Here is a 144,179-nt window from a genome sequence, read left to right on the forward strand (position 1 = left end):
TCCGTTATCTGCTTTGGCATTTAGCCAATCATATCGTTCACACTTCAGGGCATACTACACTAGTTTTACTTAATTATGCTGAAATCAAAAGGTTGTTGAAGTTAAACTCTAAACTTTGTATTTAGACTTCTTGGCATAAAAACAATGTCAACTGCAGAATAGAGTTTGCTTACAAACAGAGAAAATGGGTGAACAAGTTTAGTTGCCTACCATATCCAACCCAACTGAGTCTGTAATGTTGTTTTTATTACAGTTGAACCCACCATACCAACAACAAGAACATCAGTAAAAGTTAAAAGCTTCAATCCATCTTGATAAAGCATTAATATCATTAATTAAGGCAATATAATATATCATAAAAATAGATTACAAATACAAACCTAGGTAATAAACTAAGCTGAAGGCATCGCATAAACTCAAAATGGACCTTCGTAAGGTGTATGGACAGGATGCACATCTTCTGTTATATATATACGTGTATCATCACTCAATCAAATAGGACACAATCAGTAAAATAATGGGTCAATAAATATTTTCAAATATACAAAAAAATCAATGTCAAAATGTATGTGTAACTGGTAGAGCCTTTAGTTAAGAGAAGTTCTGGTTAGTCAAGATGTGGGTCTAAACAATTGTCAGTTTTCTTATCTCAAGCATAAATTATGTTTAAATAAAGTAAAGCCATAAATCAAGTTTCATATTTCAAAAGCGGACTAAATTTTGATATAGATATATTGTTTAAGTATCGGTGATAAAAATGAATCGATTGATGCATTTCTCTTATATGTTTGCAAATTATCAATACTAGTAGTATTATTCTTTAATTATTATTTTCGTGGTTTGATGTTGTACTTAACTTAAAGAACAGTATTATTGTAAATTCACGGTTTTCTTTTATTATCGAAATCAAAGAAAATTGTAAAAAAATCCGAAAAATAATAAATCCCCAGTATTTATGACGAATCATAACAAAAAAGGATGTGTGTTTTGCATGTTAATTTTTTTTTTGTTTATCTTGAACGGAGTGCAGGCCTATATTTCTATTCTTGTCCTAAGCAGACAAAAATCATTGGAATCTCATAATATTTGTTATCCCTGAATATTTAGTCGTGGTAGTTGTTATCATACAAAAAAATGAACTTTGACTTTAGACTAACACTCAACACGACCTTCGAACGTTTATAATCTGCCACCTAATACCTTTTCATATGTTTACGTTCAGTGAGCAATACCGTATGATATACATGATATGGGGATACATTCATTTATAATAATAACTGATATCATCGTTTATACTACAAAAAAACATGAAGGGGAATCAAATTTTCAAATTTTTCCTTTCCATTTTGACATTTCTATCTTCCAAGTTTACATTTCTCAATTCAAACTTAACATCTCTCAGTTCCAACTTTATATGTATCAGTTCCAATTCACATTTTTTACTTCAAAATTGACATTTCTTTCTTCAAAAGTTGATATTTATCAATTTGAACTAGATATTTCTCTGTACCAAGTTCAAGTGACATATTCATCGAATTACTGTGTGGTTGAAAGATGTTGCTTTTCTCCGGTTTTATATTTTTTTCCCGATTTTCTTCATCTAAATATATTATGTATTCCTGATATTGTAAACTTGTGGTAATGAATAAACTCAAATTTCCGTATCAATTGAAACAAATGCGTGTCAGTACACTTACTAGATTTATTCTTATATTATCATAATTGGAAGTCAGTGTTCGATAATTTATATTAGGTTAAATAACATGTTTTATGATATATTTTTTCCTCTTTATAGTAGCTGCGAATTTACTTAGATCAGTACTTTATGACGTTTGTCTTTAATTATTTAACTTATTTGTTGTATTTTTTCTTTAATCATTTTCGCCGTAACTGATCTGCTATTACCAGCTCTTTTTCGAAGAATAATAAGAACAGAAAATGTTATAAAGTGTACATTCTGTTTTGTATATCATTAAAGTTATATTTACTTAATTGTTACCTTGCCTAGAAAGTGAATATTATATTGGATAAGTGCTTTCAACGACAACAACAGTTAGTGTTATCGTCAATATCAAATTTACCATCTACTACACTTTTTAGTGTCATTATTAAATTGACTAGTATGCTTGTTTATTGCTTTTAAGTAGTTGAATTTTATGTCTGCGATGCATCGGTCGGTTGCAGGATTTTCTCGCCATGTTGAAGACCCACTGGTGGGCTTCGGCTGTTTTCTGCTTTGGTCGGTTTGTTGTTTCTTTGACACATTCCCCATATCCGTTCTCAAGTTTGCACAGTTTTTACTGCTGGATTTCAAATACTGCAATAGTAATTATTATGTATGTTTGGGTTGCTCATCCTATCTCTTTAATATACCAAAATAATCATGACAGTCGGGGTATTTTGAAAAAATGCCTGTACCTAGTTTAGAATACGGCATTTGTTAGTGTCACTTGTTCCGTTGATTGATAGCGTTCAATTTGGCATTTTTTTTATGGACTTCCCCTTGTTGAAATTGCCTTTTAGGTCAGTATTTTTGTTATACATTTTTCAAACTATAATTTACAGTTATTGTAGTTGCGTCACTGACTGGGGATATGACGAGAACTTGTCAAATCTTAAAAAAAGGAGTATATTGATCGTGAATAAATCATAAAATCAAAATATTTGGATTAAAGTATAATTTCCTTATAATGTATATGGGATTCAATATCGACATTTCCTCATAAAGCACATCTCATATATGTGTACTTCGTCACGTCTTTTTACCTTTGAATATATAAGTATATCACATATGTATTAATTGATAATTCATAAAACTCTATAGTATAAGGTAAGAATATTTAATATTTTTTTAAACAGGACAGTCGCGTTTTAATTAATTATACAAACTTCGCGTGATATCAAAGAGGGTCTAGATTATAGAATGCATGTTTGGCACAATATACAAACTGAATGGCTACAAAATACCAAAAATGGACAAAAGTAGACAAAAATAGTAAGATTAGAGAAGTAGGTGTTGCTGAAATATGAAAAATGATAAATGTTAGAAATAGAGAGAATATTGAAGAATGTATACAGAAAGAGAAGTCTCACCAAGCAGACCTTCATTTAAACACGGCGTTAAAAAATAGCATTGAAAGTTCATTATCTGATAACAGGTTTACACAATTAGGAAGTGTTTTTCTGTAGTAACCTATGACTGTTTGATTATAATAATTATTTTGTTAATGTTTTTTTTTTTCAATTCTTTACAATTATTAAATAATTGATAATGAAAAGTCACAAAGATGACATTTTTGAAATATAATATAATTATAAATATTTAACTTTTTCATTATCTATATGTGCCTGTCCTTAGTCAGGTTCCTACAACTCTATATTTTTTAGTTAGTTGCTTCGTTATAAATCAGACATTTTTGGTTTTTCTTTTGAATTGTATCCTACTGTGTATTGTCTGGGCTTTTCGTGGCTGACTAAGTGATATTATTTGTTCTCCTTGTTTAAGGCTGCATGGTAACCAATGATTGCTCAAATAAGCTTCATTTTGACTCTGTGTCAGTGGAAATCTAAATAAAACTCGTCATTTTATATGTAATAAGTTGCATAAAGACCAAACTGTGCTGTCGGAAATCCGACCTGTCCCTGATAAACAATAACTCCGTGTTTATACTCAGAATATCGATTTGTATAATTGCGTTTCAAATACACATCCTATATAGATATAATGTATATATATGATCATGACTAAGTTCAAATATATCTTTGGGCTTTTTTATGATACAATGTCAGGTATTTAATATATATTCACATATATAAAGTTGATAGTAACAATAAATGAATATTCAATATCACTTTTTTATAATTTATTTCCTCCAAGCTCATTGTACAAATCAATCGTTAAGATTTTGTATAACTCATGAAGAGCAGTATAAACTTAATGGATATTCAGCTTAATTATTAAAACATAACCTAAAATATATTCCTATACAAGTATGACAACTTAGAGTCCACGCAATTAGAAATATGGGAAGTAGGAACTACACTCAAATATAGACAAGCAAATGTTGTGGTTTTCGAAATAGAAAAAAAAGTATTGATTGCATTGTACTTTAAACTCCAAAATGTAAAGACTCCGGAAGATCTGCATTTTCGACTTTTGTATTGTATTTCTACTCCAATCTGAATTTTTTCGTCAGAAAAATGTTTTCAGGAAATTGAAATTATAATATTTGCTTTGCGTCTGGTTGAAGGCCGCGAGTCGTTGATTAAATCCATGTCTGTTCGTCTCTAGTCTCTTGTCGATTCTTGTTTTGGGTTGGTTTTGATGATTTCGTTAGGTTCAGCGCAAAGAAAAACAGCTATAGCTAAACGGTTCAGAATTGTGTAGCTTGATCAAGCGTAGTACAAGGCAGCAGCCAATTAAAAATTCGATTCGTTTCATTGAGTGCATAACTTGCACATCTAATGTCAAATGACGTTAAGCAGTCCTTAATGAAATACTGGATGATATGGACATTTTTTTTAATTCTAAAGACACCATATTAAAAAAAATAAGGGAAATTAACACTAAAATATATTTATAAATGCAAGCAGTGTTTGCGATATCATGATAAAGAAAGGCTTCACCATCAACAATCAAGTTGAATAACACCTTACATCAACTTAGCCAATAGACAGATTGAACATCCAAATGGTGTGACAGGTCGAAAGAAATCCATGGACAATGTGAATTTCTTGGAAAGGAACATGTATATTTGAAAGATTAATATGTCATTTAAAGCACTAAACTTTTAGTTTTCCCCATTAAAACTTGATTACTAGAATAGCAATTGTATCACACATGTTATTTGAGTAAAACCATAAAAATAAAGTACAATGTTGACTGCTATTCCAAAATTTTAATACTCTTACATATCATATAAATATGATAAGATGTGGTATGACCACCAATGAGACAACTCTCCATCAAATTATTTTGTCTATTTATTTTGCTCACATATTGTTCTCACTGTTATGGAATCATATGCAACTGTCATACTAGTAGCTAGCTATACACCCGGTTTAATCGAACATTTTCTACATACAAAAATGCATGTACAATGTCTGATATATGACAGTTATTTGCCATCGTTTGATATGCTTCGTGTTTTCAATTTATCATTTTATGAAGGACTTTACGTTTTGAATTTCTCTTGGAGTTCGGTATTAATGTTATTTTACATTTTTACCGGTATAATTGAAAGTAAACTTTATCAGATGACGTAAACTGAAAAACACCTAAAGGATAAGGAACAATATACTGGACTCGTTCTATTTGAGCAGTCAAAATGCGTTGACCGTATATTTCTATGTCATATACAGTCACTGACCTGATATCACTTTTCCTCATGAATATTTAAATAGAAATTGTCGAAATTATGTTTAATTATTCATACGACCTCTTCAACCTGTTCTTGTTTTCAATGTAAACAACGATGCGTTTAACGACTCAAACTTGTTTCTTTTGCAATTTTCGGGAAAACATATTTCACTTTTTAATAATTTTTTTGTTTGTAACCTATAAATCATTATGTTTTATGTTTATTGTTGATATTTTAGTCTGCAACGAATTCGTTCACCATTGATTGCGGTAATGATGTGCATTTCATCGTGTTTTATATTTCCCCGTCTGCGTGATATGAGGCCTTTTTAAAGGGGGATTTTTCCCAATATTTAAATCACAAAAATAACATTAACACAATAAACAACAATTGAAAATGTTTTTTTTTTAGATTGCAGTATAAAGACAATAATAGTGCATTGACTTGACATATCAACGATATAAGGATTCGGCCCAAAACGGGGAAAATGCTCGGCACAGCCTCGTATTTCCCCGTTTCTAAGCCTCATCCTTATATCGTTGATATGTCAAGTCAATGCACTATTATTGTCTATATAATACTTTCCTGCTGTTTAAGACGCAGTTAGTTTTATTTTGTTGTTATAATTTTATGTCAATGATATGAAAATAAGCAACTAAGTGGTAAAATTGCAAATAAAAAAAATCCAACAGAAACTAAAAAAAGGAAGACATAAATAACTATCGGTCGACGTATGATCTTTAACCATGTGCAAAACTGATACTGATTAGCAAGCCATAAAAGTCCAGATAAGAAATATATAAAGCAAACCAAATATTCAGTAAAAACGGTCTGATTTCTGTTCAACTCAAATATAGGAGATTAGAAATTATCGACGACCACTGACTAACAGAATTACATTAACTTATGACAGGCTCATAAAGAGTATTGCGGGATTGAACCTGTTTCGCTTTAAAACCTTGAACAGTGGTATAACTTTACAACATAAGAACAAATTAAAGAAATCCATTGAAAGTTCTTAGATTATCAGATCACCAGAAATTGCATAAACATGAACGACACAATGTACAGATCTGAAAAAAACTAAAGTTGTTAAAAGATAGTTGAAAGCAAGTAAAAACTTACTTCAAATAATGTATCATAGACAATATGATGAAGTCTTTCATTAAAATTAAAGTATATCAGAACGAGTGAAACTCTATCTTAACTATCTGATTATAGATTCAGCTTTAAACAAAGTTCCTATTAATGGGATTTGAATTACATCATATCTACACCTACAGTAATATTTCATCATGTGCCACCAAATTAAAATGTGTATGTCATATCTTGTGTCTGTTATTTTCCACATATCGTTGTCAATATAATTGATTTTATCTGAATGTCATACATATGAGAGGTTTAATTGGCTATAAACCAGGTTTAATACACCATCTTCCATGACAGTAAATGCCTGTTCCAAGTCAAGTATATGACAGTTTCTAATCATTCGTTTGATGTGTTTAATCTTTGGATTTTGCCACTTAATACGGACTTTCCGTTTTGAATTTTCCTGAGTAATTTTGTTATTTTACTCTTTGTGCATGCAGTCTTGACCTCGTAAAAAGGAAATATAAACAAAAACTGTCTCAAATTTCAACTTGATATCATTATATCAAATAACAAATAACAGAAAATTACTTACAGATAACTTATAAGTAAATTAACTGTAACAAATTTAGTGCAAATAAAAAATGTAAAAGATTTAGACTCAAGTTAAACGCAAAATTAAAGCCTAGATGCTTCTATTCAAAAAAGTCTGTCCGGAGTTTATTGTATTTATAACAAATATGAAATTCAACTACAAAATACCTCTGGCAATTCGAAGTACTAAATGACATTGAAATTTAACAATTTTGATTACATACTCATTAATATGAAAAATATATCCAAAACAGGCCAACAGGTGGTTTTATCAGTGATTTGTGAACATGATAACCAGAAACACAAACGATTCACTTTTATGACTAACAATCTAATATATAGCAATGTAAAATGTGTTTGTGAAAGATAAAAATATTATATTACATTAATCGAAAGTTAATGCAGTAATTCTGGTATAAGAACGGTACGTTCTGGAACGGATTTCTTTTCGAAATTGAAATGAAACAAAACAAAGCATCATCGTCATCGGAACACGTGAATTATACGACAGCTGACAGCACTCAAAAGATCATTTTCAATAAAGATACGACCAAGACTGTATATAACTCAACCTAACGCTGATTTGTTACCTATACAACAACTTTGATCGAGACACGGCGATAATTTGCTATTATTTTTTATTCGAGTGTCACTGATGAGTCTTTAGTAGACGGAACGCGCGTCCCACGTAAGTTCAAAATGTTATTCCTGGTATCTACGAAGAGTTTATTGACATAATCAATGATTTTGCGGGCTTGCAACAAATTGGTAGAGAATTTTCATGCACGGAACATCATCTGATTTAATAACATATTGCAGCAACATTTTGGCTTCATCTGAGCATATACCCTTTTCAAACAACTTCTTCCTTGAGAGTATATTTGAGCAGTGTACTGGTGTGTTTTATGTAATGTGAAGTCTGGTATTCATTTTTTCATGTTCTCGTGTTCTTTATATTACCCTCTTTGTATAACTTTGTATGAAGCCTGTTAGGTGAGTGTCACACAAACTATGGACAGTAAAAAAAAACTTTGTTCACGTTGAATTTTTGTGCAAAACGTACAGGTAGTGATGGTTTCATGACGTCAGAACTGATATCATCTATCAAACGACTAGAAATAATTCGTTTGTTCACTTTGGTAGTGTAAGTAATGTATGTGTATATTTTTCTAACTTATGTTTAAATGGTACAATATCGTGCAAAGTATTGCTGTCAAGTGGATTAAATATAACGCTTTATAATAGTCTGGCATATCAAATTGCTGTGTGTCACTGAAAAGAGGGACGAAAGATACCAAAGGGACAGTCAAACTCATAAATCTAAAACAAACTGACAACGCCATGGCTAAAAATGAAAAAGACAAACAGAAAAACAATAGTACACATGACACAACATAGAAAACTAAAGAATAAACAACACGAACCCCACCAAAAACTAGGGGTGATATCAGGTGCTCCGGAAGGGTAAGCAGATCCTGCTCCACATGTGGCACCCGTCGTGTTGCTTATGTGATTACAAATCCGGTAAATAGTCTAATTCGGTAGGTCACATTCATGAACGGGAAGGAGATGTGGTTACGACGTAAGGAACATATCCGATATCATTTGTGAAACGGTTATTCCATAACGGTCAACCAACTCGTGATGGCGTCCGTACAATTTACGAAGGGATGATTTCAACTTCACCATTTGGAACTCTTGGTTTAATAGCTTCCTTGTGAGCAGTAACCCTGTATCAAGAAAATCATTATAGGAAATGCAAGCACGGGAATATCGTATCAATTGGGAGATATATACCCCGTATGCAGGTGCTGCTGGAATGTTGCTACTTAGAAATGGAAAGTTCACAATTGGAAAGCTGAAATCATCTCTTTTGTCGTAAAGTTTTGTTTTCAACCGACCCTCATTGTCAATTTCTCGATGTAAGTCAAGATATGAAGCTGACTTAACTGTATCTGTAGTATCCTTTATCTCCAATTCGATGGGATAGATGCGTTCCACATAGTCACCAAATTTTGAATTGTTTAGTGAAAGAACGTCATCTATATAGCGGAAAGTAGAGTTAAAGGATATTGCTAACTTCTTATCTTTCTTCCTAAGAAGTTCCTGCATGAAGTCAGCCTCATAATAATAAAGAAACAAGTCGGCAAGTAGAGGGGCACAGTTTGTTCCCATTGGGATGCCGACAGTCTGTTGAAAAATACGTCCTCCGAACGTTACAAATATGTTGTCAATCAAGAAATCAAGCATCTTGATAATATCGGTTTCAGAGAATTTTTTGTTTGAATCAGAGTGATTCTTTACAAAGTATGATTTATCCCTCCCTAAGACAAGATACTTGTATCTACGTTGGCCATTCTTTTTTATGAAGCAAAGTAATACCAACTCTTTCAATTTGTTGAGTTAGGTCAATCGTTTAGCTGATAACATGGCTTTGCATGCATTCGGTAGAGTCTGGGGAAGTGCTTTCTTAAAGTAACTGTACTTTAAATAATACTACCCAGAAAGGTAATTTGCAATGTTCGGGATTGTGGTGGTTATTGTACGAGTGCATATATCATGCTTACAGTTAACAGGTGTCGTAGGGATCCAGATCATCGTACTTTCGGCAGTTTCCAGATTTTAACACATACTTAAACAAACAAAGGCAAAAACCGAAGAAATGAAAGAAACGAGTAGAACGTTAAGCGAAATATTTTATAGTGTTATAGTTTCATTGAAACATGTTTAGGATTGGGAATGTCTTCGGGTTCACATGGTATTACATGATCACCAGAATATTTCCTTTTGGACACGTTCCCACATGATATCAAATGATGAAATATCTAATGATGAGATAAAAGCTAGCGGAAGATATCAAAGCTCATGCTAGTCTATGAGAGAACGAAAAAGCATAGAAAAAAACGCATAAAACAACGATAAGACAAAACAATACATGGATAAAATGCTTTTGTAAATTTTAGGCAATTGTCTCTTTTCAGCATTCGAATTGACCATTTTTCTCTATTCCGTATATGTTCGCACCAATATTCTCTATAATTAAGTTAAGCGATATTTCACCGCTTTTAACATTTGTAAATGGATGGACAAATTAGTTTAAATGAATACAGCACTTCGCAAAATTTCGTGCATCTAAAGAACTTTCATGGATTTACCATCACCAGGAACTCTCAAACTCAAACATTTAAATATAACGTCAGCAGCAATATGACCAAATGCAACCTATACTATCAATATCAAAATCAAATCCAAATTGACCATCAATACAAAACATCTATTTTACCTGAATATGTCCTTTCAATACTAGTTAAAGTAAAATTTATATACGTTTTGCTTCTTGATGATTTAAATTTGGATTAGAATTTTCACCGTTTAAAAGATAATTATGACTAAATACAAACATAGCGATAAAGCTAAATTTAGGATTTGAAATTCTAGATTCTAAAAATAACTTTGTCATGTTTACCTCATATGATACTAGATAATCGTGACTATAAAGGACATGTTCAGGTAAGATAGACGTTTTATTTAAATGGTCAACTTTGACATGGTTTATTTAGACTGGAATTACTTCTTGTTCATTTCATAGTTTTATTACTATATTGATGCTGGTCAGAATTTATTCTGAAGTCACTATCAATATTTTGACAAAATTCAATAAAGTTATACAAACAGAAAGGGTAATATGTCCTCGAAACATGAAGTTAAAAATAAACATAAATCATTAAATAATCCTGTAAAAGTCAATAACATCTGTTTTTTGTTTTTCTATACAGTGTCATATCATCAACATGATAAAATAAAATACAAAAATACAATTATTGAAGCCACAAATATTGAAGTCTGTTTCAATCTTTTATCCAGGTGATGTTCAGGGTCATCTATACAGGGGTGACTTAATTATTGGCTAGTTCTTTTCACTTTCTAAAACTTCAACTATACTGTTATATTATCTACCAAGATTGTTTTCCTGCGACCTCCATTGTTTGTGTTGTTCTGTATACAATACATGACATCTGATTCGCATCATATGACGATTTAACTGATTTTTACTAATACGCGATCTCAATTAGATTATCTCACTAAATAAACTAAGCATAGATATCAGGATTATAAATATGTACGCCAGATGCACATTTCATCTTTAAACTCAGACTCATCAGTAACGCTTGAAATAATAAGTTTAAAGGGTTAAAAAAGAGTAAGATGAGCATCGAATACCCAACATTCCGAAAGGTTAGGATGTTATATGTGATTTCAAAAAAAAGTAAGATCACCAAAAATACTGAACTTAGAGGAAAATCAATTCGGAAAAACCATTATCACATTGCAAAATAAAATAACAAAACGAATCAAAAACGAATGGACAAGAACTGTCATATTCCTGACTTGGTACAGGTATTTTCAAATGTAGAAAATGGTGGATTAAGGCAGCAACCATTTGATTTTCTGGAGGGGGGGGGGGGCTATGGTTTTTTTTTTTTTTGTACAAACTTTTTTTTTCGCCTACAGCGAAAAACAATCTATTTTTTTCGCGACAAGTCGAAAACAATTTTTTTTCTTTCAATTTTAGCATTAAATATAGTGGCAGCTGAGGGTGAAACAAACAAATTTTTTTTCTCAGAATCAAAAACAAATTATTTTTTTCTCCAAAAACTGGAAACAAACTTTTTTTTCCAAAAAAAACCACTAAGCTGACGACATCGCATAAACTCTAAATGGACCTTTTAAGGTGTATCGACAATATACACATCTTCTGTTATATATATACGTGTATCATCACTCAATCAAATACTAGTAGGTCACAATTAGTAAAATAATGGGTCAATAAATATTTTCAAATATACAAAAAAACAAGGTCAAGCTGTATGTGTAACTGTAAAGTCTTAAGAGAAGGCCTGGTTAGTTAAAATGTGGGTCTAAACAATTGTCAGTTTTCTTATCTCAAGCATAAACTATGTTTAAATAACATATAGCAATAAATTAAGTTTCATGTTTCAAAAGCGGACCAACTTTTGATATAGATATGTTGTTAAAGTATCGGTGATCAAAATGAATCGATCGATGCATTTCTCTCATATATTTGCAAATTATCAATACTAGTAGTAGTATTTTTTTTTATTATTATTTTCGTGGTATTTAGTTTCAATTCTTAAGAAAAAAACGGTGCGTCGTATGTATTTCAGTTTGATGTTGTGCTTAACTTAAAGAACAGTATTACTGTAAATTCACGGTTTTCTTTTATTCACGAAATCAACGAAAATTTAAAAAAAAACTAAAAATAATAAATCCCCAGTATTTATGACGAATCATAACAAAAAGTGATGTGTGCTTTGCATTTTTATTATATTTTTTGTTTATCTCGAACGGCCTGCAGGCGTATTTTTCTATTTTGTGTACTAGGCAGACAAAAATCATTGAAATCTTGTAATATTTGCTATCACTATATATTTAGTCCTGGTAGTTTGTTATCGTACAAAAAAATGAACTTTGACTTTAGATTTAACATTCCACGCGACCTTCGAACGTTTATAATCAGCAACTTCATACCTTTTTACATTTGCACGTTCAGTGAGCAATACCGTATGATATAGTGATACATTCATTTACAATAATAACTGATATAATCATTACTTTTCTATCTTCCAAGTTTACATTTCTCAATTTAAACTTAACATCTCTCAGTTCTATCTTTATATGTATGATTATGAATCAGTTCCAATTAATTGTTTCGCATTTTTTGCTTCAAAGTTGATATGTCTAAGTTTGAACTTCATTTCTTAGTACCAAGTTCAAGTGACATCTTTATCGAATTAGTGTGTGGTTGAAAGATGTTGGTTTTCCCCGTTTGTTTTTGTTTTTTTTTTTTCGATTTTCTTCATCTAAATATATTATGTATTCCGGGTATTGTAAACTTGTGGTTTTGATTGAACTCAATTTTTTCTATAATTGGGGGGAAATGCGTGTCTGTAGGTCTGTAGCACTTACATAATTGGAAGTCAGTGTTCGATAATATATATATATGGTTAAATAATGGTTTTATTTTTTTTTTTTTTTTTTTTTTTTTTTATTATTATTTATAGTAGCTGCTAATTTACTTAGATCAGTACTTTGTGAAGTTTTTCTTTTATAATTTTACTTATTTGTTGTATTTTTTCTTTATTCATTTCCGTCTTTAACAGATCTGCTGTTCATGCCAAGCTCCTTTTCGAAGAATTATTAGAACACAAAATGTTTTAAAGTGTCGTATCTATTTTATAAATCCTTAGAATTAAAGCAACAAATTTACTATCTACTACTCTTCTTTAGTGTTATAGTTAGATTAATTAGTATGTTTGTTTATTGCTTTTAAGAAGTTGAATTTTATGTCTCCGTTGCATCGGCCAGATACTGGATTATCACGTTGTGTAGAATTCCCATTGGTGTGCTTCGGCTGTTTTCTCCTTTGGTTGGGTTGTTGTTTCTTTGACACATTCCCCATATCCATTCTCAACTTTGCACAGTTTTTACTGTTGGTTTTCAAATACTGCCACGTCAATTATTATGTATGTTTGGATTGCTCACCCAATCTCTTTAATATACCGAAACATTCATAACAGTTGAGGTATAGCTAGCTATAAAACCAGATTTGACCCAACATGCTCTTCGAAAAATGCCTGTACCTAGTTTGGAATACGGCACTTCTTTTGTCACTTGTTACGTTGATTATAGATTAAAATTTTGCATTTTTATAGACTTCTCTTTTTTAAATTTGTCTTTGAGGTCGACATTTCAGTTTATATATTTTTAAAACTAATGTTAACATTGTATTTTTGTTTGTTGTGCCACTGTCGGGGTTAGGGCGAAGACTTGTCAAACATGGTCCCATTCTGTGAGTGGCAATTCCAAAAGAGAAGTTTATTGATTGTTAATAGGAATACAAATCAAAATTAAAAAAAATATTTGTACTAAACTATTATTTCCTTTAAATGTCTATGGGATTCAATATCGACATTTCCTCATAATGTACATCTCATATATATATGTGTAAATGTGTATTTTGTCACGTCTTTCTACCTTTGCATACATGTGTATACCACATATATATATATATATATATATATATATATATATATATATATATATATATATATATATATATATATATATATATATTGATAAGTAATAAAATTCTTTAATATAAGGTATGAATTTCGATATATTTTTTTTAAACAGGACAGTCGCGTTTCAATTGATTTTACATACTTTGCGTGATATCCAAGAGGGTCCACATGAGAGAATGTTTGGCACAATAAGCAAACTGGATGTCTAAAAAATAACAAAAAAAGTGAACAGAAGTAAGTGTATGTAAAATTTCGGTGCTGAAATATAAAAATATAGAACAATAATGAAAATAGACAGAAAATTGAGTTTACAATTAAAGAATGCAGAATGATGGTCCAACCAAGTAGACCCTCATTTTAAACACGGTGTTAAAACATTAGCATTGACAGTTCATTATCTGATTACTGGTTTATACAACTAGGAAGCTTTTTTTTTCTGTAGTAACTTAGGCCTGTTTATTTATTATAACTTTCTGTGAATGTTCTTCATTCTTTACAATTATTAGATAATTGATAATGAAAAATCACAAAGATGACATTTTTTAATTATAATATATATGTAACATATTTAACTTCGCCACAATCTATATGCGCCCGAGTATGCGCCTGTCCTAAGTCATGTACCTATAACTCCATATTTGTTTGTTAGTTGTGTTGTTATAAATCAGACCATTTTGGTGTTTCTTTTAAAGTGTTCCTACTTTGCCTTTTAATAGCAGACTATGCAAAATGGTTTGTTCTCATTTTTGAAGACTGTATGGTAACCTAACATTGCTCAAATCAGCTTTATTTGGAATCTGTGTCATTGTAAATCCTGCTAAAAATCGTCATTTTATAGGTTATAATAATTTGTTTGAAGACCAAACTGAAATGTCGGAAATCCGTCCTTTCTTCAATAAATAATAACTGCGTTTTTATACTCAGAATTTTGTATATAAAATTGCGTTTCAAATACACATCCTATATAGATATAATGTATATATATGATCATGACTAAGTTCAAGTACATTTTGTACTTTTTTATTGTATAAAGTCAGGTATTTAATATATATTCATATACAGTTGATAGAAAACAAGAATGACAAATCGAAATAAATTTAAAAAAGGGTGAGTAATTATGTTATAATTATATATGTATCATGCTTATATATAGTTGTTCCTTCTTTATATACAAATTAGTATTATGCAATTTTCCATTGGAACTCCTTTTGCGGCTATAACTGTGACATTTGTACTATAAAGATTCGAAAAAAAATATTATTTTCTAGATGGAAAGCTCATATGCACTGCTTTTTTTCAATGGTCAAAATATAGGGCTGTGAGGCATATTAAGGGGGTAGACCTTAGTTCAGGGAGATTACTCTTTAATTCAGCGATGCGTTTGTAAAAGTCAAGTTTCATCAATGTATTTTAAGCATTTACCTGAAACTGATTGGAAATAATCTATGTAACCTAGAAGCTTAGAATATTTTGATGAAAATTGTTGACATAAACATACTGATGATTTTAAGAGTTATTTCCCTTAACCTAGGTCTACCACCTTAATATCATTTATATGTCCCGCAAGTCTAAGAGTTTAAACTTATATTTAAATTCTGTACAAAGCCTACTCTCACTCTGGATCTTCTCAGAATTTAAAGCGTCCGTTATTTATGTTTATTTATACTAGTGATTATGTTTCTATGGCTACATTACCAAAATGTCCAACTTTTGTTGACTAATAATATATTGTAAAATTTGGTTGATGATTTTCACTTTGACACTAGAATTATTTCCTTATAGTTGTTGCTTATTATACCATATACGCCTATTGTTATTTTCAGATTTTCTATACCAGTCAATATGTTCAGTAAAGATAAGACAGATTTGTTAAACTTTTCTCCAACAAGTCAATACGCATGCACCAAATGTATCAAGTACCGACGAATTAAAAATATTGATGAAGTACAAGTTGGTGACCATATCTGTTTTGAACGGGACATGAAATTCTATCATGCTATCCTTTCTAACATTACAACCGTTCCAGATAGTAATCGTGTGCAGATGCACATCGTTCATGCATCACGTTCAAACGAGATTTCACTTGTGAAAAGTTTATTTGGAAAAGACTTTAAGCAGCAGGATGTTGTGGCGCAAGATGTTCTACCCGAATTCGATATCGCTACAGTAGGTCTACACATAGTGCAATACGGCCGACAGACGTATGCCAATGAAAAGATATTAAAAAGAGCTTTGGCTCTTGTGGAGAAAACCCTAGGTGGACAGGTAGTACCGGTTGGGTCCCTATCGTCTCAGAAAATTCGTCCAGAGGCACATTTCCGCCAACATGCCCCGGATGTCACATCAGCCCACTTTGCAACATGGTGTGCGACTGGGGAAAGCTTTTCCTTTGACGCAAAAGAGAAACGAAAAATGATCAAATATACTAAAAAAGAGAATGGAATCTCTATGTTTTTGGAACTATTCAGTGACGAAGATCCGGTACAACAGATTACAGAAACACATCAACAGCAGTTATTATGCGACTCTTGTTTTCTAACGGAACTAATCAGGCTTACCAATGATCAAAAGAGTCCCGAAAAGACATATCGACTTATCTCGGCCAATGGAATTGCATGGACTAATGAAAGAAAAATTCCGAGTGGATTGTATCGAGTTAAATATAAACCAATGAGTAATGAAGTTGTTATCAAGATTAAGCGTTACAACTCTAAATTCAAGAGGCTGGCATTAGTAGTTAAAATTGAAACGTTCGTATTTAACCTCACCCCCGGACAAAAATGTTCTACAGACTGCGAAGTAAAGTATAAATTCCCGTATCCTTTTTGGAAGATTCCAGAAAGGAACGATGCTAGATTTTGAATTCAAGACAATCATTAATGATTGGACGAGAAGCGGTAGGGCTGGCGATTTTATGTTGTAAAATTTCTATAACAACATGTGTTAGAACAAACAATATGTTTGCATTGTAAGATGATGAAACTAGAATTCATTATGTACAAACTTAATTTATTTTTCAAATCAAGAATTTCATATTTTGTAAACACCACCTTGACCACCTAAACTCATATCTGTCTGTCAAAGATTTAATGTTGATCTTTTGTATAAAACACTGAATACCTCAAATATTTTACTCATAATTTGCACAAATGATTTATGGATCATGTTCGAATATCATCTATATGTATGGTAAAGGTTGCATTTGAAAGGTTCGTGTAAAAAGACGGGAAAATACACATGATACAGACAAGACTATAATATAAAAGTAATTAACACAAAGACACACAACAGTCTATAAATTGATATAAAGAAAACTTAAAACTTAGCAACACGAACAAAACAAATAAAACATATGTAATCTCAGACATCATGGAAGTGTAAAACGTAAGGCATACGTCGTCTTATGCATAGCGGGTATAAACTCGGTAAGGAGTTGCCTTCGTTGATTTCAAGCTCGAAGACAGGTAAAAGGGATATATCCGTGGCTTATTCAACATGTTTCAAACATAATAAATACACACCAAGCGTATGATCCAAAGTTAATACCGACACAGCAGACCAAAGCCAATTAACTAATAAAACCTCAATGCGTTGACCTTAATACACCTTTGATAAGAGAATTACAGGCGTGAACGATTAGAGATGTACAAATTAATGTAAATTAACCTTGACCGCAGATAATTGATAGCTTTTAATGACCGTCTATAAAAACGATCACAGACAATATACCATAATAACGAAAGTAGTTATGTTGATATAAAACCTGTAAACGTCCAGCAGGAAGTATTTCAAGATACCCAGTCTGATTTGTTTGAGTACTGAAAAAAATATAAAACATAATAAAATAAGTATTTTTATTATACAAATATTTGGGCTTAAGGGCAACACGTTATGTTACAGAAAACTTCCTTGGCGTCAGTGAATAAAAAGCGATGAATGTAAACTAACTGACGCCAACATTATACTTAACTATCCGAGCAGTGTGCGCGGCACACTGTGTGAATGCTTGAGGATATTTTTTCTCTAGTATCATGTAATTCACTCAGTTCCGTCATATTGTAAATCAAGAACAAAACAAATTACATGCTACCTGCAGTTGACACAAAACACACAGTATGTACATAAAATGATAGTGTGTTCTCAGATAATTAAGGATAATTTGCCGCTAAAATACTGTGCCTGAGCTAGCCACATATCTTTGACAGAAATGCGTCACCATAGGGGTATTTGCATACACGTGTGTGTACGACTACCAGTCTACTTGTCTCAGAGTAATTTAGCAAGCCGTTCCCGAGCGGTATAGCCTTACTTGATTTTCCACGTGGTACCGCATAAGAGTAAATCTTTGTGGGCATAGACCGACGTGAAATAGAGCTGTTGAGCAATCAAGATGAGACTATTCCTCGTTAAGGCACGTAGGCACCCTAACTTCTCAGAAATGTTTTGGGGAAACGATGTTATATTTGGCCAAAATAAAATATCATAGCCCAAAACGAAATATGTAACGGTATGTTGCTTGCCCAAGTTGCATATTGAGTAACCCCAAAAAATTGAAGATGAAGCCTTGTGTCTTGTTAAAATTAAAGTTGATCTAGAGAAAAATTAATGTCAATATAAAATTCCTTAACCACAATATTGAGATCAACGTGAGAAGAAAAGACACAAGGCTAGGATGGAGGACAAGTTACAAAGTTATAACCTATTGTAAAAAACGTTTTCTGCATTGTATCTTTTTATTTATTCTTTTCCAGCGCGGATTTAATATCCAATTTAGAAGTTCTAACGTAACGTTTAAAATAATCTGATTTCCAACGTCCCAGTGTTTGTATCATGCTGTCCTCAATACCTTGAGAACTAGCACTTGTGGCCGCACCTGATCGAAAAGAATTTCCGCTATAATCCTTGTCACTATATCCTAATGCTATGAGTATTGTTTTCAGCTTGCTTATAAAATAGTTCCGGGAAAGTGGTTTTCCGGTTTCTTCAACGAAAAGCGAATCATTCTGCTTTGCGTTTAGGTTTAATCTTTCACTCATCAGCTGGGATAGCAATTTATACGGACAAACGACGCCCCCTATCTTGAACAAGGAAATTATAATACCTTGTCGGAATATATCTGTCTTTGTAGCTTTTAAATTAACAGTTACTTCGCATTCTGAAACGAAATTTATGTCAGAAACGCATAAATTTGAATCTGGATCAAACACAGTTCTACATGTAAACTCATTGCATCTCAGGAAACCATAAAATGTCAGAACACACGCTGTTTGAAATGTTAAATCCATATAATCATGATTGAAAAAAATCCACATTGCAAACAAGATACTATTTCCTGTAAAATTTTAAACGTTATTGGTAACTTTTGTCGTAATGGCTTATTCTCAGATTTTTTAACTCCATTTAACACATTTTGCAAGCGTTGGTATGTATGACCAAATTTATCACAAAGTGGGTTCACATTATCAAAATTAACTCCATGAAAACGAACTCCAGCGAGATATAATTTGATTGTTGAATATTTCAGTTTTAACACTGATTGGCAATGGGCCACGAAATAGATCAATATATCTTCCGAAACTTTAGACATATTGAAACTCCTTGAGTTGAATCCAGTGATATGATTGCCACAAAATTGAATAAAACATTTATATCCTGTTGAATAAACATTCCGGGTATTCACATTGATACTTTTATTCCATAAGCTGTCGACTGCTTGATCTAACTCCACAGAATTTTGGAATGAGGAGGGCAGGTGCATGGATTTGGCGAAGCGTCCGGAGCCAATTGTCGAAACCGCTTCATCTGGTAACGAGAAAGAGCATCTGCTATGTTATTTTCTTTCCCTGGTACATGTACAGCATGTACAACAAAATTAAATTTAGCCGCACACCAAGTTAAACGGCGAACAAGATTCATAATTACGTTACACTTTGAACGACCCTTATTAATAATGTACAAACTAGACATATTATCACAATGAAAAAGAATGCGTTTAGTAGACCATTCATGCCCCATAAAATAGCAGATATAACAATCGGATACAATTCTAAGTAAGCCATTGAGAAAGACTCCTGATCGGGCCGAATAAAATCGCCGGGCCAAATGCCTTGAAACCACCTTTTCCTAAAATAACCTCCGTATCCGATTGTTGATGAAGCATCCGTAAATAAATGAAAATCGGACGCATTAATAACGTTATCGCTGATAAAAAATGATATACCATTCCACTGACTTAGGAATTTAAACCACATTGCCATGTCATCTCTACATCCCTTTGTAATTGTAACGTGATGATAAAGTTCTCTAACGGAGTGTGCTAATGTCAATAAATACGACACAAACGATCTCCCTGGTATAATTACTTTACATGCAAAATTGAGATGACCCAATAAACTTAACATTTCACGCTTAGTACATGAACGTCTATTAAGATAGCTATATAAAATATCCGAACAAGCTTCTCATCAGGTAATTTAGCAATCATATGCATTGAATCGAGAATTATGCCGAGATATTCTAATGAAGTAGATGGACCAACTGTTTTATGAGCGCTGAGAGGAATCTTTAAACTATTAAATACATATAACATTGTGTTCATATTCCTTGTAGCATCTACGTAAGGATTGTTAATCAGGAGAAAATCGTCTAACAAATGTAACACGTGCCGCAAACCGTAATTATTTTGTAAGATCCAACATATTGCCACTGATAATGTATCGATTATCTTGGAACTTGAACGGCAACCAAATGCTAAACGAGTATAAAAATAGTACATGCCATTCCATTTTAATCCATAAAATCGCCATAAAGAATTATGTACAGGTATTTATTTGAATGCATCGGTTACGTCACACTTACATAATTGACTTTTAATTCCTAATGACTTAATAATTTTTATAGCGTCGTCAATTCTTACATAGGTTAATGAATAGTCTTCCTTATTTATCAAATCATTGATGCTGTGATACTCATCATTGTTGTGAGGAGCCGAAAGGTCTAGAATTAATCGTTTCTTTTTTGAATATTTTCCTTCAACAATACCTATCGGACTAATTCTATAAGTATCAAACGGAGGTTTTGTAAACGGTCCAATAAGGTATCCTTTACGAAGTTCGTCATCTACCAGTTTCGTAACATCATCGGGAAATTTCTTGGTAGACAATAAATTCTTACATTCCAAAGATTTACTTGGTAGTACGTTTATGCCTGTGTCAAAACCGTATCGAAGTTCATTAATTAAATTAAAAACAAAATTTGTATCTGGATAATGTGTAAGTTCAAATTCAAGTTGATCGATATCAATAGGCGTAGACACTAGTCAATTTTTTGCCTGCGCTTGTTCTTGTGATGGCCTACTGTTCGTAGTAGCACCAGTAGATGATCTAGTATTGACATGGGCGAATGAACATTTTGTCCCCTTGAAACATTTTCCTGATAAGAAATTGTTACACACTTCCCGACCACGAAAGAAAAGAACAGGGCGTCCTCGTATATCTGTATTGGAATCAACACGATCGTTAATCCCAACTTGTGATTTCTGAAAATGAGTTTGATTATAAGTTGGTTTGGATCGATTATTCGATTGACCAAAGCTTGGTAACGTTTGACAAACAGCTGTGAGATGCCCAAGACTACCGCATGTTTCACATTCCTTGATTATTTGTCCACTTGTGATGGATGAATAGAGTTTTTCGTCTCTGATGGACCAATCTACAACTTTACCGTGGGTCAGTTTGATAGCAGCTACCTTATTTGCGAAAGCCTTGTGATACTCGTAGAAAACGGGACCTTAATATCTTAATTGCAGAGATATCAATGACATCTTGAATATACATATCGAATTCGATTCGTCGATCTTGCTTTTCACAGATAATATTTTTGTAAATATTAAAAGCTTCTAGAAATTCTTGTATAGACAAGTTTCTTTGAAGGCGGGGATCGCGATGTTTGATTAACAGAACGGACCCGTCAGATTTATCAACGGTTTTGTAATCTTGTACGTTTTCTTGATTGTTAAGAAGGGTAGCCAGATTAATGTACTTCCCTTCTAAAATTTGCTTCCGAACGTTCGGCGCCACTGCTTAAACATGCGGAAACATGCCTGAGGAAACCTTGGTAGTGTGATAAGATCCTGTACCATGATGTACTCCATTATTTATATCACTAACGACTGCAGGTTGACTAATGATATTTGATTCTCGAACTAAAAGCGACTGAATTAAAGTTCCATGATTTTGAACAGTTTGCTCCATGTTGTTTAAACTGGTGGTAAGTTGAGTTAATGCTGGAATTTCGGGCATAACTGTATTATCCTGTCCTGAATTCTCATTTAATAGTTCCATTAACTGCTCTTTTGTGAAAGTTGATGAAGCCCTGATGCCTTGCTTCCTTAGTTTTTCTTTAACTTCGTCAAATGTCAATTCTGTATTGGAATTCTGTACAACTGGTGTGTCACTTTTCTTACTTTTCTTACTGGAAACACGCTTTTTACGAACTGGCGGCATTTTCAGGAAGTTGTGAAAAGTTGTGAAATAACCAAATAATATTGATTTGAATTTTGCACTTCTATACTGCTACTAACTTATCAATGCAACTGACTGAATAAACCTGACAAAGATTGAAAAATTAACACGTGCACCAAGTCATGAGACGGTTAAGAAAACATTGCCGTCTCTACCACAGACATCATAAATCTAGTTATAAAATGTGTATCGTCCACCTAAATAAATAATGATTTTAACAGAAGCCGAGTCGGACAGAACATGAAACTTTAATATAAACATCAATTAAAAATTTCTAATTAATTGGACACTGCTATTCCACAACGGTCAACAAAATAATCTTAGCATCCATTCAAGTTTCGACGGTATGACTTCAAATTACAATTAGTGAATAGCGATCCTTGATTTAAAACAAAATGTGTGATATGTGTAAAATACATTATGTTTTGTGAAATTCTATCTTTTATCAAACATTTTTCATACATTTTATATTTGTTATTTTGCTTATTTTGCTTAGCAAACATTAACATAGTTCAGTGAAACAGATTTTGAGTAAAATTTTTAAAAATGTGTTTCTTCTAGAAGATTAAGAATTTTAATTTCTAATAGATTAAGAATTTCAGTTTCTAGTAGTACATGTAGAATTCCAATATCTAAAAGTAGATTTATAATTCTAATTTCTAGTAGTAGATTAGGATTTCTCGTTTTAGATTAAAAATTCCAATTTATACTAATAGATAAGAATGCCAATTCCTACCTGAAGATTAATTGAAAATTGAGGATTCCAAAATAAGAATTCAAATTTATACCAGTAGTTTTAGATTTCAAATTAAGAATTCAAATTTATATCAGTAGAATAAGGATTCCAAATTTAAGAATTCAAATCTATATCAGTAGATTAAGACTTCCAAATTAAGAATTTAAATTTATATCAGTAGAATAAGGACTCCAAATTAAGAATTCAAATTTATATCAGTAGATGAAAAGTAGATTAGGAATTCGGATTTCTACGGGTAGATTTAAAAATTTCAATTTCATTAGAAATTTAAGAATTCGAAATTCTACTAGTAGATTACGTGTTCCAATGTTACTAGTAGATTGAAAATGCTAATTTCTACTATTTGATTAAGAATTTCAGTTTCTACTAGTAGATAAGAATTTCAATACTAATACGATTCCATTGCTGATGGACGTTTCGTCCCCGAGGGCATCACCAGTCCTGTAGTCAGCACTTCGGTGTTGACATGAATATCAATTATATGGTCATTTATATAAATTAACTGTTTGTAAAAACATGAATTATTTTTCGAAATACTAAGGATTTTCTGATCCCAGCTATAGATTACATTAACTGTATTTGGCACAATTTATTGGAATTTTCGGTCCTCAATGCTTTTCAACTTCGTATTTGTTTGGCTTTCTCACTTTTTTCATCAGAGCGTCACTGATGAGTCATATGAAGACGAGACGCGAGTCTGGCGTATTAAATCAAAAGTATTGTACCTATTTATTTGTTGGTTGTAAAAGGCTTTCTAACATCATATTATTTTAGCTCTTTATATGCAGCGACACTTAAACACCATTTACTTACTTCCCTAACACAAGCACGTGTTTAGACCTACTTGGTCTACATGTATGATGTATTTTATTATCATCTACCTACTGATTGAATGTTTGTTTTCTAAAGATTAAATGTTATATATCTAAAGTAAACTATGAACGACATTTTGGTGATTGTGCATGACAGAAGTGTCCTTTCAGGAAGTAGGTTGACGGTGTACCTTAAGTCAGATCTTTATCAGATTCCCCTAGGTATATAGCTAAAAGAAATGTTCTCATAAAAAAGGAAGTGATTTTTAACTACGGAAGCATATTCAAGACATAGTAAAAATCAAGATGACATTGAACTTTTTATCAAATCTTAAAATTTCGATTGCCTTATGTCCATGGACTTTAACTTAAAATTTCTACTTTCGAGGTTTTGCCTCTAAAAGTCAAAATTTCTACTTTCCAAAATCGTTATTTATAACATATCGACTTTAAAGATCTCGAAATTTAGATTTTGAGTTCAAAATTTTGATTTTTCTGAAACCCCCTATTCCAATTTACTTAATTCACCTCTTTGGGAAATTATATGATTCGATAAACGAAGGTACTCACCTATCATTGAATACCGTGTGGGAACTTTCGTTTTGAATCTACTGAGCAAGCAAGTCAATCACTGAATACAAATGGGGAACTTGTCAATCATTGGATAAAGTCTATGAATTTACCGACCTGCAATGTAAATTCAACTACTAGCATTATTGAATACACTGTGGAAGTTATCATACTAGTAATTGAAACTAACGAGCAAACGAATAAACTTTGTGAACTTGAAAATGATTGAATACCGTCTGAAAGGGAAAAGAATTAACAAATGACCAACCTCCAAAGTAAATTCAACCATCATTGAATACCGTCTGCAAGGGAAAAGAATTAACAAAATGACCAACCTCCAAAGTAAATTCAACCATCATTGAATATTTATAATGTGGGAAAGTGTCAATCATTGAATACTATGTAGTAACTTCTTTCTCATTTAGTATGGTGCAGCTAATTGTCCATTGTTGAATAGTGTGTAGGGACTTGTTTTGTTGTTGAATACCAATTGGTAATTATTCAATCAATGGATATTGTATACTAGGAATTTGTCCATTATTTAATAACCTTCAGTTTCTTGTCTACCTTTGAAAAATATGCAGTAACGTTTCCATCATTGAATAATATGCAGTAAATTGTTCATTATTGAATAATTTGCAGACATTTGTCCCTCGTCGAATAATTTTCAGTAACTTGTCCATCATTTGTTTTTATACAGTAACTTGTCCGTTATCGTAACCGAATAGGAGCTTGCCTATCATTTCATACAGACAAGAAATCCGTCATCAGTTTTAACTTACACATTATTTTATACCGAGAGGGAATCCCTGATTATATTTCAACTTGACCATCATTTTATACCGACAGGGAATTCGCCATTGAGTTTAACTTGCCCATCATTGCATACCAACAGGGAATCCGTCATTGAGTTTTAACTTGCCCATCATTTCATACCAACAGAGAATCCGTCATTGAGTTTTAATTTGTCCGGCATTTCAAACCGACAGGGAATCAGTCATTGAGTTTTAACTTGTCCGGCATTTTTTACCGACAGGAAATCCGTCATTGAGTTTTAACTTGTCCGGCATTTTTTACCGACAGGGTATCCGTCATTGGGTTTCAACTTGCCAATCATTTCATACCAACATTGAATCCGTCATTGAGTTTTAAATTGCCCATCATTTTATACTGATAGAAGTGTGTATCTTTCGAATGATGTGTTTAATATGCCTTTGTGAATTATATATAATGAGAAATTTTTGGGAAAACCTTTATATCAATCCAAATAAAACCTGAAAAATCAGGTGAACAACACCATGTTCTGTAGAAGAATCTGTGCTTAATAAATTTAAAACAACTTATAAATCTCAAGCGTTTCCAGCTTTTTTCTGGAAAACCTTCATCACTAACGCCTAAAGATGAATATTTAAAAGCAATGATGTAAAAGTACCAAATCAGTTGAAGACCTACATGATAAAAAGGACCTAAATAAACAGCTGCGCCATGAGCGCATGATACGCCCGACGTCTTGTGTGGAAGTTTTATGCAATAATCATAAATAGTTTCTGAGGAAGTTTTAAGCAATAACCATATATTGTTTTTGAGACACGTCGGGACATGTGAACACCCCCCCCCCCCCCCCCACACCCTGTTTTTTTTTTTAAATATCACTAAAATAAAATTTTGAATCAAACTAAAAAGTAAACAGATCTTTAAATTAGTATAACAAAGAAGTGTGTACAGTTTCAAGCAATAATCATAAATTGTTTTTGAGATACGGCGTGACATGTAAAAAAACCCTCCCCTTTTTTACAAAATACTCAATAACTCAAAAATAAAATTTTGAGTCATCACCAAAAAGTATACAGATCTTTAGATTAATATAACAAAGAAGTGTGTAAAGTTTTAAGCAATAATAATAAATCGTTTTTGAGATACGGCACGACATGTAAAAAAAACCTCCCCCTTTTTTACAAAATACTCAATAACTCAAAAATGAAATTTTGAATCATCACCAAAAAGTATACAGATCTTTAGATTAATATAACAAAGAAGTGTGTAAAGTTTTAAGCAATAATCATAAATCGTTTTTGAGATACGGCGCGACATGTAGAAAAAACCTCCCCCTTTTTTACAAAATACTCAAAAACTCAAAAATGAAATTTTGAATCATCACCAAAAAGTATACAGATATTAAGATTAATATAACTAAGAGGTGTGTAAAGTTTTAAGCAATAATCAAGAAACGTTTTTGAGATACGGCGCGACATGTGAAAAAAAACACACCCCTGTTTTAGTTACAAAGTGCCGTAACTCAAAAAGTTCAAATCTTATTTTCACCAAAAAGTATACAGATCATTTGACCATCATAAGAAACAACTATATTAAGTTTCATGAAATTTGGATAAGTCGTTCTCAAGTTACGGTGCGACATGTTTACGCCGGACAGACGGACAGACAGACGGACGGACGGACGGACGGACGGACGGACAGACGGACGGACGGACACCGGACATTTGTATACCATAATACGTCCCGTCAAAATTTTGACGGGCGTATAAAAATGACAGCCATAAATGTCAACTTCGCAGGAGGCAGTTGACACCTTAGTTTCTTTATAATTTATAAATTGACAATCTAAGAAGCTTTTTTACAAATCATGTCAGTACTGATATATTGCTTACTAAGCTGATGATACCCTCAGTGACTGATAGTCCCCCACCAGGAACAAGTGTGACGTTATTTGTATGCAGCTGTTTTCAAGGAGTTACAGAATTAACAAAGGATATGATGAAGTTTTTTTCTTAATTTGAATGGGAAATGTAATAAATAACTCCTGTCAAAAGTCAAAACAGAACGTGCACAACTTAGTGAACTGTAGAAACAATAGTGTACAATTTAGCTACCTATAAAACCAGTTTCAATCCACTATTTTCTACATAAGAAAATGCCTGTACAAAGTCAGGAATATGACAGTTTTTATCCATTGGTTTGATGTGTTTGAGCTTTTGATTTTGACATTTGATTAGACTTTCTGTTTTGAATTTGTTTTGAATTTTCCAGGAAGTTCAATAGTTTTATAATTTTACTTTTTGACGCATTTTAAATGAATTGCCAATTTATAAAAATGCTGTCCGAAGTGATCCCAATATTTTAATACAGACATACCCTACAGAATTAGTTTTTGATAGGCTTGTACGGAAACTTTAGAATGACAACATGTTCAAATTTCAACTATAATATAATACATCGTAGATATCCCTGTTTTTAAAATGAAAAATTTCCAACCAAACAACCGAACTCCAAAGTAAATTCAAAAGGGGGGAAGTCAGTAAATTCTGACTAAATCAAACGTTAGACTATATCAACCAATGGACGAATGTAAAACGACTTAAGTTATGCAATTAGTGTCACACTGAAGTTAACCTTTCTTCTTCTTCACTCATAAAATAATAAAATAAAAAGTAAATATATATATTTATTCAATATCTTATCTTCAGAATATGTACACAATAGTTATATATACATAAACCAATAAATTGCAAAATTAAATGTATACATATTCTCAAAAGATATCTCATATAAACAAATAATAATAAGATGCATGTCATACATCAACACCTTCCCTACAAACAATAATGGTATGTGCCACATTAAAGAAAGGTTATACCATATCAGTAAAACAAGGTAACATAAGGTTACTAGACTGACCATAACAAATTCACTAATATATTTAATATATTTCAGTATATAGGAAAAACACTCATTATTCATGGGGTTATTATATATTATCATGGATTCAATTACATTATCACATTTTAATTCAGATCTGAATGCTATTTCAAATTTGGTTACTTCTCACCGGCAAAGAAAACAGAAAATGAATATAATTACTAAAGGGGTCAGTAGTTGTGATTCCAAGATTACGGTTATTTTTAAGCATAAATGGTTCGTGCCTGGCTTGTAAGATTTTAACTTCTGTAATACATTATAAGTCAGTGTTTTGGTTTGTAGAAAATTAAATATTTGGTAAAATTAAGAGATATAAAAATCTAATTTCAATTATGCTAAATGCTGATTAAACATGATCTATAAGTAATGAGTCTGATTAATTTCATTTTAAGTGATATAACCTTTAACACTTAAAATTTCCAGTTGTTATTTTTTATGCTTAATTGATTCAATAATTCGTCTAATTGTTTTATAAAATAAAAAATGTTAAAAAAAATAGTATAGAAAGTTTAGATATCTCACATGGAAAGCATTATATTTTATCATATATCCAATTTCTTATTCAAACAAAAAAAAATACCCTCTATTTTCCAAGAAGAAAGACAACTCTAAATGTTTCTTACGTTTATTGTAAATCAAATTATTTTTCCAGCTACTTTTTTTCACCTGAAGCCTTTTATTTAAAATTTCAGCTATTTTTTTCAAATTTACAAATGTCATGAATGTTGGAAAGGTTATTTTTTTCAATTTGACAAATGAGTATATTACATACATGTATAATTTGCATTGCCAGTAAATTAATGGGTTTTAGCAGATGGGTTAGCACCTTCAAAATATGGTTAGATTAGCTGATTCATTATTTTGTCTAAAGTGTTCAAGTGCTCACATGAAAAAATACCAATTGGTCATTACAAAACCTATTGCATTCTGGGTAATGTTTCAAAAAGCATGCACCAAAATCAAAATGATGTAATTGGTTAAAAAAAAGTACTAAATAATAGAAATTCAAAAGATGATGTGACTTTGTTTTAATTTTATGGAGTGAACAAATAAAACTACCAATAGTATTTCCAATTACGAAATAATACATATAATATAACATGAAAGAAAACATCCTCATGTAACCTTTTTAAATTAAGTTTCATTTCATAAGCTGTTGTACAAACAAAAATTACCCATTACATTTAGAAATACTGCATGCAAGACTTTTTTTTACGTTTCTACATTTTCATTGAAAAATCTACATCAAACTATTTAAGGCAAGACAATATATTAAAATATAAAAACATGTAATAAAATACATAAGTATCACAGTCGAACAATGCATAATGGATGAAAAAATTGCCGTCATACAAATTAGAGTTGCTTCCCTTACACCACAGTTTGTTTAAAAGGGGAAGTAACTAGTATGTCCTTGCTACACTTCCCTTTAGTGTCAATCTATAGTTTGAAAAGTTGAAGGATGTTATTGGTTAGCTACATGGTTAAAACATTACTGGACTGCAAGTTCTGAATAACAATCAGAAAAATTAGAGATAAATTTTCTGAGAGTTTTGAAATGCTATCAGCATCAACAAGTATGACCAAAATCGTCAAGTTTGAATGCTCCAAGTTAATATGTATGGATAATTTTTAGTATAACCAATGTTAGCATCCTTCTACTAAATCGAAAATACTAAAGGGATATAGCTGCAAGGAATATCTGGTATATGAATGTTCAGGTACTTGTTCGTGCATTTAAGTGTTTAAGGTATAAAAATGCAGACAAAATTACAAATCAGAGTATGGTTTTATATACTGTTAAATCAGCCTTTGTTTGTCAGATCTTAAATTTGTGGTTTGATCATTTGCACATTATCAAAAAATGAGAACAAAAATTCTTCACATTCCTACTTAATCAAATTCTGAGGAGTTCTAATATTTATGTCTAAAATCAAATGTATGCATTTCTGAAATATTTGAAAATAGCCAATGTTTAGTAAAGCCAATCTTTCAGAGCCCAGGGATATTTGTCCAGAGCCCAGGGATATTTGTCCATCCTGTTAAGTCTATACAGAGCATATAAGGAATACCTTATACAAGAAATATTGTTGACATCAGCATTTAAAGAATGAAAAATCAATTTCAACTAGTACATTATTAATAATCCCCAATACACAATCTCATATTTCTTTTTCGTTATTAATACATCATGTACGAAATAAATCATTTATTGGTTGTTTACTAATTAAATTGTGAACATTATTATTTTGAAATAAAAAAGCTGAGGTCTTGATTTGTAAATGATACAACTATCCATTTCATATTATGTCTGAGGTCTAAGAGAGTGACTATATAACATGTTACCATACCTGGACAGTATTAGTATCCAGGTATGTGTCGGTGAAGCTGATGCGTGACAATAAATCAACATTTAAAGAGATCAGAGATTTAATCAGCAACAGAAAGCTTTAATGAACAGAAATTACTGTACTATAGTACTTTGCTTTTAATCTACTCTTATCAAATATTGTATTTCAATATGTTTCTTGCTTTATAGCTAGCAGTAAGGTTTTTTTTTCATTTAATATCCATGAATAATTCAAAATGCTTCAAGGCTATATTCTATTTAAAAGATGTGGGAGGATAGGCAAAGAATTCTTATTTTTGTTCATGGTTCATGTGTCATGGGTCATTGCAATTGGTCATTTATGGTTTTATATTTGTTTGGTGTATGCAAAATTACTCAAATAAATATATTGGTTGTTTGGAGCTTTGTATTCCCTTTTTTATCTTCTACATTTGTTTAAACGGAACAGCTCTTAGAATTTTAGTTCTCAGTTGACTGTCTTTCTGTTTAATTTGGTTATCAGTTTGTCTGTATTGGAAATATTAAATCAGTATTTCAGTAACATAAAATAAATAAAACTGTTCACAAGATGTAGTGTTGACCTCTTGATTGATTTGGGGGTTTCTTTTCTTTCCTTTTTTGGTTTCATCTGATGACTTTTTTTTCATATTTGCACTAATTTGACCTAGATTAAGGGACATAACTCTTGAGAATCACTAATCAGTTTGTGTCAACCATTTTTATCAATAAATTCTTAGCTTCTAACAGATTACTTTAATTTCATTTCATATGTGTGCTCAAAAAAGCATAAATAAAACAGGCTTATACAAACACATTTACAATTTGAAGAGTTATGTCCCTTATCCAAAGTCTATCTCTTTTGTAAATTCTTTTCCTATGGCATAATTAATGCAATATTGGTGATAAACCACATTAACCATTTGAAGATCTAGAGTTATGTCCCTTATCCAAAGTCTATATCCTTTGTTAATTCTTTTTCTATGACATAATTAATGCACTATTGGTGATAAAGCACATATAAACAAAATATCACAACAGAGAAAACATTACAATTCATATTTAAAAGGGAGACAACTTATATACTTTTAGATCAATCTGTTCAAACCAGTTTTCATGAATTTCAATATTAAATGTGTTTATTTTATTGAATTGTGCCCCAATTGTGTCCAGTATTTCAATTTAATCTTTTTTATGCTAATTTTAACTTCTGTACTAGGAAGGGATGCAGGGGATCAAATTTTGATGAGTCCCACTACTCCTTTGCTAATAGAATCATATTCAAAACAGTGTAGCTGTGGCCATTGATTGACAACCTTAAATTATCCCATTGACGGGGGCAGATTAGGTGAACGTGTGTCTGTAACGACAACTGCTCACTACTTACTTATTGTAGAATTTAAACTGTGGGGTCACCAAAGGTTCTCAACGCCTTTAATATTAAAATAGTTCGAAAAACAAGAATGTGTCCACAGTACACGGATGCCCCACTACACTATCATTTTCTATGTTTAAAGGACTGTGAAATTGGAATAAATTCTCTAATTTGGCATTAAAATTAGAATGATCTTATCAAAGGGAACATGTATACTAAGTTTCAAGTTGATTGGACTTCTACTTCATCAAAAACTACCTTGACCAAAAACTTTAACCTGAAGCCAAAAACTTTAACCTGAAATTTGCACTATCATTTTCTATGTTCAGTGAACCGTAAAATTGGGGTCAAAACTCTAATTTGGCATTTAAATTAGAAAGATCATATCATAGGGCACATGTATACTAAGTTTCAAGTTGATTGGACTTCAACTTCATCAAAAACTACCTCGACCAAAAACTTTAACCTGAAGCGGGACAGACGGACGAACGGACGAACGAACGGACGAACGAACAGACGGACGAACGGACGCACAGACCAGAAAACATAATGCCCATAAATGGGGCATAATTAATCAGGAATAACTTTATGTTTTGATTTATATTATTGATATAAATCAAAACATCGTGTTATTCCTGATTAGTTTTTCTAATTTCTTTATTTAGGTGTTGAGAACCTTTTGTGACCCCACAGTTTAAGTGCCTTTAACAAGTGCATAGTGAGCAGCGGTTGTTACAGACAAACGTTCACATAATCTGCCCCAGTCAATGGGATAATTTAAGGTTGTCAATCAATGGCCACAGCTACACTGTTTTGAATATGATTCTATGGAAAATTTGTGTCTTTTAATAATTTTTTTCTGATTTTTTACTGCCTATTAATCTTCTTTTCTCTCTTGTTTTTGAAATTCCAAGATGTCAATCTAATCAGTAAAATTTTAGCTGAAAAGTTATTTTACAATAGATATCATAATAGCACTGTTAAAATAACTGTATATGAAAAATTACTGTAAAACAAAAATACCAAAACATAACATTAACCATCATACAATATAACAGGAAAATTTACAATAAAAATCTGAATATCTAATTCTCATACATATATAAGGATTTCAAAACAATTCATCTTTTTTTTTCCAAAATCTCGATTATATAACTATGAATTTGTCTCAATTGGATGTATACTTCTGAATGCATTAGATGTTACACTAAAATTCAATTATCTCCCTTTAAATCAACAAATAGGGGAGATAATCCCTTTCTAGATGTTTTTCCCCCTTTTTATGTATAAGGTTAATATGTTATTCCCCAGAAGAATAAAAAAAGATATCCTATATACAGTTATATAGCACTTTTAAATGGAAAATCAATTGTATTATCTATCTGCATATAAATGACCTTGACCCTAAAATCTTTTTAACATTTCAAGCTGAATAGAAGATTTTAACATAAAACAGGTAAAATGACATCTATGGCAATCAATATTCTGACAAAATTAAACTTTATGGTTGATTGTAATAAATAAATCGGCCTAAGGTCTTTAGTTCATTTTATCTTCATTTAGTACAAAATAGTCAAGGGCAGAAAATCTAGGTCAAATTTCTATAGAAACAGTTGAAGCAACACAAAAGGTTACCAAAGATATAGAAGGAAATTGAAAATTAACCTTGAAGGAAAAGTTATTTTGACACAGACATAATTGAGGTGTTTTAAGCAAATCAGCATATTTTTCTGAATAAATTCCCAAGGTACATATATGTAGCTATTCCGTACAATATTTGTAAAATAAAACGTATATTTAATCTGTAATGATGACACGTGAGAACATGTGACACGAAAAAAAAGTCACAGACTTATTGTAATTTGCATTAAAAAAAAGAAAAATTGTATTGTTACACAACAATATTTATATAATCATTCCTGTTATTTTAAGCAATTCAAAAAGTTTGAAGGATAGAGGCAAAAATTCCATAAAAATAGGTTTTGTTCATAAGAAGTAATATATGTGTATAGAAATTCAGTTGATACCGGTTGCATTGTTGAAGTATAAATAAAAAGGTTGTATTGTTAGAATATAAATTAAAAATGTTATTATAACAAGGTTTACTGCATTCTTATAATGTTAAATAGTACAATTATTTTGACAGAAGAGCACTAAATGATTCTTTTGATCTTGATTGGCTGATATTCTGAACATCTCGGCATTCTGGTTTCTATGACGATTATAATGCGTAGAGACTAACACAGATCATTATTCCTCACTAGAATTTGATTCTAGAATATGAGATACATTTTCTCTCGATATATATTATGGTCATGATAAAGTTTGAGATTTCTTAAAACTCCTAAGTGACCCTGATGCTATAAGTCTGACGTTTGGTGTCTTTTCATATGTAATGCTAAATGATCAGAACGTGAAAAGCATCTATCACAAACTTTACAACGGAATGGTTTTGCACCCGTGTGTTTTCTATAATGTCTCGTCAGTTCATCTGATCGTGCAAATCTCCACTCACATCCTTCCCACGTACATTTGTATGGTTTTTCCCCTGCAAAAAATAAAACAGATTTACTATACATACATATAATGAGCTATTCTTGTGTCAATTTTTTCTGCAAGTTTATGCTTCAGACAGTGCAATAGTATTTTGCTAAGTTCATTCATCACTGATCAGCTAGAGTCAAGCTATGAAATGCACTGAATATTTGAGGTCATATTTTTTGGTTTCAAAATCTACGAAAAAACATAGTGAACATTTTAAGTACATGGTGCAAAATGTGTATATTTGATTAAAATCATAATTGCTCAATGTTGAAGACCTCATTTTAACTTTCAGATAAACAAGAACAAAAGATCACTGTTTCTTTGCTTCGATTTTTTACTGTGTGCGATGTGGTTTTGTGTCATGAATTGATACTCAATGCTAACAGGGGGTATCATAACTTTTCTCTTCTATTACCTTTCACTATATTCTGTTGTCTTTTTTCACTGTTTTTTTCGTTACTTCTAATAAGTTACACTTCAGATCAGTTGTTTAAAATGCAAATATAAACAAGCTGCAAATTGTTATGTCAATTCAGTTTTTGTTTACTGAAATAATTCATGATTTTGACACCAATATTTTTTTTATTATTATTGTTTCAAGTGCCAACGACAACGTTTATTGTGTTGCACCTCACTGGTTGTTGATTCTGTTACCTTGGCACTACTTTTACTAACATACTTGATTGTGTACAAGGAGATGCTTAGAGTGAGAAATGTTTGTGCACTTTTTTTAACCCAATAAAACCTTATAATTCTACTTTTTGTTTTTAATGCATGTAATGTGGTTTTGTGTCATGAATTGATACTCCGGGGTATCCAGTGATATTGTTTGCCTTAAATTACAGGAGAATAAAGGCTTTTTCCCCTGGAGAAGAATCCCAATTTGAAAAAAAATGGCCTAAAATTATTCCCAAATAGACAATTTTTTTCCCAAACAGTGCAGTCTCAGTATAGTAATTGTGCATGAATACCAACTGAAAACACTCATTTAAAACATTTTTCATGCCTAAAATGGATATATGTTCAGATTTGAAGGTCTATTTATTTATCATCACTGATAATAAGAGGTCTTGTTTCAAATGAAGGTTTACCTCTTGAAAGGAGGTCTGCAAATTGAAGTTCCAGTCAAATTCATGGTTTATTATAAATTTCCCAATTTGATAAAATGAAACATTTTTTCCCAATTATAAAAAAAAAGGGTAGAGGTAGTTTTGAAAAAAGCCAACAATTCACTGGGTATCATAACCTTCCTTTTCTATCACCTTTCACAATATTCTGTTGATAAAATACAAAGATGCCATAGAATGTTAAGTCAGTTCAGTTCTTGCTTACGTAACAATAATTTATGATTTTGACAACAATGAACGTTTTAATATTTCAAGTGTCAAAGACAAAATTTATGGTGCCGAACCTCACTCAGGTTGCTTATTCTGTTACCTTAGCACTACTTTAACTAACCTACCTGATTGTGTACAAGGAGATGCTTTAAAGTGAGACATTTTTGTTCACATATTTTTTTAACCCAATGAAAACCTTATAATTCTACTTTTTGTTATATAACATGAGCCAGTAAAACAACTACATAATTGTTAATTTACACACCATAACACTGTTATCAATAACCTACCTGTGTGTGTCCGAAGATGTGCTTTTAAATGAGAACTTTTAGTGTAAACTTTTTTACACCCATTATATGGGCACTTGTGATTTCGTCTACGCATGTCGGGACTAACATCTGTACGAATTTTGCCATTTAAAGCTACTGGGGGTCTTTGCTGAAGTGGTTGAGCTGTGTAAGGACGTGGTCGTCCATTAGCCCCACCGGGACTTGTGATATAATATCGCTGATGTCGCATCATTTCAGCTTGAGGTATTCGCACTGCCACTGTCGTTGTGCGGCCTGGTTGAGCAACAAGTCTTAGAGCAAATGGGTCATTAGATTTAGGAATAATAGGAGATAATGGAGGATCACTATGGTTACTGTCCCACGACACACCACTTGATGCAGAACTAAAACTATGTAAACTAATTCTATCGGAACACGGATCATTTAGATTTAAATGTGCTAACTGTTGAAGTCTTTCTTCCGTTTCCGTTTCATTTCCATCTTCATCATCATCATCGTCCTCATCATCTGATCCTTCGTAATCGTCTAAATCGGCTAGATGATGATATTCCCCATTTTCGTCCTTCATTTCTAATCGGATACCATCAGGTTCCGTATACTTTGATTCACAATTTACACAATCGTCCCATGGATTTGTGTCCGATATTTTTTTGTAAGAAGTTAATTTTGGTTCACTTTTTAAGTATCTTTCCATTTCCAAACAATTCTGAAAGAAAATAATAGAAAATGAGGTAATTTTGTTCGAGTACAAAAACATAGTATCAAACCTAAGACTGATTTCTCTTTTTACATATAGTATATGCTTTACTCTTTGTTGAAGACATAAAGTGACCTATAGTTGTAACTTTCTGTGTCATTTGGTCACTTGTGAAGAGCTTATTATTTTCTCATTGGCAATCAAACCACATCTTCTTTTTTATAAGTAAGTAAGTAGTTAAATATCAGTGTCAAAAGCTGACATACACAACATTGGCAGATCTAGGGTAACCACCGGAACCCCCCCTTTTTTTGGCCGATCAATGCATTTGAATGGGGACATATAGTTTGAACCCCCCCTTTGTCCTGTGTTGGGACCCCCCCCCCTTTTAAAATGGCTGGATACAAGATAAATTAAATTTGATTAATTTGAAACTGCATTCTTTACATAAAAACACAACCATCAAAATAACAATTATCTTCATTGTCAACTAATACAAAGATAATTAGTTTGTGACAAAAAACAAAAAAACAAACATTATATAGCAAATAAATAACAATTCTAATATACTACCAATGACAATGCAACTATATTGTACTTTGGTGATTAATATATGAAGCATGTCATCATTCACACAAAAATGCTACAATTGATTCACTGAGATAAGTCATTTACATTTAGGTTAAAAGTACAAATACTTTCTATGTTAGCATGAAATAAATCAATGGTTAGTTGGAATTCCATTGAGAATTTTTTTATGAATAAAATATTCCCAGCAAATTATGTACGATGAAGATTTTTCAGTTTAGTTTTGTGTAAATTAGGCACTTCACTAAATGTGTAGATGGCTTATAAATCCATTTGTTTGAAATGTTTCCAGTCAACATTCACATTATTTAGTGAAATATTGATCACTTAATAATTGTAAGAAAAGTTCAAGCCATTGCAGATAAATATTTATTGATAAGTTAAGGTGGGTTTAAAGCCACTTCCAGCTCATTTAGCTACATCATGGTGGCAAATTTGAATTGTGGATGGAGCAGGATTCACAGGAGAGAACCAACCACTTATAAAATTTGTCTGGAGCTCCACCCTCCCAATCTCCCTAACATAAAATCCTGGATTTAAAACTGATATAAAATACTCTAAACAGCAAGTACAAAAAAAATCTTCTTAGATTATGTAGAACTGTGTGATTTTCATTTTCATTTAAATATCTTTTAATACAACATGTTCAAATAACATATTATATAGTTGTTCTATGTTCTATTATATAGTTGTAAATATGATATGATCTGCACTGTAATAAATAAATCTAGTTTGTAACATGAATATGGACCAAAATGATATCATAAAATATCCACAAAACTTATATTAAAACATTAATTATACTCCCATACAAAAGTGTAGCATTTCAAAACTGAATAATAGATTTTTTCAACAGGTAGTATATTATACAAGTAACTTTGAAACAGGTAGATTAACGAGCAGTCATTAAGAAAATTACAAAATGTCCTCTTCTTACAAACATATACTTTTCTATATTCACCAGATTAATGAATCTGAGCTTCTTTATATCTTTGATATATTTCATTAAGGAAAAGCAATTAAAAATTCAAATCAGGAATTCACAGGATTTAAAATTTTCAAATTTCCTTTTTTCATCCTACTTGCATTTAGAGACCACAATCAATAAATTAATAAGTGAGCAACATCAACATGCATCAACTATATAAAGTATTAAATTTAATGATAGATGTATGTTTCAAATATATACCTTGCATTGAACATCCCACCCAACATCTCCTTTTATCTATAATGAATGATTTTTTTTTCAATCTGGAATAATTTTGATTTGTGGAAAATTGATAAGAGATTTATGATGAAAACTAACCCAAAGAAGGATGATAAGTAATGCATGTATGCATGCATGGCTGATCATTTAGTTATCTATATATGTATAAGATAGGCTGTTGTGTCATTACATGCAAGTTTTAAGTCTTATTTCCTGTTAATAACCTTCTTATGTACAGATTGATGAAATGAGATGTGCAGCTCGGAACAAGGGCTATTTTAACACATTGATATACAGTATCACTATTTTACGAAATTTTCCTTTGATCTTGCTGACTGATAATTTCCTTTCTGGAGATATGATAAATTATCGTTAGAAACTAAGGGGGCATATAGCCTTGTCAATGAAATTGTCATCATAGGTAAAATAGCGATAAACAGATTATCATTGGTCATCTCAACTCCATTGCTTGTCTCACTTTCCCTGTCCTTGCTCAAGCGAAAAAAATCAATCTTGTTGATACAATCAACAATAATCTATAAGTATCGATGTTCAATTGGTTCCTAACCAATTTCAGTAAGAGTCAATACATACATGTATAGGCTGAAAACTGTTAAGTTTTGATAGCTATATAGATAAATAAGAAGTTAGTAATATTCATCATTACACTGAATCATGCTCCATTTGTAATTCAATGGGAAACAGAAGTATAGGCATGATAGGTGTTATTTAATCACTCAAACATTACAACTCATCAATGTCAAGCTTCAGACCAAATATGAAGTCATTTTGTGTTATCACTAGTGGTACTACAGCTTTGTAACTGACAAAAACTATTTAAGTTCATCAAACATGTATGAGCAAACAGGAAAAAGGTGTCTGACAGGTCTAAAAAATGCTCACACATACAACTCATCACTGTCAGTCTGCTGACCAGATGTCATGACGAAGCTATGACGATAATATTTATCAGGATCAGAGTTGAGTTTGTTCAATATATTGAAAAATTCAAAGTATCAGAAAAAGAGAAAGCAGATTTCATACAGATTTGAAAAGTCTTTACATTACAATTCAACACAGTCAAGCTGTTGATCAAATTATAGGTCTTTCAATTCCTTAGTATATATAATTTAAACTTTCTTTTTTTTTTACAATAGACAGACATACAAATGGAAAGACTGAAAGACAAACAGACAAGATAAATCCAATAAATCCTCCCTACTTAAAAAAGATGAAGGGAGCATGCATTCTAAACCCAAAAAGCTCAACAGGATAATCAGTTTAATAAGAGTCAAATTTATCAGAAGAATTACTAGTTACTATCCTTGTAATAGTTTCAGAAAAATTACATTTCAATTTATTAGCTGAAAATTTACATAATCCAAAAATAATTAACTTAAAACATTTCAAATATTCAGCCACTTATTTACAGATATATCACATATATGCGTTAAGTTTCATACATGTGGCATGCCTTTAACATGCCGTTACATCATAATATTATTATAAATTCAAAAAAATCTTCAAAGTTTAATATGTTCATGTTGGCCTATAATACAATGACAGTTATTTAAATATTCTTCAGGAAGAATAAATTACAATTATTACATAACAAGGAATTTCCATTTGATGTGGGCTGGCATTTTTATATATATATAAATATATGTAATGCATTTAAATTCGTGAGACTTCTCAATGACATGCAAAAATTGGTATATAAGAAAAAGATTTTTTTACTTTTAGTCTCATGCCAGTCATAGTAGGTTCTTGGTAAAGCACCTAAAAGAGGAACACACACGAACACAGCTCACCCAATGCTGGAGGGCTATGTTATGGCCTTACTATATATTCCCTGGACAAAATATTATGAACAAATGTTGGTGTAGGAAGACACCAAAGACTCTACATATGTTGGAAAAGAATTTTCTTAAAAATTTAAAGTTGAGGAAAAACTCAATATGGAGGTGCTCCAAATAAAGGAGGTTGTACTATGAAGAAGAACTATTGATATCACATATACTAAAAGTTCAATATTCAATAATCAATGACAGTATGTTGCTATAAAATCCATTGATGACTATTTTCTTAGAAAAATGTTACTCATTCATATCAAATTTTAAACTAACATGTTTCCCCTTTTCAGGCCTCGATATAGCCACCTAATTGTCATGTTACATTCACAAAAGTTGTTATTATTGATCCCCTCCAGGTTACTTTTTTATTGATCAGGACATGACCTATAACCCATGACATAATTGGGCAATTAGTCAGTAATGTAAACATTGTATTACATCATGTTGTAAGTGTCTTAATCAACAGGTAGGTATTTGGTTTGACAAATAAATTACAAGGCATGAGTTTTGTCCCTTTGATATGTTGTACATGGTTTTAGAAATGAAAATTGATGGGAAAATCTTCACCTTGAGAACTGTAAAAAAAGATGTACATATTTGTTAGTTTTTATAACAGATGATGTGTTTTTATTGTAAATTTGAGTTTCTTAACATCCTGGCTAGGTAATGAAATTTGAAATGTTGTCAATCAAATTTGTCATGTTACAGCTGGGACTATAATGGTCTATAATATATGTTGAAATAAACACTTTCCAAATTTTGGACAGCCTTTGCTCTTTTCAGAATTTTTAACTTCATCAGGATTGCTCAAACCTAAATATTTGAAAGCCAGGCTCATGGCTCGCTGGATTTCCATTATTTCTAAAATTCACAATCTACTTCTTTCAAGAGTAAATTTTGCACTGAAGCCAATTATACTTGCTAATCTCAATTATCATTTGAAAAATTCCGTTAAAAGTACCAATACATCTGTTAACGACATAGCACTCTTGGAGTCAATAGTCCATGATGGTATCTGTTTATGACAGTGGAGAAAATCAATGACTAATTATATTCCCCCAATTAATATTCATATTTTGATATATTAATATCATAATCAATGATCTAACTGTCTGTACAATGAAGCAGAATTGACTTATCTCTGCTTTGACCTTGCTTTACTGGTGTACATAACAATGGCAGACTGTTTTTAATGTAAAAATGGAAATGTCAAATCCATATTCTTTTCCTATTCCCATACCTTGGTTTCCAATATATTTTTTTTCTACTTTGATTGCATGGCCACAATGTTTGACAAAATTGTTTACAGAGAATATTAATTATCAAAATCGCTTTCTTGCAGCTATAGATAAATTTTTATTTTGGGAACACAGATTTGTATAAGATGTACATATAAATATTTAGTGGCGGGTAAATGTGAATTCTCACAATACCCTGGATGTATCGATAAATTGTGAAACTCTAATCCTTCTTACAACACAAATCCTCATTGCAATATAGCACAGTACAAAAAAGCAAACATGCATTACTTTAACATCAAAATGGTTCCAACCCCCTGGGGCAAAGTTGATCTTCAATTCATTTCTTTTTCTTTTTAAGTCTCTTTATTAATTAAGCTCCTGAATTATCAAGCTATTTTTATCTCCATTACTTTCAAATTTATGGGTTTGGGGTGTTCTTGATGAAGGTTAATGTATAAAGAGCCTTGAACCCTATGAAATTCATAAAGTGTTATTTTCATTAAATAATTACCTTTTTTTCATTAAAGGATAATATGTTTTTTTTTTCTTCTTCTTTCAAACTAATTTCCGTCTAGTATCATGAGTATAATAAATAACTGTATACAACAACAAAAAATCTCTAAATACCAGTAACGTAATATATAATCACTTTGCTAAATGATTATACATTGCATGTTGCAGACTTTCAAAGTCTGTGCTTTGCATTGCATGTCATTCTTATAATGTTAAGCTTTAGAAAGCATGTAGAAGAAAAAAAAACTTAACAGGTTGGAAATACAACAAGAATGTGTTCATATCGGCACTATCATTTTCTATGTTCACTGGAACATGAAAAAAGGATAAAAGCTCTTATTTGACAATAAAATTAGAAAGATCATACCATCGAGAACATGTTTACTAAGTTTCAAGTTAATTGGACTTCAACTTCTTCAAAAACTACCTTGACCAAAAAATTAATCTGAAGCGGGACAAATGGACGAACAGACGCACAGACCAGAAAACATAATGCCCATAAATGGTGCATAAAAATCAAGAGAAATAGTATCATTGCAAATGAGACAACCATCCCCAAGGTCAATTGAATTAACACGGATGTAAGCATACTAGTACATTTTATATATGGAAAGATAATTGCAACATATTAACTTTGACAGCTGTTACATTAACATCATATAAATTACATAAAAAGTGCAGAAAAAAATCATCTCAAAATTACAGGTAATAATTAAAGTTAATATAAAATTGCTGCACTATATCATGCAAAAACTATGAAAAACCAATAATATCTTAGTGACATTTTACAAAATTTAAAATTCCACCCCAAAAAAACACAATTCAACTTATTTTTCATTACAGTAGTATCTTTTCAATATTTATTACATTGTACAAAAGAGATAAGGTTACTTTTGCCTTGTTCACACCATATTTTCGAAATGAATACATATATGTACAATTGAATTAAATCATGATATATAATTATATTACAAAAAGAACATGTAACTTTGCACTGTAGATCTCCAGATGGTAATATTGTAGACATTTCAGGGCAAATAAGTCAGTAGTACTATAAATTGAGAAATTTTTGCATTCCTATTATTTTTGGCAATTGTTATAATTAATATCAGCAATGTTAATGCAATAGCAAGATACAGTGCATAAAGGTCAACAAATCAATTTGCATTTTCATTTTTTGGTAGCCTTTACAAACAAAAATTTAAAAATTTTCATCCAAAAATTTTAGAATTTATTGCATCTTTAAAATAAATAAAACAGCCAAATCTACTCAACTTATCAATTAGTAACAGATTTAAAGTACAAATCAGAATGAAAAATCATTCATCTAACATTTAATTGGTATACATTAAAGTTTTGGGGTGGATGTATTAATGTTATGGGTGATATTATCTGTATTTTTAAATACATGTATGTTTAAAATTCTATTTCAGTAGATTAAAAAGTATAGAGCATATATTATTTATCATACAGCTAAAAAATAGAAATGTGGAGAAGATATAATGGAAGAGTTAATAAAGCCATTCTTATCGAAGCAATTAAAATTGGAAATTTCTTATATTTTCTTCACCAGAAAAACTTTGTTAGTAGCAACAGATGACTTGGACAAAGTTTTTCTCTAAGCATGTACCAAGTTTTTGACAGAAAACTATGATATTGACAGATTCAGTTTTAAGGTCATTCTCATTGGAGTCTGGTGACCCCTTCTAACCACTCAAGTGTGACCAGTAATATAAGCCTATTGTAACTTTCTCAAAAACTTAAGTAAGCATATAATATTACTATCGGATGCAATAACAGCCACTAAATTGGTTCTATTTCACTATATACTGATAAAAATCTTAAATCGGTGTGTTTACTTTTCAAACCGCTACTGAAATACCCTAAAGTCTATTTAAATTCTTAACAAACAAATTAAACACTAACTAAATATTGGGCCTAATCTTCTAATTTCAACAAACGATCGAGTCTACTACAAAATTTTTAAGTAGACCCGTGTCCATGTTCGGCAGAGGAGGGGGTTTATAAGGGGAATTCAGAAAAAGTCACAGCTTAGCAAGACTGAGTCTAATGTCAAATTTAAACAGTCTAATGTCAAATTTAAACAATCAAAGATTGAAAATTGTGAATCCCAAAATTTATGAAAATCACTACTACTTCAACTTTTTCATTCAGATATTTCTTGAAATATATAGATACTTATTCTGAAATAATCAAAAGTATTCTACATCTACGTTTTAATTTTTTTTTTTCAAATTCTAGAATGTGTCGTCCACAAATAACAAATGAATAAGCACTTAATTACTACATAGAATTTGACTCTGATTTAAAAACTATCTACATACAATTCATATAAAATAAGCCTGCTCTAAGATGTGACAATATGATATTGAGAGACAACTTATAATCCACCAGAGGCCAAATGCTGAAGAAGTTTAACCAACAATTAAGGTCACTGTACATTCCAAATATAGGACATGTCAATGTTAAATCCTTTTTATTTATTTCCATCAATTCAACAACTAAAACCCTCATTTACCCCCTTCAATAATTGAAATAAGTAAATCCCCTTTAAATCCAAAAGTCCTTAAGCTAGATAAAAGTAAAGGGTGATTTAATTCCTGAATACTTCATCAAAGTCTGAATTATTAAATACTATAAAGCTTGTCTTTACATGACATCAGTATAATACATAAAACTTCTCTTTACTTCAGAGGGACGTTGAAGATAATGGAATTCATAAGTCCAGGATTTTTCGTTGTGAAAGTCCAAGATAAATTTTGACAGGCCCACTAAATTGTGACTAAGGTCATAAAAAGAATATATGTGTTTGTTTGCCCTAACCCTACCTACCCATAACATAACTGTTTACTCAAAATCTTTTATTTTATTCAGATATAGGCATGAAGACTAAAAAACATCTAACACTTCAATTTCTCTTTGCCTACATGCCTAAGAAAATGACTACCCTTCCTACCCACTGTCTCTACCTCAGAGTAGGGTTTAAGTAAACCAAAATATTTTTAAGTGTGGCCTAACATTTTGTTGTAAAAATATAACTACAAATTAAATTATGAAAAATGTCATATTTTTGCATAAAAATTCCATTGACATTTTGAGCTACATATGGAAATAAAAACATTTTAAATATTTCCTGTGTAATTATCTCTATTAGAATTTTCGTTGTTACTGGACTGTAGTTGACCAACAGCAGGATAAGAAGTATTTACAATAAAAAAAAATCTAAATTCATCCTTGTCCTGTGAAAACTAAACAATGGTCTGCTGATTAAATGTATTCTCATAAGTTACACCATTTTCACTAGCCAATGGTTACCATCCAGGAAGGGACTAGATCATAACCCTTGGCTAGCGAAGATGAAGTTACACTGCCATTGAAATAATGCAGTCATACTCATGAGTTCCTATTCTCCTTCCCAATTACAGTGAATTAAAAAACAAGACACTTTGCGCAAAAATAAAAACTTGAATTTTGAAAATTGATCCCATTTTCTGAAATCAGGATAACATGTGAAATTGCATAAAAAAAGTAATTCTGAATTTATAATATTAACCTCCTTTTTCTATTGTTAAAATCTTTATAAGACCTGTCTGAAGGGGCACTTCAATTGCTTCTCTTTTTACATTAAAATGTATTAAACCCACGGGTTGTTAATGAAACATAAAATTTTTATATAGCTATAAAACATCAATAGAATTCCTTCAATTCATTTTCCAGTCTGATTTTAATGGCCTATAAACATGAATGGAGATTTTCACCCTATATTTCACATACTATTTGATACATAAAACTTTCAAAGTAAGGAAAAAATATTGCTCAACCTTTATTGCCTTAACAAACTATGCCCATTTTTTTCTGCCCTTCAACATACAATTTATAATATTTACCAAATATGAACATTTTTTGTAACTTGATATTCACCAAATATGCACATTTTTTTTTCAACAATCTAAAATTTCACATACATGTTGGTCAGGGTCAAATAGATATTTTTCAGTGGTATTTAAATTTTTTAATTCAATTCTCGGAGTAGATAAAAAGTAAACAAATTCTATAGTATTGTGACACAAATATGTATTTTTAAGTACAAAGAATTGAACATCTGAGTTTGAATAAATGCATAAAAAGTCTATTGTCAACTATTATATGATAGCTTAGCAGGAGAGAGGTTTTATAAAGATTCTAAAACATTCTTTTATTTCTATAGATTATTTAAATATCTCAATTGTGTTATTTTTCCTAAAAATTTCCACTCCTTAAAGTTATTAAATTTAATTATGAGAAAAAAAATTGACAAGACTTTTATTTGGTAAAATGGTGTCCTCTAAAATCTAAATTTTTATACAATTAGTCTTCATGCACATCACAGGCCAAAACATTGAAAAGGTCAAGTCTGGAAAATTTCATGCACTTCCGGCTTATAAAATCTATTCAGTGGCTGCAAAAGTTTATCATGAAGACCACATTTTCAATAGGGATGCTATGACACAACTATTGCCAAGAAAAGGAGGGGTGCGAGGGGTACGAAAGAATCCCCACCCCTTTCAACCAAAGTAAACAGATACTTTTAATCAAATGCTTGTAAATAAAATTGAGAATGGAAATGGGGAATGTGACAAAGAGACAACAACCCGACCAAATAAAAAACAACAGCAGAGGGTCACCAACAGGTCTTCAATGTAGCGAGAAATTCCCGCACCCGGAGGCGTCCTTCAGCTGGCCCCTAAACAAATATCTTCAAGCTTTTTGAAGTCCAGAATCAGTTTAATGTCTGATCATTAAAGTCAAAGCACCATAACCTTAAATAACTCCCCTCGGAGACATCTAGGCTACAAATGAACTGTATTATTTATGCTTAAGAAGAGAACAGTTATTCTTCAATATGATCACAGAAAATATCACAACTCAAGTGTATGTTATTTCATGACATAATTTTCAATAACTTGATCTATATATAATCTATTTACAAATAATTTTTGAAACTTTTTCACACAAGTGAGTGATTTTTTGCGATGGTATGTTAATGCACGAATTCCTTTCAAAGTAAAAAGATATTAAATGGTTCATTTTCAAAGTTAACTGCACTTTACATCAATTTTCATATTCTATAGAACTTCATTTTCTAATGTGTTTATCTATATGCATTGAATAAAATTACCATAAAAAGATGTTTTCTTCCCATAAACTGCTGATTTTTTTAATACCCTAATATGAGTCAAATCTATATACATGACACTTTTCTTAAATATATAAATGTTGATAAGCATGTAAATCATTTACCTTTTTAAAAAAAAATTTGTTATGAATCAAATTTCAAAATTCCAGAACTTTAAATGTGCTCTTGCATCACGTTGATTTACATAAATAAAATCATAATTCATAATTCATGCAGAGCAGTATACAATATAGCTACGTCATTTGGTCTCTGGTGAAAAGTAGTGTCACTGACATTATCAACATCTACTTATTTTTACAATGCAAAAAAATAATTCTAAGTGACCATACAAAATGGTAATAGACACACACAAAAAATGGACAGCAACATTGTTAAATAATAAAAAAAGACATAATACAAAACTCAACACTATAAAGTTATACTTTGTCTTATAAAATGCAAAAGAATGACACAAAAAAATCTAAAATTTATGAAATTATTAGTTATACCTATATATAATTTTTTGCAAGGTGTTATGAGAAAAATATGACACTTTTAATGGATTTGTTATAAAAGTAATAATATTTCATTCTACCACAATGTAAGGTGAGAATCAAGTCATTCATCACTGAAACAGCACACCATTTACTGTATAATATACCTGTTGAATAGGCTTTATAACAATGTTTGCAAAAAAAAAAAACAGTAGCATCTTTTTAGAGACCATTTACATTTTAGGTTGATAATTAGTTCATACAGTGTACTGCCATTTTCAGGACTCTTGGTTAAATCATGGTGACTCAATTTATTGGTGGTGGCTGCTAGAGTACACTGAGTCAAAACTTTTGAATTTCAACAGGAAAAATGATGATGTAGATGGGACATATAAATACAACCGTGAGAATTTTAATTCATAATTGATTAAACTTTCGACAGCTTAAATTCTCCAACAAGAATGTTATGACATACATCATAATAAGTCTTAACCTATTTGTTTACATTTATTTTATTCATAATGAATTGAAAATATACAATGTTTGGCCAATGGCCTATTTTTCTTAATAAATCATAAATCAAATACAATCTCTAGTAAAGCAGTACAATTAGCAGTAATAGGACCAAAATTCAACACCTCTCTAAGAGGGAGATAGATTTGATATCAGGGTTTAACACCTCTTCAAAAAGAAGATATGTTTAGTACTCATAATCAGCTTATAACGATCTGTCATGAATAGGTTCCATGATTGTGACAGATTATTTTTTGATTGGCAACGTAGATAATTAGTTTGTATAGATCATTACAAATCAATCTAGATTGTGTTTATTCCAAACAATAGTATTTGTTTGCCCAGGGCGAGAGATTGAGCACCAGAACTGTGTGTGTTCTGGGGTTTTAAACAGATTATATACATATCAAACTAAATAATTGTATACTTTTAAAATTAAAAAAAATTCACTGTACCCTTTCCACATAAAAAATAGCATTAAATTACTTATAAAAGATTAGTACTATAAATTTGTATTCTTTTTTTATATAAGATTTTTTTCACCCTACCCTTTCCACATAAAAAATATCGTTAAATTTCTAATAAAAGATTATAGTACTGTAAATTTGTATAACTGTTGGACCTGAGATTTTAATACACTCCATACCATCCCACGTCTATCATGTTTGCCAATAAATTAAAACATGTAACTTAAACTTAACTCCAAAAAAGTTATCTTTACAATAATCCTACAAAGACATGTTCATCTTTTTGTTTTTCAAGACATGTATTTATTGCAAGTGCACACAATGTATTTTGATTTTATTTTAAATTGATAAAAGATTAGCAGTGAGTACTATAAGCCTATTCAGGACTCCCATCAATGGTTGCCTTTGTTTATATCTTCCTGTGCTTTTTTTTGCATTTCAAGAATATGGTGTTATGACATTTCTTATGTCATTTCTTTCTGTTTCATTTTCTTTACAATTTTAAATAGATTCATAGCTAAGGCTAGACTTTGTGTGGAATGAACTGACATGCAATACAGAAACTTGAACTTATGTTGACCTTTAGGTACAAATCAAAGAATATGGAAATGAGGGGGCATATGTTAATTAAGCAGCATTCCAACAACACAACAAAAACAAAAGACATTTAAAGGTTTGATACAGTCCACAACTATAAATGATTTCCTGGACAGTCGAGAAAACACTATTTAAAAACAAAACGAAATGTGCATTTTCTGATTACTTTGATGAACAAATGATGAAACAATGAAATAAAGACTGACAAAAAATGGCGATGGAAAAAAGGGATACCAACAAAAAATCAAGGAATTCATTGTATAAAGTAAAAGTTGTGTAGGCAAGAGGTATTTGTGATCCCTTTTAGTTCTCTCGTACCAATTCTACTTTTAGTCAACTTATGATTACCATAAATCAATAAACAGACTTTTTTACAATAAAAATTTAGGCTCATGTGCCAAAAAACAGTGAAAAAGTAGACTTATCAAATGCTTTATAAATCTCAGAAAACTTTAGTCAAAAACCTCTTTTAACAGGTTAAAATTTATGACGCAGTTTACAGAACTTTAAACTTACGACATAATATGTACTACGTAATTTATATCCTGACAGATGACAGGGCGTTCCATTTTACCCAAATGATAAATATACACCTACATGTAATATATTTTGATATTAAAATTCATATTTTAAGAAATTTAAGCCCCTTTCAATAAAGTGTCAATTTGTCAATGAAACATAAACGTTCTTATATTTAACCACAATCTGATTTTTGACAGTTAGTATACCTTCCTTCCCACACGTATCTTATGTAATTAGTTAAGATTGTTAAAAAAAATCGTCAGGTAGAATAAATTATAGAGAATGCATTCTTGCGACAGATTTTAAAGGTATTTTTGTGGTAAAATATTTCTTTGGGATAACAATTTGAAGGATATCATTTTTGCTTCTGTGTTGACATTAGAATATAAACTTTTAATCTAACATGAACTCTCTAGTTTTCAATTAATTCATTCAAGAGTTCAAGTTCTTCCCTTCAAAGTAAAATATTTGAACTACTTTATTAAAGATTTAAACGAAGAGATTTTGCAATACAAAGAGCCACATACTTTCAAGATAAAATCAAAGTTGAAAAATTTCTCATTTTAATCTTAAAGATTAATTTTAACCAAGATTTAATTTTAAGAAAAATAAAGTAATAATTTTAGCTGCAATTCAAAACTTAATAAAACTTGTAATGTTGTTTTCACATAAAGATAAAAAAATATTTATAGATTAACTTGAGGGGTATATATTTGAACACAATTTTAATCAAAAAGCAATCTTGTCCAATTTTCATTCAGTTTTGAAAAAACTTTGCACTTCAGTGTTTTCAGATAGCTATATAAATGACGTTTATCCCCTAATATTTCCTTCTATTACAGCATAATCTTAAAATAAGTCCCAACACTTGTTTAAATTCAAATAAATACATTTCAATACTTAAGTAGGATTTCAACAAACGGTACTCCTAAACAACTGGTTGTACAATGTACTATGGTAGTACTACTTTATTTTTAAATTTCTATAATTGTATATTTTAATCTAATAAAGCTGTTGGAATATTTGTAACACAGTCCTTATTTAAGTATTAACAATTTTGAAGATTTTTTACAATGAAAAAATTATAGGTAGATTTGAAGATTAAAATTCTCCAACTGGGAAAACTATTATAATAACAATATATAGATTTAAGATCCCATCCTACTATACATTGTAACAATACTGCCCCAGGACCTCTATACAGACACTATTTAATGTAAACAAATGGTCAATTTAACCCCATTATTGAAGGGTCAAATCATTTTATGTCTGATAAGTGTCAAGTTGGTTTGAATATGGACAGTTCGCTCCAGCCATGACCCATCACCAAATACAGGTAAAAGTAAATAGTATTATTACCTAGGAAAAAATGCTAATTTCGCCTCAAGGGAAAATAATTTGTTTCAGTCCTGACCGAATTCAAACTACAAGTAATGCATGGTCATCAGCATAACCAGTAAAATCATTTGATCAGAGCATGAAGAGTCGACCACATCAGGACCAGGAAGTGTAAAATTTATAAGAGACCCCTTTAAGTAAATGAATGCTAGAACCCAGGATCTATCAACGTTAAAATGCATTGTTCAACAGACATTGAATAGTTTCTGTTATAAGCGTTAACTAAAGTCTACCTATATAAAATATTTTGAAAAAAAAAAACCAAAAAAATTGAGCTATATTTTCTATTTCTTCAGGCATAAAACAAGTAGAGTGGGGTGCTCATTTTCGCCATATCTTTCCATGTTTTCTGCAGTTTATGTTCAGGTCTGTATGTTTTTGAAGTATACTGATATTTCTATATGAAGATAACTTCTAATGCAAAACATTCCTAAGCTTGAAAACATGTTTGTTTGAAAATAATCATCTGTAAAGTTAGATTAAAGGTGTTTGAAATTTCCCGAAGTTTTGTCAATGGGAGACACATATTCGCCGTTTTTACACATCTATTTAAAACCAAATAACTGCAGCTTTATATAATATTTATCAAATAAATTTCATGATAGATGAACAGCAGACATTTCAAAGGTGTAAATAACAGAAATTTAGGCCAATCAGTCAAAAAATGCTAAGAAAAAAGTCTATGAAAATCCTGTTTTTCATTCAGGAAATTGACCGAAAATCGTTGTCCGTTTTTCGATCTTTTGCAGTAAGTGCCGTAATTTTGTTTAAGTTTAAAAAATAATCATATTTGTTATAAAATTATAATTTATTGGCATATTTCTTCCATTTCAGCCATCCTTTGTTGTGTTTACACCTCAAAATCATAAAACGGCGAAATTGTGTCCCCGGCGAATATGGGCCCCCCACTCTATATATATAATTTTTTTGTTGGCCTGATGTAGGATATTTGAACAACCCAAAACATTTCAGTAAAGTTTTTCACACCTCTGATTATCTGTCTAGGACCAGATTATTTTCAGGGTTAAGAGGTCTTCAACTAAGTGAACTTATCTTAAATCTCTACCATATGGATTGATGAAAAAAAAGCAGGAGGATCAGATTACAATCATGGTCAAGGGGTCAAGTGGCTAAAATATGGCTACTGTCTCAACACCCTATGGTCAATGTATAAATGGAATGAAAACATGTCAATTATATTGTAATAGGCATTAGTTTTCCCTGGAAGATTTTACATAATTCAAAAGCACGTAAATTTAAATTTTCTCTGAAGTGAAGATTAGACTTAATAAAAAATAAAGTAAATTAAAAGATTTGACATAATTCACAAGTAAATGAATTTCAATTCTCTCAGAAGAGTGAACATAATTTGTTAGACCGCAAAATATAAATTCAGATTACGTGGATAATGAAAGGTATACAAACATAGGTGTTAAAATAACATATTTTATATTTTCGTCCTTCAGACAAATTGTATTTTCATACCTTTCACTTTCTATCAAAATTTTAAAATTTAATGGAGTGAAAATGAATATTTTTTCCTTTTCAAATAGAAACAGTGTTTGGTAATGAGATTTTGATGTGACAAAATTACCCAGTTTATTACGCGTACCAGTCAGTCCTATGAATATAAAGTAGATATTTCGGTCAGTGACTTGAAATTTCATATATCATAAAAACTCTCTGATCTTTTAAACTCTTTGTTACTTGCATAATTTTTTGACAAAATCTTCTTTAAATGTTAATATTGTAAAAATCTTACTGTGAATCTTTTACATGTAAAATAGCATACCCTTCTAAAAGTGAATGTTCTATTTACATTTATATATCTAACCAACTATAGTTAACATTTTGAACTCAAACCCAAGCTCACTCGGGGTTTATTTTAGACAATAATGAAATTGTTTTACATTTGTCATTTTTGGGCCTTTTAAAGCTGACTATGCGGTATGGGATTTGCTCCTTGTTAAAGGTAGTATGATGACCTATAGTTGTTACTTTCTGTGTCATTTGGTCTCTTGTGAAGAATTGCCTTATTCGCAATCATACCACCTCTTCTTTTTATAAGATAATCATATGGGGACTGCTCTTTATAATTATACATAGGATGCAGAGCATAATAAAGTGTTCTCAAGGGTCTTTCAGCATCATGGTAATGTGATGCTACATTGTTTTCATGAGATCTGGAATTATTTTTGTATACCTCAGCTGCCATTAAATAGTACCATGTGCCCCTCCCAAACCCTTTATGAAGTGGACATGCCATATCAATGTTAGTTAAGCTTTCATATTGAACTTATTTACATTAATTTAGATTAAATACTTAAGGGCTGTCATAGAAGAACAGGTGGATATATTATATAAATGTTCAAATTAGTGTCATCTACATCTTTAGGGATTTGTGACATTACTTCCATAAAAGTAAACTTCTCATTAACATAACTTCCTCAAAAGAAAACTTTAAACCAATTAGCATACACTCTGTAACTGGTGTAAGTTGATATTGTAAATTCAATTTAATAAACCTAAATTTAATTGCATATTTATAAATGAAAAAAAGAACAATTGTTTAAGCATTGCTTTGCTCCTCTTACTGTAGTTTGCAACATCATTTTTGAACTAATAAAATGGTGGAAGGGGCTCAAATTATTTTTGGTGCAAGATCTGTGGCCTGTCATTTATGAGAGGAGAGTTTACATTTTTGAATTACCAAAAGTCATTCCTTACACTGATGCTTTGTACAGGACCATTGTATTTCTTAAGTAGGACGGTTTACTTTGAAAATTCAAATGGTCCTGAACCTTTCATTATCCTTAGTAAATTTGACTCCATGGCTGGGTTATGTTGTTTTCTTAGTTTACATGCTAAATTGATGGTCAGCATTTTCTTTTGACAGATAGTTGTGTGGTGTTTTTTAAGTTAAGAATGAGGCCTATCCTGAAAGACTTTAAGTATAGAGCTACAGCAGTCTTTCAAAGTAGGCAATGAAGTTGTGTACTGTTTTGTATCTATGTTTTGTTCTAGGATTATTTTTATCTGTATGAAGGCCTAACTATAATATTCATGCTATCCCAAGACAAACCTCCACTGAAAGACCATGTTTACATAAGCTGCAGTTGCAGTCTTTCAGGGGAGGTAACTCATTTTGCTTCTCTTTTTTCTTTGGTTCTTTTTTTTTCTGCTCTTTTTATCTTCTGTCTGTTTCTTCAGAACTTTGCCTTTGTCTTGAAAACTTTTGTGCTACCATAAATCTTCAAAAATTTTATACCAATTTGTATGCTCATACTTAACTGATACAGTAAAAACCATGACTATTCATAAACCACTGTAAAAAGCCATGACCCATCATTAACCATTCATTTCTTCATATACTTTATGAACTTACCTACAAAGAGAAAAATACATATTCATTAAAACTATCATCACTAAAGTCATAATAAAAACATACATATTTTCTAATAACAATTCATCATGTGTGATGAACCATTCATGTATTTATAGTCTGTGTCAGGAATTTGATTCAAAATATGTTTCATTAATGAGCAATTGTTTTACATTGTCAATTTAGGGCCTTTTATAGCTGACTATGCAGTATGGTCTTTGCTCATTGTTCAAGTCTGTACGTTGACCTATAGTTGTTAATTTCTGTGTCATTTTGGTTTCTTGTGCAGAGTTTTTTTATATCAGAGTATATTCAATTTTTTTTCAATGTAGTAAAGTTTGTAATTATACCTTCTCTATGATATACATGTATAGTGATATGCAAGTCTTGCAAGATGTATGAAATGTTTAACTGCTAGAGATTGATAATTCATTCCCTTTCTGGCCATTCTAGCTTTCTCTGCTATGATATAGCCAGTATAGAGTGCTAAAAGTGGCATTAAACACTAATCTATCTCAATCCAAGAATCAAACAAGTTGAACTGAAGTTCATGTAATCTATGAAGAAAATATGTGTTATTGGCATTTTCAAAAGAAAATCACCTGTTTTTTTATGTATACTATTCAATTTGGTCAGAATTTGCATGTGCTAAAATCACCACCTGTTACAGGTGCCACCAAATAATAAGTGTCAATTTCTTTTCTAATGACCAGTGCAACATCATTACACACAAACTGATAAATCTCCTTTTTTTCTCATTAGAAAATCATTATATGATAGCAATTAATTAGTTATCAAGCAGTTTATCATCAAATGACAGAGTCTGATCCATGAAAAATCAATTACTCATTCCAGAGAAGGGTTCCTTTGGGATCCATTAGTCTGTTTATATGGTAAACATTCTCAGAACTCAGTATACAATCATGGTCAAATCAGGAAATCTAAGGCTCAGTTGTCTAGATTAGGTAGTTAAAAGTAGCCTGTTCAAACTAGGTACTAATATCATGTTTACAATAGTACTTGATTTCATCAACTAATAATATATCTATATCAAAAAGTACAATATTAGCAAAAATACTGAACTTGAAAGTAAAATTTTAAAATGTAGAATCCTATAATTTATTAAATGGCAAAATCTATAGCACAAAAGGATGGAAAACATCTGTCATATTACTGACTTGAATGGGCATTTTCTCATGTAGAAAATGGTGAAATAAACTTGATTACATCTAAATTGTGTATAAATATATAAAACTGTTTTGTTTTTTTGCAATCATATTGTGTTGTAAAATGATGCCCTTTATGGGTTCTTGATTAGATTAATAAAATTCTTATCTTATAAAACATTTTGTTTTACAATCTACCTGGACTAATATTAACTCATGTAGAAAATGGTGAAATAAACTTGATTACATTTAAATTGTGTATAAATATATATATATAAATAGTGCACATTTTGTTTTACAATCTACCTGGACTAATTAACCCAATGTCTGTTTGAATTCTCAATTAACAACAAAGCTTTGAGTGGTAACTTTCACTATTTGTCCTCTGACATTAAAAGATAGACATCTTAACTTAGGTATATGTGCACTCAGCACAGAAGTTTAGCATGATTATTTTAGAAATAAATATAAAGTATCACTACAAAAGTAAATTTGAAAGCAGATACTTATGTCTATTCCTTAAACAGACATAATTAAGTTTTTGGATAAACATAAACATATGGAGATGTGGGATGATTGTCGATCCACGCGAGGAGACAACTTTCTGCAAGAGAACAAAGAATTGAGATGAAAACTGTGACAGACTTCAATAATTAGTAAAAACCGACAGCTACAGCCATAAATGACCCTGGCACAAAGACATGTGAAACAATTCTTGGGAGAAAAAAAATCTTGAGTCTTCATAAAGTATGCTCTTTAATAAATAAAAAGCAATTAGTTTAAAAAGATAATTTCAGTGGAACAAATCATATCAAACATTTTTAAAACAAGGCATAAAATAAACACTTTCCTTAATAAATTTCTTTGTTTCCTTGTTTGTTGATTATACTTTTATTCCCCTTTTTTTTAGACAATTAATTTTTTCAACGTGTACTGTACATATGCGATATGAGTCATAAAAAAAAATCTTTTTTCACCAGCTTTTCCTTATACCTTTTTTAATCAATTTGAGAAAAAAAAATGTAATAACTTTTATAATATCTTCAAATATCAATAAACAGGTAGTCATTTCTGTCTATAAAATATAGACACAGCTGACATTAACTGGTAGGTACAAAAGAGACAGAGGATACTGAAGGGAGAACACAAGTCAAAAGTCAAAGATGCAGGGGGCATTACTCTAGCTCCAAATGTACCATGTAAATCGCATGGCCTGCTCAAGAAATGGGCTATTCCCTCCCTTCAACACAATTTGTGTAGAGGTTTTTACATCAACATGTATACTAACACAATGGTAGGAAATTACTGTAGCCAAAATATAGTAAAATATAAAAACATTAAAATTAATGTTTAGACTAAAAATTATGTCCATATCTCTGAAATGAAATACAGTTTTATTAGGTCATTGAATAGATTACTGTAGTATAAATGAATTTGAATTTGTGAGTCATTTCCAATACCCAATAACTACTGAAATTTTAGTAGAAACTGTCAATATCTCAAAATTCAATCAAAATAGCTTTGCTCATCAATATTTAAGAGTCAATGACCAAAAAAAATACTGCATAAACCACAAATATTGGAAACTTTCACTATACAAACATTCCATAGAAATTGAACATCTGTTAAGATAGTTACAAATCATCAGTTTGTAGTTTATATCTTGTTTATTCAGACTTTCTGATTAGATTCATGTTGGGTTTCATAACTAAACTCTTAACAACAACTAAAAACTGCGTAATAAGCAAAAAATGATTGGCCTTTGATATATTTCCATGTAATTTTTTGTTATGATGGATCTTAAGGGGGTAATTTGGGGGTCATGGCACTCTGACCTTCATTATTAAAATTCAATTTAAATTTCACTTTTAAATAATCATTTATTGTATATCATTTACACGGGGTCTTTTAAACCCCTGACTAAATAATGTTTACATAGATATGTTACCCAAATGACATCCTATATAAAACTAAATTAGTAACCTTCACTTAATTGTTTTAGTTAAAATCCACTTTGAAATGTTCCCCCAAATGAACAGGTGTATTAGTGCTTTGACCTCTACAGCAGTTATCACATTAACTTTTATGTTTATCACATAAACAACAGTAAAAGATAAGATAAGTGCCACCTACAACTAACTGTCTGGAGGCAAGCATACAAATACTCATGTGAGATAACAGTAAAGATCATAGATGGAGGAAAATGTTATGTCTGGAGACAGACCTGCTACATTAGTATGGTGGACACATACAAATGTTGTGTCTGCATGCACATTATGAATGATAACATACTGTGGCTTCATTGCTATTTATTGGATACCTATATATTTTTGTGGATTTTCTTGATAGTTGAAAAGTTACTTTTGTAGTAGCAAGCCAAAACCATAAAATAATGAACCTTAATTCAAAATAGCCTTTTTCCCCACAAAAAATTATTGAGAAAATAGGTGGTTTGGAAAGAAGTCTTGCCTTAATTTTGTTTTCAATATTTTCTTTAATCATGGAAGTCACATTCTTATACATCTCAGATCTATTCTATGATCTTGAATTCAAAAGTTTCTGACTCAGTATTGCATGATATCTTATAGATAAAAGATGATGTGGTATGAGTGCTATTGAGACAACTCTTCATCCAAGTAGTTTACATAAGACCGAGGAGTATTGTCTAAGATTCTTTGTTTTTGGAGATAAAATTGAGAATGGAAATGAGGAATATGTCAAAGAGACAACAGCAGATGTATGTTATATTTGTTATTTTTTCTGTGATACCAGAAGAGCTTATTTGTCCGTCAGGTCTGTCATATATTTCTATTATTTATCTTCTGTATTGTCTTGGTTCTATGTTTTAGGATATACATATAAAAAAGAAGATGTGGTATGATTGCCAATGAGACAACTGTCCACTAGAGACCAAAATGACACAGACATTAACAACTATAGGTCACCGTACGGCCTTCAACAATGAGCAAAGCCCATACCGCATAGTCAGCTATAAAAGGCCCCGATAAGACAATGTTAAACAATTCAAACGAGAAAACTAACAGCCTTATTTATATAAAAAAAATGACTGAAAAACAAATATGTAACACATAAACAAACGATAACCACTGAATTACAGGCTCCTGACTTGGGACATAAATAATGTGGCGGGGTTGAACATGTATGTTATATATTTGTTATTTTGTCTGTGATACCAGAATATCTGATTTGTCTGTCAGGTCTGTCATATATTTCTATTATTTATCTTTTTAGTAAAAACCATTTACTATTGATCAAAGACAATAGTTACAATAATTTTCTTAGAAATCAGAATCTTTATTATCAAGAAAAACGTAATTAAAGTTAATGTTGGCCTTCAGATTTGTTGTTGTCTCTGGTAAACATTAGTGCAGTATGATATTTCAAGGTAAATATCAAAAAGAAATATGAATTTTGAGTATATATGTAAAGGTTGTCTTCAGGAAATATTTTTGATATTTGTTGTTTCAAACTTACTAAAAACAGAAATATTCAGACACAGCCTCAGATGGCCATGATGACAGCCCAACCTTTAATAAAAGGTAAAACTAGAGGCAATTTATTGTGTTGAAATTAAGGTTCTCTGATTTCTAATTCTCATGCAGGAGCATTAATATTATTGACCATAAAAAAGTCGTCTCAAATTGTTTGTTTTAATTATATGATAGGCTTGTGTTGTTTCTTAAATCTTTTGAGTTTGGGCTAAATCTGCGCATTCACATCAATAATATTGCTTTCTACATTAACCCATTTGAGCAGGTGATATTTTCACCAATTTTACAGCTCAGAGAAATACGTGAAAATAACAGGTATGAAAATTTGCACGTTTACAGTAACTATCCTTTAATTATACAAAAATCTTAGAGTTATTTGATCCAGTAGTAGGAGGATTTTTAAATCACATTCCTACCATATCTTATAAAGTCAAGTAAAATTACTGTTCAATCGAGCAAATCAAGTTTATTCGCTTGTACTATTCCTGAATTTTTCCATAAATTTTATCTTTAAAATTAGTGATATTGCACTTGATTGAAGAAATTGAACTTTTCAATCTGTCCGTCATCTTAAATTATAATAAGTATCTTTTTTCTTGTTTGAAAGATAGCTCTCTCAATACAATAGACAGTACTTGAAATGTGTCTGCTTGCACTTGAAGTTTAGAGATTAAAGCTGAACAGAATGACCTTGGGTATAGGGTGACATTGACCTTGTAGTTCTCAATTGAAAAATAGCATTATCTGTGTAAAGATGAATACATTTCTTTTCTGAAGGAAAAAAAATGTATTAATTCTTGACACAAAATTATCCAACAAGCACTTGAAAAGATCTCAATATTTGAAGTTTTGAACACAATGATGAAAGCTCATTCAATACATTCTTTTAATTATAAGAAATTCACATATAGAAGTTTATAACAAAACTACTTATATAACAATGAAGAATGTAGCATAATATTGAACATTAACTTTATACGACCTCAGCGTGTCCTTCATAAGTAAAACCAGTGCAATGACTGAACAATATATAAATTGGAAAGACATAAATTTTAAGCTAATCATTTCAAAGCAATATTTGATAGCTCACAATCATATTTATTAGAGACTTTGGGCATAGACGATTAACTTCCCCTCAGTCTCTAATTACCATTTCATTAAATAGATAATATTACAAAAAAAATCATATTTTCGTTCAAATTCGATCAACAAGGTAGGTTTAATGAGATGGACGAAAGTAGCAATTTTCTGTAGAGTAACGACTTTATAATGACAATAGTCAGGAGTTAAGAAGACAAGAATATATCAGTAAATGCTTATTAAAGATCTACCGGAGACTCTTACCATTTTACATGGCTAAATTCAATCTGTTTTTCAAAAGAATTCTTCTATGAGATTGAACTAAAAATCAAGTTCTTCAAAAGAATCATACTGTAGATTGAACTAAATATTACGATTTGTCAAAAGGATTATTCTAAAAGTTCATTAAGACTGCACTGAAAAGGTTTATCAAAAGAAACATTCTTTTAGACTGAACTAAAAGTATGATTTGTCAAAAGAATTATTCTATGTGAATAGACTAAATGGACACCACAACAATAAAAAACTGACCTTCAAAGGTTTGCCAAGGAAAAGAGTAGCATTCAAAAGACCAATATATTCTAGTGAACTATTTGAGTACATAATAAATCAAATGTGGATTTTCGCTTACTTAAGTAAAACTTATGATCAAGGGGCCATTCAGAATCCCGCCGCCAGATGCTGGATTTATGAAGACACATTTCTGGTCAAGGGGTGTGTTAAGCTCTTTAGTCAGATTGTTTTCCTCAAATTTGACACATTCTCGGTTCCAAATGTCTATTCTATTAAACTAGTGGTGCAGATCTAATGTTGATTAGACTGGTCCTCAATTCCATTAATTAAGTCAGAGAACCAGTCTACATCAAACTACCAAAGGAAAATAGCTGTATAGATATAAATCATTAATTAAGAACCTGTTAAGATTTTTACACTATAAGTTTTCAGCATCCCTCCCCAGGTGTTTATCAGGTGTGAACATGTATATACATCAGATCAGTAAAGGTCATATATATATACATCAGATAAGTAAAGGTCATACAGACATCTCAGTACTACAATAATGTACAGTGCAACCTGCAGCCTAAATAAACCTTGTCAGGACCAAAGATTTCATTTGATTATATGGCAGATGTCTCATAAAGTTTGATATGCAGTGGCGGATCCAGAAGGGGGAGGGTGCCACAGGTTGGACGATCAATGCATTTGATTGGAGACATATGGTTGGACCTCCTCCCCACTTTAATTCTGGGTTGGGACACCCCTCCCCCCTTGCCCCCTTTTGAAAATCTGATATGACTTGACTTAAACATGTTTGGTTAAGACAGGCTTTCAGTTAATGTGAGATTTGGTTAAGACAGGTTTCACTATACATACTTCAGTATCTGACATGTGTTGGTATGTTATCTGTTATTATATCCCATTGAGTTTTCACTTTGAAGTTAAAAAAGGTTGTTCATTGAAACACTAGGTCCTAATAATATGACTCTTATAGCTACCTTCCAAACTGCTTTTACTGTGAACTATGCTGGGTAAAAGCTTTGAAGCTTGGAAATTAAAATAGTTTTTTCATTATTATATACTAGGTCATAATGATCTGACTGTATTCCTTTCTTCTTACTGCTTTACTGTGAACTAATGCTTAGTAAAAGCTATGAAGTCAAATGAGCTAATTTATTTTAGTATGTGTGCATATAATATGTGCGGTATTTATTTTATTTTATTTTTTGGAGTGGTTGGGAATGATTTATAATGGACTGAATAAAATATAAATAATCAATTCTTCCAATTTACTAGTCGATTTATAATCCATCATATATATAAGAGCCAATTTTAAAAAAAAAATAACTCTCTGCACATTTCTTGAACATTTTCAAACTGTTTTCAAGAGAGAAATATTGTATCACAGTTGAGGCAGTGATACAATCTATATACAGTAACAGACAAAATGCCATTATATTTTTGAGAAAACCATTTTATCTGAAAATCTTCATTCATTCATTCATCCATTCATTCTTTTACTTAAGGAGCTTCAAATTATCAGTTCATCAATTTACATGTTACAATGTAGAATCCACATGTACATCTATGTATAGAACAAAATTGTTCTCTAGATATTAAGATTGCATTTCTTTGATTTTATATTTCAATTTTTTTGGCCTACTCAATTATAAATATATCATTATGAAAACTCAGTGTAATGACTTCCTGGATTTTCAAGAAACCTGGCACATTCTTGGATGAAAAAATCAAGATAAAACATGCCCAAAGATTCCCCTCATTATGAAGATAAAATCCTGTCTGTACACCAAATCATCCAGGCTTTTATTTAAACAAAGCTGTAAGGAATGTATCTAATACTAATATTTACACAAATATTCCTGATCAATAACTTAATGTCCATATAGCATATTGTAAATACCGATTTTTATGTACAGACTTAACTAAGTGTGTCTTGTATATAGTGCAGAATAAAATAGTTCAAGGAGAAAAAAAGATATTGGGTTTATAAATATGATATTCAATGAATATTGGATATATACTGGGTATATTGTAATAAAAGCTAATATTCCAAATAATGGGAAAAAAGGCCATCATTATTCAATATTAGCATTGTGCTGAGATACAAATACGTAACAACTGCCAACTTCAAAACTGTTGCAAATATTCCATTCTGTTAATTATATAAAATGTGTCCAATTTTCATAGTTCTAAGCCATTTTCAAAAGTATAGACTTCGGGCATACATGTCGATAACTTTTAAAATGTAAATTCTGATCAATTATATAAAAAAAAATCCATTCCATTCATACTGATGAATTATGTATTATGTCAAATTATGTCAAATTTACAGCGTTCTAAGCCATTTTCAAAAGTACACCTTGAGCATACATTCTGCTTCATAAAATTTTAAAATGTAAATTACGCATATTAAATCACTCAATAAACTGAAATCTTAAAACCTGCTTCAATGTCAAAAATCTTTAACCAACTTGGGTCTGGTATGTTAATAGGACTTATAAAAGGCAATTGTTATGGCTAAGTATAATAAATTTGTTTAGATAAACCAATCAAAGTCTTACAAACTTCATTCACAATTCAAAAAATTATTTACTACAAACCGAAGTCTAAACTTGTCTTTCGAACCTAGACATAAATTCTAACTTTGGCGAGAAGTCAACTGACATTGTTCACACATACAATGGAATTACTGTTCAAACAAACATGCTGATTTCAATTAAAGAAACTAAATAAAATCGTTACTTTGACAGATTTGGCAGATATTTATGTTGTTTAAAAACAATTTATTATTTTGGGGCTTTTGAACAAATTGTTAGTGTTTACAATTCAAAAGAAATTAATATGGATCCTTTCAATTTCCACACCCAAACATACTTGTGAACTCTGGGCTTGGCAAGGTGTTGTCTGTAAATTTTAATATGTTGACAGTTTAACCGCCATGACATGCACATTGAGGGACAACCAAAGACATGAAGAACAATTGTTTAAATTTTTTCATAGATCCTATCCAGTGCATTTAAGAACTTGAATGACCTCAATTTTAACCTTTATTCATACATGTACATTTGTGGTTTAAAAGTTGTATTTTACACCTTAACTTCATCCTGTTATTAATTAGTACATTTCAAGTGTTGAATATTTGATAATTCTAATGTTGACAAAAACACATTTGCAGGTGCATTCTGCATGTTAAGTTCCATGTACCGGCACTTGAATTCCTACATGTATGTAGGAATTAATGAGTCTACTTGTACATCTTTGTAAATGGACAGAAATGACAATAAAATCATTTATTTTTACCACAAGAGGAATTTAATTGCATTTAAGATAGCAAACATGATGTTGAATGTTTTTTGATGAGTTATCTCCCATTATTACAAATTTCTAAAGAAATCTTTCTTTTTGAAATTGAATAATTTAAGTCACATTCAGCTAATATTATAATTGTAGGCACAAATATGAGTAGACACACATGTTGTTCATTTTATAAACTATCTTAAGTAAACCATACAATTTTTCCTTTCATCAATGACAATATCAAAAGTTTTTAGGCATTATGTTAAGTTGAATAACTCCTCAGTTAATTTATTCATCCATTTGTATATTATTTTCCTTTTCTAAATAATTTCAATTCAGAAATGTACATGATGCGCAAGAAAAAAGCGTCACATATCTATATATCTTAACGAGCCCTTTAAAATGTTGTCCAGAGTTATAATTTGACTAATATAGTTGAACACTTGATGAACAGATAAAAATCAGTTGTTCAAAATAATAATACGGAAATACTTAGGACTTTGTTGACAAGAGTTTTGTTTCTACTTGTGTGCATTTTATACTGCAATGTTGATCATTTAAAGGAGAGAGAAAAGGATACCCCTTTGACATTGAGCCAGTTTAAAATCTGATCTGAAATTTGATCTATTAAATATAGGCCACTATCTAAAGGGCTCTTCTGTCTTTTTCATTGCAATACAAACATATGATAAAGGATCTGTCAAAACTGTTCCAGGCCTAATATACTATAAATTAAGAACTTATTGCGATGTTTTATTATTACCAAAATTGAGTCAGAGATATGTTTGGCAAAAATGTAAACTTAATTAAATTTAAAATTTCGGTAGAAATATTCGTTTACAGTATTTCCTAAAATTCCAATAGTTTATCTCCCATTTTTGTCCTATTGTGTTCAACAATCACAATAATAAATGCATACAGTAATTCTGAATTCACAGTTTATAAGTAATACTTAGACACATGTGTCATCATAAGTATAATTATTAACAAATGACAATTTCTATATTCTATCATACCTGACAGAAGATAGCAGCTGAAAGTCTATACATTTTTATGTATTTATACTGTCTCATGTTGACCAACATTTCAATAAAAATTCTTCCAGTTACATCTGTAACTAATTATTTTATACATCAGCTCCATGTGAATTTACTGTGAAGCCCAGGTGCAAATGATGAAATTTACATGTCATATTTTTGTTCCATATCACCATCTGAACATAGAATTATTATATCACTATAAACAAAAATCTTCATTTTCATAAAAGCATGAAACAGCTTGCTACAATATTATAAATATATAGTATATATAAGACAGACTAATGGGGACTAATTAAAACTGTAATAAGTGCTAATGCTAGCTATATATATATATAGTGTTTTTAAAGTTTTTGCAAATTGTACTACTGCCCTAGACACAATGTATAATATATCAAAATTAAGGTAACTATTGATTGCCAGGGACATATCCAGGATTAGAGGAAAAGAGGGTCATGCAATGGTCAGTATTTTTCATTCTTGATAAAGGGAATAAATGTTCCAGGGTTGGAAGCCCCTTCTTCTGGACAATCAATGTAGTTTAATGAGACAAAATTGTTTCAAATCTTATTGAGCAAGTTTTTACTTATTATATATTTACAGTACAATACGGAATACCATTTTTCCCACAAAACATCTAAATTGCCTTTAATAAATTATGGCCGAAAATGGTGTGACTGTCCTCTTTTCTGTCAAAACATGACCTATTTAATTCTTTGTTAATTGGACCAGTAAATCACTGACCTTCCCCCCTACAATTACAGGACAATAAATCTCACATAACCTACCTGTAATACTACAAGGTGTTTGTAATATAGCTATCTGACAAAATATCTACATATTACTGCCAATCTAAACTACCTTTAATGTACTAACAGACACTTGTCTGATAGCTATCTAAATCTTTGCCAGGATCATACAATCACAGGCCATGTTTACATGTAATTTATTTTTGTATTTTACACATGTTTGTATTCAGTGTTCAATGCAAATTTTTCTTTACAGTTGGATATTTTATACATGCAATAAAGTGGCAGAAACATTGAGAGAAAAATAATTCCTACTGTCCTGATCCATTTTATTATGCGCGTTATGTTAAAGTCAGGTTTGTTTTACAAAAACCCAGTAAATGATTTGCTTGTTAAAAATTTCATGCTGTTTAGTGTCCAGTTATGCAAATAAAATTGAAAACAATATAGTTCCTTTTGCCGTTATCCTTAAACGTAAAAAGTCTAAGTTTTTTTTCTTTTTAAAAAAAGATTTGTTTGTAAAATTTATATGTCACAGTCACGTTATAATGCAAAAACAAATAATGTGTATCTCACTTGGGTCAGATTGGTCTGCACTCTTAGCGCCAGCACTTTTATAGTCGAAACTTAAGTACATCAAGGTCAATATATTGTCTTGACAGATAGACAACTTCACAATATATATCATTCTTTAAATTGTTTGTTATAAGCATTGTCATACCAAGTCTAGAAAAGAAATATGATTGAATTGACCAAAGATCATCAATATACATTATTTCACAAGAACACAATATATATTGAGCTATCATAAACTTATATAACTTCTGTAACAGATGCTGAATGACTTAACGCTATACAATAAGATAAAGGGAATGTATAGATAACGAAATGAATTAAATGTTTCATCACAGATTAAAAGTACATGTAAGAAGAATGCATGTGTTTATTAAAGCGTCACCTCCCACTCTGTTATTGAATATCTTCAATATACCCCCACGCTGGTATTATATGTCACAGATGCAGATCTAGGATTTGAGGTCTAATAGTTGAAGAAAATTGGCATTTCTTAATTTTTTTTAAGGGTGGGAGCTAATCAGGGGTGCAAGTTCCCTATCTGAATCTGTGCCAGAATCATCAACGACATTCTTTACATTAACATGTTAATAACTAAACTTAGAAATTGTAAGACGAACAAGCAACTTAAAATTTCTGTATACAGTAACTTTTTTGTGTCTCATGGACACTACTAAATGTTTTTAAAATGAAAGATTTTTGTAATTCAAAAATAGTATGAATAAAGGGAGATTGTCTTCATTGTATATCATGTAATTCATGTTTATTCCTTAATCTTTTTACATGTAAGCATCTATCAACACTGATAAGAATATTTTATGGAGCTATTTTCATAAAAACTGATAAATACAATGATATTAGCTCAGAAAGAGAGAGAACTATTTGTGAATGATAACAATTGAACCATTTGTGTATTGACTTTGGTAAGTAAACATTGTCTGACCTATAAATAAATGGTAATTGTAATCCTAATCAGTTTGTAAACAAACAAGAAAAACATTATTATAAACATCACATAGATTAAAAGTATTTAAGTTGTAGATAAACTTTCCTAGGATTTATGAATATTTTAATACCTAGTAACTTTAATACATCTTAAACTTACTTCTTTCATTTTTACATCATAACCAATGATAACTCGAGCTCTGCTGATTCATTTTTCGTCAAAGTTTGGAGGAAATTAAATTTCTTAACTACAATCGGATGGGAAGAAAGTATTTAAGTTATAGATAACTATCATAAGATTTATGAATATACTTTAATACCTAAGCGTTCATCTTAAACCATTGGCGGATCCAGGGGAGGGTTCCGGGGGTTTGAACCCCCCTTTTTTGGCCGATCAATGCATTTGAATGGGGACATATAGTTGAAACTCCCCCTTTGTCCTGGGTTGGGAAATCCCCCCCTTTTTAAAATGGCTGGATCCGCCCCTGTAAACTTCTTTTATTCTAACATGATAACTCTTTTGGTTAATTTTTTCTTCAAATTTGGGAGGAAATTAAATATATGAACACTAAACTTAAGGATTTATCAATAATTTTATACCTAGCTATAGTAACTTTTACTCTTAAACTACTTTTTTTATTCTAACATGATAACTCTTTTGGTTCATTTTTTCTTCAAAGTTTGGAGGAAATTAAATATATTACTACAATAGGAGGATTGATTGATGTTTAAGTGGTACAGATTTGTTGAAAAAACACTTGACCTAAGAGTTCTTTGGTAACCTGTTTAAAAATTGGCTGATTTGTGCTGCTTTGGTTAGGTTTGATAGGTGAACACCACTGTGTTTAAATTTTTACTTCAAATCAACTTCTGTAGAGTACGTGCCAGGATAATTATCAAAGAGTTTAACTTTCACAAATTTTTGTGCCAACACCTTTTTACAATGATTTTTTATTGTAACTTTTCTTGTCCCTCATTCTGATCCTTTTTGAAAATCAAATTTAAGTGCAAGGAAACATTTTTGAAGATTTATATCTTATATGGGAAATTAGTGAAAATAAATCTATGGCAAAAATTTACAATTTTACAGCACTATAGTGCAAATATTGGGAAATATGCCCAGAAGAAAAATAATGACTTCTCACCCAGACTTTAAACCTGACACTCAATGAACCAGTACTTATCATCCTCTTACAAGCTAAGGGATGTATCAAAATAAAATTTCAAGTTTTACTTTGCAACTAAGGAAAGGACAAAACAATACACTTAAAATGAATGAATTAATTTGTTCATAATTGAATACTACAAATTATGCAAAATGTATTATCTAACACTAAATTGCTCACTACACATCAAGTAGTGCCTATTTCAAACACAAATTCCTCTGCTCGGAAATCTGGCAGATTTCAGTTTGAAGAATTTTGAGGAGAAACTAATTGTCAATGAGGCTTCATGATAACCATGATTATACAGTTAATACAGTACATGTACAAATAAAAAAGAGAAAATGTGGTATGATTATCCAGGGAATGAGGCATTAGTCTGAAATACAAAGATGTTAACATTTTAAAGTTAGCATTAGGCATTCAACAATGAGTAAAACCCATACCATAAAGTGTCAGCTATAAAAAGCACTGAAATGATGTGGTTTGATTGTCAATGAGACAACTCTCCACAAGAGACCAAATGACACAGAAATTAACAACTATAGGTCACGGTATGGCCTTCAACAATGAGCAAAGCCCATATCACATAGTCAGCTATTATAAAGACTATATGTTCAACAAAAACAGAAAACAGGTTGCGGTCAATGTCCTGGCCTCTGACCCTAGTTTGTCAAGCGTGTGCACTGAGTCATGGTACCCTCCAATTATCAAAATATCAAAATATTGTTTTTCATCTTCAATTTATATTTACTTTTTACACAAATAAATAAAATCAAGTAAATTTATGGTTGGAAAACTTTGAAAAAGTTTCCAGTATTTACAGTGCTTATCCAGTGACCTTTGGGGTATCACATTTGCAAAGACCAAAACAGTTTACCAAATTGCAGTCAGATTTCTACTCCAACTAACTGATCAACTGGTAAAATATTTTAGCAGATTGCTCAAGTGAAATGTTGTTAGTTTGAAGTGAGTGCTGTAAAATAAAAAAGTTATACTTACCATCCAGATCCAGTCAGTTGATACCTTTGTCAATCATTTCTAACACAAATAATATCTTACTATAGTATGAGTCACTGAATAAAATGGTATAATTTTAACATGGAAACTTCTATCATAAATAAATATTATAAATGAATAGTTCAAAACATTGTTTTGTAGGTGTATATTTTATAGCTTTGTCTTCTAAGATGAAGTTATTGTGCAATTGTGATTCGAATAACATTTTCTATGCAAATTACTGATCTGCTGTCATTAAAGGGAAATAATTTACATTGAGTTCAAATGTACACATAAAATTTAATCAATGATACGAGGCTTATGATTTTGCCTACAAAAGATTCATATTTATTTTTATGCGTTTACTTTTCTACATTGGTTAGAGGTATAGGGGGAGGGTTGAGATCTCACAAACATGTTTAACCCCGCCGCATTTTTGCGCCTGTCCCAAGTCAGGAGCCTCTGGCCTTTGTTAGTCTTGTATTATTTTAATTTTAGTTTCTTGTGTACAATTTGGAAATTAGTATGGCGTTCATTATCACTGAACTAGTATATATATTTGTTTAGGGGCCAGCTGAAGGACGCCTCCGGGTGCGGGAATTTCTCGCTACATTGAAGACCTGTTGGTGACCTTCTGCTGTTGTTTTTTATTTGGTCGGGTTGTTGTCTCTTTGACACATTCCCCATTTCCATTCTCAATTTTATAAAAAAAAAAATGAAATGCAAAATTAGTATGAAATTGAAGGGCATGTAAAACACAAATTAGAAAGGTTTTGCAAAATACTGCTTATAAGATATCTTGTACTCCTTGGTAGACAATCCTTTATACTTTGAACAATTCAACATTTTGCAAAACAGCTGTTAATCGTCTTTCATCATTAAATAAGTTTCATTGTTCGTTTTAGAACAGAGGATAAAAGTTAAATAATAACAGAAATAATGTTACAACAAATTAAATGGGGAAATTTGATATTTGTCAGACAGAACAAAATTTTGCTGACTATTTGTAATGTAAATTATTTCCCTTTATTGCCAGCAGATCAGTAATTTGTATACAAAATGTTATTCGAATCACAATTGCACAATAACTTCATCTTAGAAGACAAAGCTATAGAATATATACCTACAAAACAATGTTTTGAACTATTCATTTATAATATTTATTTATGATAGAAGTTTCCATGTTAAAATTATACCATTTTATTCAGTGACTCATACTATAGTAAGATATTATTTGTGTTAGAAATGATTGACAAAGGTATCAACTGACTTGATCTGGATGGTAAGTATAACTTTTTTATTTTTCAGCACTCACTTCATACTAACAACATTTCACTTGAGCAATCTGCTAAAATATTTTACCAGTTGATCAGTTAGTTGGAGTAGAAATCTGACTGCAATTTGGTAAACTGTTTTGGTCTTTGCTAATGTGATACCCCAAAGGTCACTGGATAAGCACAGTAATTACTTTTTTTAATAGTATCTTGGCGTGTTGAATGTCCATCTTTGTAAAAAATAAGTTTTGATGTATCAGCAATAACGATTTAGATAACCTTTTTATATTTATCACTACAGTCTATTGATGATTGACCTATTTTTTACTGAATAGATCTAAATAGGCCTCCGGCACCTGTCATTCTGTTGCAAAAATTGCATACAAAAATGTCAAACTTTTTACAAATTTCAGAAAAAAACATATCAAAATATTTGTTTAATAATTAAAAGTCACAAAAAACAATAATTACTTTCATTTTTTTTCAAATAAAGAAATTATAAGACAAAATTTCAGCATGTGTGTTAAAATTAAAGGAATGCTTGAATGGGAAAAAATGTGTGGGAAATTTTTCAAGGTAGATCAATTAGATTGCTCAGGTGAGAATAGATATAATCAGTCAAGTGAACAGTCCAAAGTACAGAGGTATACAATTTTTCTTTGGAGAAATTTGAGTACCCCCACTTGTCAAGGGGTAAGATTTAAATATTTCATTGATTTGAAAGACAGATAGTAGAATGTTTAAAATTGAATTGAAAATTGGTAAACAAATTAAATTTTTATACATATGTTTACACAAGGGAAGAACAGAATAGTACGAAGATGTAAAAGAGACAAAATACAATGGATGAATGAAAACTTAACCATCAACTGCGGTATCAGTTGATACATTGTTCACAAATCATCCCCATACAAATAATCTAGAATAAAATTATCATTGGCAGAGGATAAAAACTGGTAACCCTCAAAATGAAGATTGGAGTCCAAGACTCCTTACCAGGTGCAGGTTTTAAAACCCCTCCCCCCTTTTTTTTCTTTTCTTCAGAACATCTATAATGACCTTAAATTACTCCACTCAGAGACATTCTGGCAACAAGCCTGGAAGGGGTTTGAATACATAAAATAAGGGTATGAATATAGGACCTTAGAACAGGAATCTATTTGAAAATAATGAATTGAAATGCATCCAGAATGTATATAAACTGAATGATGATGAAGTGCCAAAATACAGATGTCTATTATACATATCAAAGGTGATACATGAATCATTTTCTGGCATATCTGCACTTATAATTCAGATCAATAACTAGGAGACCGATAATGGCATTATCATTCTATGGATAATGCAGTGGATAATGCAGTTTTCTGACACATATTATCAATTAATTCAGTCCCTAGAGTTTTCAAACAAGTGGTGGTCCCAAGGTTTTGTTTTTCTTGGATACAAAAATGTACATGTAGCATGATATTTGCAGTTAATGAATTGCAGTACCTAATGCATGCAGGCATGCATGCATTTTCTAAAGTTGAAATTCTTGTAGATCTATATCATATTGCTTTGTCTTTATGTAAACTTGCATGCACTCTTTAACAAATTCATATATATATGTAAGAATTTAATTAAGTACTGGGAATATTCCATTGAAAGTTAATAAATAGGTCAGCGTTAAATTACTTAAAACTACCATGCAGTACTTCAAGTACAAGCTTGTATAAAAGTGAATTTTAATTTTTGAATGGAACTAATACGTTTCCATTATAGGAAGGCAATACACACTTTAGATTATTTTAAAAGGATAATAGATATATAATAACCTTTCCTTTTTCTAATATAATTGAAAACCTGTGACCGAAGTCGAGGAATTTAAATGAAAGAATCTGATCAAAAACCATGCTTTAAGTGAGCGTTAATGTACATTTATACTTCAAAGAATATCTCAGCATGGATATTGTTTTCTACTATAGGTTGTTTTCAAGCTTTGATTTATTTAAATCATATCTGTATTAACCTCAATTTATCATGTTTATAAATGTATCCTTTTAAAACAAGGTCATGTTTTTGCCAGATTTCAATGAACAGCCCTCCAATAAGTCTTAAAACAGAATGGTGCAAAATCAGAAATTTGCCCAGTACATTATTTGTACATCAGTATTCAAGGTTTTGTATAGTCTTACTATACAAATCCTTGATGTATTAATGAATTATTTGTCACTCAGGTCCTTCAATTTTTTTCTAAAATTAAGAATGGAAATGGGGAATATGTCATCTGCCGAAGGTCTGACAGACACCAATCATGCCAATTGGGTCTTCAAAATAGCAAGAAAATCCAGCACCTTGAGGCAGACTTCAGCTGGCTCCTCAAAAAATGTGAGGTTCAATGTAAATGGATGTGTTTAATGTATTTAAATCATACAGTATTTCTTTCTATTAACAATCATTGAAGGATATATATATATACTATTCAACTGATTTGAAGTATTCACATTTAGACTATTGGGACATTCATAATTTTCACAGCTGACCAATAAAATCTTTACATTATAATTTTTTTTTAAATATGTGAGATTGAATTGGCTTGAAATAATTTGGCTGCCATTTGAATTTCGTATAGCCTTACATAAGATTGGATGACTAAATACTGATTAAAGATGTACAACTTCAGCTGTTACTCAGAGCTGATTCACTACACAAATTTATATAGATCTAACAATGTACATGTAGATTAAAAAGTGAATGAACTTATTTTTTTGTAATATCATCAAGTCAAGGACATGTTTCTGGTCTAGTGTAAAATTTACATCAAACATGTTTTTTCTTTCTTCATGACCTTTTATATCATATGAATATGTATTATACTAGTATTAAGACCTATGTTTTAGTATTATTCTTTGAAATGTAACCTTTAAAATGCTGGTCAATACTTTATAAATCCTAAAATATTCAGACCACTTCAGTATTATCATTTATAATCATAGTTATAAATTTACCAGTACATTGTCGTAGACTACTGCAAAATTTGATGACCTTATTTTGAAAAAAAATATCATTTCAAAGTGTGAAAAATTGAAAATCTTACAATAGTTTCAAAAGCAACCAGAATGTACATGTTATACACGTGTATAAAATAAATACGGAGAGTGGTATATACATGTATGTATGACTGCAAAATGAGACAACTACCTATCAAGATTAACAGACATGAATGAAAGCAACTAAAGGTCATTATATGGCCTTCAACATTGAGCAAAACCCAATATGGCCATATATACTGTATTGTATTTTCAATCTAATTGGATTATCCTGCATTTATCATATGATGACATAAGGTTTAATTGCGGAAAGACCATAACCTTAATTATTGAAAGCTATTATTTTTCTTTAATCACAATGCAATATCATGATGATATGAGACACATGTAGACTATCACATTCAAGAGCTTAAACATCATAATGAGTGTACAAATGTACTGTACATGTATATCTAATATATATTTATTTATTTAAGTAAGCTACATGCATGTATATGTATGATAGGCCCTAGCATGACGAAATGTGAAACAATTGAATAAACAATTAAATAAGTTATGTTTACTTTGGTTTTGAGAATAAATAAGTAAAATGTAAATATATTCCAATGGCTGTCTTTTTATCTTGGTTAATGTGTAATGTCAGGGTAACTAGACTAATGTACATTATATTATATACAATAACAATTTTTCATCCATAAAGAATAATGTCTGTGTCCTAGATTTTCCTAGCCAGTATTCCTACAAAATTCTCAAGGTTACAGCAGCTTATATATACACATTTTATGGAAATAAAGCATCTATACACAATATCAATTTTTCATCCATAAAAATAATGTCAGCTAGTGTCCTAAATCATCAGTGCTAGTATTAATTCCTACAAATTTCTCAGGGTTACAGCAGGACATGTAGTTGTTGAAATATTACTATCACTCAGTGTAAACTAGGTCATCTGTTTACTATGAAAGAATGTTATAGTAATCTATGATGCATTCCACTACAGCTACAAAATGACTATCTGTCCCAGGGGTTTACCACAGGGAGATTTTTAGAGCAGAAATAAAATGTAATTATCTGGGTAATTAATCAGTAATTACTACATGTATATTTAAATGTACCTGTAAAAAACGAAGCTAGGATAACCATGTAGAAAATGTAAAAATTTAATGGAAGAAAAGCTCAATTATACATTCTATTTATAAACAGCATCATAATCAGAGGGGCTCTCTGTGGGAAATTAATTATACATTGATCTGGTCTGTTCTTAATGTCTGATAAACACACAAACTGTGTTCTCAAGAGGGGACAGACGGTCAGATAAATGGAATCTATATCAATTGTACATTTAATCTCAATGGAAAGGCATTTGACATAATAATTAAAGAAGAATATCAATACTACAGGAGTCTTGAGGTTTCTAATTCTTTAGGAAGATTGATAATTGAGAGCAATTTGCCTATAAAACATGGTAAATGCATATGTCTAAAAGGAGTAAAGAAATGTAGTACTTTGAGGGAGAGTAAAAGTATTAAATAAAGGTCCTCAATCTCCCATTCTGATGAAGCCATTACTACAGTGAAACCTGTCTTAAAAGCGAACCTCGTCCGGACCAAAGGTTTTGTTTGATTTTGGCAGATGTTTTAGTTTAATCAGGTTAATTAACATTTCATAGATCTTCATAAAGTTTGACTTAAAAACATGTTTGCAATTGTTTGGTCCAGACATATTTTCCGTTGATGCAAGATTCAGTTTGTTCAGTTTTTAAACATAAAAATTTTTACACACAACTTAAGCATTTTTAGCCATGGCGTTGTCAGTTTGTTTTAGATTTATGAGATTGACTGTCCCTTTGGTATCTTTTGTCCCTCTTTTTAGCAGCCTTCAACCCTCTTATGACCAAAACATTTATTTCAATGCTTCATTCTAGCATTTTTAAGACATGACTCTTCAATGAAACTTTTTGGCAGAAGCCCCACATCATAGGGATTGGTAAAATGATTTCCATGTATTTTTTTAGTGTTATACTCTTAACATTCAGTATAAATACTGCTGTTACTAGGTGTGTAACAACTGTATGAAACTGTTTACATACGTTGTCATGGATATAAATAATAACGGAGAAAAATATGACATAAAACACTGCTACTACCAAGGTATTTGAAGTATCCAATAAATTTGTGAAAACATTATTATATATATATATATATATACATTTGTATATGACTTTTATTAATTGTTCCTTCTACAGAAAGGAAAACAATCCATATTTCCTGTTAACTGCGCAGTGGTCGAAGAAGAAAGTTTACTTTAAATTTTAATAAAATGCAATGTCTTCCTCAAAATAAAAGAGATTTATAAATGTTGTTTACAAAATTTTACATAGATGATCTCTCATATATTTCCCTATCAAATCACATACAAATCAACCTTATTGTATGAATAAAGCACATGTTTATATGCTATTGGGGACAGACGGTCAGATAAACGGATTTTGTTTTTGTTTTGTTTTTTGTCCATAGATATACGAGTTTTTTGTCCATAGATTTACGAGTTTTGAACAGCGGTATACTACTGTTGCCTTTATTTGGCATATATATGTAATCTTCACTTCAAGAATGTCTCATTCACAATATTAAAAGTTTAAGACTTCAACTCATGAAAATCTGATTAGAAACAAGATCACAATTTTATAAAATCTATACATCTTTAGCAGACCAAGAACTTGATAAAATAGAACAAACATGAAAGCTGAGCATCTACATGTATTACAGATAATAAACTATGATAAAAATTGGATCTCAAGATTATGGCCTCAACTACCTGGTCATTGTTATACATGTACATGTACCAAAAAGTACTTATGAAATGCATCAAAGTTTTCCTTGTTAAAACAGATCAAACACCAACACCATCATGTGAAGGTATCTATTGAATAGATCTTAAGACTATCGGATTAGAATACCTGTTCATTGTACTATACATGTGCATAGTTACATGCATCAAGTTATCCTATGTTAAATTCGGTTAGAAAGTCGTGAACAACAGGAAGAAAGTTATAATCAGCTTATTATCACCAGGAAATCCTCAATCAATTAACTTTGCATGTATATTCTTTTTGAAAATCATAGTTCTACTTGATCTAATTACTTAAGATTATCTAACTCAGAGCATTCCATGGGATCTGAGAGACAGAATATTTATCCTATACATTTGTATGTACATTGTATTATAACCTTTGATCTATCAGTATTTTTTAATTCTTGCTGTGATAAAATATACAAGTAATACTTAGTACACATATATGTATGATGTGCATGTACATTGTACATATGTATCATTATTTATATTGTATTATTATAGTTCCTAGAAAATCAACCTTTTAATGTTAGAGTACTAGTAGATCTGATATATGTACATGTATATACTAAATCTTTTTTAAATCTCAATGAACTTAAGCTTCCTGATAATAAGTCTTCCTCAAATTTCCTTTGTATTCAAAACTCAACAATTTAACTCTTTTTTAAATTTAAACCTGTGGAAATCTCCGGGTATACTCCAGCTTCCCCTAACGATAAAAACAACAAGTCGACATATGACATGTGATGTAGCCTGGACACAGTGTTCTGAAAGTTGTGTTAAAACACCAAAAATCAATTAATATTACCCAGAGTTCCCTAGTGGTCCTTGAAGAAGATCCTCACTATTATTTTAATTGCCAAGTACAAAAATTTGATTCTATCCTTGATTTAGTTTGGTGGTCAAAACATTCTGATCATGACCATTACTTGTTTTAGAACTCTGCTATTACCTTTGGCTAGCTGGTCATTTAAAATTAATGGGAAATGATGCGTACTCTACATGCTGAGACAACGTTTCCATTAATATTTTGGAGACTTAAAAAGGTAGACCTGAGGTATGGGACAACAATGTACATTACATCTGTACTTGTGTTTTAGACTGTTTTTCAAGGATAACCAAAGACATGTGTTGATGTGTCATTTTTTTCCTGCCCTTCTCTTATAATACATGTTTATTCTAGAAATGGTGCATCATGTGCATGGACTGTCATAAAACATTTAATTTCCAAAGAGTATCTACATGTATGTACAGTATTGATCAACGTTCTCATGAATGGGTATACTTGTGTTAGAGTGAAATGTTAGTTTCTGATACTGTGTCACAGCGATTTTCTTGTTTGGTCTCCTTCGGGTACACATGCCAATGATAGTTTACTTTAACCCTTTCATGATTTTTCCTTTTAAAATTCAACAAGTATTTTCAAATGTGTCAAACTATAAAATGCTCACAAGTACCCCTGATGCGAACAAATCTTGTGTCAGTATACATATATATGTTTCCATTAGAATCTGTGCATTGTGTCGAAATCGAATGAAACATCTAAACATACTGTGATGGTGCACACAGACACTGGAGTAAATAAATTATAGCATAAATATTAATACTAATAGACAGAATAAGGAAGCATGCTAAAATGATTTAATCCCAGCATATCCTTTTTTATGGCCGTCATATCGAATAAATAGACCAAGATTATATTTAATAGTTGGTCTTCAAATCAATGTCCATCAACATTACATCTGGCTATTAAAACGTCGTAAATTGCATGTTCATTCATACAGGAACTGTCAAAATGTTATTCATTATGAGGGGATCAATATGGGGGAAATGTGTTTCCGGAAATGGCAATTTATCTGTTGATTCAAATCTAAATTGATGAAATTTTATCACATACCTGTTGCCAACGATCTTCTAGAGATGGTTGAGCCGAAAAATATCCTGTATCATGCACAACTTGAAGCTCACGAAAAATGTTACCACTCGGTAATACATCCATCTTGTAAAGTTCACTTCTCGGCGGAAAAGCCGGTCTGTGTTTTGTTTGTGAACAGTGCAATTACACGACCATCTGGTCTAATACACAACGTTGTACATCATTTTAGCATCCATAATAGAATGGCATCTGTAATCTGTCACTCAAGCATTTAAAAGGAAGGTTTAACACTACTTTTTGTCACCGTAATCAACAGTCGGAACTCACAAGCTTCGATTTTGTATATTATCGTTCGGAATTTCACACATAGCCAATCAAAATTAATGTTACGTCCTTAACTATTTGAAGAATGTGCATTAACCAATGAAAACGCGTAAAAGGAGCTGTCATTCCCGATATGGAAGTTGCTATTTTGTCTATATTTGGAGACGTATATAAAGCATAAATTAGATATGGTGGTTTCATTTTAGCTGTCTGAGTCAGAGAGCACATGTCGATTGTTTTGAAAAAACATTTTGAAATAACTTGGATATATTGTGATTAATAAAGGAAAATGTCACGTATTTCTATTGAATATTCTTACTATTACATATTTTGATCTATTGTTTATCTTAACTGTTTACACTAATCAATGAACAGTGACGGTGATAAACTTGTAACCCGGGCTTGGAAAACTACTAATTTACTTTGACCAATCAAACTCATAGAGATAAATTTCTATTTTAAAATCCTTATATATAAGAAGCTAGTTTTTTTTTTTTTGTTTTTATTTTTTTTTTATCAAATGCCGACCGTGCAAGGGCTGTATAGCCAGTCAAGGTCGTTAAAAACTTCCATTTGTTTTATCAAGTATGATAAATATATGTTTGCAAAAATATGTCATGTCTCTCCGTTCAACCAATTTTTCACGACACGGTAATTTTTTCCTTGTGAAATCTACATTGTTTCGTCTAGTTCCATCTACTGCAACTTAATATTCATATCATTTTGTGAGAGCTACCACAGTATTATATTAAGGTATATAGGAATATTTTTTTCTGAGACAAGTGCATATGCAGTGGCGGATCCAGCCCATGATTTTAAAAGGGGGGTTCCAATTATATTGCCCCATTCAAATGCATTGATCGGCCCAAAAAAGGGGGGGTTCCAACCCCAGACCTCTCCCCCCTTGGATCCGCCACTGATGTGGGTGCCGCTGCGTAATGCTGTTTGGCTCTTAGTGAAAAGGCCGCGTATTACTTTCCCTTTTGAACAGTTCTTGTACTTGTAATTTGTTGGCCATGCAATGGTTGTTCTGTCTAGAGTTTTCGAGTTCACCCCTGATTTGAATGGGTTTTGTGTTTCTTAATCTTTATTTTTTTGTTAAGAGTACGTTGGGATTATTATTCTATTCTATACCAGTTAATAGTCCGAGGATGGTACATTAGTCGAGTTTGCATTGTTTTGTCGTCATTGATTTCATGAAGGGGGAGGTATATGGGGCTAGGATGAACAACTTCGTAAAAAAAAAAGGCAGACATCTCCTTCATTCTAGCCCCCAACGCTATAAAAATCAAATGGTGACTCCCTTACAATGTCTAACAAGCCATGATGTGAAGTATTTACTTTTCCATGTCACCGTGCACCTAACCTTATACATTTTTTGTACCTCATCTCATATATATAGAAGAGAAAAGGTTAGTCTGAAAAAAGACAAAAAAAAGCAGTTAAAAAACAAATCATCGGGGTATAATAAAGGTTTAGTTGTAGTACGAAATGACGGCGAATTCGTCTTCGTAGACATAGACAGGTGCATAGCCAGGATTTGATATTATGGGGCGCTCCTCATAATTAAGAGTTAGAGGATCATATAAAGACCAAAAAAATGTTGACAGAATATGTATGATCTGAAAGTGTTTGTCAATTTGAGAACTGATTAAAAAAAGTTTCGGAGAGATTTATTCAATGTATTGTCCTTTCTCGGACATCTTTAATTCATCACGTCTGGTTTAAAATGGTTATCTTTTAAAATATCTTTCAGATTTCGTCCGTAATGATGCAAAATATCCGTGGCCGGTTGTGTATTTTTGTCTTCAGTGTGGAGTTTTCAGAAAAGAAAATAATTGGTTAAACTCAAAAACTTCGACTATACAAACAAAAAGAAAACAAAATCAATCCAAACCTTCAGGTAATTTTACACTGAAAATTGTGTTGAAAGAACTACATAGTTTCGGCACTGTGCGATTGAGTTGTTTGATACAATTGAATTTCAAACCAAATGGAAAAAAATGTCTGTGACTGAGGGTACAATTTCCCTACGTAAGGGAAATAACTCTATCGTCTCGGAAAAGAAATTAAAAGAAAACTCTAGATCCATATTTCCAGCCTTTCTTGAGAATTGTGCGAATATATGTAGCAGTGGAGAAAAAAAAACAAGTTCTAAAATACAGTTGGTTTAAAAAAAAAAAAGTCTTATTATATATAGAGCAGGGGGGAAGTAAGGTCCAAAATACAGTTATTTTTTTTAAAATAGATAATAGTTTAGTTTGGTTGATTTTAAACTATTGTATTATATGTAGGACTGGATGAGTTTCATAAATTTAGAGAATAATAGGCCTATAAAGTACATTTATGTGTTCTTGTTTTTGTTGTTTTTTTATAATTATTTCAGTACTTAAAATAACTTATATATCGATCGTATGTTTTGTAGTTTCTCCCCTCTTTGATTTGTTGTACATGTAAAAACACTGAACACTGCATGTCCTTAGCCTTTAATATATATCTTATATACTATAGGGCGCATTGTGCGCTTCCAGAAACTTACTCATGAAACTTATAACAGGTTATTTTCATTTACATGTTTCAGAGTTTAGTGTGGCAACTATTTCCGGCTGAAGTAGTGTACACTATTTTTTGGTTTATGATTCAACTGAAGCCTGCCCCCAGTGCAACGGGGATTTTCTCGCTGTGTTGAAACCCTATTTGTTGCCTTGTACTGTTTTCTGCTTTTTGGTCGGTTTGTTGTCTCTTTGACACATTCACGGATTCCAATTTTCAACTATATTCTTTAACAATAGATGGGTGTTTTTACAATGTGTCAAGCTCTTAATCATATACGAGGGTTTGGATGGGGTTAAATGATTAAAGAATGATGCCCTTAAAAAATGAAGATTATAGAATAACGGGCAAAAAAATGAAGACTGGATAAATGCGTGGTATAATTTTTTGAAGATTAGAGAAAAAAAGGGCTGAAAATTAACAGAGCGCCTCCCCCTCATCCAGACCCTCATATACCGAGTTAATAAAATGTGTAAGTACTTTGAACATACAATCAAAGATCTGCCAACAAAAACAAATTTTCCAGAATTCTACGGTTATTCTTCTGGAGTATACATTTCTCATATGGTCCGTTGTCCGATATACGCACGTTTGCAGTCATGCCGTTGCAAGCAAATATTTCAAAATATATGCTTGCCAATGAGACAACTCTCCACAAGAGACCAAATTAACACAATTTTCCAAATGATGTGACCTTTTTCCCTTGAGTAAGATATTGCAAGCCATATACACCATGGTAATGACCAACTAGACTATATAAAAGCGTGGGCGAGTTTCGAAAGTCGGGTGATGCGTTTATTCGTTGGCTTTATCTAAGAATGGAACACTATACAGATGTATAGTGGCTTTGAGATGCTGGTATACATTCTATCAAAGAACTTATCATAAACTGTTGTCAAAAATATATGAAAATAGTTGATTTAACTTTTTTTGGAGTGTAAAACAAACTTTGGGTGTTTGAGCATGAACACCACATGAACAAAAGTCCTTATGGAGACTGCATGAACATCACATAACCAAAAGTCTTTATGGAGACTGCATGATCACCGCATGACCAAAAGTCCTTATGAAAACTGCATGATCACTGCATAACCAAAAGTCCTTATGGAGACTGAATGATCACCGCATGACCAAAAGTCCTTATGGAGAATGCATGAACACTGCATGACCTAAAGTCCTTATGGAGACTGCATAAACACATCATGACCAAAGGTCCTTATGGAGACTGCATGAACACCACATGAACAAAAGTCCTTATGGAGACTGCATGAACACCACATAACCAAAAGTCCTTATGGAGACTGCATGAACATCACTTGACCAAAAGTCCTTATGGAGACTGCATGATTACCGCATGACCAAAAGTCCTTATGGAGACTGCATGATCACTGCATGACCAAAAGTCCTTATGGATACTGCATGATCATACATGAACAAAAGTCCTTATGGAGACTGCATGATCACTGCATGACCAAAAGTCCTTATGGATACTGCATGTTCAACACATGAACAAAAGTCCTTAAGGAGACTGCACGAACACAGCATGACCTAAAGTCCTTATGGAGACTGCATGAATAAAGCATGACCAAAAGTCCTTATGGAGACTGCATACATCGCATGTACCAAGGTCCTTATGGAGATTGCATGAACACCACATGAACAAAATGTCCTTATGGAGACTGCATGAACACCACATTACCTAAAGTCCTTATGGAGACTGCATGAACACATCATGACCTAAAGTCCTTATGGAGACTGCATGAACACCACTTGACCAAAAGTCCTTATGGAGACTGCATGAACACAGCATAACCAAACGTCCTTATGGAGACTGCATGACAAAAAGTCCTTATGGAGACTGCATGACCACCACATGCACAAAAGTCCTTATGGAGACTACACGAACATTGCATGACCTAAAGTCCTTATGGAGACTGCATGAACATCACATAACCAGAAGTCCTTATGGAGACTGCATGAACACCGCATGACCCAAGGTCCTTATGGAGACTGCATGAACACCACATAAAAAAAAAGTCCTTATGGAGACTGCATGAACACCACATGACCTAAAGTCCTTATGGAGACTGTATGAACACAGCATGACCTAAAGTCCTTATGGAGACTGCATGAACACCACATGACCAAAAGTCTTTATGGAGACTGCATGAACACAGCATAACCATTAGTCCTTATGGAGACTGCATGACAAAAAGTCCTTATGGAGACTGCATGAACACAGCATAACCATTAGTCCTTATGGAGACTGCATGACAAAAAGTTCTTATGGAGACTGCATGAACACAGCATGACCAAAAGTCCTTATGGAGACTGCATAAACACCACATGAACAAAAGTCCTTATGGAGACTGCATGAACATCACATAACCAAAGGCCATATGGAGACTGCATGATCACCGCATGACCAAAAGTCCTTATGAAAACTGCAAGATCACTGCATAACCAAAAGTCCTTATGGAGACTGAATGATCACCGCATGACCAAAAGTCCTTATGGAGAATACATGAACACCGCATGACCTAAAGTCCTTATGGAGACTGCATGAACACAGCATGACCAAAGGTCCTTATGGAGACTGCATGAACACCACATGAACAAAAGTCCTTATGGAGACTACATGAACACCACATGAACAAAAGTCCTTATGGAGACTGCATGAACACCACATGAACAAAAGTCCTTATGGAGACTGCATGCACACCGCATAACCAAAAGTCCTTATGGAGACTGCATCACTGCATGACCAAAAGTCCTTATGGAGACTGCATGATCATACATGAACAAAAGTCCTTATGGAGACTGCATGATCACTGCATGACCAAAAGTCCTTATGGATACTGCATGTTCAACACATGAACAAAAGTCCTTATGGAGACTGCACGAACACAGCATGACCAAAAGTCCTTATGGAGACTGCATACACCACATGTACCAAGGTCCTTATGGAGACTGCATGAACACCACATGAACAAAAGTCATTATGGAGACTGCATGAACACCACATTACCTAAAGTCCTTATGGAGACTGCATGACAAAAAGTCCTTATGGAGACTGCATGACCACCACATGACCAAAAGTCCTTATGGAGACTACATGAACATTGCATGACCTAAAGTCCTTATGGAGACTGCATGAATAAAGCACGACCAAAAGTCCTTATGGAGACTGCATGAACACCGCATGACACAAGGTCCTTATTGAGACTGCATGAACACCACATGAACAAAAGTCCTTATGGAGACTGCATGATCACCGCATGAACAAAAGTCCTTATGGAGACTGCACGAACGCCACATGACCTAAAGTCCTTATGGAGACTGTATGAACACCACATGAACAAAAGTCCTTATGGAGACTGCATGAACACAGCATAACCATTAGTCCTTATGGAGACTGCATGACAAAAAGTCCTTATGGAGACTGCATGATCACTGCATGACCAAAAGTCCTTATGGAGACTGCATGAACACAGCATAACCATTAGTCCTTATGGAGACTGCATGACAAAAAGTCCTTATGGAGACTGCATGATCACCGCATGACCAAAAGTCCTTATGGAGACTGCATGAACACAGCATAACCATTAGTCCTTATGGAGACTGCATGACAAAAAGTCCTTATGGAGACTGCATGATCACCGCATGACCAAAAGTCCTTATGGAGACTGCATGACAAAAAGTCCTTATGGAGACTGCATGAACACCACATAACCAAAAACATACATGAATGCTACAGTATATGCCAGAACTCCTTATTGACACTTCATAAATACCAAAGAATCAAAACATTTTACAGTTAATATTTACGGTTTCCCCTCTCCCTAAAACAGATAAGGGGTATTCAACCACCTTCACTTCTCATGATGTCTCACACAATCAGTATACATCACTCAAACATGCTCTTATGTATGAGATTCCTCAGACTGTACCTTATGTGAAATGGTCGTTTTGTATGATAAAAAGGAAAGATCAGTCTAGATACTACTCTAAAGATCATTCAATTAATATTTTTTTGGTTGAAGTTGAAAGATTTTTGTAAAAATTTACCACAACATTAGTAGATTGGTTGATTGTTGGGTTTTAACACCACTTTTAAGCACCACTTTTAGGCCATTTCATGGCAGCCAGTTTTTAATGGTGGAGAAAGCTGATGTGCTCAAAGAAAAAAACATCAAGCTTCAAAAGGAAAACTGTAAATCCTAGTCAATTAAAATTGGAGTGGAGTGCACACTCATGAGCGGTGTTTGAACTCACAACCTCAGCATCATTAGTACGATATGGTAGAGGACAATTAAGGTTGGAGTGGAGTGCACACTCATGAGCGGTGTTTGAACTCACAACCTCAGCATCATTAGTACAATATAGTAGAGGACAGGTAACAAAAGCTAAAATTGCCCTATGGGCCAGTTGGGCTTAAAAGTGAGGCTTTCGCATCTTTATCCTCCGTTGTCTAATTGTCCTTCTATCACAGATCTTTTCTAATGTCTCTATTGTACTACATTCCTTACAGAAAATACAAGTTACAAAATAAGTAATAATGTTCATACAAAACTAACCTTTATTAATACTTGGATTAAAATACATGTTAAAATAAATATAAACTAAAGATGATCAATCCTGAACTCACAAATTGTAAAAATCTTAAATAAATAAATTTCACAGCCTTTGTCTGCAATTAAATTATTGATTTAACATTAAGACACCTTTGCCATTATTCAGTTTAAATTATAATTTGGTATTACCTACATGTAACATCCAACTGATTTTCTGTTATCATGAAAATATCTTTGCCAACAGTCTATTAAAATGTAATTAAACATTATCTTAAACCAAACTAATTTTCTGTTATTATATCTTTAAAAGATAAGAATCTTGACTAATTACCTGTTTGTCTAATCAGTTGAGTTACTTTCTCCTGTTAATTGTTTACTGAATATAATATTGCCATATTATCATATTACACTGACAACTTTCATATCTATTACTACACCAAGGTGAAAGGAATGACCATTAGAGATCAAGCAACATAATAATGTAAAGGCAGTGTCTTTAAAATCAAATGCAGAACATTGTAAAATGAAAATAACACTTTTGACTTATGACAAGAGCCATTATTGGCTCCTGAAAATCTAAAAATGATCAACTAATTCAAGCCTTACACAATTATGTTAATTCTATTGATTAATGTACAGATTAATGTAATCTGGACACTTTCTTTATAGCGAGTACTGTGAATTCATTATTATTCGTTAAATACCAATTTTCGTGGATTCCGTGGGAACAGAGGAACCATAAAATCAAATGTTCAATGAATTACAAATTTTCTAAAGGAATATATGCAGTGTTTTCCAAAACAACGAATTAAATAACTGCAACTAATCCTCAAACCACGAAAATTGGTACCCACAAAAATAGATGAATCCACAGTACCTGAAAAACATGTTAAAATTGAAAATAAATAACAATTTATACGTTCAAAAGGACTTTTCTAGAGTTACCTTCATCAGAAAAAATCTCATGTTACACAGTCATTTATGCCTTGGCAATCTTAAACCAAAAAGTGTCAACAAAGTATTATAAGACCATATCTAAGGAAGTAAGGGAAAAAATAACTGATATGTTTGTATCAACGATGTTTATAACAATTTTATGAGCTTCTTGACTGCATAAGAAGGCGTTGCAGTGGCGGATCCAGAGGGGGGGTTCCGGGGGTTGGAACCCCCCCTTTTTTTTGGCCGATCAATGCATTTGAATGGAAGCATATAGTTGGAACCCCCCTTTACTCTGGGTTGGGAACCCCCCCTTTTTTAAATGGCTGGATCCGCGCCTGCGTTGTATAAAAACCTTGATATTATATATTCTAAACAAATTTTTTTTTTTTATCTCCCTTTAATAAGGTAAACCCTTACTAAATGTCTACATGACCTTAACCCTCATATATCCTTTCAAATGTCTAAATTTTACTAATAGCATTTTCATTAATACTCTTCGAATATTATGAGACTATTTCTATGCTCCTCCTAAACTTTCTTAGAATTTTTACAAAATACAATAAATAAATAATAATTACAACAGAGTTATTTCCCTTCGTAAATATTCCTTTAAAAGGCTATCAATGTGGAGATCTTTGTCATTAAAAAATCAACAACCCTTATCAACTTCAAAAGCAGTAAAAAATTGCATAGGGCATTCAAATCAGCTGTATTGGATAAATAACAACTATAAAACAACCTATTTAAACAATTATCAACAACTTTCTAGAATGCTAAGTAATAAATTATTTGGGACGTCAAGTGTCTCATCTTCCACTATCACAATGTCATACTTTTTCTTGTATAACTCTAGACTTTCTTCTACCTAAAAATATAAAATGATATTCAAATTTATTGCATTGGTTGCATTGAAATATTTTGATTTCCAAGTCAAATAAAATCCAAGAATTTTCTATTTTAAACAAGTAACTTCATTATAGGTGAAAGATTATTGATTGATTATTTGGTGTTTGATGCAATTTAAACACTACTGTGCTATTTTGTGGCTGTAAGTTTTTATTGGTGGAGGAAGCTGTGCACAGAGAGAACCAAAACCCTGTGGTCAGAAACCTTACAATCCTAAGAGTCAAGCGCATCTGACACTTACAGGATTCGATCTCATACAACAACTTAGACCACTTAGCCAAGGAGGCCCCTCTATATCTCAAAGAGGTTGTCAAATTGTCGTCACTGACAAATGGTATCAAAATAGAAAAAAAAGTTGAGAAAAAAAATATAGCTCTATGAAACTTGTACTTAAAGATCAGTGTAAAATTTGATTGAATAAAAAGAAAAACTAATCCAAGAAAGTATATACCACAGCATAGAGTGTGATAAGATAATTCTCTACTTGAGACAATTAAATATTCAACTTAAAAACACCAGCTGCAAAATTTAGCTGTTGAGAGTGGGAAAATATCGCCTTGATATTTGCATGAAATTTAATGGTAGAATTGTATAATGATTTTTAGCAATATGCAGACAAACTTAGTCCTTCTCAATTTTCCAATGATCTGCAAAACAATGTATTTTTATGCCCCACCTACGATAGTAGAGGGGCATTATGTTTTCTGGTCTGTGCCTCCCTCCGTCCGTTCGTCCCACTTCAGGTTAAAGTTTTTGGTCAAGGTAGTTTTTGATGAAGCTGAAGTCCAATCAACTTGAAACTTAGTACACATGTTTCTTATGATATGATCTTTCATATTTTAAAACAAAATTTGACTTTTGACACCATTTTCATGGTCCACTGAACATAGAAATTGAAAGTGTGAGTTTCAGGTTAAAGTTTTTGGTCAAGGTAGTTTTTGATGAAGCTGAAGTCCAATCAACTTGAAACTTAGTACACATGTTCCTTATTAGTTGATCTTTTTACTTTCAAGGCCAAATTAGATTTTTTACCCAATTTCACGGTCCATTGAACATGGAAAATGATAATGCGAGTGGGGCATCCGTGTACTTTGGACACATTCTTGTTTCTATGTAATTTCATAAGACATGGCCACCTTTTTCTCATGGCATCACAATAAGAAATTTAGAGGAAAGCAAACAAAATTGATGTCATTCTAATTGAATTTAACCCAAAAAAAAAACTGAGATCAATAGGGAGTTAATAATCAGATCATTTTTCATACTTTACAAAAAATGTAAATTTATACCATGCTATTGCAAAAAAGTATCATTAAATGAACAGGTCACTGAGCTTTTCGATTAACATACAGATTGTTCAAAATTATAAGAGCTTGTGAGAATTGGTCAGGGAAATGGCACTTTTTGTGTGAAAAAAAAGCTATTTTCAATAATAATGTAGATTAATCTTTTACACCTATGAGTATTCAAAAATGAATTAAGATCCTGATCTACCTTAAATTCAAATCCACCTACCCTTCCATTAAGGAACCCTATTTTTAGTTTATGATCAACCTCTGCACCATCACCCATATGTAGGTCACCGAGGGAATCCCCCATTAAGATCATACTAGTTCTATGTTCTATATTCTGGAAATAGTCAGAATCGTGGATAGCATTCTCGTTCTTGTTGTAAACATGTATAATGGCATTCTGAAATCCGGTCATTTTACCCTAAAAATAGAAATTATAAATACAATTATTTGGTTAATTCTGCATTGAGCTAACTATTCTACAAGAAAATAGTGATGCAAATAAATTTTTGCTTTATTTCTATAGTTTATAAATAGAATTTCCTGTTGTCCTTTCTTCTATGTTGCACTAATTGTTAGTTTATGTCGAGGCCTCAAAATCATATGGTAAAACCTTCCTTCTGAAAGAGAATAGGGATTAAGCTTCCTTTACAACCCTGATGTAACTGGTGTTTAATTTTGACAGCATTATTTATAGACAACATTCTTGATATTAAAATAATAAATCTCTAATTTTTGTACGTTGTTCAACAATTCCAATAATAAATGCCTTCGAAAATTTACAGCCTGCCTTTGAATTCCTTTATAATTTGTCTAGATAGCTAGTTGTCCAACTAACAACTAATTGATAGACTTTCAATGATAGGTAAAAGGAGATGAGAGCTTTCAGTCAATTAGACAGCAGCTCAACCACACACACAAATCAAAGTGCTTGTAAGCACTGATTGGTAAAGATTGCTTTAATTTATCATTGGGACGTTAAATTAAATATTGCATTGTTGTAGTTGATTCAAGTACAATAATGCAAAAAGTAAGATAACTCTTACTTAAACAATGACATCATTGATATTTATAGAATAGCTATTAGATTCCTGCACTTGCACAAGTTATGTAATTTTCTTTGAAAGTATAACATCATTTTGTAACTTTAATATCTGAGCATATATTTCTGGAAATGTTCATGGATAGGATGTTTAGAATGTTATGATCAATGCACTATATTTTGAGTATCTAAAAAATAGTGATTTACCTTGGAAGATTTAGATATTAAAGGGTTTTGATTGCAATGGATGCAATCTTTACCCAAAACTCAAGTGACTTATTCGCTGTATTTTGAATCATATCTAATACTGTAAATTCAGAAATTATTGCGTGCATTTGTTATTGCGATTTTGTCATTTAAGACTACAATTCGATTTTAACTTTTGCGATATTGAGAAAAATCCTGTTTAATTCATAAAAAAAAATAATTGCAAGTGAAATTCTGGTGCTTTTGACCCTGTCGCATTTTTCACAATAATAAAAAAAACCGCAATAATGAAAAAAATGCAATGATTTCTGAATTTTTAGTATAAAGAAAGAATTATGATTTGACTGACCTCTTCATTAAACTTCATATAATTTGATACAATGTGCATATTGTCATGCATGGTTGATTGCTGTTTTATTATTTCCTCAATGATGTCACCAATCCCTGCTGAAAATATCAAAACTGGTACCTCATACGTCTTAAGCTCATCGAAAAACCAGGAACAACCATCTCTGTAAATAGATAACATCAAATACAGTACTAGTTAAACTTGCTAAATAGATCAGCTCAAATAAGTAAAAACATGTCTTGTTAGGTTACCCTCTTCATATCTGTCTATTTTCTGTAGTTCAGATGGTGATCTTTATATACAGGTTAGACTGTTATACTGTCTATTTTCTGTAGTTCAGATGGTGATCTTTATATACAGGTTAGATTGTTATACTGTCTATTTTCTGTAGTTCAGATGGTGATCTTTATATACAGGTTAGACTGTTATACTGTCTATTTTCGGTAGTTCAGATGGTGATCTTTATATACAGGTTAGACTGTTATACTGTCTATTTTCGGTAGTTCAGATGGTGATCTTTATATACAGGTTAGACTGTTATACTGTCTATTTTCTGTAGTTCAGATGGTGATCTTTATATACAGGTTAGACTGTTATACTGTCTATTTTCGGTAGTTCAGATGGTGATCTTTATATACAGGTTAAACTGTTATACTGTCTATTTTCGGTAGTTCAGATGGTGATCTTTATATACAGGTTAGATTGTTATACTGTCTATTTTCTGTAGTTCAGATGGTGATCTTTATATACAGGTTAGACTGTTATACTGTCTATTTTCTGTAGTTCAGATGGTGATCTTTATATACAGGTTAGACTGTTATACTGTCCATTTTCGGTAGTTCAGATGGTGATCTTTATATACAGGTTAGACTGTTATACTGTCTATTTTCTGTAGTTCAGATGGTGATCTTTATATACAGGTTAGACTGTTATACTGTCTATTTTCTGTAGTTCAGATGGTGATCTTTATATACAGGTTAGATTGTTATACTGTCTATTTTCTGTAGTTCAGATGGTGATCTTTATATACAGGTTAGATTGTTATAAGTAATAACGATAGACATATAGATTCCAACATTGCAACAAGTGTGTTTCAATATTTCTCGACTTAGTTTAAACATATTTATTTATAGTGGATTGGGAAACAAGTTTTGCAACTTATATTAATCCCTTTCCAATTTTTGGACTTGACACAGTTAAATATTAAAATGTTTAACGTGTTAGGCTTCCCAGCTTTTAAAACAATTAAAATTTAACTGTTGAGAGTGGAGAAATATTGTATTACACAAGTTATAGTAAATCTGTTTCTCTTATGATTTTCATCCTTCCTTTTCTAAAATTGCAGAAAGTTGTGTTTTTTATATATGATATCATCAGACAGTCGCCTTTTTTTGACTTCACAATAGAAAATTCAAAAGAAACCAAGAAAATTTGACATAATAATTGAATTTCGACCAAACATTTGCAGAGAACAGATAATTCACTAGTGAGGAGAAATATTTTTCTCACACCAATCAAGAAATGGGAAAATAGCACAATAATTAGAGAAAATTATATAGTGTAAAGGGGGATAATCCTGTTTTTCTAAAATTCACTTCATTAAATTCAACAAGAGCTTAGAAGCATCAAGTTACAAAAACTTTTTGAAATTAAAATTGAGAAAGGAAATGGGGAATGTGTCAAAGCCACAACAACCCGACCATAGAGCAGACAACAGCCGAAGGCCACCAATGGGTCTTCAATGTAGCGAGAATTCCCGCACCCATAGGTGTCCTTCAGCTGGCCCCTAAAAATATGTATACTAGTACAGTGATAATGGACGTCATACTAAACTCCAAATTATACACAAGAAACTAAAATTAAAAATCATACAAGACTAACAAATGCCAGAGGCTCCTGACTTGGGACAGGCGCAAAATTGCGGCGGGGTTAAACATGTTTATGAGGTCTCAACCCTCCCCCTATACCTTTAGCCAATGTAGAAAAGTAAACACATAACAATACGCACATTAAAATTCAGTTCAAGAGAAGTCTGAGTCCAATGTCAAAAGATGTAACAAAAGAAAATAAATTAAAATGACAATAATACATAAATAACAACAGACTACTAGCAGTTAACTGACATGCCAGCTCGAGACCTCAATTAAACTGATTGAAGGATTATGTCTTCATCATATGAATATCAGGCACAATCTCTCCTGAAGGGGTTTAGTATCATACTATCATAAAATATATGAGAAGAACATAACCCGTGTCATGCCAATAACTGTTTTTTTTTTAAATAAATGTGTTTAGTTCCGATGCAAAGACCCTATAAGTGAATCAATATCATAGCCAAAATATGCAATCTTTAATGACCTGACAACAGTATCCTAACTATATCCCTTCTTAATAAGTCTGTTTAAAGGTTTTGTAAGCTTTTGAGGTGAATACTGACATTTTTGTGCTTTGTAAAGAATATTACCATAAAAGATTGGATGTGAAATACCTGAACGTATAAGATGTCTGCATGTTGAGTTATATTTACAAATTATTTCCTTATACCGCTGATAAAATTTAGTAAATGTTTTGACCAGTTTGTGATATCGAAAACCCTGGTGTAATAATTTTTCAGTAATACATAAATTTCTCTCGCTAAAATCTAATACGTTGTTACATACACGAGTGAATCGTACAAGTTGAGATATATAAACACCATAAGATGGTGACAAGGGTACGTCACCATCTAAAAATGGATAATTAACGATAGGAAATGAAAAATCATCTCTTTTATCATATATTTTTGTATTAAGCTTCCCGTTAATGATATAAATATCAAGATCGAGGAAAGGGCAGTGGTCATTGTTAGTATTAGCTTTATTTAAAGTAAGTTCAACAGGATAAATTTCTTAAGTATACATACTGAAGTCGTCATTATTGAGAGCCAATATATCATCCAAATATCTAAAAGTATTGTTAAATTTTTGTATCAAATGTTATTTCGATGGGTCTTTGTTAATTTTAGTCATAAATTGTAACTCATAACAATACAAAAACAGGTCCGCAATAAGTGGTGCACAGTTAGTCCCCATTGGAATTCCAATAACTTGACGATATACGGAATCTCCAAAGCGAACAAAAATGTTATCAAGTAAAAATTCAAGCGCATATATAGTATCAAAGCATGTTGTCCAGTTTGACCCTACTTTGGACAAATCCTTCAATGTATGCCACTTATATCATCAAAAGAACAAGTTAAAGATATACTTGCTAGGTTCTGAAGCTGCAGTTTAGTTGATGGTTGAAGATTAAATTCGTGCAATGTGTGTGGAATATAGATTTCTCCTTTTTTCTTGCTTACCCATTCTGTTTCCTGCATACTAGTTCAAAAAGTAATGTGAAAGCTATGGGTTAATTTTTGTTCATCTTGATATTTAAATTTATTTCTTGTTCATCTGTGCATATACCCCCCATTTTTTTTACAGTTTTTTGTTTAATTTGTTTTAGTCAGGAATCTGATGTTCAGTAGTTTGTTGATGTGGTTCCAGGGCTTCCAAAACGGTCATATATTCCGGACATTTGATTAATGTCCGGTAAAAGTCCGGCTGGGCAAAGCATGAAACGGTCATATACATTTTAGTTTTCAAGGCTTTTTCGGTCATTTTAACATAAGTCACGATCTTTTTGACCCAACCTTTTGCCTTTAACATCTACACATTTCCGGTCATAAAAGTGACATGATGATTAATTACTATCAAAACAACCCCTACTTCAATACTTTCTAATTTTAATCAAGGCTAATTAGTTGTTGGACAGGTGATATCTACCTGTTCAGGTGACAGGTAAACTATGTTCAGTACTGGACATCGTATAAATTGATCGGTCTATTCACAATTATTTTCTTACATTTCAGCGGTTTGTAGCTCATTGATTTAGTCCAAAAGATTAAAATTATAAGAAATTAGTTTATCTACATGATTTGATAAAAATTTTTAAAAGGTTTAAATGAAAAATCGTCAGAACTACGTCGAATGAACTAGAACATGTGTGCGCATGTGCAAAGGTGGGAAATTTAATAATGCATCCTTTATTTCTTCAAAATGCTAAAATTATCATTGATACCTGTATCTAAACGTTCATTTCAAGCATTTTGTTGAAGAAATAACGTGGAACATGTGGAAAGAGCTTCTTCACTCAGTCATGCTTTTCAAACGTACACGGATTTTACGTATCCGTTTACGGTCCATGTTTTACCATTGTCAAGTCAACATCCGGTTTTAGAAAAACGTGATTTTAAAAACGAAATGAAGTTTTTGACATGTCATTTTGCACAAATAAAGAGTCTATGGCAGATATGAGCACGCTGATGTGCACACTTTGAATGATGCACTACCAGTTTAACAGTTTACATCCAAACATCCAAAACAAACTTAAGTTTAAAATCGTTTTTTAATCTAATGTCATTATCATATCATTGGAATGGCCATCTGATTACCATAATTGCCTTTTGTGACTTAGTCTTAAGGGATTAACATCGGGAATAGATATAAAATGTCCGGCTGGCTCAAATGTTTTTTGGAAGCCCTGTGTGGTTCATAAGTGTTTCTAGTTTCTTCTTTTCTATATATAGATTTTAATGTTGGTTTTACTTGTCATTTTTGGGGCCCTTCATAGCTTGTTGTTTGGTGTTAGCCAAGGCTCCATTTTGAAGACCATACTTTGGCCTATAATGGCTTACTTTTACAAATTGCGATTTGGATGAAGAGATGTCTCATTGGCACTCACATCACATCTTCTTATATCTATTTACCTAAGTTTAGCAGTAGACGAGGACACACAGTGTTTTATAGAATCTCTGGAAATTTCACATGTTTCTAACAAACCATGGGCTTTGGTCCACCTGAAACAAAATAAAAACTAGAAACATTGGCATAAAATTAAAAAACAACTTCCATATACAATAAATAAATAACATTTTAAAAAGACTGCTACTTTTCTTATATCCATATGTAAACTGTGACATTGCTAATAATCACATCAATGTTATACCTGATGGATATATTTGCTCCATATGGTCAGATTCACCTTTTGTCAAATGGCAATACAAGTTATGATAAGAATAGTATTTTTGATCTTTCCGTGCCAAATCCTGGCTTTTATTCATATCATCTTGTATCTTGAATCACATGATAGCTTCTGTTTTATACTAATTTTACATTTGATAAACAAAGCCATATTCTACATGTTCCTAATTCAAACAGAACATATGGTACATATTGTCAAAATGGCAATTGAATTTTGACTTGATGTATTTTGAATGACATCAAGATTAAGATTGATAATTCTATGGAAGAAATTAAAACCTTAAAAATAATTCTCTCATGTCATGCTTTATGGTCATTTTAACATGGATAACCATTATATCTTACAACTCACTTTTACTTAATTGCTCAATATATAATATAAATGTCTCACCATGTTGAAATGAGCATAGAGCAATACATGAAAGAAAAATGTCTTCATTGGCAACCATATATAATCCAAATTGTCTTTTCGTAAAAACATAACACATGTTAATGTTTTTCCATTGATTTAAAAAAAATCCTTACCATTCAATCATCTTAGGGATTTTCTCCTCGATTGATAATTTAGGATTTGTTTCTATAGGGAAGTATGTATCTCTCAGAGTTCTGGCCTGTTTAATATAAAAAGTATAATTTTACACCTCTCATTCATAAATAAACAGAAAAAGCAGATATAGCATGCAGCAGTTCAGATAAGTAACTTTCATATTGCTCCCTGCAATGGAGAGTAATACATATTTCTCCTCTCAAAAAAGTTAGAAAGGAGTCAAAATTTTCAGAGTAAATTTTCAACTGTGATTACCTTTGTCAATATAATGGAATTTTATGTAACTGTCATTCCAGTGAGAGGTTTAGTTAGCTATAAAACCAGGTTTAATCCACCCTTTTTCTACATGAGAAAATGACTGTACTAAGTCAGGAATATGACAGTTGTTATCCATTCGTTTGATGTGTTTGAGCTTTTCGATTTTGCCATTTGACTTAAGTTTCTGAATTGAACTTTCCTCAGAGAAAGATGGTGATCAGTGTTTTTGTTACTTTACTTTTAAATGTTAATCATACACATCTGGTGGATAGTTGTCTCATCCTTGTATAATATTCAGGCCTGTAGCCAGGAATTTCCAAGAGGGGGTTCGTTGGACTCATGAACTCGACTTTAACAGTCACAGTTTGAACAAAACGTTGACTTTAACAGTGCTTTTTTTATTTCAAGGGGGGGTTCGTCCGAACCCCTCGAACCCCCCTGGCTACGGGTATGATATTTTGTTATCATTGATTGTTATTTTTTTTTAGAAAATAGACAATAAGAACAAAATGGGAGAGCTATATCATGTGTATCACTAGGTAACATTTTATTTGTTATCAAATCAATAAAAACCTAGCAATGATTTCTGAATTACATCTGTGATATATTTTACTTATAAACATCTGGTGGATAGTTGTCTCATTGGCAATCATACCACATCTTCTTATCCTGGTATAATCTGTTGTCTTCATAGAAAGATAGGCAAAACAAACAAAATGTGAAAGATTTATTAATTATCATGTATAAATCACAAGGTCCAACATTACATAAACTGACCTTCTCCTTGTAAACTTCAGGCAAAGATCCTTCCTCTAAAACATCTGTAATAGATATAAAATAAATGATTCAATGCACTGTTTATACTCTCAAGTTGAATATTTGTTTGTTGTCTTGTAAGTCCATTAGTTTCCTAAACATTATATTACTGTCATGGGTGTAAACTCCAAAATCATTGCAGTTTTTGATGAGTGTACAAACATGCAAGATGTACTTCAAATATTTTCTAAGATATCAAGAGTGTGTACTGGGTAAATGTATTTGACCTCTTAGATCTATCACTGCAAAACGTGGTCAATTTCTTTTAAATATTTTCATAAGACTTTTTAAAATTAATGCAATTTCTTGTTCATTGAATGTTCTTGAGAACGAGAAATTCTTTACATTTTTCACGTAAGTATACAATACTGTTTATTCATTTACCAATTTTCCTGGATTGAAGGAAAAATGTATTTTCATGGAAATATTTGAAATGATGGTGTTGCAATTAATGTTATAATCAATCATGTTCAAATAAGTCTACACACAAATTTTTTTGAGGTATAAAAAGTAAACATCAGCATACTATGCTAGTTCATGCAGCATAAGTAAGTAAAAGAGTAAGTAAATTTTATTAATAGTCGGGCAATAGGTCTATTAAAGGAATACAAGTAAAAGTAAGCAACAGGTATAAGGCACTCATAACATACACACAGTAAGTTTGTTTTAATCAATACCATTGAATACAGTAATGGAAAATAAGTCAAGAAGAGATATATGCATAATTGATTTCTGACTAGCACTGAAGAAATAAAAAGGTACACACTATATATCACTGACAAGAACCACATGTTAGGCTTCTTTTTTTCTTTCTAAAATGACATCATAAATTAAATGAAATAATATTTTCTGTAGTCTATCTGATTGACCAGTACAATGAGAAATGTTGAATTTCTCCCTTTAATTTGAATAAAAATTCTATTTATCAAATTTTTTTCTTTTTAAACTATGACATGTGTGAGTAAATTTGAAAAAAATAACAAAGATCCCTTACAAAGGTTCAAATGACAATACTGCCATGTCAATGATATAATCATATATATCACTATTTAATGGTACATGTACCAGAGACATGTATTATATGTCTCTGATGGTACTATTCACACATAGATCAGTATTTAATGGTACATGTACCAGAGACATGTATTATATGTCTCTGATGGTACTATTCACACATAGATCACTATTTAATGGTACATGTACCAGAGACATGTATTATATGTCTCTGATGGTACTATTCACACATAGACTATTTAATGGTACATGTACCAGAGACATGTATTATATGTCTCTGATGGTACTATTCACACATAGATCACTATTTAATGGTACATGTACCAGAGACATGTATTATATGTCTCTGATGGTACTATTCACACACAGATCACATACTATGACAGGTAGCACAGACATGACCCTTGTGGATGTACTTCGTCAAAGTTCTATCAAAGTCTGCTACAATCTGTAATGAAAACACAATATTTTAATGTTAAGTTACTTTTCAAAGGCCATACCAATTCATTTTAGTTTCTTGGATATTGGAAAGGCAAAATAAGTATTAATAATAATCAAAGTAATAATGATTCAGTCCTTCCTGCCATTTTAAATTTAGCATCTCTTCATGCAAGATAAATGTTTTGAAAGAAATCTTTTCCACTCTTCATTAACCCTTTCCTCCATAATGACCCCTTTTGACGCCACCCCCTTTACTCCATAATGACGCCTTTTGACGTCTGTGTAGTACCTCAGTTGACATGCTTTGACTAAGAAAAGTCTGCATTAGACCTAATAAAATTTGTATCCAATATGAAAAGGATATTCATAAGATTATATGACTTAAATTTATTTGATGAAATATTTTTTTTCCCCAATGCATTAATACTTTAAACCTGATGATTATTATTTTATTGAAAAAATCCTTATGCGAATCAAGTAGGTAAAAATAAAAAATCCATGGAGGAAAGGGTTAAGGAATATAGACTCACTTTCAGGAATTGAACCTGTTTTTATCCAAATTAACCACTGAAACATCATTACAGTCCAAAAATCATCCAAAATACTAAAAGTTGATTGGTGTGGCCTTGTTCTAGTTTAACTGATCACTTACTGTGACAACCTGAGCAGGGCTTCCCTTTTTCATAGAATTTTGAAAGCGTAAAATCAAAATCTGCCACAATCTGTGTAATTAAATAATATTTATTTGATGAAAATATTGAAAAATTTTATAAAATCAATAAAAGACTTCAAGCAAATTATACATAGTAAAGGAGCCGTACAAGGATTTAAAAAAAACTTGTATGTTTTTGTATACCATGTATAATATATGTATTTTAGTTTATGACATGTAATGCATGTATAATCAATGTAGTTTGTGTATAACATGTATAATCAATGTAGTTTGTGTATAACATGTATAATCTATGTATTTTGTGTATAACATGTATAATCTATGTATTTTGTGTATAACATGTATAATCTATGTATTTTGTGTATAACATGTATAATCTATGTATTTTGTGTATAACATGTATAATCTATGTATTTTGTGTATAACATGTATAATCAATGTAGTTTGTGTATAACATGTATAATCTATGTAGTTTGTGTATAACATGTATAATCTATGTATTTTGTGTATAACATGTATCATCCAAAGTTTGAGTCTAACTTAATTCCTATACTAGCCTGCAGGGCTAGGTAAATTATACTAGCCCTCTAAATGCCACCAGGACAACCCGTTCTAGGAGGGTCTGACTCAGTTGGCATACCCCCCATTAAAGTTTGATATAAATGAAGCTAAATCCTGTGTTCTGGAGCATTTCCATTTAGGGTTTTGAACATGTTATGTTTCATGAAATTTCACAGGTTTGTTAAATAAAAAGATTCTTTGCTCAACATATTTACACAATATTGGTAGTCTTATATGAATCATAGGTTGGGATGAAGAAAAATACACATGATGCAAACATGTTTAAGCCTGTATGTTCTTGTCCCAAGTCAGTGTAATATTCTGTGGATGTTGTCTGCTGCTGTATATCATGTTAGAACTTTTTTTATCAGTTTATGGTACACTTGTCATTTCAGTGCCTTTTTGGCTTACAATGTGGTACATGTATATGTTTGAGTCTGTTTGACTCATTGCATTATTTGGTCTTTGCTGGTGAGTTGTCTCATTTGCAATCATATCACATCATGCACATCTTCTCATTCATACACAACCATTTTTGTCCATCATTGTCCATGACTGTCATGTTCTTTTACAGTGATTACTCTTGTCTGATTAACTATGAATATAATAGTGATTAATCAAACCTGTAATTTGTCTGGACCACCCTGAATTATCTGTTCTATAACATGCTTAACATGGTCGGGATCACCAATGTGTACATTTGGCTTGTTAAGAACTTCCATCTGTAAAATAAAAAAAAACAAATGTACATGTGTCACATTACAACATGTGTAATGCTTGTGTTATGTATAGCAACATGTGTCAATTCAAAACATGTGTATTGCAATGCAACATGTGTCAAGTCAAAACATGTGTATTGCATATCATGTAACATGTGTAATGCATGTGTGATGTGTCATAATACATGTGTAATGTATTTGTCATGAATTGATATGTGTAACGCATGTCATTAATTATTTGGATTAAATGCCACTTTCAGCACACCTGACTATTTCAATTCAGATCTGAGTGGACACACCTTCCCTCCTTAATAGTGCTGACAAGTTAGATGCAGGGTTAGATTTAGTCTGGGTGTGGGGGGTGCGCCCCCAAAAAGTTGAAAAGGATGGGTTGTCTTCAGCTTAAAAATATATATTTCCCTTATTTTACCTCAGAACCATTTTCACTGTATTCCGCACAGAAAAAAAATAAATTTTGTGCCCCCATAACTGAAAACCCTGGATCCGCCCCTGAGATGTACAACATGTATGTGCCTTAGAAGTTAAAAGTTTAAAAGGTCTTATACGTCATGTAGAAGCTTTTCTTATATTCTGATTCAAACATAATTTTGGGGCTCTTTTTAGCTTGTTGTTCAGTGTGAGCCAAGGCTCCGTGTTGAGGGCCGTACATTGACCTATAATAGTTTATCTTTTTTTTAAATTGTTATTTGGATGGAGAGTTGTCTCAATGGCACTCACACCACATCTTCCTATATCTATATGGAAGTTGGATTTTAATGCATGAAACAGCTCACACTATTTTATATATACCAAAAACCTATCAGGATACATGAAATAGCTTCCTTGTAAATACATCTAAGCAGGAAGTTTAATGTTTGAACAACACAAAAAAATCTAGCAACGTAACAGTCTAAAGTATGATGGAGCCTAATTAATATTCAGCATACCATAAATGGCATATAAATGAGCGAGTGAGGAGACTTAATTTTAATTAGATTGCATATAGTCACATATTTTAAATGCTGACACAATTGTGCAAATCATCAATTACTTATCATAAACACTTGAAGTCTTCCTCATCAATATGACTACCAAATCATAAAACTCAACAGTCAAACAATTGTAAAATATCCATCTAGGTCTGAACTCACTAAAATAAGTAACCCTTAATATATCTACCAGTACATGTATTATATGCATGATATGTGTTTCCACACATTTTTTTGTTGCTGGCTAAATTGAAATTTAAGTTAATAAGATGCCACAACAATTAATTCAGTTTACAGTATTTCAAAATCTTACCATACTTCATGTACTTATGATTTATCTGTTAGTCCACTAAATTTACTTATCAAGACTGATAACTTCTAAATGTGACTGCGTACGAAAGATATGAAAATCGTCCTGATTTCCTCCAAGGCAAAGCAAGTGTTAATATATATATGAGTCAAGTATTAAGTGTCCTTTTTTTGTGCATATCAAATTTATATGGTAAGAATGTTTTGATAACATTTAAACAATCTAGTTTCACTTCTACTTTCAGTTTAGTTATTATATATACATCATCAGTAAAATCCGTAAACAAAGTTTTCAGAAAATACAAAAGTCAAAAAGCATGATAAGATAGATCATAGAATTGAAAGATTAACTTTTAAAAGGATACAATAGACCAAAATTTACCCCAAAAAAAAACAATTTAATTATTTCCCTACCTTACTCTACATGTACATGCTCTAGTCTGTAAGTCAAAGGCATCTAAATAATTTCAACACTAAGTCATGTACGTACTCAGTACTTTTTTACAAATTTATATCAATGAGTAATTTGGTATATTTAAAAGTAGATCTATGTCACCAAGGTCCACTCGAGAGCACTGTTAGATAAGGGGGGTGAGGGGGGCTAACTCGTATGTGCTGGAACCAAGGGACAGAGGGTCAGTCTTTCACTAGACTAAATGTTCTGATAGGCATAGGTTAGACGCAAGGAAGGTTTTCATAATTTAATTACTATAACAATTTAAACGAATGATGATAACAAATCAATTAGTAAACAATTCCAAATCATAATTAAAGAACAAAGTATCAAATCTAAATATCAAATCCAAAGTTAAACTATCTCTCCTGAAAATGTAAAATATAAAATAAATGCCAAAACCACTAAATCATAAAATGTACTTAATCTCAAATTCAAAATGTAAAGTCTCAAAATAAAAAGATTCTCAAAAGTATTTTCTAAAGTTAAATTTATGAGTCAGAGAAAAATTTTGTCTCAACACTACACCGCCATCTGGTAGACTGGTAGACAGTCTTATAGGTCCAGTATAATGACGTGAGTAGTGTGAGGTTACGTTTCTGAAACACTGACTGCTATCTTAAAATATTCTCAAAAATAAAAGGTGAGACAAAAATACATTTTTGTCTAAACACTACAAAGTCAACTGGTAGACTGATCGACAGTCATACAGGTCCAGTATAATAGACTTTAGCAGTGCAAGTTTAGGTTTCCGAAAGGTGACTGATTTTCCTAAATTTCACAATGCTATTTATACTAAAACACAAAATAACTCAATTTGTCCTGACATATTAATATTACTCTCATTAGCAAAAAATACATTAATTCACAAAGCCTAATCCTATGTTTTGATAAAATGTAAACTTTTGTAACGGCGACCATATGCTTTGGAACAGTATTATGTCCCTTTAAAATGGACTGTTGTAAAATTAACAGTTAATTACTATTGTAAATATGAATTATTGATAAAAATTGTTCTTTAACATTTCAATCATATTTAGTTAACTTACATTATTCAATATTGTGCTATAATTCATTGAATTTGTTCTCAGCGTGCTCAGATTTTGTTGAATTTGCAACTTATAATTTAGTTATAGAATGTTCATATTTGAATAGTATTTGTTAAATAATTGCTTAGATAAAAAATTGTACTGGGGTTGTTTTCATAAGCCACTTTGGTTGATATAACGACCTCTCATTTTAGCTTTTATTTAAGAGCTTACTGGTCTTGCACAGACCTCACTGCCTAACTGGTCTTGCACAGACCAGAGTCACTGTCGTACACAAAAGGTCTACCACAGACCTCAGTCACGGTCTTCACAAAAGGTCTAGCACAGACTTCGCTGACTAACTGGTCTTGCACAGACCTTGCTCACTGTGTACACGAAAGGTGTTGTCTACACGAAAGGTGTAATGCATTTCACTGCATCTAGACACAATGTCGCTATTGCAGTGGCGGATCCAGGGGGGGGGGGGTTCCGGGGGTGCGCACCCCCCCTTTATTTTTGCCGATCAATGCATTTGTATCGGGACATATGTTTTGCACCCCCCCTTTGCCCTGGGTGCCCTGGGTTAGTACCCCCCCCCCCTTTCGAAAATTCCTGCATCCGCCCCTGTATTGTGTCTAGAATTATAATGCATCTAGACAAAGGTTAAAATGACAGATTAAGCTATGTCACTTTTATGTGAATTTTAACTTGCTTTTCATATTCATGTTTCATGTTTTTATCTTTACAAATTGTTGATATTTGTTGAATGAAGTAATTTGCTCATAAACAATGAAAACTTGCATTGCTAGTGTTAAGTTTTGCAAAGCCAAATATGAAGGATCAGAGACTCAGGATTCTGTTACCTACTCTATACACGGTCTGGGGTAAAATATGTTAAAGTTGACACAGAAAATACACAACATAAAAACCACTCCGGTTACACTTTCAAAGTGACATATATGCTAATTACAATTAATATTTCAAAATAGAGTGTCTTGAGCAAACTGTGACATTTTGAGTACTAATGCCACAGCATAGGTAAAATTAATCAAACAGATTAATAAAATATTTACAAAATACAAACATTAAATTTTCTATCTTAAAATAAAACAAATTTTTATCCAAAATAACACTAACACAAATATAAGCCAAATAACACACCATGACATCTATAATATATCAATTCTTGCAAAATTGCATACAAGTACATCAAAAAGCAGTGAAAAAAGGACAAAAAAACCAACAAAGCTGTCTACAGCATTTAATGATATCAAATCAGCAAATCTGGTATATTTTGTAAAAAAACTGATGTAAAACTATACACTAAAAATAAACCCAAACAATACTTGTAAACAACATACCATTTTTTCAATAGTCATATTGACTGAATTTTAGATCCTGCTTTCTAAGTCCAATAATATATAAATAAATGTATTAATTAACTTCTGGGTATGCTGTTAACACTCCAACTGTTAAATAAGATAATCTATTTATGATCTGGTTGATACCATTGATGATTTTAAGGGTAATAGTATTATATAATATCAAGTTGAAATATTAATGAGATACATGTACATGTAAATAAACTTGTTACATAATTATCTATTATTTATCTGATTACCATACTTATCAAGATACACAAATGGTGTAATGTTCTTAATTAATGCTATAAGGGAGGATTCTGAACATGCATGCAGTGACAAACTTATGGAAAAACAAACCCAACAAAATTGGGGATCTTAGTGATTGTGTTTTACAAAGGAGTAGAGACAGGATCCCCTAAAGTTTTTAAAGTTAAATAATCAAAGTAAATTTAATGTATATGTTCCAGACCATATGAGTCGGCTTACTTTTTCAAATACTCGTACGGTTAGACCAGTCGGACTTATTTTAAGAAGATGGTCAATATAAAAAAGAAGATGTACTTTACTGATTAGATTCGAATATACATATTACAGATCAAGATAACTGAAATCTCAAATCAATTTTAAAAATTAAATTGTAAATTAAATAAAAACTTAATATTTCAACTATTTAAAAAAGACAGATTATTTTAATCTGTTAATCTCTTGTATTTAGCAAATTACATGGAATTAACTTTCACTCATTGAAATTGAATTTATTGGAAGTAATGTTAATGTTGGAAGATTTTTTTTAGAATATTTAGGAACTTACTACAAAAACCAACAAAAATCATGAAAATACTGGACAGAAATTATAAAAAAAATTCTATGGAAATAAAATAAGTAAAAAAATAATTAAAACTTTTCAAAAACAAATGCAAAGATTAAAAAAGAGAGTTCTTTGTTACTCTAATACTACCAGTTGTTGATAGGATCCTCCCTAATTGTTATGTAGGGTTGATGATTATAATGGTAAAGATGCATGTTTGTACAAACTGTCATGCACATTCTGCATATTGAGCATCTGATGTTCCTTGTGGCAACAAGTGTCACCCTGGGTAAGTGCGCCAAAACAGTATTCATATAGACAATTGTTAATTTTTCAGAAAAATATCATAAATTTGGCAAAATTATGCAAAAAAGCAAGATTTTACAAAAATCACCTTTTTTAATGATGCAATTGGTGAAAATCCTATTATTTAATGCGATACTATTGGACATTTTACATGTTTTAGCATGTTTTCATTAAAATTTCATAACATTTTCGTAGTGAAAAAAATCTGACTTTTAGGGCCAAAACTATCAGGACTATGAGTTAGTGAACCAATCCTTTTATTGCCTGTAAATACATGTTTATTTACCTGTGATTGTGCATTTACATTCGCTTGTGATTATTACATGTGTATTACATGTGATTGTTTATCATGTTTATACATGATTTTTATGACCCTAGATATATATTTATTAATTTATTCAAAGAATTTTAAAGTATTACTATCATTATACAATTCCTAGACTTATTAACTTAGTGTATTTAAAATGTCTATTGCCTTTGATTGTGTTTCAATGTTTATTGCTCATGGCTGTGGATTGCAAACTTACTGTTTATGAATGTGAAATACATGTATATTATTACCTTTGCCTGTCAGACAAAACATATTCATTGCCTGCTATTGTGTATTATATATTTATTGCCTGTGTAACATTTATTTTTTACTATGAGCATCAATACCAATAGAAAACTTCAAAGATTTGCAAAGCCTCAAAACTCAAACTGGCTTTCCCAGTCATTATTTTTGAATCCCATCACCTAATTGTCATTATTGTTTCTTTATATATATGTAACAGATATAAAAATGAGAAGATGTGGTATGATTACCAATTATTGTCTGGTAATTTAGTATTTCTGTAGTAATGGTAGTGAAAAAAATACACAAAAAAAAGAAAAAAAATAGGAAATGGCTTTTTAACTGTCTGTAAATATTAAATGCGAAAATGACCCAGCCTTGTTCTCCAATTTCATATGTGATAGCTGTCGGCTCAATCTATTAAGATTGAACCATGGAAGTAATATTGATCAAATTTAACCATTTGTTAACAGAAATAGGAAAATTGGACTAAAATAAAAATTGATTGAATGTCTATTTTCGGCAGCGTACATTAACGTAATGTAATGAATGGACTATTTGGGTTACTTTACGCACGTATATACAACAAAAACTTGTCTGTTCGTAATTTTCTGTGAACAGGAAAATGACCAAAAACTGTCAGTGACCACATGCAGAGAATCAACTTCCATGCCAGATATTAAACCAATTATTGAGTTATCAAAAGATTGGCGGTAACACAGATGAAACCTTTGAAGTGAAATGTTGTTATTTCTTTTAAATATTACTGCCATGGTTTAAAGTCTTAATTGTCTCCCTTTGATGCAAAAATACAATTTTTTGGCATTAAAATTGAAGTATCTTTTTTTAACTCATCTGTGATCTATATTTTCATGATTTCTTTAATTTTTCCAATAGGCTGTACTTAAACTAAACAATTTTTAAATTTTGGCTATTTCTGTAATTTAGTTCTTTTTTTTAATAAGGCCACACCAATTTAATTCCTTGTTCAACGGACCCGCCTGCACCTATTTTTTTCAAAGTAGAATTTTTTTATTTTTTTTATAGTCCCGCTTCCCGCATCCGGAAATGTAATCGTGTCCATTTCCCGCACCGTTTTTTTGTAAAAATTATAAACAGATATTTGCACTTGTTTTTATAATCACAATCTAACCTGTATTTATAACGATTTTAAACATATATAAGCACCCAAGTACACTTCGTCAATGTCTGTGATAATATTTGATTCAGCATGAAACCCATTTATCCCAAATGGGAGTGCTCCGATATAAATAGAAAACAGAAGAAAATACCTGTACAGAACAAAACATTGGTTTCCTTCCCCCTTACTTACATTCCCTATCAAAATATGTTCGTTGTTAGTAATAAACTTCAAAGAACTTCGGAAAGAAATGCCTTCAACTGCAATATGCTGGCGATACAAAACTATCCATACCCCCTGCATGTTTATGCACCTGTCTGATTGATTCAGGGGCCTTTCGTTCAGCAGTTAGATATCGTTGGTTGATGTTCATAAATATTATTTGGCATTTTCCCGTTTGTATATAATATATAAATTAGATCGTTGGTTTTCCTGTTCGAATTGTGTACACTTATAATATGGGGTCCCTTATAGCTTGCTGTTTGGTCTGGGTCAAAGCCCTGCCGTACGTACTATGACCTGTATTTGCTATTATCCCCCAGACAGAGCACATATGGGGTTATTTTACTGTTGTAAAAAAGAAAAACCAAGGATTTCCATAGTGTTACTATACAAATCCTTTGAAGAACTTAAAAAAATTTACTTAAAAAGAGGAGCAATTCATCATATTTTAAACAAAATTACTATTCTTAAAGAGGGGTCCACTTATTTTGAATAATATTAAAGTAAATCTAAATGTGTTAACATGGCCTAAGTCCAGGAATATTACAAAATTCTTGGGCATGTTTTGACCATTTAATACCAGATAGATATATAGTTCTTTGGGAAAATATGAGCTCTTTTGTACTAAAAAGTTTTATTTACAAAAAAATATATTGCAACTTTAATATAATGACCCCTCATAAAAAGGATATTTATAAAATTGAGGGGTTGTTCCCAACCTGATTATGACTTGAATGGAGAATTGTCTCATTAATTGGCACAAATACATATACCAAATCTAATTATTCAATTATTTATTGGTGAACGGGGAAAAATACTTCATAAATTAAAGAAATGCCAAAGTACAAGTGATAAATCAAGTTTTAATATTGTCAAAACCTACTATTTTATGTTTACAAAAAAAAAATATAATCGCTCGCTTTTACCATGTTTACTTTTGACATGTTTGAAGCTTTGCCTCAAAAATTTGCAAAATAAATATTTTTTTATTAAAATTTTCAAATCGCTCCCCCTAATTTTTGGAGTCCAAAAATCTGTTAGAACAAGAAATTAAATTGGTGTGGCCTGATATCTCTATTTCTTTTATCAATTCAACTGAAAAAAAAGTTCCTTAACAAATATGCATGCTTTTTTCGAAGGTAGATTATGAGCTTAAATGAACAATGACCCCATTTTTTATTTTATTATTTTTCTATTAAAGTCATAAGAAACCTTAACTTAAAAAAAAATATGCATATGTTTTTTATAACTAAGGCTTAAATTAAAATATTGTTTGTTTGCCCTTTACCGACCGACCCTATCAATTCGTTCCGCCTGAAAATCTTTTATTTGTATTTACCAGTAAGATTTTATTTTATTTTATTTTTTCGTTCCTACCAAAAATCTTATATTTGTATTTCCCGCTCAAAACTTTTTTACCGGAATCCTCAGGTTTTTATCTTTACGTATAAGGTCCAGTCCGTTTGGTATCACCTGAGCGTTTGACATGAACACTTGCATTTGAAGTTTCAAAGCATTTGTTTGAAATCGATGTTGAACGCTTTCTGAAATCATGATATGAATGTACGTTACTCTGTACCTTTAAACTTAAAGAGCAGGGTTCATTTACAAAAAAGTTCGTTTGATACAAAAGTATTAACGTGTGTACAAACTATTTTGTAAACGGACGCAGTGTTCTCCCCAGGCCGTTTTAGCGTCGCGGTACCGCGACGCTATAATTTTTCACCGTGATGCTATAATATTTCCCGCGACGCTATAATTATTTTAAAGATGCTATTTTACTTGTCCTCAATTTTGAACTTTCATCTATTATCGATTATGATCATAAAAATTATATCACCTTTAAATGTAATCCCTTTAAGTCGGACACTAAAGGCAATTAAGAGTTTAATAGCCAGGTGTTAATTGCCCTCAGGGTGATAACTGTTTGGATGCGAATATCCCAAGCCGACACTTGTGACATGACTAATACCACGTGTCTGCAATCACCAATCGACATGGAAAAATGCAATCACAAAACATTTCGAAATCTACGTTTTGTATTACGAAATTTCAAAGATTGAAACGATTTAAAAAAAAATAAAAGGTCGTTTAGGGAGCTACCATTTGATTTTTATGGGGGGGGGGGGGGGGGGGGTAGGATGAAAAATTTTGTCCTGCATTTTTTTTTAGCTGTAATCTCTGTCCTGTCTTTTTATTTTTCCCTCTGTTCGATCCTGCTTTTTTTTTTTTAGTTTATCCTGACTTTTTATTACCTAAATTGTAGTCCTGACTTTTTTTTTTGCAAGTGTCTCATCCTGCCTTTTTTTTTTACTCAAAACTCCTGTCCTGCCTATTTTTTTCAAATTTCATCCTAGCCCCCCATAAAAATCAAATGGTAGCTCCCTTATTTGTGCAACTCTCCAAAAAATACTTTCTTTCTCTTGAGACTCTTCCGGTAAATACGAGAGCTAGAATTTTGGATTTGAGCTAAAATAAGTTTTATACTTCTTTAAAAAGTGATCATAATTGGCTTAAGTTTATGTTTAATCCATTTAATGCATTAAAAGCGTCTTATTCATTCTCAATCTCTTGTCAAACAATGTTTATTCTCGGACTCATTTTCGTAATTTTTTCTATTGCACATTTTTGTGTTAACTACGGATCGGAACCGGACCAGATACGACAGAAATCCGCATTTTCACGATAATGACAACAGATGGACAGTAGACAGAAAAAATATATATACCAATAGAGAAAACTACGCATTAACAAACTATTTGTTAGATAACTTTTTTAAAAATACATATCATTTTGATGTAAAGATAAGAAACAACTGGGACTAATTCATTGGAGTGCCATGAAACAATGAATTTCATAAACATGATAAAAAAAGTTTTTAAATTGATTTTTTTTTGCTACTTTTGCTGCTTTATCTTTACTTAATACAATATAAAAATAGTTAATTTTGTGTACTAGATATTTAGTTTTGTATATATACAGGTTGCACTATAATGAACCATTCATTCATTTGACTTATTGTTGGGTAACTGAAACCACATATTTATTTTTATTTTGCACAAGAGGAAAACAATAATTCTGTAACTATAAATGAATAAAGAAAACATAAACTGAACACAACTGTTTTTGTGGTTATAATATAATTGTAATCTCAGTTATGAATTGAATAATATAAACTAAAACATATAAAGGAAATAGAGCATTAACGCGACGCGACAAATGACATTAAAAAAAAATACAGTTAATTTTTTTTACGCAAAATGTGATGCTATCCAAAATTTCTGGGGAGAACACTGACGGACGTTGTATTCTATGTAGGGATGGCCTTTTGTGATCCGCATATCAGAATGATTATGTTAACGATGCCGCTAAATTATTTATATCTGACATGAACCAAAAGTGACAAAACCCTGTAAAGTGGAGAATATCTGGCAGTAAAATCGCCAAGTTTTCCATACAGATCATTTATAAATGTGATGCAAAATACGTGACAATTGAGTTTTAAGTCTTATAGCATTTTTATTGGAAAAAAAGGCACACACGAAATTTGTAACACTCTAGGGACTTTTTCTACTAGTTATATATGTCTGCTGGACATTATCTTACCAGTACAAAGTTATCTCTTATATATATTTTTTTTTTCAAAACTAATAGTCCCAGCGGAAAACTTATTTGCAAAAACAAAACGGACAAAAAAATGACATTATGCAGCTTTTGTATCTATAAAATAAAATATTTTACCTACCTGCCTACACATGACAAATAATATACCGAGCCAAGTTATTTTTTTGGGGAAAAAAATAAAATATTGTACCTACCTACCTACCCTGTTTCAAAACATAGGGTCGGAAAAGGGCAAACAAACAATATTTTAATTTAGGCCTAAATGGATAGTTTTTATTATACAACTTATGTACATATACTTTTTTCTGGGGAAAATTCCTTAATTTGTCCACATTTAGAAGAAGTTTACTTATTTTTAATTGCTTGCTTCCAGGAAGCAATTCGCCGACACATTTTCCGTATGCATAGTGACCTCAGCGTGACCCTCCTTGTAAAAATCCGGTGATCGCAATACGCATACATGTGTCTGTCATTAAAATAAACAATTATCTGATTATACATGTTGAACACGCGCTCAATACCCATGCTTTTTGTTATTTGTTTACTTTAAGGTGACAATCGGTAAACTATGGCTTCAAAACACGGCATTTAATGAGTAGCCATATTTGTTAAATCATAACAGACAGAGAGAAAAAAAATTACGATTAAACGATATAATTGAGTAAAAAATGATAAAATCGTGCACAGAGGACTAAGTTTATGGTATACAGGTATATATGTTGTGTACAAGTTGTAATGTTGTACAAATTATAATTTGTACAGATTTTTTGTACAAGTTATAAGTGTTTTATGAACTGTGTAACACAAATGGATGATGCAAGAACACAGACTTTTGTTTCGCATATTTCTGTGAAATTTTCACAACTACACGATACAGTCTAATACTGAGCATTGATACAAAAAACATTTTAAGACCACAAAAAGACTTTTTATGGATATGAATATGGTATACATGGTATAAGGAGAAAAATAAAATAAGCATTTAAACCATTCAGGTATCCTCGTTCCACGTTTGAGGACAAGGAGAATGGTACTAAATGATAGGTTGAAGTTTATAAATTTAAACATTAAACTGACACATTTTAGAAGATAAACCTGTATCACCTAGTGCAAGAAGGTATGTGTCAAAAAACTTATAACTTGTACAAAAACCCTGTACAAACATATACATTGTACATGAATTGGTTCAAGAATTGGATAAACATTATTTTTCACCACTCACTCGTTTCATGTGACTTTATTTAACAGTCAGGGGACTTACTTAAATAAGTGATTTTCTAAATCACTGATTCAAGTAACATTATTTCCATAAAGGTTGGAAGTTAGAGTTGTCTTTCTTTAATAATCACCTATTTAAGTAGTACAAATTAATCACTAGAAGAAGTGATTTAATCTTATTGTAGCTTTAAATATAGAATACTAATGATCCAGGGACTAATTATGTTTCTAAACTTATCAGAACCAACATCTGTGTTGTCTAGGATGACCAGGTCATTTCAGGTGATGACCTTGTACTGAATCTAGGATAATGACATAAAAATCACTTGTTTAAGTATCAGACCTCAATTTCCTTCTCAAAAATCACTTCTTTAAGTATCATTCTTTTAATAACCCCCACTAATTTCAACACCCCCGAACAGTGGAATTTTTATCGCGAACAGTAGAATTTTATTACATAATCTGAAAGATGAAACCTTGAACTTCACAGGAAAAATACTCCCACTGCTGGGAAAAATCTTATAAGAAAGTATCAGTTCATTATGTAAAGCCATTATTATAGCATTTTTTCAACTAAAATAGAATTTTCAGTTAAATGATAGCATCAAAGGCATAAACCTTGCTACTTAAAAGAAGCAAAAAGTTCATTTTTTTTTTATTTTACTAATTAAAAAATATTATTTAAACCTATGTGTTTAAAATTTGGAAAAAACTACATAATCCCAATTTGTGACAAAACCTCAAATTTGCTACTCAAATAAGTGATTTAAAAATCACTTATTTCAGTAAGTCCCCTGACTGTTTAAAGTATATATGATAAAGTCAGTCATTATAGAAAAAATAGTGAAATCCTATATTTAGAATAAAACTGATGAATACCCGCAAGCCCCTTACTTGTCTTAATCAGAATCGCAATAATTGATAAAATAATCACAAATATAATGCCTACCCATGCCATGTTAAAACTTCTAGCTTGCATCAATTATTTTTCAAACGCTAACTAGCTATTTCTTTTTTGTGCTATTTTAAAATCTAGTTGGACAAGTTGGAAAGAATGTCAGATATGTGATACAAGAAGAGAGTTCTTTCACACCCTACAATTTCTGAAGTCCTCACTGTGAATTTGAAAATGAACAAACCCAATAAACATGATAAAAGCACTGTTCCATTGCTTTTTGTGTATTTTTTTTTGTGGTGCATCAACTGAGTTTTTCTCATTGATACATACAACAGGTACTTGATTCTTGATCGACTATCTAAATAATTGTATGATGGATATCCTTTGACTTTGTTTTTCTAGTACTAGTTGTAGTCAAAAGTAATATTATGAGTGACAAAAATTCACATCATTGTTTTGTCTTTGAAACGATTCCCTCAGAAAATATTTTTTTGAAAACTTCTAATTTGACAATTGTATTACCATCTGAAATAGTTTTATGTAGGGAGTTTTGCTGAAGTAACGTTTTACCAAAGAAAATGTTCTCATTCACAATTTTGTTCGATTATATTTCTGCTTACCTCCCCTTTAGAATAATCTAAATAAAAACCAAATTCGGAAAAGGAATCAGTAAACTCCGGATAACGAGATCGAACAGTACGTGTCTTGTCCGCTTGCAGGTGGCAGTTAGGTCCGCTCCTGAGGTAATCGGTGCCCTGAGGTAATCGTGGTAATGCGTCATTGATTAAATACGCACGAAAATATAGTTCTTATTTAGATAGATCTTAATACCAAATTTTAATGTGACCAAATACCAAAGATGTCAACAAACTTCCCAAATGATTCATTTCGTATGTACGTGTAGGGTGGGGATGGCTGGTAAAATTATAAACTTTTTTTTTTTTTTTATAAAAGTTCAATTAATGATCTGAAGTATTCATTCATGACAGGTTTACCTGAGGTAACCCCAATTATAACAACAAATACAACCATTAAACTCAAGTCAACTGAGGTAACTTTATATATACATCACATAAACAATACAAATCTATGAAATCCTACATTCTATTACAAAATTATGAAATTGTGTAATTAAAATATAAATGTATACACTAGCAAAGTATGTACTAAAAATTCTTTCATAACAGGGTAACCTGCGGTAACCCAAACAATAACAGCAAATACAACCTATTTAACTGAAGTTAATTCAGATCACCTTTACATATACATCACATAAACAATATAATTTCAATGAATTCCTACATAACAAAAGAAGAAAGTGGTTTATTACAGCATAAATGCATATACTAGCAAAGTATCTACTAAGTATTTTGTTATGACAGGGTTACCTCAGGTAACCCATAAAATAGCAACAAGTATTATCCATTGATATCAAGTTAACTAAAGTCGCTTTTCCGATATATCACATAAACAATACACATCTATGAGGCGTACATGTAAAATAAAGAAATTGTTTGATTACAACATAAATGTTTTCGCTAGCAAACCATCTAATAAGATTCTTTATAACATGGGTACCTGAGGTAACCCCAGATATAATTACAATTATAACCCACTTAACTTAACTGAAGTAAATTGAGATCACCTTTACATGTAAATCAAATAAACAATACAACTTTCATGAAGTCCTACATTTGAAATAAAGAAGTTTGTTTATTACTATAAATGTAAACACTACCAAAGTATTACGAAGTATTCATTCACGACAGGGTTACATGAGGTAACCCCAATAATTACAATAAATACAACCCATTCAACTCAAGTTAACTCAGGTTACATTTATATAGACCTCGCATACACAATACAAATCTATGAAGTCCTACATTTTAGATTTAGAAATTGTGTCATTACAGCATAAATGCATATACCAACAAATTATCTACGAAGTATTCTTTCATAACAGAGATACCTCATGTTATTTCAAAAATAACAACAAATATAATCCATTCAAATTAAGTTAACTAAAGTCGCCTTTCCTGAATATCATATAAACAATACTTATCTATGAAGTCCAAAATGATAAAGTAAATGGTTTATTAGAAGTTAAATGTATACTCTGGAAAACTATCTACGACGTATTTTTACGTGACAGGGTTACCTCAGATAACCAAAACAATCACAACAAAGATAACCCATCTAACTCAAGTTCACTCAGGTTACCTTTAAATATATATACATCACATAAACAATACAAATCTATGAAGTCCTACATTTCAAATTAAAAAATTGTGGAATAACAATATGAATGTATACACTAGCAAAGTATCAACTAAGAATTCTTTCATAGCTGGGTTACCTGAGGTAACCAAAACAATAACAGCAAATACAACCTATTTAACTGAAGTTAATTCAGATCACCTTTACATATACATCACATAAACAATATAACTTCAAAGAATTCCTACATTAAAAATTAAGAGGTTGGTGTATTACACCATAAATGCATATACTAGCAAAGTATCTACTAAATATTCTGTCATGCGCGGTTACCTCAGGTAACTCATAAAATAGAAACAAGTATTATCCATTCATATCAAGTTAACTTAAGTCGCCTTTCCAATATATCACATAAACAATACCCATCTATGAAGTCCTTCATTTAAAATAAAGAAATTGTTTGATTACAACATAAATGTTTACACTAGCAAACTATCTAAAAAGCATTCTTTATAACATGGGTACCTGAGGTAACCCCAGACATAATTACAAGTATAACCCACATAACTGAAGTTAACTGAGGTCACCTTCACATGTGCATCACATAAACAATACAACTTTCATGAAGTCCTACATTTAAAATAAAGAAGTTTGTTTATAACAATTAATGTAAACACTAGCAAAGTGTCTACGAAGGATTCATTCATTACAGGGTTACCTCAGGTAACCATAACAATAATAGCAAAGATAACCCATCTAACTCAAGTTAACTGAGGTCACCTTTATATATATACATCACATAAACAATACAACTTTCATGAAGTCCTACATTTGAAATAAAGAAGTTTGTTTATTACAATTAATGTAAACAATAGCAAAGTATTTACAAAGAATTCATTCATTACAGGGTTACCTCAGGTAACCATAACAATAACAACAAATACAACCCATATAACTCAAGTAAACTCAGGTATCACCTTTAAATATATATGCATCACATAAACCATACAAATCTATGAAGTCCTACATTTTTGAATTAAGAAATTTTGTAATTAAAATATAAATGTATACACTTACAAAGTATATACTAAGAATTCTTTCATAGCAGGGTTACCTGAGGTAACCAATACAAAAACAACAAAAACAACCTATTTAACTCAAGTTGATTCAGATCACCTTTACATATACATCACATAAACAATATAACTTTAATGAATTCCTACATTAAAAATGAAGAAGTTGATTTATTACACCATAAATGGATATACTAGCAAAGTATCTACTAAAATATTCTGTCATGACAGGTTACCTCAGGTAACCCATGAAATAGAAACAAGTATTATCCATTCATATCAAGTTAACTTAAGTCGCCTTTCAGAAATATCACATAAACAATACACATCTATGCAGTCCTACATTTAAAATAAAGAAATTGTCCGATTACAACATAAATGTTTACACTAGCAAACTATCTCAAAAGCATTCTTCATAACATGGGTACCTCAGGTAATCCCAGACATAATTACAAATATAACCCACTTAACTGAAGTAAACTGAGGTCACCTTTACCTGTGCATCACATAAACAATGCAATTTTCATGAAGTCCTACATTTAAAATAAAGAAGTTTGTTTATTACAATTAATGTAAACACTAGCAAAGTTTCTACGAAGGATTCATTCATTACAGGGTTACCTCAGGTAACCATAACAATAACAACAAAGATAACCCATCTAACTCAAGTTCACTGAGGTCACCTTTTAATATATATACATCACATAAACAATACAAATCTATGAAGTCCTACATTTCAAATTAAACAATTGTGGAGTTACAATACAAAGGTATACACTAGCAAAGAATCTACTACGAATTCTTTCATAGCAGGGTTACCTCAGGTAACCAATACAATAACAACAATACAACCTATTTAACTCAAGTTAATTCAAATCACCTTTACATATACATCACATAAACAATATAACTTTAATGAATTCCTACATTTAAAAAGAAGAAGTTGGTTTTTTTACACCATAAATGGATATACTAGCAAAGTATCTACTAATTATTCTGTCATGACAGGGTTACCTTAGATAACCCATGAAATAGAAACAAGTATTATCCATTCACATCAAGTTAACTTAAGTCGCCTTTCAGAAATATCACATAAACAATACACATCTATGAAGTCCTACATTTAAAATAAAGAAATTGTCCGATTACAACATAAATGTTTACACTAGCAAACTATCTCAAAAGCATTCTTCATAACATGGGTACCTGAGGTAACCCCAGACATAATTACAAATATAACCCACCTAACTGAAGTTAACTGAGGTCACCTTTACATGTGTATCACATAAACAATATAACTTTCATGAAGTCCTACATTTAAAATAAAGAAGTTTGTTTATTACAATTAATGTAAACACTAGCAAAGTGTCTACGAAGGATTCATTCATTACAGGGTTACCTTAGGTAACCATAACAATAACAACAAAGATAACCCATCTAACTCAAGTTAACTGAGATCACCTTTAAATATATATGCATCACATAAACAATACAAATCTATGAAGTCCTACATTTCAAATTAAAAAATTGTGGAATTACAATACAAATGTATACACTAGCAAAGTATCTACTAAGAATTCTTTCATAGCAGGGTTACCTGGGGTAACCAATACAATAACAACAAAAACAACCTATTTAACTCAAGTAAAATCATATCACCTTTACATATACATCACATAAACAATATAACTTTAATGAATTCCTACATTGAAAATGAAGAAGTTGGTTTATTAGACCATAAATACATATACTAATAAAGTATCTACTAAGTATTCTGTCATGACAGGGTTACCTCAGGTAACCCATAAAATAGTAACAAGTATTATCCATTCATATCAAGTTAACTTAAGTCGCCTTTCCTAAATATCATGTAAACAATACACATCTATGAAGTTCAAATTTATAAAAAAGTAAATCGTTTATTACAACTTAAATGTATATTCTGGAAAACTATCTACAAAGTATTCTTACATGACAGGATAACCTCGGGTAACCATAACAATAACATTAAATAAAAAATTCAAATCTATGAAGCCCTACATTTTTAAATTAAGAAATTGTGTGATTAAAATACAAATGTATACACTAGCATAGTATCTACTAATATTTTTTTCATAACAGGGTTACCTGAGGTAACCCAAGCAATAACAGCAATTACAACCAATTTAACTCAAGTTAATTCAGATCACCTTTACATTTACATCACATAAACAATATAACTTCAATGAATTCCTACATTGAAAATGAAGAAGTTGGTTTATTAGACCATAAATACATATACTAATAAAGTATCTACTAAGTATTCTGTCATGACAGGGTTACCTCAGGTAACCCATAAAATAGCTACAAGTATAATCCATTTAAATCGAGTTAAGACAGATCGCATTTTCTAAATATCGCGTAAGCAATTTACATCTGTGAAGTCCTACATGTAAAATAAAGAAATTGTTTCATTACAACATAAATGTTTACACTAACAAACTATCTAATAAGCATTCTTTCATAACAGGGGTACCTGAGGTAACCCCAAATATAATTGGAAATATAACCCACTTCACTGAAGTTATTTGAGATCACCTTTACATATATATCCCATAAACAATATAAACTTCGATGACGTCCTACATTCAAAATGAATAAGTTGGTTTATTACAATTAATGTAAAGACTAGCAAAGTATCTACGAAGTATTCATTCATGACAGGGTTACCTCAGGTAACCCCAACTATAACACAAAATACAACCCATTTAACTCAGGTGAACTCGTTCAACATTTACATATAATCGCATAAACAATACAAATCTATGAAGTCCTACATTTTAAATTAAGAAATTGTGTAATTACAGCATAAATGCATATACCAGCAAAGTATCTACGAAGTATTCTTTCATAACAGGATTACCTCAGGTAACACAAAAAAATAACAACAAATATAATCGATTCAAATCAAATTAACATAATGTTGCAGTCTTGTTATTGACTGCTCCATAGGCTTACATGCAAAACAGCTGATCTTAGAAAAAAAAATCATGTTCATATCATGGATGTACCAAAGCGAAATGGTGATTTAATTGAAAAAAGGGGGTCTTGCCACGAAGAAGAAAACGTTACGCAATCCTGAAGTCAACTCATTTTTTTCTACTTTTTGTTTGCTATTTTTACTAGACCTCACCACTTCAAGTAAACATGATATCCTTCCGCTTTCCTGGAATGATATCCCCAAAAGATGCAAGATTTTTTTAAAAGTCTATATTTATGTTTCCATTCACCATAAACCTATAAACAAACAGAAAAAAATGAGTTCAGAAAAAAATTCAGTCTACTAAATTATCTGTAAATCTCATTCTTGTCTATCTTTATGAATAACCTGACCATGCACAGTTGTTCACTGAGGTAACCTGACCATGCACACGAGTACAATGTTTCCCTGAGGTAACCTGACCATGCACAGTTGTACAGTGGTTCCCTAAGGTAACCTGACCATGCACATTAGTACAATGGTTCCCTGAGGAAACCTACCATGCACAGTAGTAAAATGGTTCCTAAAGTAATCTGACCAGGCACAGTACTTAGTGCAATTGTTTCCTGAGATAACCTGACCATGCACAGAAGTACAATGGTTCCCTGAGGAAACTTGACCATGCACAGAAGTACAATGGTTCCCTGAAGTAATCTGACCATGTACAGGAGTACAATGGTTCCCTGGGGAAACCTGACCATGCACAGTAGTACAATGGTTCCCTGAGGTAACATGACAATGCACAGTATCACAATGGTTCCCTGAGGTAACCTGGCCATGCACAGTAGTACAGTGGTTCCCTGAGGTAACATGACCATGTACAGTAGTGCAATGGTTCCCTGATGAAACCTGACAATGCACAGTAGTACAATGGTTCCCTGAGGTAACCTGACCATGCACAGTAGTACAATGGTTCCCTGAGATAAACTTACCATGCACAGTAGTAAATTGGTTCCCTGATGTAACCTGGCAATGCACAGAAGTACAATGGTTCCCTGCAGTAACCTGACCATGTACAGAAGTACAATGATTCCCTTGGGAAACCTGACCATGCACAGTAGTACAATGGTCACCTGAGGTAACATGACAATGCACAGTAGTACAATGGTTCCCTGAGGTAACCTGACCATGCACAGAAGTACTGTGGTTCCCTGAGGTAACATGACCATGTACAGTAGTACAATGGTTCCCTGAGGAAACCTGACAATACACAGAAGCACAATGGTTCCCTGAGGTAACCTGACCATGCACAGAAGCACAATGGTTCCATCGGTAACCTAACCATGCACAGTAGTACAATGGTTCCCTGAGATAAACTGACCATGCACAGTATAAAATGGTTCCCTGAGGCAACATGACCATGTACAGTAGTTCAATGGTTCCCTGAAGTAACCTGATCATGCACAGTAGTTCAATGGTTCTCTGAAGTAACCCGACCATGTACAGTAGTGCAATGATTCCCTAATTACTTACCATGCACAGTAGTACAATTGTTCCCTGAAGTAACCTGACCATGCAGAGAAGTACAATGATTCCCTGAGGTTACCTACCATGCACAGTAGTACGATGGTTCCCTGAAGAAACCTGACCATGCACAGTAGTGCAATGGTTCCCTGGGGTAACCTGACCATGCACAGTAGTATAATGATTCCTTTAGGTAAACTCACAATACACAACAGTACAATGGTTCCCTGAGGTACCATGACAATGCACAGTAGAACAACGTTTCCCTGAGGAGACTTGAACATGCACAATAGTACAATGGTTCCCTGAGGTTACCTGACAATGCCCAGTTGTGTAGTGGTTACCTGTTGTAACATGACCATGTACAGTAGTACAATGATTCCCTGAGGTTACCTACCATGCACAGTAGTACAATGGTTCACTTAAGTAACCTGACCATACACAGTACAATGGTTCCCTGCATATTAGTATAACGGTTCCCTGGGGTTACCTGACCATGCCCAGTTGTACAGTGGTTCCCTGAGGTAACATGACCATGCACAGTAGTACAATGGTTCCCTGAGGTAACCTGACCATGCACAGTAGTACAATGGTTCCCTGAGGTAACCTGATCATGCACAGTAGTTCAATGGTTCCCTGAGGTAACCTTAAAATACACAGCAGTACAATGATTCCCTGAGGGACCATGACCATGCACAGTAGAACAATGATTCCCTGAGGAGACTTGACCATGCACAATAGTACAAAGGTTCCCTGCACAGTAGTACAATGCTTTCCTGAGGTTTTCTGACCATGCCCAGTTGTACAGTGTTTCCTTGAGGTAACATGATCATGCACAGTAGTACAGTGGTTCCTTGTAGTAACATGACCATGCACAGTAGTACAATGATTTCCTGAGGTAACATGGCCATACATAGAAGTACAATGGTTCCCTGAGGTAACCTGACCATGCACAGTAGTAAAATGGTTCCCTGAGGTAACCTGACCATGCACAGTAGTACAATGGTTCCCTGAGATAAACTTACCATGCACAGTAGTTCCCTGAGGTAACCTAGCAATGCACAGTAGTACAATTTATTCCTGAGGTAACCTGACCATGCATAGTTGAACAGTGGTTCCCTGAGTAACCTGACAATGCATAGTTGAACAGTGGTTTCCTGAGTAGCCTGACAATGCATAGTTGAACAGTGGTTCCCTGAGGTAACCTAACCATGCACAGTAGTACAATGGTTCCCTGAGGTTACATGACAATGCACAGTAGTACAATAGTTCCCTGAGGTGAAATAACCATGCACAGTAGAACAATGGTTTCCTGAGGAAACCTGACAATGCAGAGTAGTACAATGATTCCCTGAGGTACCTTACCATGCACAGTAGTAGAATGGTTCCCTGAGGTAACCTGACCATGCACAGAAGCACAATGGTTCCATCGGTAACCTAACCATGCACAGTAGTACAATGGTTCCCTGCGATAAACTGACCATGCACAGTATAAAATGGTTCCCTGAGGTAACATGACCATGTACAGTAGTTCAATGGTTCCCTGAAGTAACCTGATCATGCACAGTAGTTCAATGGTTCTCTGAAGTAACCCGACCATGTACAGTAGTGCAATGATTCCCTAATTACTTACCATGCACAGTAGTACAATTGTTCCCTAAAGTAACCTGACCATGCAGAGAAGTACAATGATTCCCTGAGGTTACCTACCATGCACAGTAGTACGATGGTTCCCTGAAGAAACCTGACCATGCACAGTAGTGCAATGGTTCCCTGGGGTAACCTGACCATGCACAGTAGTATAATGATTCCTTTAGGTAAACTCACAATACACAACAGTACAATGGTTCCCTGAGGTACCATGACCATGCACAGTAGAACAACGTTTCCCTGAGGAGACTTGAACATGCACAATAGTACAATGGTTCCCTGAGGTTACCTGACAATGCCCAGTTGTGTAGTGGTTACCTGTTGTAACATGACCATGTACAGTAGTACAATGATTCCATGAGGTTACCTACCATGCACAGTAGTACAATGGTTCACTTAAGTAACCTGACCATACACAGTACAATGGTTCCCTGCATATTAGTATAACGGTTCCCTGGGGTTACCTGACCATGCCCAGTTGTACAGTGGTTCCCTGAGGTAACATGACCATGCACAGTAGTGCAATGGTTCCCTGAGGTAACCTGACCATGCACAGTAGTACAATGGTTCCCTGAGGTAACCTGATCATGCACAGTAGTTCAATGGTTCCCTGAGGTAACCTTAAAATACACAGCAGTACAATGATTCCCTGAGGGACCATGACCATGCACAGTAGAACAATGATTCCCTGAGGAGACTTGACCATGCACAATAGTACAAAGGTTCCCTGCACAGTAGTACAATGCTTTCCTGAGGTTTTCTGACCATGCCCAGTTGTACAGTGTTTCCTTGAGGTAACATGATCATGCACAGTAGTACAGTGGTTCCTTGTAGTAACATGACCATGCACAGTAGTACAATGATTTCCTGAGGTAACATGGCCATACATAGAAGTACAATGGTTCCCTGAGGTAACCTGACCATGCACAGTAGTAAAATGGTTCCCTGAGGTAACCTGACCATGCACAGTAGTACAATGGTTCCCTGAGATAAACTTACCATGCACAGTAGTTCCCTGAGGTAACCTAGCAATGCACAGTAGTACAATTTATTCCTGAGGTAACCTGACCATGCATAGTTGAACAGTGGTTCCCTGAGTAACCTGACAATGCATAGTTGAACAGTGGTTCCCTGAGTAACCTGACAATGCATAGTTGAACAGTGGTTCCCTGAGGTAACCTAACCATGCACAGTAGTACAATGGTTCCCTGAGGTTACATGACAATGCACAGTAGTACAATAGTTCCCTGAGGTGAAATAACCATGCACAGTAGAACAATGGTTTCCTGAGGAAACCTGACAATGCAGAGTAGTACAATGATTCCCTGAGGTACCTTACCATGCACAGTAGTAGAATGGTTCCCTGAGGTAACCTGACCATGCACAGAAGCACAATGGTTCCATCGGTAACCTAACCATGCACAGTAGTACAATGGTTCCCTGAGATAAACTGACCATGCACAGTATAAAATGGTTCCCTGAGGTAACATGACCATGTACAGTAGTTCAATGGTTCCCTGAAGTAACCTGATCATGCACAGTAGTTCAATGGTTCTCTGAAGTAACCCGACCATGTACAGTAGTGCAATGATTCCCTAATTACTTACCATGCACAGTAGTACAATTGTTCCCTAAAGTAACCTGACCATGCAGAGAAGTACAATGATTCCCTGAGGTTACCTACCATGCACAGTAGTACGATGGTTCCCTGAAGAAACCTGACCATGCACAGTAGTGCAATGGTTCCCTGGGGTAACCTGACCATGCACAGTAGTATAATGATTCCTTTAGGTAAACTCACAATACACAACAGTACAATGGTTCCCTGAGGTACCATGACCATGCACAGTAGAACAACGTTTCCCTGAGGAGACTTGAACATGCACAATAGTACAATGGTTCCCTGAGGTTACCTGACAATGCCCAGTTGTGTAGTAGTTACCTGTTGTAACATGACCATGTACAGTAGTACAATGATTCCCTGAGGTTACCTACCATGCACAGTAGTACAATGGTTCACTTAAGTAACCTGACCATACACAGTACAATGGTTCCCTGCATATTAGTATAACGGTTCCCTGGGGTTACCTGACCATGCCCAGTTGTACAGTGGTTCCCTGAGGTAACCTTAAAATACACAGCAGTACAATGATTCCCTGAGGGACCATGACCATGCACAGTAGAACAATGATTCCCTGAGGAGACTTGACCATGCACAATAGTACAAAGGTTCCCTGCACAGTAGTACAATGCTTTCCTGAGGTTTTCTGACCATGCCCAGTTGTACAGTGTTTCCTTGAGGTAACATGATCATGCACAGTAGTACAGTGGTTCCTTGTAGTAACATGACCATGCACAGTAGTACAATGATTTCCTGAGGTAACATGGCCATACATAGAAGTACAATGGTTCCCTGAGGTAACCTGACCATGCACAGTAGTAAAATGGTTCCCTGAGGTAACCTGACCATGCACAGTAGTACAATGGTTCCCTGAGATAAACTTACCATGCACAGTAGTTCCCTGAGGTAACCTAGCAATGCACAGTAGTACAATTTATTCCTGAGGTAACCTGACCATGCATAGTTGAACAGTGGTTCCCTGAGTAACCTGACAATGCATAGTTGAACAGTGGTTCCCTGAGTAACCTGACAATGCATAGTTGAACAGTGGTTCCCTGAGGTAACCTAACCATGCACAGTAGTACAATGGTTCCCTGAGGTTACATGACAATGCACAGTAGTACAATAGTTCCCTGAGGTGAAATAACCATGCACAGTAGAACAATGGTTTCCTGAGGAAACCTGACAATGCAGAGTAGTACAATGATTCCCTGAGGTACCTTACCATGCACAGTAGTAGAATGGTTCCCTGAGGTAACCTGACCATGCACAGTAGTAGAGTGGTTCCCTGAGGAGACATTACAATGCACAGAAGTACAATGGTTCCCTGAGGTAACCTGGCAATGCACAGTAGTACAATGGTTCCCTGAAGTAACCTGACCATGTCAATAGTACAATGGTTCCCTGGGGAAACCTGACCATGCACAGTAGTACAAAGGTTCCCTGAGGTAACATGACAATGCACAATAGTACAATGGTTCCCTGAGGTAACCTGACCATACACAGTAGTCCAGTGGTTCCCTGAGGTAACCTGACCATGCACAGTAGTGCAATGGTTCCCTCGGTAACATGACCATGCACAGTAGTACAATGGATCCCTGAGGTAACCAGACCATGCACAGTAGAACAATGGTTCCTTGAAGTAGCCCGATCATGCACAGTAGTACCATGGTTCCCTGAGGTAACCTTACCATGCACAGTAGTACAATGGTTCCCTGAGGTAACCTGGTCATGTATAGTAATTTACATATGACCTGAGGTAACCTTGTCATGTACAGTAATTTACAGATGACCTGAGGTAACCTGGTCATGTACAGTAATTTACAGATGACCTGAGGTAGCGCAGGTGGAAGTTAGGTCCGCTGCTGTATGCCCTGAGGTAATCGGTGCCCTGAGGTAATCGTGGTAATGCGTCATTGATTAAATACGCACGAAAATATAGTTCTTATTTAAACTTCCCAAATGATTTTATTATTTGTATTCACCGATCATTCATTTCGTATGTACGTGTAGGGTGGGGATGGCTGGTAAAATTATAAACTTTTTTTTTTATAAAAGTTCAATTAATGATCTGAAGTATTCATTCATGACAGGGTTACCTGAGGTAACCCCAATAATAACAACAAATACAACCATTAAACTCAAGTCAACTGAGGTAACTTTATATATACATCGCATAAACAATACAAATCTATGAAGTCCTACATTCTAAATTAAAAAATTGTGTAATTAAAATATTAACGTATACACAAGCACAGTATGTACTAAAAATTCTTTCATAACAGGGTAACCTGCGGTAACCCAAACAATAACAGCAAATACAACCTATTTAACTCAAGTCAATTCAGATCACCTTTACATATACATCACATAAACAATATAATTTCAACGAATTCCTACATAACAAAAGAAGAAAGTGGTTTATTACAGCATAAATTCATATACTAGCAAAGTATCTATTAAGTATTTTGTTATGACAGGGTTACCTCAGGTAACCCATAAAATAGCAACAAGTATTATCCATTGATATCAAGTTAACTAAAGTCGCTTTTCCGATATATCACATAAACAATACACATCTATGAGGCCTACATGTAAAATAAAGAAATTGTTTGATTACAACATAAATGTTTTCACTAGCAAACTATCTAACAAGCATTCTTTATAACATGGGTACCTGAGGTAACCCCAGACATAATTACAAATATAACCCACTTAACTTAACTGAAGTAAACTGAGGTCACCTTTACATGTGCATCACATAAACAATACAACTTTCATGCAGTCCTACATTTAAAATAGAGAAGTTTGTTTATTACAATTAATGTAAACACTAGCAAAGTGTCTTCGAAGGATTCATTCATTACAGGGTTACCTCAGGTAACCATAACAATAATAACAAAGATAACCAATCTAACTCAAGTTAACTGAGGTCACCTTTATATATATACATCACATAAACAATACAAATCTATGAAGTCCTACATTTCAAATTAAAAAATTGTCGAATTACAATATAAATGTATACAATAGCAAAGTATCTACTAAGAATTCTTTCATAGCAGGGTTACCTGAGGTAACAAATACAATAACAACAAATACAACCTATTTAACTCAAGTAAATTCATATCACCTTTACATATACATCACAAAAATAATATAACTTCAAAGAATTCCTACATTAATAATGAAGAAGTTGATTTATTACACCATAAATGCATATACCAGCAAAGTATCTACTAAATATTCTGTCATGACAGGGTTACCTCAGGTAACCCAACAAATAGCAACAAGTATTATCCATTCATATCAAGTTAACTTAAGTCGCCTTTCAGATATATCACATAAACAATACACATCTATGAAGTCCTACACTTAAAATTAAGAAATTGTCCGATTACAACATAAATGTTTACACTAGCAAACTATCTCAAAAGCATTCTTAATAACATGGGTACCTGAGGTAACCCCAGACATAATTACAAATATAACCCACCCAACTGAAGTTAACTGAGGTCACCTTAACATGTGCATCACATAAAAAATACAACTTTCATGAAGTCCTACATTTGAAATAAAGAAGTTTGTAAATTACAATTAATGTAAACAATAGCAAAGTAGCTACAAAGAATTCATTCATTACAGGGTTACATCAGGTAACCCAATAATAACAACAAATACAACCCATATAACTCAAGTTAACTCAGGTATCACCTTTAAATATATATGCATCACATAAACAATACAAATCTATGAAGTCCTACATTTTTAAATTAAGAAATTGTGTAATTAAAATATAAATGTATACACTTACAAAGTATATACTAAGAATTCTTTCATAGCAGGGTTACCTGAGGTAACCAATACAAAAACAACAAATAAAACTTATTTAACTCAAGTTAATTCAGATCACCTTTACATATACATCACATAAACAATATAACTTCAATGAATTTCTACATTAAAAATTAAGAAGTTGGTTTATTACACCATAAATGCATATACTAGCAAAGTATCTACTAAGTATGCTGTCATGACATGGTTACCTCAGGTAATCCATAAAATAGCAACAAGTATTATCCATTCATAACAAGTTAACTTAAGTCGCCTTTCCCGTTTATCACATAAACAATACACATCTATGAAGTGCTACATTTAAAACAAAGAAATATAAATGTTTACAATAGCAAACTATCTAAAAAGCATTCTTCATGTCATAGGTACCTGAGGTAACCTCAGACATAATGACAAATATAACCCACTGAACTGAAGTTAACTGAGTTCACCTTTACATGTACATCACATAAACAATACAACTTTCACGAAGTCCTACATTTGAAATAAAGAAGTTTGTTTATAACAATAAATGTAAACACTAGCAAAGTATTTACGAAGAATTCATTCATTACAGGGTTACCTGAGACAGGGTTACCTCAGGTAACCTAATAATAACAACAAATACAACCCATTTAACTCAAGTTTACTCAGGTAACATATATCCTTACATCGCATAAACAATACAAATCTATGAAGTACTACATCTCAAATTAAGAAATTGTGTAATTACAACAGCAATGCATATACCAGCAAAGTATCTACGAAGTATTCTTTCATAACAGGGTTACCTCAGGTAACCCTAAAAAAATAACAGTAAATATAATCAATTCAAATAAAGTTAACTTAAGTCGCCTTTCCTAAATATCATAAAAACAATTCACATCTATAAAGTTCAAATTTATCAAAAAGTAAATCGTTTATTACAACTAAAATGTATATTCTGGAAAACTATCTACAAAGTATTCTTACATGACAGGATAACCTCGGGTAACCATAACAATAACATCAAATAAACAATACAAATCTTTGAAGTCCTACATTTTTAAATTAAGAATTTGTGTGATTAAAATACAAATGTTTACACTAGCAAAGTATCTATTAATATTTTTTTCATAACAGGGTTACCTGAGGTAACCCAAGCAATAACGGCAATTACAACCAATTTAACTGAAGTTAATTCAGATCACCTTTACATATACATCACATAAACAATATAACTTCAATGAATTCCTACATTGAAAATGAAGAAGTTGGTTTATTACACCATAAATGCATATACTAGCAAAGTATCTACAATGCATTCTGCCTTGACCGGGTTACCTCAGGTAACCAATAAAATAGTAACAAGTATAATCCATTCGAGTTAAGACAAATCGCATTTTCTAAATATCACATAAATAATTCACATCTATGAAATCCTACATTTAAAACAAAGACATTGTTCGATTACAACATAAATGTTTACTCTAGCAAACTATCTAAAAATCATTCTTCATAACATGGGTACCTGAGGTAACCCCAGACATAATTACAAATTTAACCCACTTAACTGAAGTTAACTGAGGTCACCTTTACATGTGCATCACATAAACAATACAACTTATTACAATTAATGTAAACACTAGCAAAGTATCTACGAAGAATTCATTGATTACAGGGTTACCTCAGGTAACCCAATAATAACAACAAATACAACCTATTTAACTCAAGTTAACTCAGGTAACATATATCTATACATCGCATAAACAATACAAATGTATGAATTCCTACATTTTAAAATTAAGAAATTGTGTAATTACAACATATATGCATATACCAGCAAAGTATCTACGAAGTATTCTTTCATAACAGCTGAGGTAACCCCAAAAATAACAGTAAATATAACCAATTAAAATCAAGTTAACTTAAGTCGCCTTTCCTAAATATCATATAAACAATACACATCTATAAAGTTCAAATTTATAAAAAAAAAAAAATAGTTCATTACAACTTAAATGTATATTCTGGAAAACTATCTACGAGTATTCTTACATGACAGGATAACCTCGGGTAACCATAACAATAACAACAAAGATAACCTTTTTATTTCAAGTTAACTCAGGCACCTTTAAATATATATGCATCAAATAAACAATACAAATCTATGAAGTCCTACATTTTTAAATTAAGAATTTGTGTAACTAAAATACAAATGTATACACTAGCAAAGTATCTACTAAGAATACCTGAGGTAACCCAAACAATAACAGCAATTACAACCTATTTAACTCAAGTTAATTCAGATCACCTTTTACATATACATCACATAAACAATATAACTTCAATGAATTCCTACATTGAAAATGAAGAGGTTGGTTTATTTCAGCATAAATACATATACTAGCAAAGTATCTACTAAGTATTCTGTCATGACAGGGTTACCTCAGGTAAACCATAAAATAGCTACAAGTATAATCCATTTAAATCGAGTTAAGACAGACCGCATTTTCTAAATATCGCATAAGCAATTTATATCTGTGAAGTCCTACATGTAAAATAAAGAAATTGTTTGATTACAACATAAATATTTACACTAGCAAACTATCTAAAAAGCATTCTTTCATAACAGGGGTACCTGAGGTAATCCCAAATATAATTACAAATATAACCCACTTAACTGAAGTTATTTGAGATCACCTTTACATATATATCCCATAAACAATATAATTTCAATGAAGTCCTACATTCAAAATGAATAAGTTGGTTTATTACAATTAAAGTAAAGACTAGCAAAGTATCTACGAAGTATTCATTCATGACAGGGTTACCTCAGGTAACCCCAATTATAACACCAAATACAACCTATTTAACTCAAGTGAACTCAGGTAACATATACATATAATCGCATAAACAATACAAATCTATGAAGTCCTACATTTTAAATTAAGAAATTGTGTAATTACAGCATAAATGCATATACCAGTTAAGTATCTACGAAGTATTCTTTCATAACAGGATTACCTCAGGTAACCCAAAAAATAACAACAAAAATAATCGATTCAAATCAAATTAACATAAGGTTGCACTCTTTTAATTGACTGCTCCATAGGCTTACATGCAAAACAGCTGAACTTAGAAAAAAAAATTCATGTTCATATCATGTATGTACCAAAGTGAAATTGTGATTTAATTTAAATAAACGGGGTCTTGCCACGAAAAATAAAAAGTTACGCAATCCTGAAGTCAACTCATTTTTTTTCTACTTTCTGTTTGCTATTTTTACTTGACCTCACCACTTCAAGTAAACATGATATCCTGTCACTTTCCTGGATGATATCTCCAAAAGATGCAAGATTTTTTTTAAAGTCTATATTTATGTTTCCATTCACCATAAACCTATAAACAAACAGAAAAAAATGAGTTCAGAAAAAAATTCAGTCTTCTAAATTATCTGTAAATCTCATTCTTGTCTATCTTTATGAATAACCTGACCATGCACAGTTGTACAGTGGTTCACTGAGGTAACCTGACTATGCACAAGAGTACAATGGTTCCCTGAGGTAACCTGACCGTGCACAGTTGTACAGTGGTTCCCTGAGGTAACCTGACCATGCACAGTAGTACAATGGTTCCCTGAAGTAACCTGATCATGCACATTAGTACAATGGTTCTCTGAGGAAACCTACCATGCACAGTAGTACAATGGTTAATGAAGTAATCTGACCAGACACAGTACTGCAATTGTTCCCTGAGATAACCTGACCATGCACAGTAGTACAATGGTTCCCTGAGGAAACTTGACCATGCACAGTAGTACAATGGTTCCCTGGGGAAACTTGACCATGCACAGTAGTACAATGGTTCCCTGAGGTAACATGACAATGCACAGTATTATAATGGTTCCCTGAGGTAACCTGACCATGCACAGTAGTACAGGGGTTCCCTGAGGTAACATGACCATGTACAGTAGTGCAATGGTTCCCTGAGGTAGCCTGACCATGCACAGTAGTACAATGGTTCCCTGAGATAAACTTACCATGCACAGTAGTACAATGGTTCCCGGAGGTAACCTGGCAATGCACAGAAGTACAATGATTCCCTGCAGTAACCTGACCGTGTACATTAGTACAATGATTCCTTGGGATACCTGACCATGCACAGTAGTACAAGGGTCACCTGAGGTAACATGACAATGCACAGTAGTACAATGGTTCCCTGAGGTAACCTGACCATGAACAGTAGTACTGTGGTTCACTGAGGTAACATGACCATGTACAGTAGTATAATGGTTCCCTGAGGAAACCTGACAATGCACAGAAGCACAATGGTTCCCTGAGGTAACCTGACCATGCACAGTAGTACAATGGTTCCCTGAGATAAACTGACCATGCACAGTAGTACAATTGTTCCCTGAGGTACCATGACCATGTACAGTAGTACAATGGTTCCCTGAAGTAACCTGATCATGCACAGTAGTGCAATGGTTCTCTGAAGTAACCTGGCCTTGCACGGTAGTGCAATGATTCCCTAATTACTTACCAAGCACAGTAGTACAATTGTTCCCTGAAGTAACCTGACCATGCAGAGTAGTACAATAATTCCCTGAGGTTTCCTACCATGCACAGTAGTACAATGGTTCCCTGAAGAAACCTGACCATGCACAGTAGTGCAATGGTTCCCTGAGGTAACCTGACCATGCACAGTAGTACAATGATTCCTTGAGGTAAACTCACAATACACAACAGTACAATGGTTCCATGAGGTACCATGACCATGCACAGTAGAACAACGATTCCCTGAGGAGACTTGAACATGCACATTAGAACAATGGTTCCCTGTAGATTAGTACAATGGTTCCCTGAGGTTACCTGACCATGTCCAGTTGTACAGTGGTTCCCTGAGGTAACATGACCATGCACAGTAGTGCAATGGTTCCCTGAGGTAACCTGACCATGCACAGTAGTTCAATGGTTCCCTGAGGTAACCTCAAAATACACAGCAGTATAATGGTTCCCTGAGGGACCATGACCATGCACAGTAGAACAATGATTCCCTGAGGAGACTTGACCATGCACAATAGTTCAAAGGTTCGATGCACAGTAGTACAATGCTTTCCTGAGGTTACCTGACCATGCCCAGTTGTACAGTGGTTCCCTGAGGTAACAAGACCATGTACAGTAGTACAATGGTTCCCTTGGGAAACCTGACCATGCACAGTAGTACAAAGGTTCCCTTAGGTTACATGACAATGCACAGTAGTACAATGGTTCCCTGAGATAACCTGACCATACACAGTAGTACAGTGGTTCCCTGAGGTAACATGACCATGTACAGTAGTATAATGGTTCCCTGAGGTAACCTGATCATGTATAGTAATTTACAGATGACCTGAGAAAACCTGCTCATGTACAGTAATTTACAGTTGACCTGAGGTTACCTGTCCGTTCACAAAATCACATAGATGTGATCTGGATTAAGCTGACGAAGGGAGTTATGACCATGTAAATCAATCGTGATTATCTGAGGTTTTCAGAAAATATGCGTGTTGGCAAGCTTATTTATGATAACATGCAGCTGGTACAAGGACCATTTACAGTGGTGATCTTAGATAAACTGACCATGCACCGGGTACAATGGTTATCTGAGGTAACCTGACCATGCACCGAAGTACAATGGTTCACTGAGGAAACCTCACCATGCACAGCAGTACAATGGTTCCCTGCGGTAACCTCACCATGCAAAGCAGTACAATGATTCCCTGAGATAACCTGACCATGTACAGTGGTACAATGGTTCCCTGAGGTAACCCGACCATGCACAGTAGTGCAATGGTTCCCTCGGTAACATGACCATGCACAGTAGTACAATCGATCCCTGAGGTAACCAGACCATGCACAGTAGAACAATGGTTCCTTGAAGTAACCCGACCATGCACAGTAGTACCATGGTTCCCTGAGGTTACCTTACCATGCACAGTAGTACAATGGTTCCCTGAGGTAACCTGGTCATGTATAGTAATTTACATATGACCTGAGGTAACCTTGTCATGTACAGTAATTTACAGATGACCTGAGGTAGCCTGTCCGTGAAAAAAAAAACATAGATGTAATCTGGACTAAGCTGACGAAGGGAGTTATAAACATTCAATTGTGGTAACCTGAGGTTTGTAGAAAATTAGCGTTTTGCAAAGTTTATCTGTGGTAACATGCAGCTGGTACAATGACCATGGAGTTGTGACCTTAGGTAACCTCACCATATTCTAACATACAGAGGTATTCTGAGGTTACATATTTATATACAGTAGTTAAGAAATGACATTAGTTAACATGTGCACTTGGCCATGTATAGAAATGCAGAAGTGCCCTGAGGAAAACAAAAAAAATAGTGTTTTGTAAAGTTTATACAAACTGTGGTAATACGAGTATGTGCAGTAATACAGAGTAACCTCACCATGTACAGCAATACAGAGGTAATATTAGGTAACCTCACAATGTTCCATCATACAGAGGTGAACTGAGGTAACCTCACCATGTGAGCAATCATAGATATGATCTGAGATACAGGAAATACACAGTAATTTAGAGATGACCTAAGGTTATCTGACCATGTACAAAAGTACACTGGAGATGTGAGGTTTTTCCTTGAAAATATCCAACATCTCTCAAATAAGATTAATTAAGACAATTAACATTTTAAAAAAGCAGTTATATACTATATAACCTGTGCTTGTAACTACGTTACTTTCAAAGTAATGTCAAATGAAAAAATAAATAGATTACTGTTCGTACTGCAATGTTTCTCTTTTTTAATACTGGTGAATAAAATCCTTACAGTGTGTACTGGCTGGTCATCATCGCGTATGATACGATTTTGATACTCATACACAGCTAATGAATATTATGCATGAATATAGATAAGATTAGCACGTGTAGCCATAGTCTGAGAGTTGTAGATTTGTAGTGTAAATATATAGATGCCGTTTATAGAATACAAAATTAGATCAGAAACATAGTTATTAAAATTGAGAAAGGAAATGGTGAATATGTCAAAGCGACAACCACCCGACCATAGAGCAGACAACAACCGAAGGCAACCAATGGGTCTCCAATGTAGCGAGAATTCCCGCAGCTGTAGGTGTCCTTCAGCTGGCCCCTAAACATATGCATAATAGTTCAGTGATAATGGACGTCATACTAAACTCCAAATTATACACAAGAAACTAAAATTTAAAATCATACAAGCCTAACAAAGGCCAGAGGCTCCTGACTTGGGACATGCGCAAAATTGCGGCGGGGTTCAACATGTTTATGAGATCTCAATCCTCCCCCTATACATCTAGCCAGTGTAGAAAAGTATAAGCATAACAATACGCACATTATAATTCAGTTCAAGAGAAGTCGGAGTCCGATGTCAAAAGATGTAACAAAAGAAAATAAATAAAATGACAACAGTACATAAATAACAACAGACTACTAGCAGTTAACTGACATGCCAGCTTCAGACCTCAATTAAACTGATTGAAAGATTATGTGTTCATCATATGAATATCAGGCACAATCCCTCCCGTTAGGGGTTTAGTATCATACCATCATAAAATATATGAGAAGAACATAACCCGTGTCATGCCAACAACTGTTTTTAAGAAATAGATGTGTTTAGTTCCGATTCAAAGACTCTATCAGTGAATCAATATTAAAGCCAAAATATGCAATCTTTAATGACCTGACAACAGTATCGTAACTATATCCCTTTTTAATAAGTCTATTTAAAGGTTTTGTTAGTTTCTGAGGAGAATACTGACATTTTTGTTCTTTATAAAGAATATTTCCATAAAAAATTGGATGTGAAATACCTGAACGTATAAGATGTCTGCATGTTGAGTTATATTTACGAATTATTTCCTTATACCGATGATAAAATTTAGTAAATGTTTTGACCAGTTTGTGATATCGAAAACCCTGGCGTAATAATTTTTCAGTAATACATATATTTTTCTCGCTAAAATCTAATACGTTGTTACATACACGAGAGAATCGTACAAGTTGAGATATATAAACACCATAAGATGATGACAAGGGAACGTCACCATCTACAAATGGATAATTAACAATAGGAAATGAAAAATTATCTCTCTTATTATAAATTTTTGTATTAAGCTTCCCGTTTATGATATAGATATCAAGATCGAGGAAAGGGCAGTGGTCATTGTTATCATTAGCTTTATTTAAAGTAAGTTCTACAGGATAAATTTCTTTAGTATACATACGGAAGTCCTCATTATTGAGAGCCAATATATCATCCAAATATGTAAAAGTATTGTTAAATTTTTGTATCAAATGTTGTTTTGATGGGTCTTTGCTAATTTAAGTCATAAATTGTAACTCATAACAATACAAAAACAGGTCCGCAATAAGTGGTGCACAGTTAGTCCCCATTGGAATTCCAATAACTTGACGATATACGGAATCTCCAAAGCTAACAAAAATGTTATCAAGTAAAAATTCAAGCGCATAAATAGTATCAAAGCATGTCCAATTGACATAGTTCTTTTGTTTATTGCTACTAAAAAAACATATGTACTCGCATTCCGACTTTTTAAATGCCCAGTTAATTAGGGATGTGAATTTTTTCTTAATAAGAATATGAGGCAAAGTGGTATATAGGGTAGAAAAATCAAAACTTTGAACAGATTTAAAATCACCAATATATGCATGCAATTTATCAAGTACTTCCAACGAGTTTTTGACACTCCAAAAGTAATTAATTCCACTATTTTCAAACGACTTATTTGAACAATTTATTATCAGGTTTTTTATTGTACCAAGTGTACTAGTAAGTAAAACAGACAATTTAGTAGTTGAACAATGGACAGTGGCGGGTCCAGGGGTGTTCTAAGTAGGAACCCTTTTTTTTGGAGATCAATGCATTTGAATAGAAACATATAGTTGGAACCCCCTCCTTGTGTCCTGGATTGGGAACCCCCCTTTATTTTTAAATGGATGGATCCGCCACTGCCCCTCATGCAGTCGGACAAGATGGACTGATTTTCAATAACCCATCTATTAAATGTTATCATTTTCTACTTATGTTACTTTAAAAGAAGTAACCAAAATCAATATATGCGTAATCTGTCCATATGTTAGTGTCATATATTATTAACTATTTTAAAGCCAATCGAGTAAAATACGGATCTATAAATGTATGCTTTGCTTAAATGATAAAGATTTATGATTATTTATACTTTGATATAATTGATGGAATACTTTTCACATATCGATTGTTTGTATAACTTTTATGAAAAAAAACGTATGTGCCTGCCCCAAGTCAGGAGCCTGTAATTCAGTGGTTGTCGTTTGTTTACTAGTATGTGCTACATATTTGTTTTTGTTCATTTGTTTTATATAATTAAGGCCGTTAGTTTTCTCGTTTGAATTGTTTTTCATTGTTATTTCTGAACCTTTTATAGATGACAATGCGGTATGGACTTTGCTCATTGTTGAAGGCCGTACGGTGACCTACAGTTGTTAATTTCTGTGTCCTTTTGTGGACAGTTGTCTCATTGGGATTTATACCACAGCTTCTTTTTTATATGTATCATTATTGAACGCATACATATCGTTATCTAGGTTCTTCTATTTTAATTGTATATATATATATATGCATGGGTTCGAATCCCGGCGAGGGAAGAACCAAAAATTTGCGAAAGCAAATTTACAGATCTAACATTGTTGGGTTGATGTTTAGACGAGTTATATACATATATATATAGAGTCTATAAGAATCTACCAACCAGTAAACTTAATAGGTATTATATATATATATCTACTACCCCTTTCGAATAAACAAAGAATGGTACACAAAGAAGCTTTAAATAAAATACATTTCATACAAAGATAAGAAAAAAACAACAAAACTGGTAATTATTTAACAATTTTGCATTAGTGTTAATGCTAACTAATCTTACAGTGCAAGATGCATGCAGTACACTTAAATTCAAATAATGCCGTGACAGTTTATAGCGATATTTTTTGTAACAGCTCAGTGGCGGGTCATGGGGTGTTCTGGGGATAGGAACCCTTTTTTGTTGGAGATCAATGCATTTGAATAGGAACATATAGTTGGAACCCCCTCCTTGTGTCCTGGATTGGGAACTCCCCCTTTTTAAAAAAAAATAGTTGGATCCGCCACTGCCCCTCATGCAGTCGGACAAGATGGACTGATTTTAATAACCTATCTATTAAATGTTATCATTTTCTACTTATGTTACTTTAAAAGAAGTAACCAAAATCAATATATGCGTAATCTGTCCATATGTAAGTGTCTTATATTTACAAACACAATGATAGTCAAAGTTTCAACAGGACATTCACGAAACTTAGGCAGCAATCATTTCATTTTCAGGGGGGGGGGGGGGGGGTGGCTATGGTTTTTTTTTTTAAAGTTTGTTTCTAATTGTTTGAGAAACAAATAATTGTTTTTGACCCTGAGAAAAAAAATTGTTTGTTTCACCCTCAGCTGCCACTATATGTAATGCTAAAATTGAAATGAAAGAAAAAAATGTTTTCGACCTGTCTCCAAAAAATATTGTCTTTCGCCGAAGGAAAAAAATCCATAGACCCCCCCCCCCCCCCGAAAATCAAATGTTTGCTGCCTTAGGCATGTGTGGATAACTTTTATTCTTTAATAGTTAGTTAAAATAATTGTATACATTTATTTACATAAATCTCTATGAAACCAGTTTTTGATAACTATCATTATAAAAGTTTAAATCGCCATTCAAAAAGTGTTTTCTTTTTAATTATTTTAAGTCATTTACGTTTCACTAAATAAATATCTGTTCACGTTGCAATGATCACAAATTAACCAAATATTTGGATTTTTTTCGTGAATTATTTGTCGTAACTTATTGTAAAAAATTGTATGTGTTCCTGTTTTCTCCTATTTTTCGCACATATACTGTCAGTCGAAATAGAAAATACAATGATGTATTTTTAGTTTATTCTATTTTTAGATCATGTTATTACTACGCATATGGGCACTAACTATTGCCACGATTACCTGAGGGCACCGATTACCTCAGGGCATACAGCAGCGGACCTAACTGCCATCTGCTGAGGTAGCCTGTCCTTGAAAAAAAAGAACATAGATGTAATCTGTACTGACTAAGCTGACGAAGGGAGTTATGAACATTCAATTGTGGTAACCTGAGGTTTGTAGAAAATTATCGTTTTGCAAAGTTTATCTGTGGTAACATGCAGCTGGTACAATGACCATGAAGTTGTGACCTTAGGTAACCTCACCATATTCTAACATACAGAGGTATTCTGAGGTTACATATTTATATACAGTAGTTAAGAAATGACATTAGTTAACATGTGCACTTGGCCATGTATAGAAATGCAGAAGTGCCCTGAGGAAAACTAAAAAAATAGTGTTTTGTAAAGTTTATACAAAGTGTGGTAATACGAGTATGTGCAGTAATACAGAGTAACCTCACCATGTACAGCAATACAGAGGTAATATTAGGTAACTCACAATGTTCAATCATACAGAGGTGACCTGAGGTAACCTCACCATGAGAGCAATCATAGATATGATCTGAGATACAGGAAATACACAGTAATTTAGAGATGACCTAAGGTTATCAGAACATGTACAAAAGTCCACTGGAGAAGTGAGGTTTTTCATTGAAAATATCCAACATCTCTCAAATATGTTGATTAAGACAATTAACATTTTAAAAAAGCAGTTATATACTATATAACCCGTGCTTGTAACTACGTTACTTTCAAAGTAATGTCAAATGAAAAAAAAAATAGATTACTGTTCGTACTGCAATGTTTCTCTTTTTTAATACTGGTGAATAAAATCCTTACAGTGTGTACTGGCTGGTTATCATCGCGTATGATACGATTTTGATACTCATACACAGCTAATGAATATTATGCATGAATATAGATAAGATCAGCACGTGTAGCCATAGACTGAGAGTTGTAGATTTGTAGTGTAAATATATAGATGCCGTTTATAGAATACAAAATTAGATCAGAAACATAGTTATTAAAATTGAGAAAGGAAATGGTGAATATGTCAAAGCGACAACCACCCGACCATAGAGCAGACAACAGCCGAAGGCAACCAAAGGGTCTCCAATGTAGCGAGAATTCCCGCAGTTGTAGGTGTCCTTCAGCTGGCCCCTAAAAATATGCATAATAGTTCAGTGATAATGGACGTCATACTAAACTCCGAATTATACACAAGAAACTAAAATTTAAAATCATACAAGCCTAACAAAGGCCAGAGGCTCCTGACTTGGGACATGCGCAAAATTGCGGCGGGGTTAAACATGTTTATGAGATCTCAACCCTCCCCCTATACATCTAGCCAGTGTAGAAAAGTAAAAGCATAACAATACGCACATTATAATTCAGTTCAAGAGAAGTCCGAGTCCGATGTCAAAAGATGTAACAAAAGAAAATAAATAAAATGACAAAAGTACATAAATAACAACAGACTACTAGCAGTGAACTTACATGCCAGCTCCAGACCTCAATTAAACTGATTGAAAGATTATGTGTTCATCATATGAATATCAGGCACAATCCCTCCCGTTAGGGGTTTAGTATCATACTATCATAAAATATATGAGAAGAACATAACCCGTGTCATGCCAACAACTGTTTTTTAGAAATAGATGTGTTTAGTTCCGATTCGAAGATTCTATCAGTGAATCAATATTAAAGCCAAAATATGCAATCTTTAATGACCTGACAACAGTTTCGTAACTATATCCCTTTTTAATAAGTCTATTTAAAGGTTTTGTTAGTTTCTGTGGAGAATACTGACATTTTTGTGCTTTATATAGAATACTTCCATAAAAAATTGGATGTGAAATACCTGAACGTATAAGATGTCTGCATGTTGAGTTATATTTACGAATTATTTCCTTATACCGATGATAAAATTTAGTAAATGTTTTGACCAGTTTGTGATATCGAAAACCCTGGTGTAATAAGTTTTTAGTAATACATAAATTTCTCTCGCTAAAATCTAATACGTTGTTACATACACGAGAGAATCGTACAAGTTGAGATATAAAAACACCATAAGATGATGACAAGGGAACGTCACCATCTACAAATGGATAATTAACAATAGGAAATGAAAAAAACATCTCTCTTATCAACAATTTTTGTATTAATCTTCCCGTTTATGATATAGATATCAAGATCGAGGAAAGGGCAGTGGTCATTGTTATCATTAGCTTTAATTAAAGTAAGTTCTACAGGATAAATTTCTTTAGTATACATACGGAAGTCGTTATTATTGAGAGCCAATACATCATCCAAATATCTAAAAGTATTGTTAAATTTTTGTATCAAATATTGTTTTGATGGGTCTTAGCTAATTTAAGTCATAAATTGTAACTCATAACAATACAAAAACAGGTCCGCAATAATTGGTTCACAGTTAGTCCCCATTGGAATTCCAATAACTTGACGATATACGGAATCTCTAAAGCGAACAAAAATGTTATCAAATAAAAATTCAAGCGCATAAATAGTATCAAAGCATGTCCAATTGACATAGTTCTTTTGTTTATTGCTACTAAAAAATGATCGCAAAGACTTTGAACATATGTACTCGCATTCCGACTTTTTAAATGCCCAGTTAATTAGGGATGTGAATTCTTTCTTAATAGGAATATGAGGCAAAGTGGTATATAGGGTAGAAAAATCAAAACTTTGAACAGATTTAAAATCACCAATATATGCATGCAATTTATCAAGTACTTCCAACGAGTTTTTGACACTCCAAAAGTAATTAATTCCACTATTTTCAAAGGCCTTATTTGAACAATTTATTATCAGGTTTTTTATTGTACCAAGTGTACTAGTAAGTAAAACAGACAATTTAGTAATTGAACAATGGACAGTGGCGGGTCCAGGGGTGTTCTGGGTATAGGAACTCTTTTTTTGGAGATCAATGCATTTGAATGGAAACATATAGTTGGAACCCCCTCCTTGTGTCCTGGATTGGGAACCCCCGTTTTTGAAATGGATGGATCCGCCACTGCCCCTCATGCAGTCGGACAAGATGGACTAATTTTCAATAACCTATCTATTAAATGTTATCATTTTCTACTTATGTTACTTTAAAAGAAGTAACCAAAATCAATATATGCGTAATCTGTCCATATGTTAATGTTATATATTATTAACTATTTTAAAGCCAATCGAGTAAAATACGGATCTATAAATGTATGCTTTGCTTAAATGATAAAGATTTATGATTATTTATACTTTGATATAATTGATGGAATACTTTTCACATATCGATTGTTTGTACAACTTTTATAAGAAAAAAAAACCGTATGTGCCTGCCCCAAGTCAGGAGCCTGTAATTTAGTGGTTGTCGTTTGTTTACTAGTATGTGTTACATATTTGTTTTTGTTCATTTGTTTTATATAATTAAGGCCGTTAGTTTTCTCGTTTGAATTGGATTTCATTGTTATTTCTGAACCTTTTATAGATGACAATGCGATATGGACTTTGCTCATTGTTGAAGGCCGTACGGTGACCTACAGTTGTTAATTTCTGTGTCCTTTTGTGGACATGTTGTCTCATTGGGATTTATACCACAGCTTCTTTTTTATATGTATCATTATTGAACGCATACATATCGTTATCTAGGTTCTTCTATTTTAATTGTATATATTTATATATCTACTACCCCTTTCGAATAAACAAAGAATGGTACACAAAGAAGCTTTAAATAAAATACATTTCAAATAAAGATAAGAAAAAACCAACGAAAGTGGTAATTATTTAACAATTTTGCATTAGTGTTAATGCTAATCTTACAGTGCAAGATGCATGCAGTACACTTAAATTCAAATAATGCCGTGACAGTTTATAGCAATATTTTTTGTAACAGCTCAGTGGTGGGTCCAGGGGTGTTCTGGGGATAGGAACCCTTTTTTTTTGGAGATC

General features: G+C 32.2%; 2 protein-coding genes and 1 long non-coding RNA gene across 11 annotated transcripts in view; 1 reads left to right on the top strand and 2 right to left on the bottom strand.

The window, feature by feature from the left end:
• Positions 1–17,272, top strand: part of LOC143059787 (uncharacterized) — an 18,106-nt gene extending 834 nt beyond the window's left edge. Inside the window, exons 1-3 of one of the 2 annotated variants that reach the window (XR_012973605.1) lie at positions 10,502–10,553; positions 14,259–14,380; positions 15,970–17,272. This is a non-coding gene — a long non-coding RNA (uncharacterized LOC143059787). Of the gene's footprint in view, positions 1–10,501; positions 10,554–14,258; positions 14,381–15,969 lie in introns of those variants that run through there. The other variant, XR_012973604.1, reaches the window with a different exon arrangement.
• A 17,013-nt stretch (positions 17,273–34,285) lies between these two features.
• LOC143058485 (Krueppel-like factor 6) lies at positions 34,286–79,478 on the bottom strand. The gene is made up of 3 exons (XM_076231992.1): positions 79,156–79,478; positions 36,415–37,120; positions 34,286–34,791 (listed from the first exon to the last, which is right to left on the bottom strand). The coding sequence occupies exons 1-3, from the start codon at positions 79,255–79,257 to the stop codon at positions 34,604–34,606; spliced, it is 996 nt and encodes a 331-aa protein (XP_076088107.1). The 5' UTR covers positions 79,258–79,478; the 3' UTR covers positions 34,286–34,603.
• An 8,389-nt stretch (positions 79,479–87,867) lies between these two features.
• On the bottom strand, positions 87,868–114,947 carry LOC143058487 (7-methylguanosine phosphate-specific 5'-nucleotidase A-like). 8 transcript variants are annotated; one of them, XM_076232002.1, is made up of 9 exons: positions 114,897–114,947; positions 101,317–101,415; positions 99,397–99,466; positions 97,966–98,009; positions 96,909–96,994; positions 96,110–96,199; positions 91,321–91,483; positions 89,942–90,143; positions 87,868–88,385 (listed from the first exon to the last, which is right to left on the bottom strand). In XM_076232002.1, the coding sequence occupies exons 1-9, from the start codon at positions 114,912–114,914 to the stop codon at positions 88,279–88,281; spliced, it is 879 nt and encodes a 292-aa protein (XP_076088117.1). In that variant the 5' UTR covers positions 114,915–114,947; the 3' UTR covers positions 87,868–88,278. The 8 variants fall into 8 exon arrangements, with proteins under 8 accessions (XP_076088117.1, XP_076088115.1, XP_076088113.1 ...); XM_076232000.1 differs by lacking the exon at positions 99,397–99,466 and adding an exon at positions 100,112–100,181; XM_076231998.1 differs by having other exon boundaries at positions 114,849–114,947.
• Between the last annotated feature and the right edge of the window lie 29,232 nt (positions 114,948–144,179).

The sequence above is a fragment of the Mytilus galloprovincialis genome, chromosome 14, assembly GCF_965363235.1.
Source record: "Mytilus galloprovincialis chromosome 14, xbMytGall1.hap1.1, whole genome shotgun sequence".
Lineage (NCBI taxonomy): Eukaryota > Metazoa > Mollusca > Bivalvia > Mytilida > Mytilidae > Mytilus > Mytilus galloprovincialis.

Bases quoted from the DNA above. Each gene is read 5' to 3' on its own strand.
- LOC143058487 (XM_076231998.1), bottom strand. From the start codon at position 114,914: ATGAGAACATTTTCTTTGGTAAAACGTTACTTCAGCAAAACTCCCTAC. The intron at 91,484-96,109 runs GTAAATAGATAT...ATCTATTTACAG, and splicing joins TCGTCTACTGCTAAACTTAG to AGATGGTTGTTCCTGGTTTT. The intron at 90,144-91,320 runs GTCAGTCAAATC...TTCTATTTTTAG, and splicing joins ATATGAAGTTTAATGAAGAG to GGTAAAATGACCGGATTTCA.
- LOC143058485 (XM_076231992.1), bottom strand. From the start codon at position 79,257: ATGGATGTATTACCGAGTGGTAACATTTTTCGTGAGCTTCAAGTTGTG. The intron at 37,121-79,155 runs GTATGTGATAAA...ATTTTCTTTCAG, and splicing joins TAGAAGATCGTTGGCAACAG to AATTGTTTGGAAATGGAAAG. The intron at 34,792-36,414 runs GTAGGTTATTGA...TATTTTTTGCAG, and splicing joins ACATCTTCGGACACACACAG to GGGAAAAACCATACAAATGT.